Source organism: Salmo salar, chromosome 21 (genome assembly GCF_965601325.2).
Source record: "Salmo salar chromosome 21, fSalSal1, whole genome shotgun sequence".
NCBI classification, from domain to species: Eukaryota; Metazoa; Chordata; class Actinopteri; order Salmoniformes; family Salmonidae; genus Salmo; species Salmo salar.
The window spans coordinates 17,793,328-17,937,506 of NC_138311.1; the positions used below are offsets into that span (position 1 = coordinate 17,793,328).

General features: G+C 42.5%; 4 protein-coding genes, 1 long non-coding RNA gene and 1 other non-coding gene across 16 annotated transcripts in view; 4 read left to right on the top strand and 2 right to left on the bottom strand.

Moving 5' to 3' along the window:
* Positions 1-2,874: 2,874 nt before the first annotated feature.
* LOC106581759 (rap guanine nucleotide exchange factor 4) lies at positions 2,875-44,806 on the top strand. 2 transcript variants are annotated; one of them, XM_082967011.1, is made up of 28 exons: positions 2,875-3,512; positions 18,626-18,701; positions 19,166-19,230; positions 21,557-21,607; positions 21,700-21,806; positions 23,900-24,021; positions 24,662-24,845; positions 25,060-25,144; positions 25,596-25,656; positions 25,921-25,997; positions 26,191-26,337; positions 32,752-32,873; positions 33,888-33,973; positions 34,422-34,500; positions 34,767-34,917; positions 35,181-35,269; positions 35,364-35,394; positions 35,498-35,576; positions 35,800-35,946; positions 37,533-37,630; positions 37,936-38,061; positions 38,287-38,465; positions 40,458-40,548; positions 40,715-40,765; positions 41,003-41,090; positions 43,472-43,536; positions 43,748-43,802; positions 43,900-44,806. In XM_082967011.1, the coding sequence occupies exons 2-28, from the start codon at positions 18,641-18,643 to the stop codon at positions 44,025-44,027; spliced, it is 2,625 nt and encodes an 874-aa protein (XP_082823137.1). In that variant the 5' UTR covers positions 2,875-3,512; positions 18,626-18,640; the 3' UTR covers positions 44,028-44,806. The 2 variants fall into 2 exon arrangements, with proteins under 2 accessions (XP_082823137.1, XP_082823138.1); XM_082967012.1 differs by lacking the exon at positions 21,557-21,607.
* On the top strand, positions 7,356-7,412 carry LOC123729613 (U7 small nuclear RNA). The gene has a single exon (XR_006761260.1). It is a non-coding gene; the product is annotated as a U7 small nuclear RNA (small nuclear RNA).
* LOC145862555 (uncharacterized) lies at positions 21,661-26,268 on the bottom strand. The gene is made up of 3 exons (XR_014382004.1): positions 26,139-26,268; positions 24,678-24,834; positions 21,661-21,792 (listed from the first exon to the last, which is right to left on the bottom strand). It is a non-coding gene; the product is annotated as an uncharacterized LOC145862555 (long non-coding RNA).
* A 297-nt stretch (positions 44,807-45,103) lies between the features above and the next one.
* LOC106581757 (mitogen-activated protein kinase kinase kinase 20) lies at positions 45,104-83,640 on the top strand. 5 transcript variants are annotated; one of them, XM_045704483.2, is made up of 21 exons: positions 45,104-45,326; positions 47,338-47,461; positions 52,089-52,287; positions 52,822-52,909; positions 56,598-56,699; positions 57,076-57,141; positions 57,315-57,343; positions 57,460-57,597; positions 60,352-60,438; positions 60,846-60,920; positions 62,276-62,382; positions 73,065-73,200; positions 77,835-77,879; positions 78,001-78,031; positions 78,145-78,284; positions 78,420-78,482; positions 78,570-78,662; positions 80,799-80,915; positions 81,203-81,277; positions 81,967-82,120; positions 82,259-83,640. In XM_045704483.2, the coding sequence occupies exons 3-21, from the start codon at positions 52,129-52,131 to the stop codon at positions 82,966-82,968; spliced, it is 2,415 nt and encodes an 804-aa protein (XP_045560439.2). In that variant the 5' UTR covers positions 45,104-45,326; positions 47,338-47,461; positions 52,089-52,128; the 3' UTR covers positions 82,969-83,640. The 5 variants fall into 5 exon arrangements, with proteins under 5 accessions (XP_045560439.2, XP_014019501.3, XP_014019503.3 ...); XM_045704484.2 differs by having other exon boundaries at positions 45,121-45,326; positions 47,348-47,461; XM_014164026.3 differs by lacking the exon at positions 47,338-47,461 and having other exon boundaries at positions 45,110-45,326.
* Positions 83,641-83,755: 115 nt separating this feature from the next.
* Positions 83,756-87,034, top strand: LOC106581758 (cell division cycle-associated protein 7). The gene is made up of 10 exons (XM_014164030.3): positions 83,756-83,904; positions 84,689-84,832; positions 84,949-85,059; positions 85,175-85,399; positions 85,493-85,567; positions 85,665-85,835; positions 86,002-86,136; positions 86,256-86,405; positions 86,505-86,641; positions 86,745-87,034. The coding sequence occupies exons 1-10, from the start codon at positions 83,884-83,886 to the stop codon at positions 86,773-86,775; spliced, it is 1,200 nt and encodes a 399-aa protein (XP_014019505.3). The 5' UTR covers positions 83,756-83,883; the 3' UTR covers positions 86,776-87,034.
* Positions 87,035-142,083: 55,049 nt separating this feature from the next.
* The window catches only part of LOC106581756 (transcription factor Sp3), a 7,443-nt gene continuing 5,347 nt past the window's right edge, over positions 142,084-144,179 (bottom strand). For all 6 annotated transcript variants that reach the window (XM_014164024.3, XM_014164021.3, XM_014164020.3 and 3 more), the window contains one exon: positions 142,084-144,179. This exon is cut by the window's right edge and continues 20 nt beyond it. In XM_014164024.3, the coding sequence (XP_014019499.1) occupies positions 143,892-144,179 (288 nt within the window). In that variant the 3' untranslated portion in view covers positions 142,084-143,891.

Below are 144,179 nucleotides of genomic sequence, written 5' to 3' on the forward strand. Positions count from 1 at the left end.
CCTTGATGGTGGTTGGGACTGACCTGACCTTACCGCATCTACCTTCTTGTCCTCCATCCTCACTCCCTGCGGGCTGATTTGGTAGTCCAAGGAGACAGCCCTGTGGTGGAATTGGCACTTCTCCACCTTGACGAACAGGTGGTTAGCCAAGAGGCGTTCCAGGACTGCTCGAACGTGAGTGATGTGATCTTCCAGGTTGGTCGAGAAGATCAGGATGTCATCGATGTACACAATCACCTGACGTCCGAGCATGTCCCTGAACACCTTGTTGACAAATGCCTTGAACACTGACGGAGCATTGGCTAAGCCAAAGGGCATAACCAAATACTCATAGTGACCAGACATCGTGCTGAACACCGTCTTCCACTCATCCCCCTCCCAGAATCAAATGAGATTATAGGTACTCCGGGGGCGATGATGAGGCAGCGTGGGTCTTGGAGAATACCTCCCTTAGATCCTGATATTCCTCTGGGATGTTGGGCTGGAGACAGGGGACAGGAAAGCAGGTCTTCCGGCATTCAGGTGACCAGACGGTGATTCTCATCCTCGACCATGAGATGGTAGGGTTATGGCGCTGAAGCCAAGGGAGGCCAAGGATGATCTTGTGAACTGGTGCACTGGGGATGAAGGCGATGTTTTCCTGGTGATTGGGCTCCACAGTGAGGGTGAGTGGTTGGGTGATGTGTGTGATGGTTCTGGATCCTAGAGGCAGACAGTCGAGACCTTGAACCGTAAATGGGGATGACATCAGGTAGGTAGTAATATTGAGAGAGGAGGAAAGGGTCTGATCCATAAAGTTCCCCGCCGCTGTAGACACAGGGCATGAGGGACAGTCAGCCAGAGTGATGGGTACTAAAAAGAGTCAGGAAGAGCAGCAGATGGAATACTAACTCCTGGTCTAGGGCCGTCTGGGAGAGAGGAGGAGCTTGAGTCTTATGAGGGGTAACATCACGCGACTGTCCCTCTGCTCTAGTGTATCCCGGATTCTGAAGTAACAGACACCACTGGTGCTTGTGCCCTCCCTGACCACAGTACGAACACAGCCTCAGCTGTATCCGTCTGCGTCATTCCGCCGCGGGAAGGCGTGTGACCCCTACCTCCATGGGTTCAGGCTCTGATCCCGAACACTCGCCGAAGGAGGGAGAGAAGCGATGGAGATGCCGACGCTCCCAAAGGAGGTTATGTTATCCAGACGGATGGCCATAGCAATGAGTGAGGTTGACATCTCGGCAGGCCAGTTCCGTCTGGACCTCCTCGCGCAGACCTCTTCTAAATAACGTGCTCAGCGCCGGCTCATTCCAGCCACTGGAAGCTGCTACTGTCCGGAAGGTAAGCACATACTCAGCAGCCGTCTGATTTCCCTGCTGGAGTTGAAGCAGATGCTTACCTCCCTCTCTGCCCTCTGCGGGAGGATTGAAAATACATTTAAAAACAGAGCCATGAACCCCTCATAAGACTCAGGCTCCTCCTCTCTCCCAGACGGCCCATTCCAATGCTCGTCCAGTAGGCAGAGAAATAACCGTGGCAACCTTAGTCCTCTCGGTGGTGGGGCTCCCACCTGGTGTGTGAAATAGAGGCAGCACTAAAGGAGGAAGCCACGGCATTTGGATGGTGTCTTGTCATATTTTTCCGGGAGGGATAGACGGGCATCGCTGACCTGAGCGTGTTGCTGAATGGGCTGGTGTGCTGACTTGTTGGGTAGACTGGCTCTAGAATATCCTCTGCTGTTGAGACATATAAAGGGGAGGAATTTATGAAGGTAATGGTGTCCAGGTGTGAATCATAATGATGAATCATAATGATTCACAGGTGCACGTAATGATGAGTGCCAGGTGTGCGTAATGATGAATCCCCGGACCGGTGGTTAGTATACTGGCGACGTCGTACGCCGAGGGGAGGAGCAGGAGCAGACGTGACAGATTGTAAATATGTTACTACCTAACAATATTGTCAAAAACACTTATTGGATGCCGTGTGGCTGTTGGTTACAAGGCCAGAACAGAGATAAACGCTGCAGACCTGTGTGGCTGTAATCAGTAGGAAGGTCAAAGATAAGATTCCATCTGCCCACTGTCCTTGGTGTAATGCAGAGAGGCTAAGTAATAGAACCAGGGGTACTGAATGTACGGAACATTTCGGAGGTCAGAACTCTCGAAATAAAGGAGAAAGGATTCAGGGCCTCAAATAATGCTCCTTGTATGCCACCCTGCCATTCCTGGGTAATAGGAGAACAAGAGCGATTCCTGAGACCAAAAAGCTATTACTGCAGTTGGCTTTCTGCTTTGCTCTGGATGTAATGTCACTGAATACCCTGCTGTAGCCCCAGTGTGCCTGGACAATACCATACTGTCAGATCAGTTTACTTTCAACTGTAGGTTTGAACATGCAATTTAGTATAAATTAATGAATTTCATGAATGCCCTGATAGCGAAATGGCAAGTCGGGTGCTGTAAGTGTAATATGCCTTCATTAACCATTGGTACGTTTAAATTTAGAAGTCACTCTCAACAAGAGAGATTGTTGCAGTTGTTGCATACAAAGTGGATAAACCACAGCATACAAAACAACAATTCCAACGTGAATATGAAATAATGAAATCCTCAAGTTCTGAGTAGGTGTCAAATTGAAGGATAACTGCATAAAAGGTACTATGATGAGTGTTCTCCCAAATCATTGTTCCAGTCTAATGTATTCACTTTTCAAGACTAGATGGCACTTATGGTACACGTGTATTTTCTGTGTAAATACGACTTAATCGTTTAAATAATCGAGTAAAGCTCCCGTTTGTCCCTGCCTTTTGGGACCACGTGAGCAAGTTACAGCACATCTGTGTCTGCGCTGCGTGTGCGTAGTGCACTGTAGCTGTGTGGCGCTGCGATGGAGTGAGCGTCCACTCATGAGCTCATGATGATTGGAGGAGTAGAGTAATCGCCTAGCAACTGCTGCGTGGGGGAAGTAAGCTGGCAGGCAGGGAGGCAGGGAGGGAGGAAGGCACTCTGCTGGGCAAAGGCAGGCTGGGCTCAACTCACTCTGCTCTGAGAGAGGGATGGAGGCTGGAGCACCAGGACTGGACCACACTAACAACCAGGGGATGTGGGGGGGGGGTTTAGACCAGTTACTGACACGGGGACTACTGGGACTGTGGAAGAAGGGAGGCGCGTCTTATTAAGATAACTAGACAGTAACAGTTGTCTGCAGATGGGACAGTGTGAACACTTTTAGGTGAGTCTTGCTTTATCAAGCATCTGTGTAATGCTAATGTGGAGCTTAAAAATGGGATGATCTTCTATACATGAACACATTGTAATACGTAATTTGACAACATTTTAATTATGTCTTATCATTTGTACAGAAACTTATCACAAGGATAATGTGCATAACTATAATGTTTTGGATACTTGAAATGTCTCTGTTTGGTGAGAACCTAAAGCTGAAGAACTGAACTGAAACTCTTGGGAGGGGCTTCCCCGAATTGTTTTCCAAGCAGCCTGAAGTCTGCCAGTCAGTAGAAGGTATGTACTAGTTTATAAAACGTATTGAGAGCAGGCAGCAGTTTGTATTATGCATGTTATGTAATCTGAGATGAATTATTCAACATACAAGTGTGCATCCATGCATAATGATGCGCAGAGTGCCAAATGTACTCATGACCTGTGAATTTAGTAACGTGACATGTTATATTGCTGTGTTTCTAGACTTTGATTTTAAGATCCACTATTGGATCCATAGCGTTTATTTAGAAATGATTCTGTATAATTCGAACAAACACATAGTTATTTTTGAAGCATTCCAGTATTTTAAAGCATGTATTTATAGAAAAATGAACATAGACAATCCATAAGGGTTGGAGAGGTGGTGTGGATCACGTGTGTGTGTGTCTGTGTGTGTGTTTGTGAACAACAGTGCGCATCAGTGTGTCAGAGTGGATGTGGCCGATCAGATAGTAGTTGCCCAGACCCCCCACTTCTCCCCCCAGAGGGAAAGCGCATGAGAATGGACACATCTGTCATTGCAGACTCCATTGATAAAGCCTTTGTTTGTATGGAGGGTTAAGTGACAGTTATGATGACTCACAGAGTTATAGTTGCACTCCTCTTATGAGTGTATTATCACATAGATATGGGCCTTTTTGAGTCTGTGTTTATACTTGACATGTCACTATTTAATTGCATAGAATAGTCGTTGCACAATATGATACGGTACTCATTTTGTTTTCTGTAATCTGGGTTTGTGGGTTGGATTCACTCCTCCACAGTAATCCGCGTTCCATTCTCCCGGACTCAAATCCCAGGTAACTACCTGATCTGGTTCGATCATGTCCTCCTATTCAGAGAACAGCTGTGTTATTTCCTGTGTATGCCTTTAATTCCTTTCATTAACTCAAAGTAAATCCACTCGAACAATGTTTCTAATCATAATGTCCTAAGCCTGCTGCTATGATGGGATCACAAACTGTTTCATTATTTGGACGAAGACTAAGATGAGTATTTCTGAGTTAAATCAGGCAAAGAGAATTTTGACTATTAAACCATGGTTTTGGCTGTTGCCTTGCTGTAAAACGGTCTTTAAAGATTTCTGGACAAGGATTGCCTCCAAAGACTGCATTTACTTTGAATGGTGACCGCCAATCCTGTTGACTGCTTTGCTGGAGGTTAAGCTGGATTCTGGATTAGACATCAGTGACTGACCCTTCTATAGTTCGACTACAGGATTATCTGAACGAACAACGGAGACGGAATGCAATATGGAATTTTATTAAATAGTTTGGGGTATGGCCTCGTCTCCAATGAATGCCCCTCGGAGCCAGATGCTGATGACAGGTAGCCCTTTGCTGGGCAGATGGCATCAAAACCCCCCGCTGGGGGAAAGGAGTTCCAATGACTGGTCTTAAGGTTATTATAGCTGGTGGTGGTGGGAAGTTGGATGGTTGTCAACAACTGTTGCTAAAAATAAGCAAGAGAGAGAACATGGGTATGTTGACATATAAATACATCCCAAGATATATGCCCATTGGTTGAGAGGAAGGTGATAATTGCAAGAGTGAGCCCATACAGTAGATTGAACAGCAGGCATGAGGAATGTGCATTATTGTGCCGTAAGGAAAATAGGTGAATGACCTTCCACACATGGCTAATAGGAAAAAAGAGATGAAGCAAGATGCTATGCTGATGATATGTTGGTATTCATTCCCACTATGCCCATATAATAGGAAACGAAGTGATTGATGTTGTGCTTACTTGATGAAGTTAAACGGGCGTTCAGAGCGGCCTTCCTGATTGAGCTTTCGTAAACTACATTACCCCAATATGACAGTCCTATTTACATCTGACTAAAGTAATATTTAACGTGAAAACCATTTAGCATCTTGAAATTCTTATCATCTTCTGAACGATCATCTGTGGACTCTTCCACCTCGCGTGTGACACTGTGGGAGGTGGGATGGATAGGTTTTGCATGTGATTCATGCAAACCTTTGACCCTATCTCCTCAATCTGATCTAGCCTAAATACAGTACTGCTCCTAATGTAGAGCAGAAAGCCTCTTTCAGTGAAGTGATACAGTAGGGCTGGCTAGGTAATCTGACACGGTGGTTAGGACACTTCCTTTGATGCCGTGTGTCAGCCAGGCCGTCAATTAAGCTCTGTTGACCTGTCATGTCCTGTTGCATCAAATCTTTGATGGATGGCTGGTTGTGTAGTGGCACACACTTTCATATGAATAATGTGGTTTATCTATCTGGTGTGAACGAGGCTTGCGGTTATGACTGGCATAATGTAATGTTGAAAGGTGCACAACTTTACCAGTAGTTCAGTTGTTTTGAACTGGAATAGTCTTGTTTAAATGGACCAACCATTATGTGAAACCATTACCCGCAACAGACAGAGCTGATCATGGTGTATTTCCAACCCTGATCATTCTGCAGTAGTTGGCATGTGAAAAATGAATTGATACTGTACATGTAATCCCATGTGAGTTGAAATAATGGAGGCTAATTTGAGAGATCATTCTAATGGATATTGCAGTTGTGAAGTTCTCTTTGTAATTACAGAGCTGAATCTCTGCTAATGGGATTTGGGCTAACTAATAAAATGAAGGGGTTAGAGTGACAAGAAAATAGGGAAATGGGCGAGAGTCAATTGCATTGTCGAGAACAGTCAGTTGGTCCACAACTCCTACTGTATTACTGTAAGATGAGCTGAGATAGAGTGTCTAAAGGCTTCTGCATGCTTCGGTTCGGCTGGCGCCTAGCCAAACTCGGCTAGGACAACAGATAGAGCGTGCTCGCAGACTCCCTTAAAAGACATTCTCTTGAAAAACTAGAAAAAAAAGCGACAATAGTTTTGTTTGTCCACGGTAGCCACTTCCTCACAATAGTCAGAACCAATCTAAGATAACTCAAGAAAGTTATAATTACTTTTTAGCCGCAAAAGTGTACATCTAAGTAAGGTGTTTGATGCAGTATTTCTCAAGTGAAAAAATGTGCATGAAAATCAGTCGCTGAATGACAACAAACACTTTATTGAAGAATCACTACTGTTGACCAATGACCGATGTAGGGGTGAAGACTTCGGCTACCGAAATTCGGCCGGCCTCGAAAACAATGTGTGTGCACGAACAGCTGAAAAAACCCTTGCCGAAGACTAAAACGATCAAAATGTTGTCATTATACAGTATATGCTCAAACTGTAACAAACTGTTTCGGATGGGAAGCATGCAGATGCCTTTAGTGAGCTGATGAATACATTTTCTACCCACTGTTTTTACAGATGAAGAACAATCAAATATACCGTACATTATATTTGATGTTGTATCTATATTCCTTTTGTCAGGAGAGCATATTTTAAGGCTAACCTGGCAAAATAAATGATTGATCATGTATTTGATGGTTCCTCATCAGCATTGCTAAAAGCTTCCTATAGAAGCAAGTGCAGTAGGTCACAGGGGGAGAGTGTCGCTTTGTGTAAATGTAGTGTTTTCTGACACGCCTCCCACATAACAAAATACTACAGTTTACTATAGAATACTACAGTTCTTACTGTAGAATTCTGTAGTAAACTGTAATATACTGTAGAATACTATACTACACACTGTAGTATCCCTCGTTCATGTGTAGTATTTTGTAAATACACTACAGAATGCAAAAACACTTTTTTGGAAAACTATAGTGAATACTAGAGTATTTAATTTGTATATACACCCTGCCCATTCCCCTCCTCCATATCCCAATTTGTGCCACCCGTAAGTGAGAAACCTACATGCGGAGTATAGACCATATTTTGTGTTCCCTATGGTTATAGAAAAGAGCAGTAGCTCTGAACTCTCCATTCAGAACACAGTCCTATCTACAGGTAATGGAACATTTGCTCTTTTAGTATTTCTCCAGTAGGTTTCCTCACAGAGAAAGCGCCCCACTTCTATGTCAAAGACAATAAAACAAAAAACACATTAATAAATACTACAGTAATTTCCCCAAAAACACTACAGTAAATACTACATTGTAAATTAAGTGGTTCGAGCCCAGAATGCTGGTTGGCTGAAAGCCGTGGTATATCAGACTGTATGCCAAGGGTAATACAAACTATTTATTTTTACTGCTCTAATAAAGTTGGTAACCAGTTTATAATAGCAATAAGGTACTTCTCTGGTTTGTGGTATATGGCCAATATACCATGGCTAAGGGCTGCATCTGTCGCGCATAAGAACAGCCCTTAGCCATGGTATATTGACCATATACCACACGCCCTCGTGCCTTATAAGTATACCGCACTACAGTCCGCAAAAACACTATAGTAAATACTACAGTATAATACAGTCCGCAAAAACACTGCAGTAATTACAATAGTATATACTCTTTTTTTTTACTACAGTATTTATACTATAGTAAACTACAAACACTAAAGTATATTACAAATACCAAAGTATATTACAGTAAATGATTCAGTATTCACTGTAGTGTTTTTGAGAACTACCTACCATAGTATACACTATAGTATTTTTTTAATGTGGGCGCTAATCCCCATCTAAAAGAACACCCCCACCCAGCCTCCAACACCCCACCCTTTCTCCATCAGCCAGTACCTCAGGGGAGAGACTTATTGGTCCAGTAGGGTCATTTAAGTGTTGGAGGCATCTCATGTGCACTGAATGCTTATTTGTTGCTCAGTTTAAGTTCTCCTCTCAAGCCCTAGCCCTTTCATTTTCAACAAAGAATGATGGGCATGCTTACAGTAACTGATCCTGGAGGCTGTTTTTCTATGCCACTAATACAAATTCATTTACATTGAATAATTTATCGAAAAAGCATGCTGTTATATGCTTTTTCAGACAAATGTGATGATTAGGTCAGTTCTAAGATTGAATACATGCTGATATACAATGTAAGTCTCATGGTTTATGATACAATTTTTGCTCATATCTTGGTAACTCTCAAAGAGCATAGAGTTTTGGATTACATTAAGGGAAATGCTTTTAAAATCGGAAGTCATTGAGACATTTTCAAAAGGCTTCTTAATTGAGGGGAAAAGCTGTTTGCCTCTGAGGGGTCTTAAAGTGATTAGCTCTGGGTAGAATTGAATTTAGAATTGGACCTCTGGGAGCAAACTGACATCTGGTAACAAATTACTCTGTTGGTTTGGCTTTCATTAGGTCTGTAGTGACCAAAAATATAAAGGATGGCAGGCAGCATTAATATGTTGCTAAATGCTCCTTAACCAGCTTCTACTGAGTCCCACCGTTCATTTAGGTGCTTAGCCCATTGTATTATGCTAGTGTCCATTGACCTGTTGTTGGACATGTTGTTATAGGGTATTGATTTAACAGTAATCCATTCCAGGAATGCTAATGCCCTCACAATAGTATATGCATTGGTTGAAGCTCAATGTGAAATTCAAATCTCCATACTATCATATCTAAGCCAATATGACACCAATGATGATGATCATTTGCAAATCAATTTGATTGGAGGTACATAACACACTCCCCTCCTCTCGACATGAGCCGCCCGGGCGTTACTGAGAACCACATACCGAATTTTTAACAGGGTCATTAGCATTAGTAAAAGAAAATGCTATCGGTTAAGAACGAGACTCTATCATCTATAAAGTGACCATTAGACTTGCCACCTTTCGGAATCAATACGTTTGTAGGGGCAACAGGTTTAATTACATTTTTAATTTGTCACTCTCATGTGCTCATTTCTGTCAATTAAGAACCAGAGATGTGCTACCTTTTTGTAGCATTTCTGACAATGCTAACATCTTTTCAGCCGACCAAAGCAGTTGGGTTGCGCAGCAACAGAGCTAGTAGCTAGTTAACACCAGTCGGATGAGAGGCAAGCTACAAGCAAAGGAAGCTAGCTATATTTTGCTTTGGAAGGTTTTCACATGGCTGAAGTCATCTGTGTAAACTGTTGGCCTTGACAGTTGCATGTAATCAGAGCACAGACAAATAAGATAGCAAACATCCTTGGCTGCTAAGTTAGCCAGTAACGTTAGCTAGCTAGCTGTAACATTAGCAGTATGGACAGATCGCAATGCACCAGCACAACTTAATCTTAAAAATATATATATATTTATTTAACCTTTATTTAACTAGGCAAGTCAGTTAAGAACAAATTATTATTTACAATGACGGCCTAGGAACAGTGGGTTAACTGCCTTGTTCAGGGGCAGAACGACAGATTTTGACCTTGTCAGCTCAGGGATTCGATCTAGCAACCTTTCGATTACTGGCCCAACGCTCCAACCACTAGGCTACCTGCCGCCCCAAATATCTATAGAAATACAATATCTCCCAAATAATTCCACAAAGCACAGCTAGCTAGCTAGTAAGTAAAGTTAGTCAACATCAAACTTTGGGGAACTGCCATGCTGCTAATGTATAATAGAAGCAATGGGCATTGCTCATCTAACGCTAACATTACTCCATACACTAGTCAATCTGGCTTGCCTAGCAATGTAGCAAGCTAACATTACAGCCCTTACTTTATGCATTGATTCAGTACTCTCACTCCTCTGTCAGTGCAATTTTCTTCTTGTTATTATAATCCAAATTTGCGCTGACTGATTGACACAGTATCAAGTTGCTTTTCAATGTATTCCTGAAAACCTGACGTCACCATCCAAGTAAAAATAGCCAAGGGGGTGCAGGTGCACCCAGGTTAAACAACACAAACATCATTGCTTGCTTGCGTGACCTTTGCACAATCAAAAGAAAATGTCATGCTTGCTTACTTGATTAGCTATGTGACTGTTTTCAACACATCAACTGTTTTAGACAATTTTTAAAAACTTTTTTAGGATAGGGGGCAGCATTCGGAATTTTGGATGAAAAGCGTGCCCAAAGTAAACTGCCTGCTACTCAGGCCCAGAAGCTAGGATATGCGTATAATTGGTCGATTTGGGTAGAAAACAAAATAATGTCTGTGAGTATAACAGAACTGAAATGGCAGGCAAAAACCTGAGGAAAATCCATCCAGGAAGTGCTATTATTTTGAAATGGGTGTTTTTCCATTGAAAGCCTATCCACCACATAAATGGTTATGACCCAGATTGCGTTCCCTATGGCTTCCACTAGCTGTGAACAGTCTTTAGACATTGTTTCAGGCCTTTATTCTAAAAAATGAGGGAGAATGAGGAGTTTCTTTGAGAGGCCAGTGAAAAGTCCCCAACCTGTTTGGTGCGTAATCCCGAGAGCGCGCCTTTCGTTGTTTTTCTTTTATAATGACGACGCTATTGTCTGATTGAAATATTATCGATTACTTAGGCTAAAAACAACCTGAGGATTGATTATAAACATCGTTTGACATGTTTCTACGAACTTTACGGATACTATTTGGAATTTTTGTCTGCCTCTTGTGACATTTGAGCCATTGGATTACTGAAGAAATCGCGCCAACAAAATGGAGGTTTTTGGATATAAAGAGGGACTTTATCGAACAAAACAAACATTTATTGTGTAACTGGGAGTCTTCTGAATGCAACCATACGAAGATCATCAAAGGTAAGTGATTAATTTTATTGCTATTTCTGACTTTCGTGACTAGTCTACTTGGCTGGTAACTGTATGTAATGTTTTGTCTGCTGAGCGCTGTCCTCAGATAATCGCATGGTTTGCTTTCGCCGTAAAGCCTTTTTGAAATCTGACACAGCGGCTGGATTAACAAGTTAAGCTTTATTTTGATGTATTGCACTTGTGATTTCATGAAAGTTAAATATTTATAGTAATTTAATTTGAATTTGGCGCTTTGCAATTTCACTGGAAGTTGTCAAGGTGGGACACTAGCAAGAAAACATTCAATTAGTACTGAGTGAATGAACAACATCAAACGCTTCCTGTCATCACCAGACTGTCCATTTAAATAGTGTCAAGATAATGCGTTCATGGCAGGGTTTGTAGCGTAAGCGTTAACGTCTTAAGGTCCTGGGTTCACCTCTGCGAGGAGACATTTTGACCATTTTCTTTCGTGTATAGTTTTGACACCCCCCTCTCAGTCCCGATACACACACACTGGTACGTTGTGTGCTTATTTTCAGTTATTAGGTGGCTCTTAAAAGAGCATCGTTGAGTGGCAATGGACAAGGACTGTGGTGTGCGTACTACTGCGCGTTTCTTGCCAATAGTTTGGGATTGCACCCCCCCCCCCCCCCACCCCCACCATCGTCAACATAACTTCGGGAAAGCAGTGGCCGACAGGCGGGGGCAAAGAACACTGTCTATTGATTTCTTGCTATCGTTAGCTAGCTAGCTAGCTACATATCCCACCTTCTGTGTACTGGAGTACTAGTTAGCTAGCTAACTAGCTAGCACCCAGTGTCTTTCACTAATGCCTGCCGAACACCTGCCCTTGCCGTCGTTAACAGAACGGGAAACGTGCTCTACAGGCAGGGGCCAAGGACACTGTCTACCGTTGTCCCTAGCTAGCTACCAGGTTTGTCCCCCCCGCCTCTTCTTCTCTTGGGTCTGTCTGCGGTATTCAACCCCCTTTACTTTTTCCACATTTAATTAGTTTACAGCCTTATTGGAAAATGTATTCAATTTTTTCCTCTTATCAATCTACACACAATACAGGGTTTTAGACATTTTTGCTAACTTATTAAAAATAAAAAACAGAAATATCACATTTACATAAGTATTCAGACCCTTTACTCAGTACTTTGTTGTTCTTCTCTGCAGATCCTCTCAAGCTCTGTCAGGTTGGATGGGGAGCATTGCTGCACAGCTATTTTCAGGTCTCTCCAGAGATGTTCTTTTGGGTTCAAGTCTGGGCTCTGGCTGGACCACTCAAGGACATTCAGAGACTTGTCCTGAAGCCACTCCTGCGTTGTCTTGGCTGGGTGCTTAGGGTCGTTGCCCTGTTGGAAGGTGAACCTTCGCCCCAGTTGGAGGTCCTGAGCGCTCTGGAGCAGGTTTTCATAAATGATCTCTCTGCACTTTGCTCCGTTCATCTTTGCCTCGATCCGAACTAGTCTCCCCGTCCCTGCCGCTTAAAAACGTGCCTTTTACTGAGGAGTGGCTTCCATCTGGCCACTCTACCATAAAGGCCTGATTGGTGGAGTGCTGCAGAGATGGTTGTCCCTCAGGAAGGTTCTCCCATCTCCACAGAGGAACTATATATTCTTGGTCACCTCCCTGACCAAGGCCCTTCTCCCCCGATTGCTCAGTTTGGCCGGGCGGCCAGCTCTAGGAAGAATCTTGGTGGTTCCAAACTTCTTCCATTTAAGAATGATGGAGTCCACTGTGTTCTTGGGGACCCTTCCCCAGATCTGTGCCTCGACACAATCCTGTCTCGGAGCTCTACAGACAATTCCTTCGACCTCATGGCTTTGTTTTTGCTCTGACATGCACTGTCAACTGTGGGACCTTATATAGACAGGTGTGTGCCTTTCCAAATCATGTCCAGTCAATTGAATTTACCACAGGTGGACTCCAATCAAGTTGTAGAAACATCTCAAGTATGATCAATGGAAACAGGATGCACCTGAGCTCAATTTCGAGTCTCATAGCAAAGGGTCTGAAAAGTTATGTTTTTAAGGTATTTCTGTTATTTATTTTTAATAAATGTACACAACTTTCTTGAAACCTGTTTTCACTTTGTCACTCTGGGCTATTGTATGTAGATTGCTGAGGATATTTTTGTATTTACTTCATTTTAGAATAAGGCTGTAATGTAACCAAATGTGGAAAAAATCAAGGGGTCTGAATAATTTCCAAAGTCACTGTAGCTACTGTAGTAGGTCAAAGCTGTGTGCTGGAAAACCTTGGTAGAGCATGGGTGGAGTAGGCATTGTGGTGTACATGTGAATTTTCTTTCTTTTTAGGCTTCAGATCAATGCCTAGTTTTCACTTAAAACATTGTTTTTTGTTTTTAAGGTTGTTAGATTATGGTTGTTTGATGATTTATGTTTAGTTTCTTATTGTGTCAATAACTCAAGACAATTGATTCATTTTGTGTATTTTATTTTGTACCTGAGGGTCTAGTAGTAGGGAGACAGAATTAGCCTATAAAAGCTTAGCTGAAGAAATGTCATATTCTGACAGAGAAGCAGAGCTCTACTACACTCTCCTTGATATGGAAGCTCACATATAATTAAACATGCAAATGGTTTCATGCATTTTTGAAATTATTTAAGTGATATACACTGAGTGTACAAAACATTAGCTATGATCCCTTATTGATGTCACTTGTTAAATCCACTTCAATCAGTGTAAATGAAGGGAAGGAGATAGGCTAAAGAAGCATTTGTAAGCCTTGAGACAATTGAGACATGGTTTATTGTACAGTATATGTGCCATTCAGAGGATGCAACTCAATATTAGGCCTATACTGCATTGTTTGTTACATACTAGTCATGCTGCATGGCACAGCTACACTATAAGCCACTTATAGCCTTATAGTCATACTCTGATTCCTCAGAGCAGGTATTCCCAAACTGGGGTATACGTACCCCCAGGGATACACACAATGCAGTCAGGGGTACGCCAAATAAATATGTGATTCACATTTTTAAACAGTCCATTTGTATTTTCCAACGGGGCTATACATTTGGGTGAGGTTTTTTCTCGCCTGAGTAGCCTCGTTTCACTGCCAAAAATACAATTAAACCATCTAGTTTTCAGTGAAATAACAACACAATGTCTAATACAGGTAGCCGTAGTCAAATAATTAACATCCAATCACATTAACCGTTACTCTCTCGTGGGAATTCCACTAACGGTCCGGATGTAGCCAAACATAGCTGCTGCTCATTCCGTTTGCTCGAAAATGGATAAATGGTTAAAAAGTAAGGCCCACGTCCATAGAGACACACCAGCTCTACTGGTAGTACTGCTACTACCCGCAGTACTACACCTGCACCTGTTGATGACACAAATTGTTCTGCTTCCACGAGCACTAACTACATTTGTTGTTAGCCCAGCTAGCATGGACACTGACAGTTGTGAATCTGATGCAGCCCGAAGAGCTACTGCCCCCTTACCCGGGAACGCACCGAACAACAGACAGGAACGTTGGACCATCGAAGAGGTGTAAATATGATGAGAACTACATTGATTTGTGGTTCACTTATATTGGGAGTAGTGCCTTTCCTCAGCCACAGTGTGTTATATGTGCAAAAGTATTACCTCACAATTCTATGAAACCTTCACTCTTTCACAGACATTTAGAAACAAAACATGTAAATTTGGAAAATAAGCCACAGGAGTTTTTTGAGCGAGAATTAAGACAACTTTTGAGTAGTAAGACATGTATAAAAGCAACAGATACCATTAAGAAGAATGGGCTAGAAGCATCTTATATGGTGAGCTACCGAGTGGCTAGGACAGGCAAGCCCAATACTATTGTGGAGGACTTAACTCTTCCTGCTTCCGCGGATATGGCTGGGACAATGCTGGGGGAAAAGGCCAAAAAACGATACAGACAATGCCTTCATCAAACAACACTGTTTCACAACGCATCAGTGACATGGCAGGAGATGTTTTGAAACAATTACTGCTTCGCTTACAAGCCATTGAATTCTATATGTTACAGCTGGATGAGTCAACAGACGTGGCAGGCCTGGCAGAGCTCCTGGAATATGTCCGTTATGTTTATGGGGGGTCAATTAAGTAAGACATCCTCTTCTGCAAACCACTGGAAACCAGGACAACAGGAGAGGATATTTTTAAAGTACTGGACAGCTTTGTGATATAAAATGGACTTTGTTAGTCAAGATGTGTTGGTATCTGTACTGGCGCAAAAACGAGACACAAGCTTAAAGTTTTCTTTACTGACCATCATTTTCACTTGTCTGACCGCTTGCATGATGACGAGTTTCTCACACGACTGGTCTATCTGGGTGATGTTTTTTCTTTCCTGAATGATCTGAATCTAGGATTACTGTATTCAATGTGCGGGACAAAATTGAGGCTATAATTAAGAAGTTGGAGCTCTTCTCTGTCTTCATTAACAAGGACAACACACAGGTCTTTCCATCATTGTATGATTTTTTTTGTGTGCAAATTAACTCAAGCTTACGGACAATGTCAAATGTGATATAGCGAAGCACCTGAGTGAGTTGGGTGTGCAATTACGCAGGTGCTTTCCCAAAACGGATGACCCAAACAACCGGATTCATTATTCCTATCTTACCCTGCCTCCAATCCACTTACCTAGATTTGAACAAGAGAGCCTCATTGAAATTGCAACAAGCAAGGTTCTGTGAAAATTGAATTTAATCAGAAGCCACTGCCAGATTTCTGGATTGGGCTGCGCTCAGAGTATCCTGCCTTGGCAAATCGTGCTGTTAAGACACTGATGCCCTTTCCAACCACGTACCTATGTGAGAGTGGATTCTCGGCCCTCACTAGCTAAATAAAGGCACAGAGTGTGGGAAATGATTTAAGACTGAGACTCTCTCCAATACAACCCAAATTGCAGAGTTATGTGCATCCTTTCAAGCACACCCTTCTCATTCTAATTAACCTCTGGTGAGTTATTCACAATTTTCGATAAACAAATAAGGTTTTATATGTAAGATGGTTAAATAAAGAGCAAAATTATGGATTATTATTATATTATTATTTGTGGCCTGTGCCATAAAAGCTCTTTGCCACTTCCCACACCCCGGGTTGTGACAGAAACTCACACTCCTTATGTTTAATAAATGAATCGTATAGTGTGTGTGTGGCAGGCTTACAATGATGTCAAAAAACAACATTTGAGAGTGTGCTGACCCTGGTGCTAGAGGATTACAGCAGCTGGAGGTAGAATGTTTGAAGGGGTACGGGACTATAAAAAGTTTGGGACCACTGAGGATCTCTCTACATGTGGGATGAATGCGCTAATGCTTACAGACAGATATGGGTTGAGGCTAAAGCCAAGTTGTTGGAGTCTGTGCAGCATACATAGATAGGCCTAATCTACAGTACACCAGAAACCACTGGATCCTAGCTGTGTGTGCCTGTGCTCTGGTGGGAGGGACTACACACTAGAATATCAATGCAGTGTAAAGAGAGCCAGACTTATTTTCAGAAGTTTGGACGCTTCCCTCTTGTGTGTGCATGTATGAGTGTCTGTGTATGCGTTTTGTGTGTGCCTTGTTCAATCTTGGCGTAATCTGTTTGTAATGCCTTCTTATCTGTAAAGACTACAGATTGAGGCGATTTGATCAACTCGTAAGTCAACTACTCTCTGCCACAATCTGCTCATCCCCCAGTAATGCCATCATTAGTCAAATATGGCATGGAAAGCAAGCATAGATAGTTGAACATTTGCCCATTTCTCACCATTGATTCCTTACTGTGGTTTTGTAGCCTGTTGTCCTGTATACACTTTGGCTATTGTGGCCTACAGCAATAGGCTTTTACTTCAAATGAAGCTACATGAAACGTGTATTTTGTTCTGTCCTTTTGAAATGCAGTGGGACACGGTGGAGCTTTTTGTGAGATGAAGGCTCATTTAAATGAGGCTGCAACAGTTGTAAAGCTTCTGAATGCTCATAACTGCCAGCTGGAGGTCTCAGCTGTGTATTTACATAGTCCTCAATGGCCATGTTGATAAAGAGAGTACAGGGGGAGCAGGAGTGGTGCGTGGGTAAAATCACCGGGGAAGCCAAGACAGAAGAAAAATTGCGCTGTTTGCGGTTTGCTCTGTAACCTGTTAGTTCATTATGCCTTGCCACCGTGATATATAGGCCTAAAGGCAGAGACAATAAGAAGACACAGTGGCAGAATAAATTCAACCACACCTTTGTTTCATCACAGCAACGTCTGTCCGGTGAAGTCCTCTAAGCATATTGCATGTAACAAACAGCTGTCAAGCAAGTTAATGTTTCTGACATTTTCGGACTACTTAACAACTATTGATTTAGAACCACGGAGAGTTACCGCAAGTTGCAAAGAAAACAGGAGCTGCCTCCACTATTCCAGCACCATTTCAACTTCAACATTTCAATATAATCTAATCACCTCCGCTTAGTCTAACACAGTGACAACTAAAATATACCAAAAACAATTTAGTCCAATCAACATAAGCTATATATGATGTCGCTGTCCATAGTTCTGATTTCTCTCTGTGTGTGTGTGTGTGTGTGTGTGTGTGTGTGTGTGTGTGTGTGTGTGTGTGTGTGTGTGTGTGTGTGTGTGTGTGTGTGCGTGCGTGCGTGCAAGTAGAAAAAACATGTTGATTCACCCTAGATGTAGAGAAACGCCAATGTCATCCACCTATTTTTCATGTTTTACGAAACGGTCTTTGACTCTGTCATACAGTACCTGGCTAAAATGCTTGCTTGCTAGCCTAAATACCTTTCGTCTGCAACGATTAGCCAGCTGGTAAACATTAGCCTACGACATCTAGCTACATATTGAACTTCCATCAGGGGCACAATATATGAATTCATAGTTGGATCAGAATCTCAGTTTATAATCATTGGCTAGTACGGAGAATACCTATCTCCACCCATGGCTAATTTAGGAAAGGGATCATTTTAGCTAGCTAGCCATCAGAGGACAACAACACAACGAGATGCAACAATTCAAGTTTTGTCTGACAATTATGTTTCGCCTTTGATGTGATGTGATTTGGTGTGAAGCCAAATCCAGCCTGGCATCCATTGACACTTTTTTTTGGTGCGCCAGGACCATTCACAGATGAGCTCAGTTTCACTCAGGCCAAATGCTCGATGGCTTCCCTTGCAACAATGTCATACTCTTTTTGACCAGACAGCATCAGATAGATGGGCTACACATACAGAGACAGAGGGGCGCTGTTTCGCTCGTTCGGATGCTTTCTCCGGTGAAATACATTCAGCCTCTTGCAAATTGAAGGAAAATTATGAAACACAGAGAGAGGAAAGATAGATTATTTTATGTTTTTTTGTTGGTAAATTTTTTGGGGAAGACTGGCTTCCTTTGGCAGCCATGAATGCACACCAAGAGGGGGAGGGGGTCAAACACAGACACATAACAATACAATCCAAATAATTCTATTGACATAAACAGGTGACAATAGTTGACAATGACCTGCATCTTGAATTGAATTGCATCGACACACTAAAATAAACCTTGCAGTGTTTAGGATTTGGCTTTTGTGGCTGGTCCCACCATGTGTAATTATAAAACCGTTCTTCTGTCTTCTCTGTCTCTGTAGAAATATCGTCAGTGCATGGCTGGACTGCTTGCCCCACCCTATGGAGTTATGGAAAGTGGTGGACGTAGCACTGACAGTGAGTACAAGAGCTACAGTGACATCAATAATGTTCACCTACCGTAAAATGCTCCGTACTGGGCCTACCTCTCCCCTTTAATATGAAATAAGCAATATCAGCAGTCTTCAAGTCAAGTCTAAGAATACCCTCAGATAAGGTTTTGAAGTGAAATGACTAATGATGTTTTTCCTGAAGGCTAAAACACACACACACACACACACACTTCTTACTGTACAAATCTCCCTTGGGGACTGTTCGATGATATTATGTAACTCACTCCTCAAGGAGATTCTCGTCGACACATACTGTATCTACATTCAACATAGCATCGAGATTATGTATTGACATCTGTCTAAGTATATTTGTGAACATGCACCAATTGTTGCAGATAAACAAGTGCTGATGTGCAGTATGGGATTTATTTTGTGTTGCTTTGGCTTTAGGAATGACAACAAGTGCCATTTTTCTATTTTCTTATTCAGGAATGTCTGACAAAGAGAACATAAGCAGCAACTCTTTTGGATCCATCTCTAAACATCTGAATAAGGTACGGTAGTGTCTCCTGAACACAAAACGGAGACTTCATCATTACATATCGTAATGATTTAGTTTCACCATCAAACATTGTCCACTATCATCATCATCCAAAAAGCACTGTATGATGCGGCAGTAACCATGTAATCTTGGCAGCCCAGAGACAATATCTAGCGTAAACAACCAGGTACTCATCTGTGTACGAGAGATTAGTGACCACTTTATGTGAAGTGAGTATCATCCAGATTGAACGCTGTTGTGAATGGCAGAGTGACAGTGGGTGGCAAAGCGATGGTTATTTACTCATATGTGCTTGCTGCTTACCTGGATCCTGATCTAACAACATCCTCTGCAGTTGCCAGAAGCTCGAAATAAGTCTGGAATGTGGAGTTTGTTTAAACTTTGACTAAATATAAACAAGGCTGCTGCTAAGACCTCGCTTCCCGTTGGTGTGCATCATGTCCTTAATAGTTCCCGTTCCACCTTAACCCCGTTGGGACTTCCTTACCTCCATACATATAACACGGTGCTACTCTGGAGGGCATTTCACTATTTATTGCGGCTTGGACTTTGTTCTTTTCAAACCAGCCAAAACATGTGCACTATAAATAACTAGAAGGACATTATAATTGAGTGTCTTTTTTTTTGTTTTTTGCAAAGTCCCCTGCGGTTGTATTGTCTGCAAATTGTTGGTAAATATTGGCCTAACTCGAAGGCTCTACATAATCCAGTCACAGAAAAAAACAAATGCAGTGACATTCTTTTTGCTTTGTAACTCATACCTTCAGTTAAAGCTGAGTGCATCCGTTTATATGAATCGTAGACCAGTGAACCCAAACCCTATAGGCACAGAATGCATACATTCCCACAGTAATACATGAATTAAGGCAATCCAGAGTCCTCACTGACATGTACGGTACGTACACATGCTGTACCTTATGTATTCTTCATGAGTCCAAATGATCAGTGATTCATGTAGAAAGATCTTGAAACGTCACCTACGGTATATGGCCCCCCTTTGAACTACATCCTTGTGTTCGTCCTCGCTTGTGTCATTTTATGACTGTCATAAGACGCTGCAGTGAGGAAAGAGCAGCGCTCAGCGACATTTTAATCAAGATGTTAAAGGGGGCTGTGGCGTTAGTGCATTTCACCCTCATCATAGGGTGAAAGTGTTACTGATGAATTTGTATGGCGGTTAAGCATCTATGTAACTGTTGGTCATGGCTGTGAGAGTAATGATGTTCGAAAAGAGGTTATGTAGAGGTTGAACAGCAGTCATTATGTCCGCTCTGTAGTGCATGGTGTGCTGGTTTAGTGCGTTGTCTCTGTTTGATTGTTCTCTGCTCTCTGCTTGATGTTTTTACCTCATGAATACCACATCCATACAGGACTAGTTCAAGGTGGTTTCTGTGCTGAGGGTCCAAGGGTTTGGGATGTAAGCACCAACACCTGCTTGTGAATCTAGTAAATAACTGGCCATTTAAACTTCTTCAGGATCGGTGGGTCCCCTACGGGACGTTGAGCTAACGTAGGCTAATGGGATTAGCATGAGGTTGTAAGTAACACGAACATTTCCCAGGACATAGACATATCTGATATTGTCAGAAAGCTTAAATTCTTGTTAATCTAACTGCACTGTCCAATTTACAGTAGCTATTACAGTGAAAGAATACCATGCTATTGTTTGAGGAGAGTGCACAGTTTTGAAAATGAAAAGTTATTAATAAACTAATTAGGCACATTTGGGCAGTCTTCATACAAACTTTTGAACAGAAATATTATGGTTCATTGGATCAGTCTAAAACTTTGCACATACATTGCTCCCATCTAGTGGCCAGAATCTAAATTGCAGCTGGGCTGAAATAATACATGATGGCCTTTCTCTTGCATTTTATAGATGATGGTACAAAACAAATACAAAAGAATGGTTGTTTTTTTCTTTGTATTATCTTTTACCACATTCCTTTCACATTTCCATAAACTTCAAAGTGTTTCCTTTCAAATGGTACCAAGAATATACATATCCTTGCTTCAGGGCCTGAGTTACAGGCAGTTAGATTTGGGTATGTCATTTTAGGCGAAAATTCCAATCCTGAAGGGCCCTGTTGATAGTGGAGGTTGTTAGTGGTAAAGAATACCTCTACAAAACACCTAATATCTGTCATCATTGAAAAACATAGGGAGGGAACTGTGACCATTCACTACAGTCTGTATCATGTCATAACATTGCTCATTTCCATATCATGCCTGTACTTTATTTTGTGCTTTTGTTTTCCAATCCATGATGTTTCCTTGTGTGTTTTTTTCAGTCATTGTCATGTAATTTTATTTTTCAGAAGTCATTAATTGAAAGCCCAGCCAAACTCCGTCCTAAATCCATTTCTCAGGTAGTAAAGACCATCACATCAGTAAAGGCCAACTCCTCTGTTTCTATTGTAAAGCTCTGCCTCTACTCCATCCTTCTATTCTCTCCTAACAGGTCCCATCTGAGAAGATCCTGCGAGCAGGGAAGGTTCTCCGTGATGCCATCCTCTCCAGAGCTCCCCACATGATCCGAGACAGGAAGTACCACCTGAAGACATACAGGTGGGTTGTAGTATCTCATGTACAGTACCATGTACACCGGCTACTCTCATGTCAAAGAATTTCTACATCTGTGTGTGCGTGTATTTTTAATGTCTGTTTTTTGCTGTATCAAATCAAATCAAATGTTATTTGTCACATGCGCCGAATACAAAAGGTGTAGTAGACCTTACAGTGAAATGCTTACTTACAATCCCTTAAGCAACAATACAGTTTTAAGAAAAAGTGTTCAAGTATTTACTAAAATAAACTGAAGTAAAAAATAAAGAAAAAAGAAGAAAATAGATAAATAACAAATAATTAAATAGCAACAATAAAATAACAGTAATAAGGCTATATACAGGGGGTACCGGTACAGAGTCAATGTGTGGGGGCACAGGTTAGTCGAGCTAATTAAGGTAATATGTACATGTAGGTAAAGGAACTATGCATAGATAATAAACAGAGAATAGCGTAAAATGGGGGGGGGGGGGGGGGGGGGCAATGCAAATAGTCCAGGTAGCCATTTGATTAGCTGTTCAGGAGTCTTATGGCTTTGGAGTAGAAGCTGTTAAGAAGCCTTTTGGACCTAGACTTGGCACTCTGGTACTGCTTGCCGTGCGGTAGCAGAGAGAACACTATGACTAGGGTGGCTGGAGTCTTTGTCAATTTTTAGGGCCTTCCACTGACACCGCCTGGTATAGAGGTCCTGGATGGCAGGAAGCTTGGCCCCAGTGATGTACTGGGTCGTACGCACTACCCTCTGTAGTGCCTTGCGGTCGGAGGCCAAGCAGTTGCCATACCAGGCGGGGATGCAACCAGTCAGGATGCTCTTGATGGTGCAGCTGTAGAACTTTTTGATGGTCTGAAGACCCATTCCAAATCTTTTCAGTCTCCCGAGGTGGAATAGGCATTGTTGTGCCCTTTTCACGACTGTCTTGGTGTGTTTGGACCATGATAGTTCGATGGTGATGTGGACACCAAGGAACTTGAAACTCTCAACTGGCTCCCATACAGCCCCATCAATGAGAATGGGGGCGTGCTCGGTCCTCCTTTTCCTGTAGTCCACGATCATCTTTGTGGTCTTGATCACGTTGAGGGAGATGTTGTTATCCTGGCACCACACTGCCAGGTCTCTGACCTCCTACCTATAGGCTGTCTCATCGTTGTCGGTGATCAGGCCTACCACTGTTATGTCGTCGGCAAACTTAGTGATGGTGTTGGAGTCATGCTTGGCCATGCAGTCATGAGTGAACAGGGAGTACAGGAGGGGACTGAGCACGCACCCCTGAGAGGCCCTGTGTTGAGGATCAGTGTGGCAGGTGGGTTGTTACCTACACTAACAACTGGGGGCGGCCCGTCAGGAAGTCCAGGATCCAGTTGCAGAGGGAGGTGTTTAGTCCCAGGGTCCTTAGCTTGGTGATGAGCTTTGAGGGCACTGTGGTATTGAACGCTGAGTTGTAGTCAATGAATAGCATTCTCCTGTAGGTGTTCCTTTTGTCCAGCTGGGAGTGGGCAGTGTGGAGTCCAATAGAGATTGCATCATCTGTGGATCTGTTGGGGCGATATGCGAATTGGAGTGGGTCTAGGGTTTCTGGGATAATGGTGTTGATGTGAGCAATGACCAGCCTTTCAAAGCACTTCATGGCTACAGATGTGAGTGCTACGGGTCGGTAGTAATTTAGGTAGGTAACTTTGGTGTTCTTGGGCACAGAGACTATGGTGGTCTGCTTGAAAAAGGGACAGGTTGGAAATGTCAGTGAAGACACTTGCCAGTTGAACAGCGCATGCTCGGAGTACACATCCTGGTAATCTGTCTGGCACTACGTCCTTATGAATGTTGACCTGTTTAAAGATTACACTCACATCGGCTACGGAGAGCATGATCACACAGTCGTCCGGAACAGCTGGTGCTCTCATGCATGCTTCAGTTTTGCTTGCCTCAAATCTCGCATAGAAGTAATTTAGCTCATCTGGTGTCACTGAGCAGCTCGTGGCTGTGCTTCCCTTTGTAGTCCGTAATAGTTTGCAAGCCCTGCCACATCCGACGAGCATCGCAGACAGAGTAGTAGGATTCATGTATTTATTTCCTGATGTGATATGTGTATCTCCTGCAGGCAATGCTGTGTGGGAACAGAGCTGGTGGACTGGCAGATGCAGCAGAGCTCCTCTGTTTACTCTCGTATTCAAGCAGTGGGCATGTGGCAGGTGCTGTTAGAGGAAGGTGTTCTCAACCACGGTGAGCCACAACAGTGCAGTAGACAGTAGCTAAGGATACCCTCTCTCTGTGTGTGTGTGTGTGTGGGGGGGGGGGGGGGGGTGGGGGGGGTGGGGGGGGGTCATTCCACGAAAATAGGGCCTTTTGCGACATTTCTCCAAGTTTCACCATCATTGTTAAGCCCTAGTTATTCTGTTGCTAGTTATTCTGTTGCTTTGACATGATATCATGCGATTAGTGATTAATTTATGTCTTTCCCCCATTTTAAGGTCAACAATTAAAAATGTTTTGTGAAGCTTGCATTCAATTGCCACTCTCTGTTGCACACGACAAGCTTCCATTCCTTCTGTCTCAAGGGGATTTATGGCTGATTTAAGAAGACATAGTCAAACCTGTTTAAACTTTATTTGGCACTTAATAGGCACTTACTATAGTATTTTTTAATTTCACCTCTTGAGAAAACAACATGTTTTTTATGAAGTTGACAGAATGTTAAAATTAGATGAAAACAAACGTTTTTTCCTCCCACCAAGTTATACTTCTCAAAAGGCACTGAATTGGTGGAACGACCTGTGTGTGTGCCTGTGTGTGCGTGCATGTAAAAGAGGCTCCATTTCTAAACCTCTAAATCTGTGTGATCTGTGTTGGTATTGTGCTGCAGTGGACCAGGAGCTGACCTTCCAGGACAAGTATCTTTTCTACCGTTTCCTGGAGGATGAACAGGAAGACGCTCCCCTGCCCACCGAGGAGGAGACCAGAGAGAGCGATGAGGAGCTGCAGGATACCCTCCTCCTCCTCTCCCAGGTCGGCCCTGATGCCCACATGCGCATGATCCTGAGGAAACAGTAAGGACCAATCACAGAGACCGCCACCTGCTGGTATGATAGATATACAGTATCTGCAGGTTTGGCAGGGTTAGGAAAGATATATTAGATATGTAAGCTAAGTGCAAAGCTGATGCTAGCAAAGCTGATGCTAAAATCCTGTTCAAAGTAAATCAAATAGATTGTAGTCAAGGTCAAATAATTTTTTAATTGGTGCATATTTCCCCTTCCCCAGTCCAGGACAGAGGGCAGCGGATGATTTGGAGATCATTTATGAGGAGCTGCTTCACATAAAGGCCTTATCGCACCTATCCACCACTGTGAGTGCAAATTTGGTTCCAATAATAACCCATTGTAGGTCTATATCAGGTGTCGGCAAGAGGTTTTGGATGTTTTTGTTTTTGTTTTTTTTTGGTCCCGATTGATTTTAGTAAAAAAAATTGTGGGGTTAAAAAAGGACAAAAAAAAATAACCAGGCATTCAGCAAAAATAAAATGTAGTCAGTAAATCTGTTCCCCAAGTATTCCTACAAATAAAAAGAGAGAAATATGTGATCGTGTCTCAATCTAATGAGGTGTGAAATTATTGTTATTTTCAAATACAATTAAAAAAAAAGTTTACTTGTGGTCAATTTGCAGTGTACAAATTATTATAATTATGCTCTGGCCCCCCGACCATCCGCTTGGGCATAAATCGGACCATGGCTGAATCTAGTTGCCTACCCGTGGCCTATATGACGTCACCTCTAACCTATCTGTTTTTCCTCTATAGGTAAAGAAAGAACTAGCCGGTGTCCTGATCTTTGAGTCCCATGCCAAAGCAGGAACAGTGTGTAAGTAGTATAACACTGTCTCCATGACTGGAGCTCAATCGATTTAACTTAATCAACGTTGCACGCAAGACATCATTTTCTAAATGCATTATCCACATGGAGGCAGAAAGAAAATCCCAGATTATATACTAAATCCTTTGTTTTGTCTATTTCGGTGGAATTCTTTGAAATGTTTTGGTGGAAAACCTCTTTATAACCTCTTTATAACCTCTTTATAACCTCTTTACTTATCATTTTTGTTGTTGTAATCCTTCACTTGTTCAGTGTTCAATCAAGGGGAGGAAGGCACGTCGTGGTACATCATTCTAAAGGGCTCTGTAAACGTTGTCATTTATGGAAAGGTATTTTTTTTTATATATTATTTGAATTTTTCATCTCATACAATTGATCCTCAGTACAGCTCATCACCATAGCTTATTATAGAATATACGAGTGTGTAAGAGTTATATCATTTAAAATATACTGTACATGCACTCACTCACCTCATTTTCCCCTGCTTCACACATACATTCTTTGTTTGCTTGTTTCACAAAGGGGGTTGTTTGCACGCTGCATGAGGGAGATGACTTTGGGAAGCTTGCTCTGGTCAACGATGCCCCCCGTGCCGCCTCCATTGTTCTACGAGAGGATAACTGCCACTTCCTACGTGTGGACAAGGAGGACTTCAACCGGATCCTCAGAGTGAGTTATCTGGGGAAGTTAACATGGCCCTCCTCCACCTCTGCTCAGTGAAGTCCCAGTATCCTTTTTCAATGGTATAGTCTCCCTCTATTGGTTGAGGTTCAGCATTGCAGAATGATGCCTACATTAAAGGATATTCTACTATCAACTTTGTGGTTCAATGTCGACAGATGTCTGTAGAAAAGGTACAGTATAAACCCTAAGGCCAAACGATCAGCTGTTAGCCTCTTGTCTCTCTACATTCTCCCTCCACTGCCTATTGTTAGCCTGGCCCACGTGCAGCCTGCATCAGACTTTGATAGGACATCAGGGTCTTGATTGTGTCTATTGAAAAGCGGATGGATGGATGATGGTTATCTGTGTGATCCACAGAGGCAGGCTCTCTGTATTAGGCTCACTCAATCCTCTGTAAATCTCCTGTTGGCTTTGCTGCTAGGCCAGACACAGTGTGCGTCCCAAATGGCACCCTATTCCCTATATAGTACCCTACTTTTGAATAGAGCCCTATGGGCCCTGGTCAGAAGTAGCGCACTACATCGGAAATAGGGTGCCATTTGGGATGCTACCTCAGTCAAACTGCTGACCTCCCAGTCTCTCTGTCAGTAGTAGCATACTAATCCACCAGACATACAGTACCACAGTCCTGATGGGATGATGTAGTCGAGCCTCAGGCCAGGGGTCATATTTAAGTCAGATAAATATATCAACTACCCCTCCATATTATTTTGGCTGCATGATGCGTTTACTGTAGGCCTATTCTGCAGGATTTGCTTGTACTATATTACCGATATATACTGCTCCAAAAAATAAAGGGAACACTTAAACAACACAATGTAACTCCAAGTCAATCACACGTCTGTGAAATCAAACTGTCCACTTAGGAAGCAACACTGATTGACAATAAATTTCACATGCTGTTGTGCAAATGGAATAGACAACAGGTGGAAATAATAGGCAATAAGCAAGACACCCCCAATAAAGGAGTGGTTTTGCAGGTGGGGACCACAGACCACTTCTCAGTCCCTATGCTTCCTGGCTGATGTTTTGGTCACTTTTGAATGCTGGCGGTGCTTTCACTCTAGTGGTAGCATGAGACGGAGTCTACAACCCACACAAGTGGCTCAGGTAGTGCAGCTCATCCAGGATGGCCATCAATGCGAGCTGTGGCAAGAAGGTTTGCTGTGTCTGTCAGCGTAGTGTCCAGAGCATGGAGGCGCTACCAGGAGACAGGCCAGTACATCAGGAGACGTGGAGGAGGCCGTAGGAGGGCAACAACCCAGCAGCAGGACCGCTACCTCCGCCTTTGTGCAAGGAGGAGCAGGGGGAGCACTACCAGAGCCCTGCAAAATGACCTCCAGCAGGCCACAAATGTGCATGCGTCTGCTCAAACGGTCAGAAACAGACTCCATGAGGGTGGTATGAGGGCCCGATGTCCACAGGTGGGGGTTGTGCTTACAGCCCAACACCGTGCAGGACGTTTGGCATTTGCCAGAGAACACCAAGATTGGCAAATTCGCCACTGGCGCCCTGTGCTCTTCACAGATGAAAGCAGGTTCACACTGAGACGTGCTCAGAGTCTGGAGACGCCGTGGAGAACGTTCTGCTGCCTGCAACATCCTCCAGCATGACCGGTTTGGCGGTGGGTCAGTCATGGTGTGGGGTGGCATTTCTTTGGGGGGCCGCACAGTCCTCCATGTGCTCGCCAGAGGTTGCCTGACTGCCATTAGGTACCGAGATGAGATCCTCAGACCCCTTGTGAGACCATATGCTGATGCGGTTGGCCCTGGGTTCCTCCTAATGCAAGACAATGCTAGACCTCATGTGGCTGGAGTGTGTCAGCAGTTCCTGCAAGAGGAAGGCATTGATGCTATGGACTGGCCCACCCGTTCCCCAGACCTGAATCCAATTGAGCACATCTGGGACATCACGTCTCGCTCCATCCACCAACGCCACGTTGCACCACAGACTGTCCAGGAGTTGGCGGATGCTTTAGTCCAGGTCTGGGAGGAGATCCCTCAGGAGACCATCCGCCACCTCATCAGGAGCATGCCCAGGCGTTGTAGGGAGGTCATACAGGCACGTGGAGGCCACACACACTACTGAGCCTCATTTTGACTTGTTTTAAGGACATTACATCAAAGTTGGATCAGCCTGTAGTGTGGTTTTCCACTTTAATTTTGAGTGTGACTCCAAATCCAGACCTCCATGGGTTGATAAATTGGATTTCCATTGATTATTTTTGTGTGATTTTGTTGTCAGCACATTCAACTATGTAAAGAAAATAGTATTTAATAAGATTATTTCTTTCATTCAGATCTAAGATGTGTTGTTTAAGTGTTCCCTTTATTTTTTTGAGCAGTGTATATTATTAAAAAGATACAGTATATATAAACACTGTATATACACACCAGTTTATTAGGTACACTCATCTAGTACCAGGTCGGACCCCTTCTTTGCCTCCAGAACAGCGTTCCGAGATGCCGTTCTGCACACCACTGTTGCAGTCCACAGTTATTTGCCTGTTTGTGGCCCGCCTGTTAGCTTGACATTCTCCTTCGACCACTCAACAATGAGCTGTTTTCGCCGCGTTTGGATTCATTTGGTTTGTCACACCATTCTCGGTAAACCCTGTAGTGCGTGAACAGCCCAGGAGGCTGGCCATTTCTGAGATAGTGGAACCGGCACGCATGGCATTGACGATCATACCACGATCAAAGTCGCTTAGGTCACTCGTTTTGTCCATTATAATGTTTAATCGAACAGTAACTGAATGCCTTGATGCCTGTCTGGGTGGTGTACCTAATAAACAGGGTGGTGTACCTGGGTGGTGTACCTAATAAACAGGGTAGTGTACCTAATAAACTGTCCAATGTGTGTATATGTGTGTGTATATATATATATATAATATATATATATATATATATATATATATATATATATATATATATATATATATATATATATATATATATATATTTACATTACATTTACATTTAAGTCATTTAGCAGACGCTCTTATCCAGAGCGACTTACAAAATGGTGCATTCACCTTATGATATCCAGTGGAACAACCACTTTACAATAGTGCATCTAAATCTTTTAAGGGGGGGGGGGGGGGGGTTAGAAGGATTACTTTATCCTATCCTAGGTATTCCTTAAAGAGGTGGGGTTTCAGGTGTCTCCGGAAGGTGGTGATTGACTCCGCTGTCCTGGCGTCGTGAGGGAGCATGTTCCACCATTGGGGTGCCAGAGCAGCGAACAGTTTTGACTGGGCTGAGCGGGAACTGTGCTTCCTCAGAGGTAGGGGGGCCAGCAGGCCAGTGGTGGATGAACGCAGTGCCCTTGTTTGGGTGTAGGGCCTGATCAGAGCCTGAAGGTATGGAGGTGCCGTTCCCTTCACAGCTCCGTAGGCAATCACCATGGTCTTGTAGCGGATGCGAGCTTCAACTGGAAGCCAGTGGAGAGAGCGGAGGAGCGGGGTGACGTGAGAGAACTTGGGAAGGTTGAACACCAGACGGGCTGCGGCGTTCTGGATGAGTTGTAGGGGTTTAATGGCACAGGCAGGGAGCCCAGCCAACAGTGAGTTGCAGTAATCCAGACGGGAGATGACAAGTGCCTGGATTAGGACCTGCGCCGCTTCCTGTGTGAGGCAGGGTCGTACTCTGCGAATGTTGTAGAGCATGAACCTACAGGATCGGGTCACCGCCTTGATGTTAGTGGAGAACGACAGGGTGTTGTCCAGGATCACGCCAAGGTTCTTAGCACTCTGGGAGGAGGACACAAGGGAGTTGTCAACCGTGATGGCGAGATCATGGAACGGGCAGTCCTTTCCCGGGAGGAAGAGCAGCTCCGTCTTGCCGAGGTTCAGCTTGAGCTGATGATCCGTCATCCACACTGATATGTCTGACAGACATGCAGAGATGCGATTCGCCGCCTGGTTATCAGAAGGGGGAAAGGAGAAGATTAATTGTGTGTCGTCTGCATAGCAATGATAGGAGAGACCATGTGAGGATATGACAGAGCCAAGTGACTTGGTGTATAGCGAGAATAGGAGAGGGCCTAGAACAGAGCCCTGGGGGACACCAGTGGTGAGAGCGCATGGTGCGGAGATAGATTCTCGCCACGCCACCTGGTAGGAGCGACCTGTCAGGTAGGACGCAATCCAAGCGTGGGCCGCGCCGGAGATGCCCAACTCGGAGAGGGTGGAGAGGAGGATCTGATGGTTCACAGTATCAAAGGCAGCAGATAGGTCTAGAAGGATGAGAGCAGAGTAGAGAGAGTTAGCTTTAGCAGTGCGGAGAGCCTCCGTGACACAGAGAAGAGCAGTCTCAGTTGAATGCCCAGTCTTGAAACCTGACTGATTAGGATCAAGAAGGTCATTCTGAGAGAGATAGCAGGAGAGCTGGCCAAGGACGGCACGTTCAAGAGTTTTGGAGAGAAAAGAAAGAAGGGATACTGGTCTGTAGTTGTTGACATCGGAGGGATCGAGTGTAGGTTTTTTCAGAAGGGGTGCAACTCTCGCTCTCTTGAAGACGGAAGGGACGTAGCCAGCGGTCAAGGATGAGTTGATGAGCGAGGTGAGGAAGGGGAGAAGGTCTCCGGAAATGGTCTGGAGAAGAGAGGAGGGGATAGGGTCAAGTGGGTAGGTTGTTGGGCGGCCGGCCGTCACAAGACGCGAGATTTCATCTGGAGAGAGAGGGGAGAAAGAGGTCAAAGCACAGGGTAGGGCAGTGTGAGCAGGACCAGCGGTGTCGTTTGACTTAGCAAACGAGGATCGGATATCGTCAACCTTCTTTTCAAAATGGTTGACGAAGTCATCCGCAGAGAGGGAGGGGGGGGGGGGAGGGGGAGGAGGATTCAGGAGGGAGGAAAAGGTAGCAAAGAGCTTCCTAGGGTTAGAGGCAGATGCTTGGAATTTAGAGTGGTAGGAAGTGGCTTTAGCAGCAGAGACAGAAGAGGAGAATGTAGAGAGGAGTGAGTGAAAGGATGCCAGGTCCGCAGGGAGGCGAGTTTTCCTCCATTTCCGCTCGGCTGCCCGGAGCCTTGTTCTGTGAGCTCGTAGTGAGTCGTCGAGCCACGGAGCAGGAGGGGAGGACCGAGCCGGCCTGGAGGATAGGGGACAGAGAAAATCAAAGGATGCAGAAAGGGAGGAGAGATGGGTTGAGGAGGCAGAATCAGGAGATAGGTTGGAGAAGGTTTGAGCAGAGGGAAGAGATGATAGGATGGAAGAGGAGAGAGTAGCGGGAGAGAGAGAGCGAAGGTTGGGACGGCGCAATACCATCCGAGTAGGGGCAGAGTGAGAAGTGTTGGATGAGAGCAAGAGGGAAAAGGATACAAGGTAGTGGTCGGAGATTTGGAGGGGAGTTGCAATGAGATTAGTGGAAGAACAGCATCTAGTAAAGATGAGGTCAAGCGTATTGCCTGCCTTGTGAGTAGGGGGGGAAGGTGAGAGGGTGAGGTCAAAAGAGGAGAGGAGTGGAAAGAAGGAGGCAGAGAGGAATGAGTCAAAGGTAGACGTGGGGAGGTTAAAGTCACCCAGAACTGTGAGAGGTGAGCCATCCTCAGGAAAGGAACTTATCAAGGCGTCAAGCTCATTGATGAACTCTCCAAGGGAACCTGGAGGGCGATAAATGATAAGGATGTTAAGCTTGAAAGGGCTGGTAACTGTGACAGCATGGAATTCAAATGAGGAGATAGACAGATGGGTCAGGGGAGAAAGAGAGAATGTCCACTTGGGAGAGATGAGGATTCCAGTGCCACCACCCCGCTGGCTCGATGCTCTAGGGGTATGCGAGAACACGTGGGCAGACGAAGAGAGAGCAGTAGGAGTAGCAGTGTTATCTGTGGTAATCCATGTTTCCGTCAGCGCCAGGAAGTCTAGGGACTGGAGGGTAGCATAGGCTGAGATGAACTCAGCCTTGTTGGCTGCAGACTGTATATATATATATACACATCTACAAAAGGTCATATATACACATCTACAAAAGTATATGGACGCCCCTTCAAATTAGTGGATTCAGCTATTTAAAAATCAAGCACACAGCCCCATAGACAAACATTGGCAGTAGAATGGCCTTACTGAAGAACTCAGTGGCTTTCAACATAGCACCGTCATAGGATGCCACCTGTCCTTCAAGTCAGTTTGTCAAATTTCTGCCCTGCTAGAGCTTCCCTGGTCAGTGCTGTTATTGTGAAGTGGAATCGTCTAGGAGCAACAAGCTTCTTGAAACGGGTCATATTTCTGATGATATAATGATGAATTTGTGCCGTGTGTGTGTGTGTGTGTGTGTGTGTGTGTGTGTGTGTGTGTGTGTGTGTGTGTGTGTGTGTGTGTGTGTGTGTGTGTGTGTGTGTGTGTGTGTGTGTGTGTGTGTGTGTGTGTGTGTGTGTGTGTGTGTGTGTGTGTGTGTCCAGGACGTGGAGGCCAACACGGTGCGTCTGAAGGAACATGATCAGGATGTTCTGGTCCTGGAGAAGAGCCCCAGCAGCATCCAGACCTCCACCCACGGCACCACCACCACCCCCTCCCACTACAAGTAGCCTACTGAGCTAACTCTATCTGAATCACCTTTTCACCTAAACCACTTACTGTAGCAGCCCTGTTCAACAGAGGTAGATTTATATAGGAAGTTAAAGGGGACTGTAGGTATGTAAGATACACTAACCTCACTCCCTTCAGAAAAGAGGAGGAGAAACTCTCCTGCAGGCACAGTTAGGGGAGTGTGGTTTTGTGTGTGAGATACCCTCTTGAAAAGGATTTGTGAGTGGAAGAAGTGGGATAGTTTGTGAGTTACTCTCTGCTAAAGGGTGTGGAGATAGAGACTGGGCATCAGTTCTAGGGTAAGCCAAGGCTGTGACTGTGAGGCTGCAGACGTGTGTTATCTACTAGCTAGACTTAATGGAGGTTGCTGCCAGTGACCGCGGCTGCAGTAATGGAGAGAGAGACACATTAATGGTAATGACTGAGAGATGGGCTCCCGGGGAGAAGGCAGGCCGCGCGGGTTGCAATCACTCCGCCAGGGTTGGCCTCTAATCAACTACAGTGCCAGTCACATATGAAGAGTGTGAGGGTGTCAAGCACGTCTCCTTCCCCCATGGAGTGCCTGCCACACATTCTGTCCCAAATTCCACCCTATTCCCTATATAGTGCACCATTTATTTTTATTTTTTTTACCAGGGCCCTATCGGAGGAATAGGGTGCCATTTGGGGAACACACACCTTGTTTTCTGTCTCCCCTCAACTAACCAATCACAACAAGCCTGGCTGTGTACTGTGTTGATTCTTAAGGTCAAGTGGTGGTCTCTCCTTCTGTTTTACCTATGGAGAGGCTTCCACACCCTCTCTCACCCAGCCAGCCCCTTATAATCTTAAGCAGTGGTCAGGACCTCTTTTGACTGTAGGTTGGATTATTATCCAATGTAGTAATCACAGGCAGGTATTCAGATCACACAGCTCAGTGAAGTGTGGATGGAAAAGGAACAGTAGTGAGAACTAGCAAGAACCTGTCTTGTTTAATGTATTAGGTGATTGATTGACACTGCCATTCCAGATACACTGTGATGTCAGGGGCACCAGAGAAGATTCTGGAGCACTTTCTGGAAATGATGCGACTGGACTCTCACCTCAATGAATCAGGTACGGTAGTGCACTCTGCCCCTCCAATAACATCTCTGGCCGCTGTGAAACCGTTGTATTTCAGTGTAGGGACCAAATTACCATTATTTCAACCCTATGTGATATTGACTAATGTAGATGGATGTGTCGTGGCTGTCGTGTTTAGATTGTCTCCTCTGTACCCTCAGAGAGAGAGCATTCATCCTCCGTGCTGCTGCTGCTGACCTGTTTATTCATGTCTATAATTAGCAGCGCATCACAGTGCTTATCTAATTACGCTTGGTTGTGTGGACTCTCCTGGCTGCTTTCATGCCCCAGCCGTCCACGGTGACAGAGCCATGTGTGATCAGGCCTATAATACTGTCAGCATGCTGGCCTGGCATCGTTTCATCTGACATCACAGGTGCCTCATTCTCTCTCGCTCTCGCTCTCTCGCTCTGGCTCTTTCTCGCTCTCTCGCTCTGCACAGACACAGCTCTGGACGACTTTGTGCTCATGCACTGCGTCTTCATCCCTAACAGCCAGCTGTGCCCGGTGCTCATGGCCCAATATCCTTTCAGTCACTGGAAATAGCAAATGAGCGTATATGTTATTGTGTGGATTTCTACTAATGTGTATCAGTATCCCTTATGTATCTTGTATGTATTAGGCATCCAAGAGTAGGATCCGAATCAGGATCTAGGATCAGGTCCCCCATGTCCAAATAGTCATATTGATTGTGACTTAAATGGCAAAACTGATCCTTAATCAACCCTGGACCAAATGGGAGTCAAGCTGTAGCTCCTATGTGTTTCTGTCCTTAACGTCACTGCACCTACCACGCTGAGGCGTCCCAGGGCTCAGAACAGGAGCGTCTGGACTACACATTGAACAACAAGAGGAGGGTGATCAGGCTGGTGCTGCAGTGGGCCTCAGTACATGGAGATCACCTTCAGGAGGAGGACGCCTCACTAGCCTTCCTAGAGGTCAGTGTATGCATCCCAAATGGCACTCTATTCCCTATGTCGTGAACTACTTTTGACCAGAGCCCTAGCCCAAAGGGAATAGGGTGCCATTTGGGGCTTGTCTTCCTCACCCTCTTTTCTTGTGTACTGAATTCAGCTCGTTGTTTAAAAAGATACAGCTTGCGGTAAATTGTAGAGTTATTAGCGATCGTCATCTGATAATCCAAATGAGTTTTGGGCTCATTTTAAACCTCCCCTCATTGTGAGTGTGTCATGTGTTGCAGGAGTTCTTTGTGTCTGTATCTGATGATGCCAGTGTGATTCCTGCTCTGAAAGATCAACTCCCAGAGTTAGAGAAGCTAGTTAAAAACAGGTAAGTGTGTGTAAATGTATTGTTACTGCGTGCACTTGTCTTTAGTGTCCCGGGCTTAAGCATGGCGTAATCTCACTTTCTTTACCCTTTTCAGCTCTGACGATGCCAGATCCTCGCCACAAAAGGTATGTGACCCAGCTGTGACCCCGAGCACTGTAGTCGTATTCTGTGCTTTTGTTTTCATTGTCAACCCGTGCTATACGTACAGTTCTGTCTGTCCTGTTTCAGCACAAGGTCCTGTTGCGGCAGTTCAGCATGGGGGATGAGAAGCTGCAGAAACGACAGCCCATCAAGAGTAATGATGAGAGTAAGTGTGGCGTAGTGTATGTGTGAAATCATGCAGGATATGAGGTAGAAGAGAGCTATAAATCTATAGAAAAGCACTGTGTAGTAGTAAGAGCCTTTTGGCCTTGCAGCCAGCAGTGACACACAGTGTTTTGAACATCTACAATGGCCTGGTCTCCAGTTTGTCTTCCCATCCCCCATTCCTTCATGTTAATGACCCTGCGTTGTGCTCTGTCCTCATGCAGTCCTGTTCAAAGTGTACTGCAGCGACCACACCTACACCACCATCCGGGTCACCGTGGCCGCCTCGGTCAGAGAGGTCATCAGCGCAGTGGCCGACAAGCTGGGGTCAGTGGAGGACCTCCTCCTGGTCAACCTCAGTTCGGCCGGAGGTGAGAAGGGCCACAGCCACATGCTAATCAAACGACGGTGGACGCCACACAGTCTTTCCACGCATAGATATTTGCAGATGCTATGATGCTCATCAATCAGGGGCTGATTTACTGGGAAATGATTGGCTTTTGATGCTGGATTACTCTGTTTCAATTACCCGGTATATGCTCAAGATAGTACCGTGGCCTGCAGGAGAGCTGCATAGAGAAAAGCTTGGGGCAATATTGCTGTTCTTGCTTCAACTTATAAGATTCTACACTTGCTTGTTGCTGCCATTGGCTGGTACTTGCTATATGGATGTTCCAATGTCTCTGCCAGGGCGTACTTATGCACCTCTCTCTCTGGCCCATGTTTGATCTGCCCTTTCCCCGTACCAAGTAGTAAATAAAGCCAGAAGCGCAGCTGCTCTATGGTCTCTGAGACCCTAATCATATTGCCCATTAATCTAGTTATTTACTAGCATTTGTTTCGCTGCTAAGAATCTTGGCCCAATTCTTTGCTGAGGATTCAGAGGAGTATGGATGCCCCATTCTGTCATCTTCAATCGCCAGTTCTAATGCAAACATAATGCAGCCTCTTCAGAGTCTTCTTGACCACTTTCTTTGATGATGAAGTTCAAGGACGACTGGGGGTTATATCAGATGAAACAGCAGAGCTCCGTGGCAACCATAGCCAGTTAAACCCTGTAGCGGTGTAACCGTATCTACTCCTAGGATTAGGGATAAGTCAAATACCGGGGGGCATCTTTAGCACCTTACCCTTGTTGTGTGACTTTTGAACATAGCATAATAATATGCTTATGTTTTGATATGATAATAATAATAATTTATTGAACTTCTATAGCGCTTTTCATAACAGAAAGAAATCTGAAAGCGCTTCAAAAGTAAAAAAACAAACAAACAAGCAATACATCATCATGAGTAGCCTATAAAAATCTAGCTAGGTCAACCAATAGAGGCCATAGATGGAGTGGGACAGTTGATGGCGTGATCAGAGGAAGTTGGTCAGAGAGATGGTTGATGAAGAGTCTGGTGACAATCTTGTAGAGGGCTACTCTGGGAACAAGCTTGAGTTGTGAAGCCACAGGTCTTTTCCTCCTTCCCTCTGCGTAGCCTCAGTAGCTCTGGACACCAGGAAGCTCACCACACACAGTTAGTAGCCAGTCGTCCTCCCTACGAACCCTCAGCACTGCTTTCCTCTACTGCATCTCCCATTCTTCTCAAGCTTAGACAACTCCTCAAATGATGTTTTCAAAAGATCAGGAACCAGCAGCCAGGTGAAACCAAAAAAGCTGGTAGCTGTGTCCAGATGAATCACACACAAAACAAATGTATCAACAAAAACATTAGCCAGCTAACTTGCTAGCTACAGTAGCAAAGCCCAAAAGAGTTGACCTGCCTGTCAATCTGCAAATTTGTGGGATAAAACTATATACGTGACAAAGACGCAATGTTATCAAAAACAAAACAGCTGATAAATAATAATAATAATAATTCAGTCACTTAAAAATGATAAAATATGTACACATTTACAGGAGCTCTTGGTCTCATGTCTTAGCCATCTCTTGTTTGTTGTTTTCCTTCAGATAAAGTGGTGCTGAAGCCCAACGATATTTCAGTCTTCTCCACACTCAGCATCAACGGCCGTCTGTTTGTCTGCCCCAGGGATCAACTGGATTCATTGGTGTGTAAATGCCCCTCAGAAAAAAATACGCATTCAGACTGACCCGACTGATTTCCAGAGGTTCCCCTACAAGCTGTACATCTCTTGCAGCTGTTACTTCTCATGTATTTCGCTCATGTAATATTTTGTTTTAAATCAACAGTGGCCCGAGGCTACTGTTGCATTTCGACTTGTTATAGTTGTATAACTGCCATTGTATCCATTAAAACGGTCCTGTATTTCACATGAGTGTTAATTGTATGATGAAGGATGATATACAGACAAATGCAAATTATACTGTATATTAAGTGTGCGCTATATTTCAGACACCATTGCCAGAGCAGGAAGGGCCCTCCACTGGCTCCATGGGCAGCTTTGAGTTAATGAGCTCGAAAGACCTGGCCTACCAGATGACTGTCTACGACTGGGAACTCTTCCACTGTGTACATGAGGTGTGTCAGACCCCTGAGGGAACGAGGAATTACTTGATTCTATGGATTCGTCCTAAATGGCACCCTATTCCCTATATAGTGCACTACTTTCAACCAGAGCCCTATGGGGAATAGGGAGCCATTTGGGGCTCCTAGCGATTAACTATTCAACCAATATATTGATACATTATTATGGAAACTATCAGGGACACGGTAATTGACTTTCTCTCTTGCCCTGTTCTACAGCTTGAGCTGATCTACCATACGTTTGGGAGGCAGAACTTCAAGAAGACCACGGCCAACATGGACCTGTTCCTCAGGAGGTTCAATGAGATCCAGCTGTGGGTGATCACAGAGATCTGTCTGTGTACTCAGCTCAGCAAGCGCGTTCAGATGCTCAAGAAGTTCATCAAGATCGCTGCCCAGTAAGTGGCCCTTGCCTTGTCCCAGTCGTCGTGTCGCCCTCTCTCTCTCATGCACGCACGCATGCACGTTTGCACACACACATGGCCCTGCTATTCTACAGCCATCGGGGGCGTCAGCCATTGAGGAAATGATTCCTTTGAAAATAAATGAAAGCTGCTATACTGCCCTTGTTGTGCTTGCGTTGCGTCACGTCCAATGGCAGCGTCCAAGCTCAAGAATGGCTGAGTTTCAATTCTTGATGGCTGACGCGCACGTTCAATATATCTTGTGAATTGAAATAATGACAAATAAAGTTGATCTTGTTTGCACATGGCCTCGACTATTCATCACTGGTCATTCTACTAAGACGCTACTAGCTAGCATAAACTCTTAGCTAGCTTTCTAGCTAGCTACACTGAGTACAGTTACATGCACACAATAATCTGTTTATTGTGAAGAGTCAGTTAAATATAATAGTTTGATTTAAACGTTTACATGCTTTGCAAGAAGAACGATGTCCCTAGTAATCCTGTTTACATGGACACATCTGAAATCAGGCTACCTGATGGGACTTTGATAAATGCAGAAAATTGCAACTCAAAATATATGTTCTATTACTAGTTCTACCACAGCCACCGTGTTATTTTGGGGGATTTCGGACATATAAAAGTTGTACGGGAATTCTTTTTTTAAGATGCATACTTTTCGTTTTTCCCGAACTCACTCCACTCGCGCAGGAGGAGGAAACATGCGCTGCTAGTGCTACGACAGTCGCAGATCTAATACACCGCTGTAACTCTGATTAATATGTCCTATATGTCCTAATAATTCAAAAGATTTCTCAGAAAACCAGTTGTTTTAATCGGCGTATGCTTACTTTGATTATGACCTTACGCCGATTAAGATAAACAGAGCTAGGTGTTTACATGACTAATGCCATACTCGCCATATTGCCATAATCGGTTTAATATCGACTTATTAGTGTGTATGCAAATATACTCACTGACTATGTTCACAATGTAAACAAAAGCATCTAGTGCAATTCGAGGGTCATTTAGTACAACCACTAGCGACAATTTAATGAGTACTTGCGAAAAACTGGACCAAATCTATTCTACTTCCACATAATGGATGAATATGGTACATGTCACGGTCGTCGTAGTGAATGGACCAAGGCGCAGCGGGTCGAGTGCTCATCTTAACTTTATTAGTGAACACTTAAATAAACAAAACAAGACATGAACTAACAGTCTTGCAGGCTAAATACAGCGGTGCTAAGAACAACCTCCCACAATACCCATAACAAACATACTCCTAAATATAGGACCTTCAATCAGAGCCAACAATAACCAGCTGCCTCCAATTGAAGGCCCCAATCCCAATTACCTAAACATAGATCTAAATACCCTAGAACAGACATAGAACTATACAACAGAACTAGACCAAAAACCCCGGAATACATAAATCAAACGGCCCTCTACATAAACACACACTTTGAACCATATAAAACAAATACCCCCTGCCACGTCCTGACCAAACTATAATAACAAATAACCCCTTTACTGGTCAGGACGTGACAGTACAGTACAGTTGGGGAACATAGAATAAAGATGCTCTTCCCTCTGCCCCTCTCCACTCTCAAAACAACACGCTTTGTGTAGCAGGTAGAATTTCACATTGGCCCGACGCTGATGGGACAGCAACCTAACAGTGTACAGTGGAGCTGAAGTAACACACTCACACACACACACACACACACACACACACACACACACACACACACACACACACACACACACACACACACACACACACACACACACACACTTAGCTGTAGGGTACAGTCCGGCAACCCTCCCAATCCATCCCTAAGGGGAAGGTCTGTATGTCGAGATGAACAAATGTGTAAATGGCTGAATGTACGTGTATCATGTGTTTCCTCTCCTGTCCCCTATGATGTAACATGTGACCCAATCCTGATTAATCATTGGACTATTTCCTCTCTGTGACAGCTGTAAGGAGTATAAGAACCTCAACTCCTTCTTCGCTATCGTTATGGGCATGAGCAACCCAGCCGTGAGCAGACTGAGTCAGACCTGGGAGGTGGGTCTCTGTCTGTCTGTCTGTCACTGTGTCGGTCGGTCTGTCCGTCCGTCTGTCCCTCACTGTCTATCTGTCTGTCCAACAACACTCACCTGTGTTTAGCACCTGCCCAAGAATATTGGGATTTCAAACGTCTGTTAACCTTCCCTGTTATTTGTGTTGACAGAAACTACCCAGCAAATTCAAGAAATTTTACAGCGAATTTGAAAGCTTAATGGTGAGTAGCATGAACCATTTTAGCCCCGTATCAACTATTCATCCACTCACATAGTCTCTAGCCTTGCTTTCTATAACTTCTCTTTATTCAAATATTGAATTGAAACTTGACATTCTTGCATGGTCTTTTGTCATCGAGCAATGTATGGACTGAGCAGCGCCACCCTTGGCTGTGACTGGGATGTGCCCACTTAACATGGTTATGGCAGATCTCAGAACAGTGTGAGTGTTTCCACAGGACCCGTCCAGGAACCATCGGGCGTACCGGCTCACTGTGGCCAAGCTGGACCCACCCATCATTCCCTTCATGCCGCTGCTGATCAAAGGTCAGTGCAACACAACACAGCTCTCTCTCCACTGCCTTCATGACCCTCCATGTTGTTTACCCATTATCTTACCCATTGATTGACTAATTGAGAGGTTTATCCTCACTGCCTCTTGTGTGAAGAAGTTATTATCGGCGACTTTTGACCTCTTGTTTTGGAGTGTCGACCTGCGACACAGTGTAACTACAGTAGCTTCTATATTGTTTGCTCTGGTCAATTCCACTCCTGGGAATTGGGAAAGGGGGATACCTAGTCTGTTGTACAACTGAATACATTCAACTGAAATGTGTCTTCTACGTTTAACCCAACCCCTCTGAATCAGAGAGGTGCGGAGGGCTGACTTAATCGACATCCACGGCAACCAGGGAATAGTGGGTTAACTGCCTTGCTCAGGGGCAGAACAACAGATTTATACCTTGTCAGCTCTGGGATTCGATCCAGCAACCTTTCGGTTACTGGCCCAATGCTCCTACCTGCCAGGCTACCTACAGTGGGGGAAAAAAGGATTTGATCCCCTGCTGATTTTGTACGTTTGCCCACTGATAAAGAAAGGATCAGTCTATAATTTTAATGGTAGGTTTATTTGAACAGTGAGAGACAGAAAAACAACAAAAATATCCAGAAAATCGCATATCAAAAATGTTATAAATTGATTTGCATTTTAATGAGGGAAATAAGTATTTCACCCCCTCTCAATCAGAAAGATTTCTGGCTCCCAGGTGTCTTTTATACAGGTAACGAGCTGAGATTAGGAGCACACTCTTAAAGGGAGTGCTTCTAACCGCAGCTTGTTACCTGTAAAAAAAGACACCTGTCCACAGAAGCAATCAATTAATCAGATTCCAAACTCTCCACCATGGCCAAGACCAAAGAGCTCTCCAAGGATGTCAGGGACAAGATTGTAGACCTACACAAGGCTGGAATAGGCTACAAGACCATCGCCAAGCAGGTTGGTGAGAAGGCGACAACATTTGGTGCGATTATTCGCAAATGGAAGAAACACAAAAGAACTGTCAATATCCCTCAGCCTGGGGCTCCATGCAAGATCTCACCTCGTGGGGTTGCAATGATCATGAGAACGGTGAGGAATCAGCCCAGAACTACACGGGAGGATCTTGTCAGTGATCTCAAGGCAGCTGGGACCATAGTCACCAAGAAAACAATTGGTAACACACTACGCCGTGAAGGACTGAAATCCTGCAGCGCCCGCAAGGTCCCCCTGCTCAAGAATACATATATATGCCCGTCTGAAGTTTGCCATTGAACATCTGAATGATTCAGAGGACAACTGGTGAAAGTGTTGTGGTCAGATGAGACCAAAATGGAGCTCTTTGGCATCAACTCAACTCGCCATGTTTGGAGGAGGAGGAATGCTGCCTATGACCCCAAGAACACCATCTCCAGCGTCAAACATGGAGGTTTGGAAACATTATGCTTTGGGGGTGTTTTTCTGCTAAGGGACAGGACAACTTCACCGCATCAAAGGGACGATGGACGGGGCCATGTACCGTCAAATCTTGGGTGAGAACATCCTTCCCTCAGCCAGGGCATTGAAAATGGGTCGTGGATGGGTATTCCAGCATGACAATGACCCAAAACACACGGCCAAGGCAACAAAGGAGTGGCTCAAGAAGAAGCACATTAAAATCCTGGAGTGGCCTAGCCAGTCTCCAGACCTTAATCCCATAGAAAATCTGTGGAGGGAGCTGAAGGTTCGAGTTGCCAAACGTCAGCCTCGAAACCTTAATGACTTGGAGAAGATCTGCAAAGGAGAGTGGGACAAAATCCCTCCTGAGATGTATGCAAACCTGGTGGCCAACTACAAGAAACGTCTGACCTCTGTGATTGCCAACAAGGGTTTTGCCACCAAGTACTAAGTCATGTTTTGCAGAGGGGTCAAATACTTATTTCCCTCATTAAAATGCAAATCATTTTATAACATTTTTGACATGCATTTTTCTGGATTTTTTTGTTGTTATTCTGTCTCTCACTGTTCAAATAAACCTACCATTAAAATTATAGACTGACCATTTCTTTGTAAGTGGGCAAATGTAACCGATGTGAAATGGCTAGTTAGTTAGCGGTGGTGCGCGCTAATAGCGTTTCAATCGGTGACGTCACCCGCTCTGAGACTTGAAGTAGGGTTGCCCCTTGCGTTGCAAGGGCCGCGGCTTTTGTGGCGCGATGGGTAACGATGCTTCGTGGGGTGTCAGTTGTTGATGTGTGCAAGGGTCCCTGGTTCGAGCCCGGGTTGGGGCGAAGAGAGGGACGGAACCTACACTGTTACACAAACGTACAAAATCAGCAGGGGATCAAATACTTTTTCCCCCTCACTGTATGCTCTCTCTATGTGTGTAATCATATTGCTATTATCTTTTCAGACATGACATTCACTCATGATGGAAACAAGACGTTCATTGACAGTTTGGTCAATTTTGAGAAAATGGTAAGGCCCTCCAAGATGATATAGATCTGTACATGATATTATTTTATATTGGAAGTCTACATTCTTAATGGTACCCTGAAGAAGGCCCAGTGATGCCGAAACGTTGGTGTTCTACCCAGTACATTACTTGGCGTTTACATATAGTGTGTGACTCTCTATTTGTGTAAATTCACAATGACAACATCTAGACGTGATGTTTTTCTTCTCCCAGCGAATGATCGCTAATACAGTGAGGATCGTGAGATACTGCAGAAGTCTACCGTTCAGTAAGTCAACATACTGTTCCTCTGTGTAGCCTTCACTTGACTGGCTTCCAACAGGACATTGTTTTCATAAAGGTGGGTTTTCCTCGTCCTCTGTCAGGTGCAGAGCCGTCTCAGACCAGTAAGAACCACCTGGACGTGCGGAGCTACGTGCGTCAGCTGGCTGTTATTGACAACCAGAGAACACTGTCTCAGCTCTCCCATAGACTGGAGCCTCGCAGAACCTGAATCCTCCCTGGACACTGGACGGACACTGGACGGACACATGTCACATGCTGCTGCTCTACTGCCAAAAAAGAAGCTTGCTTTATACAGTATGTTATACCAGTACACACACATACCCACTCTGCTACATAGAACCTCACGTTATTACATGTATAGTCAAGTATCATTTTAGATGCTACAGAGTTCATCAGCGCCACCTTCAACTGTATTTCAAATGTCAGTATAATTTCCGCTTCTTTGTTTCCTTAAGTGTATTGTTTCAATTTTTGTAAACAATGGGCAACAGCCTGGTTTAAATTTCACAGCATTTTCAAATTCATCTCATTCTTATGTCCCTGAAGGTCTATTTGATACTTTGAAGTCACCTGCCTCATGAAAAGGACTCAATGTATAAAGCGAAAGGATCTTTTGGAAATAATCATCCATTAGATTGTTGCACAAATCTATGTCGGGTTGATGTTAGTTAGGAAACTTTTCAGAATGGAAACATTGGCTCTTATTTCACTTCCTGACCTCATAAATTGCAAAATCCTAATATTCAGTTGTGGTTTCATATCTTTTTTGTAAATCAGATTATATTTATACATATTTTAGTTTGTGGCTTTTTATTACACGTTGTACAATGTATTCCTCTATTTATTATGACCTCAGCGTGCAATGATTTGAGATGTTGGGCTGCATATATGTGAGCACATTCCTCTATAAATATCTGTGAGGTAACTATTGTCTGCAAGATTTTTTGCCATGTTTATTCTGTAAATATTAAAAACGAATTAGATGTATCTGCTGACGATGCTGTCCAGTTGATTGTCCATTGATTCTTTTTTATAACAAGTAATTATGAGCTGAGCTGATGATATATTCAGAGTAGCCTGAAATAATATTTCAAATACAGTTTCATGCTGTCATAGTAGTCTTTTGATGATAGGGAAACTAATTCAATTCCCTAAGACTGCTTGTGTTGGTTGTTATAACATAGCTACTACGTCTGAGTAGTAACTCTTTGGGGTGTTCAGATTTTGTCCATGGAGTGGAGCTGTTGTCGTCAGAATTTGTGTGAAAGTACTCGAAATATGTTGGGATCTTCTCTCTGTGTGTTACAGCGTTTGGTAGCCCGGGTCAAGGAAGTTGGGCTAACTCTAGAATTCACAGTATGGGGAAATCATAGACGTCACGCTCGGGTTCCCGAATGTGGGTTCTTTACAGTCCTGTCTTTGGTTATATGTTTACCGACAGAAGTTACGCTACCCATTGGATCTGTCAGACTGTGATCGCCGGTTTTATTTGTTGGAAAAGTCAAAGGTAGGTAACGTCGCATTATGTTTCAGTGTAGCCTAGCCAGGCGCCATGAGATGTTTTCAATTACATCATTTTTTGAAAGCTGTGATAATCATTCATGCGTGACGTAAACATAATGTACCAGACCAATAACCTAAATCCTATGATTTGTATCTTTATTTTACAGTTGTCTGTTTTTGGCAAAGCTCGGTCTCGTGCGTAAAAGTGCCTAGTTATGCGCAACATGGGTGTCATCGAGGAAATGGGCTGTCTTGCCTCAAAAACTTTATGTTAATCCTTAGCTGCTGAAGTGTCTTTTTACGAAATGTACATAATGGGGACCTGACAGAAAATGGGGGAGGGTCATGCTTTTTCAATTTCAGTCAGGGGGAGCTTTTAGTATTTTTTTAAAACTCTAGTCCATGGTAGGGTCATTTAATTTGTAATTGATTACGTTTCTATATTTATCAGTGTTCTATAATTAGTTGCTTATTCGGCTATATATCGATGTGTGTCCGATACCACCCCCTCATCTCTGATTCTCCGCTGGGTACACAATATCAAGCGTCTGTAGTCTATTTGGTGTGGTCTCAATCAAATGATCCATAGCCTATAGGCTATACGAAGTGCATGGAGAAGCTCAGAGCCAAGTCATATTTCTAAGAAAATGTACTTGCTTCCTGAGTCTTATGCGCTGCAGAACACTTGCCCATTGTGTGTTTATTAGAGTTTTTGACCTCACAATAAGCCTGATTCAATTAACTTGGTGCTGAAACTTGAAGTGGCAGCCGCTGCACAATCAATCTGAAATGGACAGCTCATGGTGCTGAAATTAGGCAAATTCGAGTAGGCATAATTCATTTAAACCATCTTCGTTTTAATTTTACTTTACTAACAACAAGAGGGGTTTATGTTGGAGCTTATTTCTTCCTATATAAGAGGTTATCCTACCTGCTTGACAGACAGAATATGGCTATAGGCTGCTATCCATCAATTGTTCGTCCAATTCCTCCACCCACAATGCACTCTTTAAATAGCCTATCTTCGTGTCAATAAAGGGTTGTTAAGTTAAAACCAGGACTCGGATTGAGGGGTATGAGAGGGTATGCCATAGGCCTTCCTTATATTAAAGAAAACGGCAAAAACCATAGGTGTAACGTCTGCTTCCAACTCACACTCTCAAACACCTAGATCCCCTGAACGCAGCTCACTCTCCAGATCCCAATCACCTGAATTCTGATCACCAGTTCACACACCTGTATGTCATTATCACACACTATTTAGTTCAGTTCATTGCACTCCATCACTCCATCACTGTGCGGTTTTGTTTTGTACACATTCTATTCGGAGCTCTGTTTATTTCCATTTTAGTCCTCCCGTGTATCGTAGTTTTTGGCCATCCTCACTAACAACGTTTTTTTTTTTTGCATATTCCCTGCCTGTACTTTTGCCTATCAGATTTCCTGTCATCAACCTCTTGCCTGACCTCCCGGACTATGTTATTATCCTTTTTCCCTGCCTGTACTGTTACCTTTTTGGATTCCCTGTGTATGACCTTCTGCCTGTCCCTGGACCCATCTACCTGCCTCCTCCTGTGGTCCTTTACTAAATAAACACCTGCTGAACCCTGCGCTTGAAACCAGCACTCTGTCTCCCATCATACACATTACAATAGGCCTATCCATTGTTAGCTTAATTTACTGCAGTGGGCTAAATCAGGGTCACACTCTTGGTAGTCTTAAACAAAGCTACTTTGAAACAAAAGTATACACCCATGTATTACACACATGCTTATGGGCTTAAAAAAACATGTTGTCAGATATAAAGTTGAAATGTATTACATTTTTTAGTTTGCATCCCAATATTAAACATTATATACACTACCGTTCAAAAGTTTGGGGTCACTTATAAATGTCCTTGTTTTTGAAAGAAAAGCACATTTTTGGTCCGTTAATGTCACGCCCTGATCTGTTTCACCTGTCCACCATCCGGCATACACGGTAAAACGCCTCCTGGGTGTTCGACCATGGGGCAGGGGTTTCCAGTACCTGGTTGACTGAGAAAGTTACGGCCCGGAGGAGAGGTGCTGGGTTCCCGCTACAGACATCCTGGATCCAGCCCTCATCGCCGACTTCCACCTCCGACACCCCGTAAACCAGGTATGCGCCCAGGTGGGACGCCAGGTGGTGCCATGGGGGGGAGGGGGGAGGGGGGGGGGGGTACTGTCACACCCTGATCTGTTTCACCTGTCCTTGTGATTGTCTCCACCCCCTCCAGGTGTCGCTTATTTCCCCCGGTGTATTTATCCCTTTCCTGTCTCTCTGTGCCAGTTCGTCTTGTTTGTTAAGTCAACCAGCGGTTTTATTTAATTATTTGCAAACAGGGACAGTTTCCATGCAAACAAAACACACACTGATTTGACATTGGATAAATATGATAAGATGAGCCTCTTTCTCTGTCCATTCTCAGCCTGTAATGTATGTGGTAATACAAAAGATTATACTAAGGTCTCCATGTAAAATGATGTAGAATTGTAGGAAATGTTTATAAAAGGCTATTTTTTCATGGACAGATGATAGATTCAGCAATGTTTTTACTATAAAGGTGATCTTTCCATCCCTACTCTTGTCCATGGTGGTCTGCGAACCCACAACCTTCTATCTCGCAGCCCTGTGCGCTATCAAAATTCCTGCGTTTCAATGTACTGCGTGCAGGACGAAGATCAATTTCCAAAACTGCATATCTAAGTCTCTGGTAAACGGTAGGCATGTTATCTGCTATTCACTTTATGTTTTCATTTTTATTTTGGGCATAGGGGAGAGTCACTTTTTTTCCCCCAAGCATTTAGGGAGTATTTAGTTCAAATATGCTGGAGGAAGGTGTCATCCATTTTCATTTCAGAGAGGTCCAATTTTCTCCAGGTAACCCTTATAAACTCAAAAAAAGAAATGTCCTCTCACTGTCAACTGCGTTTATTTTCAGCAAACTTAACATGTGTAAATATTTGTATGAACATAAGATTCAACAACTGAGACATAAACTGAACAAGTTCCACAGACATGTGACTAACAGAAATGGACTAATGTGTCCATGAACAAAGGGGGGGGTCAAAATCAAAAGTATCAGTCAGTATCTGGTGTGGCCACCAGCTGCATTAAGTACTGCAGTGCATCCCCTCCTCATGGACTGCACCAAATTTGCCAGTTCTTGCTGTGAGATGTTACCCCACTCTTCCACCAAGGCACTTGCAAGTTCCCAGACATTTCTTGGGGGAATGGCCCTAGCCCTCACCCTCCGATCCAACAGGTCCCAGACGTGCTCAATGGGATTGAGATCCGGGCTCTTCGCTGGCCATGGCAGAACACTGACATTCCTGTCTTGCAGGAAATCACGCACAGAACGAGCAGTATGACTGGTGGCATTGTCATGCTGGAGGGTCATATCAGGATGAGCCTACAGGAAGGGTACCACATGAGGGAGGAGGATGTCTTCCCTGTAACGCACAGCGATGGGATTGCCTGCAATGACGACAAACTCAGTCCGATGATGCTGTGACACACTGCCCCAGACCATGACGGACCCTCCACCTCCAAATCGAGCCCACTCCAGAGTACAGGCCTCGGTGTAACGCTCATTCCTTGGACTATAAACGCAAATCCGACACTATAAAGACAAAACCGCAACTCGTCAGTGAAGAGCACTTTTTGCCAGTCCTGTCTGGTCCAGCGACGGTGGGTTTGTGCCCATAGGCAACATTATTGCCGGTGATGTCTGGTGAGGACCTGCCTTACAACAGGCCTACAAGCCCTCAGTCCAGCCTCTCTCAGCCTATTGCGGACAGTCTGAGCACTGATGGAGGAATTGTGCATTCCTGGTGTAACTTGGGCAGTTGTTGTTGCCATCCTGTACCTGTCCCGCAGGTGTGATGTTCGGATGTACCGATCCTGTGCAGGTGTTGTTACACGTGGTTTGCCACTGCGAGGACGATCAGCTGTCCGTCCTGTCTCCCTGTAGCGCTGTCTTATGCATCTCACAGTCCGGACATTGCAATTTATTGGCGTGGTCACATCTGCAGTCCTCATGCCTCCTTGCAGCATGCCTAAGGCACGTTTACGCAGATGAGCAGGGACCCTGGACATCTTTCTTTTGGTGTTTATCAGTGTCAGTAGAAAGGCCTCTTTAGTGTCCTAAGTCTTCACAACTGTGACCTTAATTGCCTACCGTCTGTAAGCTGTTAGTGTCTTAATGACCGTTCCACAGGTGCATGTTCATTAATTGTTTATGGTTCATTGAACAAGCATGGGAAACAGTGTTTAAACCCTTTACAATGAAGATCTGTGAAGTTATTTGGATATATCTTTGAAAGACAGGGTCCTGAAAAAGGGACATTTCTTTTTTTGCTGAGTTTAAATAACCTACACTTCCTTAGCTCTTTTTCTCATGGTCAGATTAACAGATTAACTCAGACTGGTTTTGGGTACTGTATAAAAACCTACAACTACTACCAGGGCAACTCCCCTCACAGGTATGCTTTAACTTTCAGAATTAGAAGTGTGTCGGCACAGGATGAGTATTGTAAAGACACTGCGTAAACATTGCTATGGCAGGTTGGAATGAATCCCAGCCTTGCACTACGTACTGGGCACAGACGTCATTTCAATGACTAGTTTTGATTTACATTTGGTTGAGTCGTCAACTAACGTGAATTCAACATGAAATCAATAAAACATGTCATTGAAACAAGTTACAATTCCCTGACGTTGATTACTTTTTGCAAATCCAATAAATGTTCCACGTTGTTTCAACATCATCACGTGACATTTTCTTCTTGAAATGATGTGGAATCAACCGCTGAACCAGTTTTTGCCCAGTGGGTAGCCTGTACATATTTTGGGTGTGGTGTGTGCAGCAGCATAAACACCAATGAGCAACGGTCCCTCCCCATACAGTAGCTCACCCATTGTTTTCCTTGATATGGTGATCTCTCCAAACAGAGCACAGTAGTTGTAACCAGTTCTGTCCTCTTGGGTGCACCAGTATCTATACTAGTATGAGCTAGTAATATTAGTAATTCTAGCGGTTTATGCCACAAATTGCATAGTACATTTTGCTTGAATCAAATGCATTATCTTAGGGTTGTGGAGAATTTGAGGGGAGTAAAGAGGACGATCTTGACCATCCAACGTTTTGTCCACAATACAATGTCCACAATACGTGTACAAGATACACGGTAGGCTATTCAGTGTAGCATCACTGTCCTTAACATCAGCTGATCACGTTTTGTTTCATCCTTAGTGCTGTTTTGCCCTGGCTGAATTATCGACTGTACGTCCCTGGAGTCATTTAGATTATGTGATCAACATGGTAGAGTTGAAACACTGCAGCTTCTCTGGAGCTGAAGTTAGGAATTCCTGATGGGACACTTACCGTGTTTGTTGATGTAGCTGAGTTAAACCTATATCAACATTTACAGTAATGACATCCACCACAGGGATGATATAGATGGGTAAAGTAGATGAGGTAATTCAATACATTTGATTATCTCAAATACATTTTTACTATCTGCAGAGTATATTTCCACATGGGCATTGGCCCGTTATTTCAATGTCTGCAGCAGAGTGTTTACTTTCCAGCGAGGACAGGCAGAAACGAGCCCTAGAGTGTGTGCTCCAATAACATCCAGCAACCCTGGCGTCTTGAGTGGCCCCAGAAAATGTCAGAGCTGCTCATGTACTGGGAAGATCGGTGTGAGGCTAAGTATAGCATGAATAGCCATAAATTAGAAGAGAGCATTGACTCCCCTCTGTGACAAATGGAGGCGTTTTCGGCTGGGCTGGATAGCAATCCTGATTCAGGTCCAAGTAAGAGCCTCTTAAAAGCCATAATTGCTGAGCAGTAAATGGGTAACTTATGAACAATAGCCGAGCTACAATTTCCTGTAATGTGGGGATTCTTTCTTTACAGGATGCATTTAGGTTATGTGAAAACAAAAGGTCCTCATAGTCTGTGGGCACAAGTTTGATGCTTTGATCAGTTGTTCCTTCTCCCTAAACATTGCAATTGATATACATTAGGAACACATAGTCACTGTTCTTTGAAAATAGAATTAGAGGTGTAGCACCTTCTTTGAGTTAGTTTTTTTTAAAACAAGTGTGTACTGATTGTGTGTCGTTCCAAGTTTGCAGTGATTCATGGGAGACTAGAGGATGCGATCCATTTATGAGCTCTGCTGTGTGTAACTCACTAGCCTTACATGTACAGACCACTCTAGACTGTTCTGGAATAGTCTGTGGCTTTGGCCGCGTGTATTTTGTGCAAAGTGATCACAGCAGAGGGAGAATGCATGCCAGGGATGCCATAGTCCTTATACAAGCTGACAGAGGATCCTGGGCCACTCATTCAGTGCTTACTGGTAGTGGTGACTGTGTGACGTCGGTCTGGGGCAGGCAGGCACGTTGAATGTGCTGGCTGAGATTAGATATATCACGGTGCCACTCCGGGCAGGCGTAGCCAATGGCACAGAGGCCTGCCTGGGGTACTGTTAGCAGCACATCCAGTCACACACTCTCTCTAATGGTGTGCTCTAGTGTACATGGACTGCACCAAGCTGTTCTTTTAGTGTGCCACCGGCGCAGGACTTTTACTTGAGGAATCAGAGGTTTTTTTTGGGGGGGGGGGAACAAACCTGAGACAGATTTGAGCATTGGTTCTAAAAGAAAAAGCGTTTTAGTGAACTGTGCTTCTTCTTCTTCCTCCTCCACTGTCTCCTTCCCTGTGGTCCTCCAGACAGACAGACAGTCGAGTTGTGTCTGAGTGTCGTTATGAGATGTCGTCTCTCAGTGCCTTCTTCGTGCAAATCAAGTTTGATGACGTCCACTTCTACGAGAACTGCGGCGGCGGCAGCTTCGGGAGCGTGTACCGAGCCAGGTGGATCTCTCAGGACAAAGAAGTGGCGGTGAAAAAGCTGCTCAAGATCGAAAGTGAGGTAGGAGTCGTAATTGCCGAGGCTTTTCATAAACTTTTTAATTGTCAGTGTGGCAATCATTTTAATTGCCCCCGTTTTAGTGGGTTGTGGTGACTTTTGGGACCCCATCAGTCATAGTCATTATGCTCCTCCTCGCTTTGTGCACAGAATTGGCACGTACTGTATGCTTTAAAGAAAGATCATTGCCAAATGAGAGATCATATTAAGACCAATTAAAGCAAGTGTTTCGTAGTCTGGAGATTTCTTGTAAGTGACGGCCTCATTGTCTTAAGACAAAAAAACACATCTGATATACCTATTCATGCATATTCTATTTGATCTCCGGGCCTATTGCCGGGTGTGCATAACTTCGAGTCTTTATTTCAAGAAATAGTTCACTGATATCCATTGATCTTCAGTAGCTTAACATAATGCGTAGTCAAGCCAATTCATTTTGAATGGAAATGCAATACGGCCTCGTTTTGCGGCAACATTTGCCACGCTGTTATGCCGTCTGTATCTTTTGTTTTCTGTGTTTTTGTTGTTGTTGTTCAGGCTGAAATCCTCAGTGTACTCAGCCATCGCAACATCATTCAGTTCTACGGGGCGATCCTCGAAGCACCCAACTATGGAATCGTCACTGGTAAGTCCATGCAACCCTTATCGTGTTAGTTGTGTCATCCAATAGTAACCGCAGCGTTTATCTCCACCGCAGCGTTTATCTCCACCGCAGCTTCAGACCACGTATACATCCGCTGCGTTAATGGAAAACCAGGAATCACCATCTGTTCGTGATTGGTTCACAGCTATTCTGTTTGCTTAGAAGTGAATGGCGCTGTGGTCTATATTAACAGTATCGCTAGATGACTTTATGGTTCAGTAAGATAACGTGTTGCTGGCTTTTTGTTTATGTTGAATGTTTCTAAAGTTCATGCCGCGTGACAGTCCTCTCCCTGTGGTATGGGGAACCCCTCCCTGCTCATGTTCTGAATATCTTATCACATGGTAGTCATTGGCAGACTCACCGCTCCCATGATCAGGATGTTAGCGATGAACTTCTCTCAGCCAGTGAGTGGTGAATAACACTGCTGTTGATAGGAATAGGACAGTGCTCACTGCTCACTCAAGATATTTATTTACTTTTGACTTGGATTTTCTACATTCTTTTACTACTAGGAGTTTACCTACTCTATTTCCTCCCTAATCTCTTCCTTAGGGGGTTTTAAGCATGCTCTACACTCTCATTTTATGGTGCATTCTGGTATGCTTCAGACTTGATTCTATCTTTGTTCCCTATAACTCCTTGTTTGGGCAAGCTTAAGTCTTTGTCCTTTTGCTTGTGATCTCCTCTCACGGTCTGGCTTAGCAGTGACCTAAGCGATCAGGTCATTTTGGAAGTGTTCGACCACTGCTTTTAGGATGATTTAGACAAATGACATTTAACTATGACATGTATTTCTTCCCATTCTACCCACCCACACTCACACACTTACTCTGCTGGGTTCTGCTCTACTTTCATAGATCATGGAAGGCTGTTGTATGGAAACTTGCTGTCCTAGTTGGGAAAAACCTCAATCCCATTGCATAAATGTTGTGTGCTACTTCATGGATTGAGGAATTGGAAAATACCCTCATGTCTTTGTAATGAGGAGGCGTTGCTAGATGGAAAAAGGTGCTCCTTTGATGTTTCTGCTTGCTTCCCTCTGTTTATGTCTTAAAATACAGTCATATATTAGCCCTGTGCCGTTATAGTCGGTTACAAGGCAGTAATGTTGAAATCTTTCACAGAGTTCTCAGACTTGACATTTCCCTCCTCCGGTCAGTGTTATGTGAGTGCGAGAGAAGGGGTTGGCTGGTTGTCAAGGAGCTGCTGTCTATATTTATCAAAGCAGAATCTAATTAGCAAGAGATAAAGGAAAAAATGTTAATGACCATTCTGACCATGCCATTTCCACATTCATCAGCTCTGTTATAAATGGCCCCTGTCTGCTCATATATCAGGGACTGTTGTCTCAGCTATCTAACAAACGTTATAAACTGGGTGGTTTGACCCCTGAGTTCTGATTGGCTGAAGGCCATGGTATATCAGACCGTATACCACAGGTATGACAACATTTGTTTTTCCTGCTCTAATTATGTTGGTAACCAGTTTGTAATAGCAATAAGGCACCTCGGGGGTTTGTGGTATATGGCCGCTTTGCATCGTGCGTAACAACAGCCCTTAGCTGTGGTATATTGGCCATATACCACACCCCCTTGGGCCTTATTGCTTAAATATCTATCAGGTGAAGACATTTGTCTCTGCTGACCCACGTGGCAGAGAGCTGGTCAATAACTACCTACATTTACTAGAGAAAAGCAAACTTTTTAATGTCATAGCAGGTGATATAATTCCTTTCAGTTAACTCATGCTTCATACTCACTTTGCGAGGCTAAACTGTGACTGGTAGTCAAACGTTGTATGATGAAAGCAGTTCAGGAAGATGCATTATCTATGGAATTTGCCAGTCTTGTAAAAAAGTACAAAGTACAGAGCCAAATGATAAAAAGTGAGCCTATCTAAGAGATATTATATTGAGATGGCTCAGTATTTGTTTTCCAGTAGGCGGACCTAATCATGCAATGCCATTACAATTAACCATTTTCACAGAACTGGTTTTGTAGTTACAGCCTTCATAGGTCATTACCATTTTTATATTTTTTTATCCGTAGGAAGTCCTGGGGTTCGCTTCTAAAACACACTGTAAATGACTAGTTCAATAACCTACATCCATCCTGGATTTATAATAGGGCATAATATGGTCAGGTCAATTCATATTATTAACGACAAGTATAGGCCTGGTTCCTTCCCTCAAGGTTGATTCTTGTTTGCACTATTTTATGCGGTGACGTAGACGTTTTGGTCGCGCGAACATCCGACTCCCACCAGTCCAGCTGGTTATCAGATAATATCAGTTTGAACCATCTGTCTTTGTCAGGCCACTTTATAGTTCGTGGAGCGACTGGAGCATTGTCTGTCTGTCTCTCTGTCTCCCCGGTACTGTGTCCCAGTGATTTAACAATGTTTATCGGCAGGCTTTTTTTTGAAGGAGGCGTTGCATTGAGTAGCGAAGCATCCAAGTCCACATAATGCTTCTATTGTTAGTGTGTTTCCCTTCACTACTGGTCTGGGAAAACTACTGCATTTGAGTAATATGATTGGCCTGATCCTTCTTGAACGTTATATCGACATTGTTTTACAGGGATGGTATTAACAGTGCCATGTACCTGTCTGTAATCATTTACGGTATATGGGGAATTTGTGTGGCCATACACCTTGACTTCATTTGGATATGGAGAGTTACAGCTGGAATCACAATGACAGGAGAACTGTGCACAAGAGCGTAGGCCCCAGGTGTTGATAGAGTAGTACCCCTTTCCGGCAGTCGAATGTCCAAAGTGTGACCGGAATTTTAGTCATATTTTTCAGAATTGCAAAATGAATCAACATGATTTATTTTTAAAAGCTGAATGGTTGTGTTATATTTCAGTCTTCTGTGATGTATGTAAAGTGTAATATTGGGATGCAAACTCAACATGGAATACGTTTTAAGTCTATATCTGACATGGTCCAGGTGTCTTCTTGTTTTTAAGCCCAGAACCAGGTGTGTGAGGTGTATGCTTTTGTTTCAAAGTAGATTTGTTTAAGACTACCAAGAATGACTCTGTGTGACCCTGATTTAACCCACCGCAGTGAAATGTTAAAGAGTATGAGGTGAAGGAAAAGAGGAACAGGGACACTCAGGGTGCTAAGCTGGGTTAGTAGTGTTTCCTCAATGCATTGTGATTTAATGAGCTCATCTCTTCTAACAGGTCAATGACAGGACAGAGGACAGGACTGTAAACAGGACTTCAACTGCTCTCTTAACTACTGTATAAACCAAACTGTCTATTCACAAATAGAGGACATATTGTCTCACATATTTTATTAACTCATGATTTCTGAATGAGATACGGTTTAAATGATACAGATATATTTGATATGGCACTCTCTTAGAAAAAAAGGTGCTATCTAGAACCTTAAAGAGTTCTTCGGCTGTCCCCATAGGAGAACCCTTTGAAGAACCCTTTTTGGTTGGAGGTAGAACCCTTTTGGTTTCAGGTAGAACTCTTTTGGGTCCTACCCTTTCTACAGAGGGTTCTACATATAACCCAAAATGGTTCTACCTGGAACCAAACAGGGTTCTCCTATGGGGAGAGCCGAAGAACCCTTTTGGAAGCCTTTTCTCTAAGGGTGCAGTGCAATGTAAGTGTAGATTTAGGAGTCTTAATACTGTATGTGTTTCCCACAGAATATGCCGGTGGAGGGTCCCTGTATGACTACCTGTCCAGTGCGGAGAGTGAGGAGATGGACCTGGGACAGGTCATGACATGGGCCATGGAGATTGCCAAAGGTACAGTCACGATTCATTGTATGATCTACTTTAAACCAGGCAATGCTACATGTTGTTTTGGAATTTTTGCATAGCCATTTGACTTAACTAAACCACCCAACTTAGCAATAGAATATGTTTCAGATTTGTCCGCTTATGGTCTATTCCAACTCATTGTTATTCTAGGCATATTTGTTATAGAATTCGGGTCTCACTGAGAACAAGTGAAGTCAAAACATGTAGGCCTAAATGTGATTCATCTATGTCCTTAGTTTGCATAGGAAATTAGCATTGAGAGGGAGGCATGGAGGAGAGCACAGACGAACACAGCCTTGTTTACCTCTGCTGGTTGCACATTGATCTCAGTCAGATGAAATGTGCTTTATTTCTCCGTTAGGCATGCACTATTTACACTCAGAGGCCCCGGTCAAGGTTATCCACAGGGATCTGAAGTCCAGGAATGGTAAGGTTTCAGATCCATCTGCATGATCTCTGTGTCTGTTTCAGTCTGTACAAAAGATATCTCTGGTCAAACTGATTATGTCTATAGCCAGAGGCAAATATTACATAAGCTGAATTAGAAGAAAACTAAAAATACCCATTCTCCTGACTTGAAAAATATGTTTTCTATTGCAGTGGTTGTGACGGCAGACAAAGTTCTTAAGGTACATTTGTTTGCACATGCAAGGGATCTGACGTTTGCATACTGGCTTCACCCAAAACGCTTTGATCCCCAACCCTTGCTAAATCCCGGGACCACCTGTTTCCCCCCCCTGTGTAGATCTGTGATTTTGGGGCATCCCGGTTCCACTCCCACACCACACACATGTCCCTGGTAGGCACGTTCCCCTGGATGGCCCCAGAAGTCATCCAGAGCCTGCCCGTGTCTGAGACCTGTGACACCTACTCCTACGGCGTGGTAAGTGACCAACACATAGGACACACACTGACCAGCTGTTGGATAGTCAGTACAATAGTTGTGTAACCTTTATTTAACTAGGCAAGTCAGTTAAGAACAAATTCTTATTTACGATGACGGCCTACCCCGGCCAAACCCGGATGACGCTGGGCCAATTGTGCACCGCCCAATGGGACTCCCAATCATGGCCAGATGTGATACACCCTGGATTCGAACCAGGGACTGTAGTGTCGCCTCTTACACCGAGATGCAGTGCCTTAGACCGCTACACCACTCGGGAGCCCATAGTTACTTAGACTGGGCTATTTTTATTCTGAAACTGATTCTGCAAGACAATCTGCATGTGATGTCCATATGTATCGACTCATACGTGGAATTTTATTTACAGTAGTATACTGTAATTTAACTACAGAAACCATCAGAGGAGATTTAGGGACTGAACCAGCTTGGGAAAGAAATAGCTCTAATGTCATTGTTGCAACTTCATGGTCGAGAGGGTAAACTGTCAATCAAACAGTACCTAGCACTTGAAAGAACAGACTTTCCAGAGATGACATTTTCATGCCTGCATTACATCCACTTGAAAAGTAGACGCGAGTGGCATTATTGACCTTTGTAGAAGTACTAACAGCGATTCCATATGTTTTCTGCCTCCTTATCATCATCAGAAAATGTCATCTGTCACCCTTGAGTAGACAGAGAGTATGAAGCCTTGGCATATGTTAGTATATGTGTGGGTGTTGGTGTGTGTTTGCGTGTGTGTGTTACTGCGCATGGCTGTGCGCGCGTGTGTGTACAGAAAGTATTTCTATCCCTTGACTTCTCATTTTTTTTCTCACCCATCTACACACAATACCCCATAATGACAAAGTGAAGTCATAATTTTAGAAATGTTGGCACGTGAAATACAGAAATATCTAATTTACACCTCTGAGTCAATACTTTGTAGAAGCACATTTGGCGGCGATTACAGCTGTGAGTCTTTTGGGGTAAGTATCTAAGAGATTTGTACACCTGGATGGCACAATATTTGCCCATTATTCTTAAAAAAATTCTTCAGGTTCTGTCAAGTTGATTGTGGATCATTGCTAGACAGCCATTTTCAAGTCTTGCCATAGATTTTCAAGCCGATTTAAGTCAAAACTGTAACTAGGCCGCTCAAGACCAACCAATGTCATCTTTGTAAGCAACTCCAGTTTAGATTTTGCTGAAAGGTGAATTCGTGTCCCAGTGTCTGGTAGAAAGCAGACTGAACCAGGTTTTCCTCTAGGATTTTGCCTGTTCTTTTAGCTGTATTCCGTTTCTTTTTATCACAAAAAAACTCAGTAGTCCTTGCAGATGACAAGCATGCCCATAACATGACGCGGCCAAAACGATGCTGGGAAATTTGGAGAGTGGTACTCAGTGATGTGTTGTATTGGATTAATCTCAAACATTACACTTAGTGTTCAGGACAAAACGTTAATTTCTTTGCCACATTTTAAGTGCCTTGGATGCATATTTTGGAATATTTTTATTCTGTACAGGCTTCCTTCTTTTTATTCTGTTATTTAGGTCAGTATTGGGGAGTAACTACAATGTTGTTGATCCATCCTCAGTTTTCTGATATCACAACCATTAGATTCTGTAACTGTTTTAATATCACCATTGGCCTCATGGTGCAATCCCTGAACAGTGTCCTTCCTTTCCGGCAACTGAGTTAGGAAGGACGCCTGTGACTTTGTAGTGACTGGGTGTACTGACACACCATCCAAAGCCTAATGAATAATTTAACCATGCTCTAAGGGATATTCAGCGTCTGATATCGGTGCCCTTCTTTGTGAGGCATTGAAAAACCTCCCTGGTCTTAGTGGTGGAATCTGTGCTTGAAATTCACTACTCGATTTATTGACCTTACAGATAGTTGTATGTGTGGGGTACAGAGATGACCTAGTCATTAAAAAATCATGTTAAACACTTTTATTAAACAGTCCATGAACTTATTATCAGATTTGTTAAACACATTCTTACCCCTGAACTTATTTAGGCTTGCCACAACAAAGGGGTTGAATACTTAGTGGCTTCAGCTTTACATTTTTTTATTAATTTCTAAAATTCCAAACCAAATTCCAGTTTGACATTATGGGGTGTTGTGTGTAGATCAGTGACACAACATCTCAATTTCATAAATTCTAAATTCAGGCTGTAACACAGCAAAATGTGGAAAAAGTCAAGGGGTGTGAATACTTTCTGAAGGCACTGTATCTGCCAGCCTGTGTGTATGACTGCTTGGCCACATTCCTGCGTGGTGATGGAGAAGGTGTGAAGTGTGGAGTGACAGAGCATATGAGGCGCGTTCTGTGTCACCCCGCCAGCCAAGGGCTTGACTCCAGAGTGTCATAAACAGTCAGTGTACAAACAGTGCAGGACCTGGGTTCAGGCCAGCAAGTTTCTGGGTCAACACACTCTTCTATCACAATCACCTGGCTTTCACTTACACAAGGGTTTACTTACATAGTGAACAATGATATTTACTCGTCTTATAAACGATGTGATGTGAATAATGAAATGAGTGAAGGGTATAATTAGCATTTTCAAACAAGCCCTCCATTTCATATCATGCAAGGTTTCCGTTCTCCTAATATGGTATCTAATATGTAAAGTCTTAGTCTGTATTGTGTCTCAGTTCAGTGGAAGACCCTGAGCTGACCATGCAGTCTGTGGGCTAGATGCGTTATGCTCATTGACTGACCACGACGTCTCTCCCTGTATCAGGTTCTCTGGGAGATGCTCACCCGGGAGATTCCCTTTAAAGGCCTGGAGGGCATACAAGTCGCCTGGCTGGTGGTGGAGAAGAGTGAGGTACTGTACAGCTACGCTTGTTTTGTCCGTTTTACTCGTTATGCAGTCTTCTAGGAACAGCTGCTGCTTCCTTTATCTATGCTAATCGATTTTGTGAAGAGACACATACCTGACAGTCTTTCGTAATGAGCCAGTGCATCTGTACAGGAATCATTTCAGTCATCACACACCAGCATAGCTAGTAGGGAGATCGTCATATGGGCCGATGCCAATTGATCCCACTCGTGCAATGTCCGCATTCACAGTCTCCAGTCACATGAGTCATCAGTGTGTTTGACCGGCCTCCTGACACGAATGCTCTACCAATATCCCGACCTCAGAACTGAAAGCTGAAACTACTGCAATCCTTTCAGGGAAACGGGAAGAGTGAGTGTGTGTGTAACTGTGATCCTGTCTGTCTGTTCCAGAGATTAACCATTCCCAGTAGCTGCCCAGCTAGTTTCGCTGAGCTGATGAGGAAGTGCTGGGTGACTGAGCCAAAGGTACGTCATCCTCACACACACAGATCCTTTTAAATAACACACACTACCGTTCAAATGCTTGGGGTCACTTAGAAATGTCCTTTTTTTTTTAAGAAAAGCAAAAAGAATTCCATTAAAATAACACCAAATTGATCCGAAATACAGTGTAGATATTGTTAATGTTGCAAATGACTATTGTAGCTGGAAACGGCAGATTTTTTTATGGAATATCTACATAGGCGTACAGAGGCCCATTATCAGCAACCATCACTCCTGTGTTCCAATGGCACGTTGTGTTAGCTAATCAAAGTTTATCATTTTCAAAATGCTAATTGATCATTAGAAAACCCTTTTGCAATTATGTTAGCACAGCTGAAAACTGTTGTTCTGATTAAAGAAGCAATAAAACTGGCCTTCTTTAGACTAGTTGAGTATCTGGAGCATCAGCATTTGTGGGTTCGATTACAGGCTCAAAATGGCCAGAAATAAAGGACTTTCTTCTGAAACTCGTCAGTCTATTCTTGTTCTGAGAAATGAAGGCTATTCCATGTGAGAAATTGCTTAGAAAATGAAGATCTCGTACCTCTTTCAATTCTGGTTAGAGACAGTTTGCGCTGTTCTGTGAAGGGAGTAGTACACAGCGTTGTATGAGATTTTCAGTTTCTTGGCAATTTCTCACATGGAATAGCCATAATTTCTCAGAACAAGAATAGACTGACGAGTTTCAGAAGAAAGTTCTTTATTTCTGGCCATTTTGAGCCTGTAATCGAACCCACAAATGTGGATGCTCCAAATACTCAACTAGTCTAAAGAAGGCCAGTTTTATTGCTTCTTTAATCAGAACAACAGTTTTCAGCTGTGCTAACATAATTGCAAAAGGGTTTTCTAATGATCAATTAGCCTTTTAAAATGATAAACTTGGATTAGCTAACACAACGTGCCATTGGAACACAGGAGTGATGGTTGCTGATAATGGGCCTCTGTACGCCTATGTAGATATTCCATAACAAATCTGCCGTTTCCAGCTACAATAGTCATTTACAACATTAACAATGTCTACTCTATATTTCTGATCTATTTGATGTTATTTTAATGGACAAGAAATGTGCTTTTCTTTCAAAAACAATGACATTTCTAAGTGACCCCAACCTTTTGAACGGTAGTGTAGGTAATTCTATGCTCACGCATACCTACACACCCACTCATATCCACTGTGCACAATAGACTCGGCACACAAGTCCGTACTACAATGGATAATACTAATGATTAATTTTATGTCACATACGGTCAAGAGACCAGTCGAATTGTCATGAATAGATACCCTCCATGTCTGCTTATGAATACCACACTATGTTTTTGCTTTTGTTTCCATGTAGGAAAGACCAATGTTCAAACATATCCTTATAACCCTGGAGTCCATGTCCAATGACAGCAAGCTTCCTGAACAGTGCAACTCCTTCCTACACAACAAGGCAGAATGGAGGTACTGACATCATACTGTATCAGACTGCATCCTCCTATCTCTTCTAGACCGACACACTGCTAGAGCCTAAGGAGATGCCAGACATGTTTCAAATGCGCCTATCTACACTGGGTGAACAAAACATTAGGAACACCTTCCTAATATTGAGTTACACTCGCTTTTGCCCTCAGAACAGCCTCAATTCGTCTGGTCATGGACTCTACAAGTTGTCGAAAGCGTTCCAAAGGGATGCTGGCCCATGTTGACTTCAGTGCTTCCCACAGTTGTGTCGTGTTGGCTGGATGTCCTTTGGGTGGTGGACCGTTCTTGATACACAGGGGAAACTGTTGAGCGTGAAAAACCCAGCAGCATTGCAGTTCTTGACACACTCAAACTGGTGCACCTGGAACCTACTACCATACCCCGTTCAAAGGCACTTCAATCTTTTGACTTGCCAATTCACCCTCTGAATGGCACACATACACGATCCATGTCTCAAGGTTTAAAAATCCTCCTTTAACCTGTCTCCTCCCCTTCATCTACACTGATTGAAGTGGATTTAACAAGCGACATCAGTAAGGGATCACAGCTTTCACCTGAATTCACCTGGTCAGTCTATGTCATGGAAAGAGCAGGTGTTCCTAATGTTTTGTACACTCAGTGTATGCGCAAGTGCTGCTTTTTGTGGGCCGCTAAATGCCTGAAAGGACCTTGCAGTGTGCATATAGATATTCATAATTGCACTGATAACGTAAAGGCGTCAAATATCTAAAGAATCCCCCGTCTGTATATTCTTCCTCTCTATACCCATAAGGTCTATAAAATAATCAAGGTCTTTTTCAAGTCCAAGTGTTTAATTGGCCTGTATGAGCAGCTGGAGGATTAGTGATGTTCAGCACAGCCTGGGTGTTCGCTGCTAGTGCTTACTCTCTCTTTGGTCTTTTCTACACTGACAACGCTTTCATAAAGTCATGTCCAAGCATGCACCTGCAGGTGAGCTGCTCAAGACCAAGCGTCGATAAAGAACATGTGTGATAGTAAGCGGGATGTGTTGCACGTCAAGCACGGTGCTAGCTAGCTTCCAAGGCTGTCTAATCATCATTGTGAAGAAACAGGAGAAGAGTGGAGTAGTGCCTCAGAGGCAAACAGGCGTTGCAGGTGCATTGCGCTATGGTTTCTCATCGCCCTGGTCAGGAGGGAGTCCCTGTGCAGACAGACGCTATGTGCTGGTTGGGTTGGACAGAGACAGATCTCCTGGGTACTATGTCATAGTCTGCCAGGGCCAACAGCTGCGTATTTATCCATGCTTCTACTACGAGGTAATATGCCACTGTCCCACTGATGAAGGCTCAAGGGCTATGTGAGAGAGTTTGACATTAATGTGGACGCTACCATGATTACGGATAGTCCTGAATGAATCGTAAATAATGATAAGTGAGAAGGTTACAGACACACAGATATCATAGCCCCAAGACATACTAACCTCTCACCATTACAGTGGAGCTTAGCATTGGGGGGGTGTATGATATCTGTGCGTCTGTAACCTTCTCACTCATCATTATTCACGATTCATTCAGGACTATCCGTAATCATGGTAGCATCCATATTATTGTAGCAGTGTTTAGAAACATATTCTATTCTTATTTACAATAACAGTGACTCCAAAATGACACGATACATTATTTACCATTCATTTCGATTGGGCAAAAAAATGATCTAAAACACAACCAAAATAAACAGAAAATGCATCCAACAAGTTTGTACAGTCACAAGCTTGATGTAGTCATTGCATGCTAGGAATATGGGACCAAATACTACACTTTTGACTACTTTAATACACATATACTGTGGCAAGAAAAAGTATGTGAACCCTTTGGAATTACCTGGATTTCTGCATAAATTGGTCATAACCCTTGATGTGATCTTCATCTAGAGTTAAGGTCGGAAGTTTACATACACCTTAGCCAAATACATTTAAACTCATTTTCACAATTCCTGACATTTAATCCTAGTAAAGATTGCCTGTCTTAGGTCAGTTAGGATCACCACTTTATTTTAAGAATGTGAAATGTCAGAATAATAGTAGCGAGTGATTTATTTCAGCTTTTATTTCTTTCATCACATTCCCAGTGGGTCAGAAGTTTACATACACTCAATTAGTATTTGGTAGCATTGCCTTTAAATTGTTTAACTTGGGTCAAATATTTCGGGTAGCCTTCCACAACCTTCCCACAATAAATTGGGTGAATTTTGGCCCATTCCTCCTGACAGAGCTGGTGTAACTGAGTCAGGTTTGTAGGCCTCCTTGCTTGCACACACTTTTTCAGTTCTGCCAACAAGTTTTCTATAGGATTGAGGTCGGGCTTTGTGATGGCCACTCCAATACCTTGACTTTGTTGTTCTTAAGCCATTTTGCCACAACTTTGGAAGTATGCTTGGGGTCATTGTCCATTTGGAAGACCCATTTGCGACCAAGCTTTAACTTCCTGACTGATGTCTTGAGATGTTGCTTCAATATATCCACATAATTTTCAATCCTCATGATGCTATCTATTTTGTGAAGTGCACCAGTCCCTCCTGCAGCAAAGCACCTCCACAACATGATGCTGCCACCCCCGTGCTTCACGGTTGAGATGGTGTTCTTCGGCTTGCAAGCGGCCCCCTTTTTCCTCCAAACATAACGATGGTCATTATGGCCAAACAGTTCTATTTATGTTTCATCAGACCAGAGGACATTTCTCCAAAAAGTACGATCTTTGTCCTCATGTGCAGTTGCAAACCGTTGTCTGGCTTTTTTATGGCGGTTTGGAGCAGTGGCTTCTTCCTTGCTGAGCGGCCTTTCAAGTAATGTCGATATAGGACTCATTTTACTGTGGATAGAGATACTTTTGTACCTGTTTCCTCCAGCATCTTCACAAGGTCCTTTGCTGTTGTTTTGGGATTGATTTGCACTTTTCGCACCAAAGTACACTCATCTCTAGGAGACAGAACGCGTCTCCTTCCTGAGCGGTATGACGGCTGTGTGGTCCCATGGTGTTAATACTTGCGTACTATTGTTTGTACAGATGAACGTGGTACCTTCAGGCGTTTGGAAATTGCTCCCAAGGATGAACCAGACTTGCGGATGTCTACAATGTTTTTTCTGAGGTCTTGGCTGATTTCTTTTGATTTTCCCATGATGTCAAAGAGGCACTGAGTTTGAAGATAGGCCTTGAAATACATCCACAGGTACACCTCCAATTGACTCAAATTATGTCAATTAGCCTATTAGAAGCTTCTAAAGCCATGACATAATTTTCTGGAATTTTCCAAGCTGTTTAAAGGCACAGTCAACTTAGTGTACGTAAACTTCTGAGCCACTGGAATTGTGATACAGTGAATGATAAGTGAAATAATCTGTCTGTAAACAATTGTTGGAAAAATTACTTGTATCATGCACAAAGTAGATGTCCTAACTGACTTGCCAAAACTATAGTTTGTTAACAAGAAATTTGTGGAGTGATTGAAAAACAAGTTTTAATGACTCCAACCTAAGTGTATGTAAACTTCGGACTTCAACTGAAAGTCACAGCAACAGACAAACACAGTCTGCTTAAACTAATAACACACAAGCAATTATACATTTTATGTCTTTATTGAACACACAGTGTAAACATTCACAGTGCAGGGTGGGAAGAGTATGTGAACCCCTGGATTTAATAACTGGCTGACCCTCCTTTGGCAGCAATAACCTCAACCAAATGTTTTCTGTAGTTGCGGATCAGACCTGCACAACGGTCAGGAGGAATTTTGGACCATTCCTCTTTACCAAACTGTTTCAGTTCAGCAATTTTCTTAGGATGTCTGGTGTGAACCACTCTCTTGAGGTCATGCCACAGCATTTTAAATCGTTTTTGAAGTCAGGACTGACTGGTCCACTTCAGAAGGTGTATTTTCTTCTGTTGAAGCCATTCTGTTGTTGATTTACTTCTGTGTTTTAGGTCGTTGTCTTGTTGCATCAGCCAACTTCTGTTGAGCTTCAATTGGCGGACAGATAGCCTAACACTCTCCTGCAAAATGTCTTGATAAAGTTGGGAATTCATTTTTCCGTCGATGATAGCAAGCTGTCCAGGCCCTGATGCTCCCTCCACCATACTTACAGTTGGGATGAGGTTTTGATGTTGGTGTGCTGTTCCTTTTTTTCTCCACACATAGTGTTGTGTTCCTTCCAAACAACTCAACCTGAGTTTCATCTGTCCACAAAATATTTTGCCAGAAGCGCTGTGGAACATCCAGGTGCTCTTTTGCAAACTTCAGATGTGCAGCAATGTTTTTTTGGACAGCAGTGGCTTCTTCCGTGGTGTCTTCCCATGAACACCAATCTTGTTTAGTGTTTTACGTGTTGTAGACTTGTCAACAGAGATGTTAGCATGTTCCAGAGATTTCTGTAAGTCCTTAACTGACACTCTAGGATTCTGCTTAACCTCATTGAGCATTCTGCGCTGTGCTCTTGCAGTCATCTTTGCAGGACGGCCACTCATAGGGAGAGTAGCAACAGTGCTGAACTTTCTCCATTTATAGACAATTTGTCATACCATGGACTAATGAACATCAAGGCTTTTAGAGTTACTTTTGTAACCCTTTCCAGCTTTATGCAAGTCAACAATTCTTAATCTTAGGTCTTCTGAGATCTCTTTTGTTCGAGGCATGGTTCACATCAGACAATGCTTCTTGTGAATAGCAAACTCAAATTTTCTGAGTGTTTTTTGTAGGGCAGGGCAGCTCTAACAAACATCTATTTTTTTTTACTTCACTACATTCCTAAATAAAATAATGTACGTTTTACTCCATACATTTTCCCTGACACCCAAAAGTACTCGTTACATTTGGAATACTTAGCAGGGCAGGACAATGGTCCAATTCACACACTTATCAAGAGAACATCCCTGGTCATCCTTACTGCCCCTGATCTGGCAGACTCACTAAACATATGCTTCGTTTGTAAATGATGTCTGAGTGTTGGAGAATGCCCCTGGCTATCCATAAATGTAAAAAAACAAGAAAATGATGCCGTCTGGTTTGCTTAATATAAGGAATTTGAAAGGATTTATACTTTTACTTTTCTTACTTAAGTATATTTTAGCAATTACATTTACTTTTGATACTTAAGTATAATTTCAAACCAAATACTTTTAGACTTTTACTGAAGTAGTATTTTACAGGGTGACTCACTTTTTTTGTCATTTTCTATTAAGGTAACTTTACTTTTACTCAAGTATGACAATTAGGTACTTTTTCCACCAATGCAAAAAGTGCTGTAATTTCTAAACAGGTCACCCGATATGGATGAAAATACCCTCAAATTAAAGCTGACAGACACCTCATAGTCATTGTATTATTTCAAGTACAGAGCCAAAATAATTTAAAAATACTTCTCCGTGGTATATAGACCTGAGGCAGAGACAATAAGAAGACACAGTGGCAGAATAAATTCAACCACGCCTTTGTTTCATCACAAAACCGGAGAGCTACATCTGTCTGGTGAAGTCCACAAAACATATTGCAGGGTAACAAACAGTTACATGACCTACAGCGTGGTCAAGCAAGTTAATGTTTCCTACATTTTCAGACTACTGAACAACTACTGATTTAGAACCACAGAGAGTTACCGCAAGTTGCAAAGAAAACAGGAGCTGCCTCCACTATTCCAGCACCATTTCAACTTAAAAAATGAAACATCATCAAATCACCTCTACTTAGACTAATACAGTGACAACTAAAAGATACCAAAAAATATTTTGTCCAATCAACTTAAGCTATATGATGTGGCTGTCTATGGTACTGATTTGTGTGTGTGTGTGTGTGTGTGTGTGTGTGTGTGTGTTTGTGTTTGTGTGTGTGTGTGTGTGTGCGCATGAGTGCAAGTAGAAAAAAACATGTTTACTCACCCTACTTGTAGAGGAAAGCCAATGATATCCTCCTCTCTTTCATATTGACGTAACGGCCTAAATAGTCTGTAAAGTTGATAAATAAAGTTTTTGGGGAGTGATTCATGTTCAATCAAGTACAGTCATTAGGTGAGACAAAAATGTTCAGCTGCCCCTTTAAGGGACGGGCTGTTACCGTGGTAACTTGGCAACTGGCTTGTCTGTGATGAAACAAAATCCCAGACTGTGATGTCTTCATAGCAGCAGACAGGTGCAACAAACTCAAACTAACATTGAAAAACAACCTAGCGTGTATTCAAAACGATAGAACTGGCCAAGAAACACGAGGACAAAGTCACACTTTAGTAGCTTTTCTTGTCAATTCAACCAACTTCTACAGGTTGCGTTTGGATAAAAAAAGAAACTGTTCCCAAATGCTCTGTGTGACAGCCTTTGTGTGTGACCACCCGCCAACGTGGCTGGTGAAACAGACATTCTTACCCGCCAATGACAAAATCTACCCGCATTTGGCCGGTGGTGGGTGTTCATTTCCAACCCTGTTTGCATAGCCCTGTTGTCGGCTATATTAGATCTGGCATGGTGGTACAGTATGTTTCTTCTCTCTTAACAGACTGTTAGTCCAGTGAACAGTGTCTTTCTGTCTCATTAGGCTATCAATGCACTCACTTGTGTAAATGTGACAGTCAAAAGCTGCTCACAGTTCTGTAACGATGGCTCAGAGGGCAGTCTTGTTGCAGTCTATTAAGGTCCAGAGCAGCATGAAAATACTCTTTTCCCTGTTTCTCTGGCAGCTGTCTGGCTCAGAGAGGAAGAGCGGACAGGGGGAATTAGTTGGGGAGGGAAAGAAAGGGTGAGTTAGAGTGCTGGGGTAGGAAATGTGAGAGGTATTTAAAAAATGATAGAACCCTTACTGAAAATACACATGATTTCAGATTTAGCAAATTTTTTTGAGCACTTCACATGTGATTATACACTATATATACAAAAATGTGTGGACACCCCTTCAAATTAATGGATTTGGCTATTTCAGCCACACCCGTTGCTGACAGGTGTATAAAATAGAGCACACAGCCATGCAATCTCCATAGACAAATATTGGTGGTAAAATGTCATTAAGGAAGAGCTCAGTGACTTTCAGCGTGGCACCATCAGAGGACGCCACCTTTCCAACAAGTCAGTTTGTCAACTTTCTCCCCTGATAGAGCTGCTCTGGTCAACTGAAAGTGCTGTTATTGTGAAGTGGAAATGTCTAGGAGCAGCCAATGGCTCAGCCGCGAAGTGGTAGGCCGCACAAACTCACAGAATGGGACCGCCGAGTGCTGAAGCGCGTAGCACATAAAAATTGTCTGTCTTCAGTTGCAACACTCACGACCGAGTTCCAAACTGCCTCAACGTCAGCACAAGAACTGTTAGTCTGGAGCTTCATGAAATGGGTTTCAATGGCCGAGCATCCGCACCCAAGCCTAAGATTACCATGCACAATGCCAAGCGTCGGCTGGAGTGGTGTGAAGCTCGCCGCCATTGGACTCTGGAGCAGTGGCAACACGTTCTTTGGAGTGATGAATCACGCTTCACCATATGGAAGGCTGCGTGACAAATCTGGGTTTGGCAGATGCCAGGGGAACGCTACCTGCCCAAATGCATAGTGCCAACTGTAAAATTTGGTGGAGGAGGAATAATGGTCTGGGGCTGTTTTTCATGGTTCGGACTAAGTCTCTTAGTTCCAGTGAAGGGAAATCTTAACGCTACAGCATACAATGACATTCTAGATGATTCTGTGCTTCCAACTTTGTGGCAACAGTTTGGGGAAGGCCCTTTCCTGTTTCAGCATGACAATGCCCCCATGCACAAAGCAAGGTCGATGCAAAAATGGTTTGTCGAGATCAGTGTGGAAGAACTTGACTGGCCTGCACAGACCCCTGACCTCAACCCCATCGGACACCCTTGGGATGAATTGGACGCCGACTGCAAGCAAGGCCTAATCGCCCAACATCAGTGTCCGACCTCACTAATGCTCCTCGCAGCAATGTTCCAACATCTAGTGGAAAGCCTTCCCAGAAGAGTGGAAAGCGTTTGGAGCAGCAAAGGGGGGACCAACTCCATATTAATGCCCATGATTTTGGAATGACATGATTGACGAGCAGGTGTCCACATACTTTTGGTCATGTAGTGTATTTCACATGGAGTTTCACATGTGGATTTTCACGTGATCACATAACCTTTCACATATGAAATCATGTGAAACCATGTGGTTTTGGTACACTTTACATGTGGATTCACATTTTCACATGATGCCCTGCAAACAAAAGTGAGTTGTTAGGATGTCCCCGGAATAGCCACAGTGTTTTCAACTTACAAATTTGACATTGACATACAGTGCATTCGGAAAGTATTCAGACCCCTTGATATTTTCCACATTTTTGTTACTCTAAAATTTATTCAATATTTTTTTTCTCATCAATCTACACACAATACCCCATAATGACAAAGCAAAAACAGGTTTTTAGAAATAAAATAAACAAAAAATATGAAATATCACCTTTACATAAATATTCAGACCCTTTACTCAGTACTTTGTTGAAGCACCTTTGGCAGCGATTAAAGCCTCGACTCTACTTGGGTATGACGCTACAAGCTTGGCACACCTGTATTTGGGGAGTTTCTCCAATTCTTCTCTGCAGATCCTCTCAAGCTCTGTCAGATTGGATGGGGAGCGTTGCTGCACAGCTATTTTCAGGTCTCTCCAGAGATGTTCGATTGGGTTCAAGTCCGGGCTCTGGCTGGGCCACTCAAGGACATTCACTCAAGGACAGAAGCCACTCCTGCGTTGTCTTGGCTGTGTGCTTAGGGTCGTTGTCCTGTGGGAAGGTGAACCTTCGCCCCAGTCTGTGGTCCTGAGCGCTCTGGAGCAGGTTTTCATTAAGGATCTTTCTATACTTTGCTCCGTTCATCTTTCCCTCGATCCTAGTCTCCCAGTCCCTGCCGCTGAAAAACATCCCCACAGCATGATGCTGCCACCACCATGCTTCACCGTAACGATGGTGCCAGATTTCCTCCAGACGTGACGCTTGGCATTCAGGCCAAACAGTTCAATCTTGATTTCATCAGACCAGAGAATCTTGTTTTTCATGGTCTGAGTCCTTTAAGTGCCTTTTGGCAAACTCCAAGCAGGCTGTCATGTGCCTTTTACAGAGGAGTGGCTTTTTTCTGGCCACTCTACCATAAAGGCCTGATTGGTGGTGTGCTGCAGAGATCGTTGTCGTTCTGGATTGTTCTCCCATCTCCACAGAGGAACTCTGGAGCTCTGTCAGAGTGAACAAGGCCCTTCAATGCTGCAGAAATGTTTTGGTACCCTTCCCCAGATCTGTGCCTCAACACAATCCTGTCTCTGAGATCTACAGACATTTCCTTCGACCTCATGGCTCATTTTGGTCTGACATGCACTGTCAACTGTATAACCTTATATAGACAGGTGTGTGCCTTTCCATATCATGTCCAACCAATTGAATTTACCACAGGTGGACTCCAATCAAGTTGTAGAAACATCTCAAGGATGATCAATGGAAACAGGATGCACCTGAGCTCAATTTCGAGTCTCATAGCAAAGGGTCTGAAAAGTTATGTAAATAAGGTATTTCTGTTTTTCTAAAACCCCTTTTTTTTGTGTCAATTTTAGAATAAGGCTGTAAGTCAAGAGGTCTGAATACTTTCCGAATGCACTGTAGATGATATACTTATATTTTTATACAGTAAATAATTATTCAACATGCCCCCACAACCTCTTGGTTCCCAGCATTCCAATCTTCCTGCTACACTACCATATCTGTGTCAATGACTGATTTCACCTGTATTCCTACACTTTGGACTTCAAAGTAAATCTCAGCTCTGTATAATACACTCAAGAAAAACGATTATAGTTATCATAGTGATTCAGGTGTAAACAGAAAATCGTAACATTTGGAATTTGGACTTTCACGTGTAATAAAAGTTGTAGTTTCATGGTGTCACATTTATTTGACGAGATCATGTTTTTACATGCGTAGTTTGTTATCCCATGTTGGTTTTACATGTTGTCACATGTTATTACGTTCAATTCACATAAGATCACTTGTGATCACATGAGATCTCATTCTATTACATGTGAAATACATGTGATCACGTGTGAAATTCATGGGGTTTTTCCATAAGGGAAGAGCAGGGTAGGAGGACGAGAAATACCAAGAGTGTTGGTCAGGAAAGCGACAAGCAAGAGAATCAATTATGAGGAAAGTTTCGAGCATGAGTGGAAAGTCTTTGAGGTAGAGATGGGAGGGTGGAGGGACAGGAGGAGTGGGAGGGTGCAGGGACGGGGGGCGGGAGTTTCTGTCTGCTTCACATGCCTGACATTGCCTGTTTATAAATAGTTACTGTGGGGAGCAGATTGTATTGGCTCCCCGTGGTACGCCACACAGCCCCACCTGCTGGGCAAAGCAGACCAGACCACTCTCAGTTACTGAATCCCATTAGCAAAGACACTGGACTATAAGTCTTCCTCTACCGTCTGAGGCCGTGGGGCTATCGCTAAAAAGGCAGAATCCAAACTTGAGAAATACATTCATAACTCCAAACTTTTGTGTATAATGCATTGATGTCAATGAGAGATATGAGTGGGAATTTGAGTTTAGCACAAGTATCTCAAGTCAATGGTTTGACACCCGTATTGTGAGTGCGGAGTTGGATGTGATGAGGTGGGTGATGCTTGATTCTAAACACATCTCGACGCTGTCTGTACTGTAGCTGTGAGATCGAGGCCACACTGGAGAGACTGAAGAAGTTGGAGAGGGATCTGAGCAGCAAAGAGCAGGAACTGAAGGAGAGAGAACGTCGCCTGAAGATGTGGGAGCGCAAGCTCATTGAGCAGTCCAACACCCCGGTAAGTTCCTCAGTAGCCTATACCCACTGCACACCACGCCACCAACACCCTCAGCACAACCACAACCACCACACACTGTGTCTAGTCACTGAACATGAACAGCACCCCAGCTTAGCACCACCTTCACTGTGTTGGTCACTTAGCGCCACCTTTCACCATGTGTCACGGTCCACGTATTGTCCACATTGTCACAAGGAGAAGCAAAGAATTCACGTTGCTTCAGACCCGGGGTCTGTCTGGAATGAAGGGGAACGGAATGAAATGCAGTGGAATGGAGGGGAAATCTAAGGCTCTGGTTCACTGAGTCTCACTGATGGGCGTTTGAGTTGAGTAGAGGTATTAGCTCATCGTGCTACTCTGTGTGTGACTGTCACTGAGCTCCTATTGGCGATCAGTCATAATTAGAGGTCAGTGTAATTGCAACGCTGGTAATGCCAATGTTGTCACGCTGATATGGGATGAAAAGGGAGTCTTTGCTGCTTATGTGTATGTGCCTGTACTACCCTTTCCTTGTGCTGCTTCTAAAGCGACGCACCGCTCGACCTTGGCCACATGTTTCTGTAATTGCTTTTGCCTGATTTGATTGAATTTGAATTTAACACATCTAACCTGAATATGACCTTTCTAGTTGGTTTTATTGGTTGGATTTGGTTTCCAAACGTCCACATCACTAATATGTTCTATGCTAGATTCTTTGTTTTGTCCGTTGTGCTGTGCAATTGCATGCTACAGCCATGCCTTGGTATTGTCTTAACGGTGCTTTGCCTGGGTATCAATTTGACATGAGTTGGAATTGATACACGGACTGCCATCATCCTGAGAGATAGCCATGCTAGCTCTCCAATTGTCAGGAAGGTCAATACCTCTTTATTCTTTGTTTTCTCCCTTTCTTCTACCTTAAATCTGTCCTGTAGACCAATCATTATAATCCAACCTTCTCTGAACCCAATTGACTGTATCTCTGAACTCTACTCTTCTAGTTTTTGACAATCACCTTTTATATTGGTTAAAAAAAGGATTTCACTTTTCATCATTCCTCTTGTTGTATGTGGTCTAATTTCCTTCCCTCCTTTTCTTTCCCGTCCTCTTTTCCTCCCTCTTCTTCCCTTCCTATCCCCCCCCCCCCCCCCCCCCCCCCATCTTTCCCTCTCAGCTGTTCCTACCCGTGGTGGCTCAGATTAGCGCTGAGTCGTTCTATGAGTCTAAGACGGAGGAGTCGAACAGTTCGGAGATGACGTGTCAGATCACATCCTCCAGTAACGGGGAGGTAGAGGGGATGAGTCTGCAGGCCATGATGAAGGGCTTTGGGGACATGTTTGCCTTGGACATGGGGGGCCCCGTCCTGCACTCTGGCATGCAGGTCAACATGCAGGCCAAGCAGAACTCTTCCAAGTCCAGCAGTGTCAGAGAGGGCCGCAAAATCAACATGGCCTTGGGGATGTCAAACTTCAACTGGTCAGACGACAGTGATTAGAGCGAACCGATTGGTCCAGCTATGTGTGGGCCACTCAGTAGCATCTGTCAATCAATCCTTTTGGCCTGTGTCAAAACTGTGGTCTTGCAGCATGCTCCCATGCATATTCCTTCTCACATCACTGGTGTTATGGACACAAGCTACATTAGATAATTCAGTACTAATATTTTTTGTAACAATCCATTTTCTTTTGCATACATTCTTTTTCAAACGCTGTATGAACATAATGTATTAGAAACCTTTCGCCTACATGGCCCTTACGGATGTCATTTATGCCTAATGTACTGGATGTATAGTGCCATGCTGTGAAGAAAGAGCCATGCGAGCAAGTTGCAAGGAGGAGGCAAAAGCTTTTATGATGAAGTGACATTTTGCTGACATTAAGAGTGGCCAATTTGTTCTGTATGTGGTGGAGCGTAGTTGCTGTGATTAAGTGTCTCACCAGGATGAGAAAGAACATGTTTCCCTCAGCTGACCCAGACTGGTGTCAGCAGGAGAGAGAGAGAGAGAGAGAGATAAAGTTTCCTAATAGCACTGTTAAACTACAGACTTCCTGTGCCTTTTTCTCTATACACTGTCAGGAATCTTTGGATTTCAGGCCCCCATACTATGGCTTAGTGGTGTAAAGTGCACTGTAGGTGTTTGTGTCTATCTATGAGGGCCCCAGTAAATTCTTGGTTCATGTGCTGGTTGAAAGAAGCATGTTACAGATACATATAATCAAGATGTTTATGAGGTGTGCCATAGACCTTAGACTTCCACACCTTGACAGGACTAAGTTCTCATAGACAAGGGCAACTGTATACGACCTTCATTCACTTAATTCAGTGGTAAAAGCGCTACCGTGTGCTGGAATCATTTCATTAAATCAAATGATATATGAAGTGAAAAACAGTATTTCATTGGAGAGAGGATGTGAAATACTCTTTAGAGGGCTTCTCTAAGCTAAAGAAGATCTACCAGCTAAATATGTTTGCATCTGCACCAACAGTTTTGACCACAGGCCAAAGTGTGTTTAACAACCCCCAAAGTGAGCCTATTAAAGCTCACCTAACGAGCGTCATCACTAAATGCCCTGTAAATTATGCTAGGAGCTCTTCTCTTTTAAACATCGCCAATATGAAGGATCTTTCTGTTTGACTCCAAAGAGCTTTGACTTCTTTCTACTTAGTTGATGTATGTTTTTTTTATATACTGTTGTGTAGTTATTAAACCTAGTCTGAAACACATCCATTAACAGACTATAACCAACCGATACACTACCTTGTGTGAAAGTCAATCACTTTGGAAGGTATTTTCTAGACATCTAATGCCCAGAGTTGCAATATGATCTATGCAAACTACATCACCTTGGATTAGTCAGATTTTTTGGATTAGTCAAGTTCCTTGGATTAGTCCAATAGTGTCTATTTAATGGCGTGCCATAACTCTATCAGACCGACCACTTTTTGATGTGAACCTATTTTGTTGCAAAATTTCTCTACTGTTCCTTGTTTCTCAATAAACATTTTCTCATTAAACATTGAGCTTCCTGCTTTGGTTCTTCACTCTTCCTGTTTTCTCAAATTTCCTCTTGGTTTTCCCAGTTTTGTTAACCTTGAATGAGGAAAGAGCCATGTGAGCAAGTTGCATTGAGGAGACCAAGCTTTGATGATGACGTGACATTTTGCTGACACACGAGTGGCCAAAATCGAACAACTAATTCAATAATGTCACAATAGTGTCACAAATCAAAGGTTTGTCAACCACAACATTCCAAGTGAAAAGATTTATGCCAGGAGAAGATTAAAAAAATGTGACTGGTGTTAGAAATATAATGATATATAATGATAATGATGAAAAGGTCTGGAATATATATTTAATTTTTTTTACATGTAAGACCTGAAATCATTCTCGTATTACATTAATTGATTTGCATTAGACCCATGTTGACTGTAGTCCTCAATGATTCAAATAAACATATAATCAATGGCAGAATTTCTATCATTAGCTAAAAAACAAGAAGTACAGGGGCTTCTCATACTTGGTGCAGCACACCCGTTTGTATTGTATATGTTACACTTGCTGACAATGCCTGCTTAGTTGCCCCTGCGGGGATTGAAAATCATATTGGATTTGAATTTGTGGTGTAGCCACTAGCGTACTAGCCAATAGGTTTCCAATGCTTGTCCGCCTCTATAGGATAATCAACTTGCTACAGTATACTCCCATTCCACATGGGGGCAGATTGGTGTGAACTACTGAACTCTTCCCTGTCAAAGGAATTCCAATGGCTGAGCAATTTCTGCTGACTTCCCCCGCTTTCCCCTCCTCATATCAATTAAGATCTGTTTCCCTTTGTCAACAGTGTGCTTTGGATTTTAATAAACGATGCAAGTCATTTGTGAAATACAATATGGCTGCTCGAAATGTGATATTATGTCACTTTAATTAGGCAATATCTGTAATGGAACTTTGGCAGTAGGGCAAGGGAGGGTTTTTGAATGTGTTGACTTCCGAACCATATCACCGGAGTAGACGGAAAATGCAGCTGGGAGTGAGGGAGTTTAGGAGGCTGCAAAGAAATGTGTCACGCTGATTCTGAAATGGCCCTCTTTGAATGTGATCTGTTGAGGTTGCCATTCAGCTCAGTCTCTGGGGCTGTTATCAGATGCCGTGGGAAGCAAATATTGAATGCTCAGATTAGTCATTCATTTTGTCATCTATCCCTCGGTGCATTGTTTTTATCCCCACATAGCAGCCTCATGATCATAATGATGAAATCTTTATTTTAGCTGGCTACTTTCTGCTCGATTACACTTAATGAACAGTAAATGATTTATCAGATGGACATTGGACACGTTTTGGTTTGAGTTAGACCATTAGGACGCAATCATCTTGATTGCAGACCACAATAGCTACACAAATCATTGTTATAATGCATGGTAAACTTGTCTTGGAATGAGGTATTTTGTATTTTGTCATGTATACTGCATGTAAATGCGCTGATTTTTGTACTTGCCCACATGAATGCTAAATGCAAGATTTGTGTTCGACTCCAAACACCAAGAATAGGCAGCGCATGTCTTTCTTTGAGCTGTACACGTTTGTATTATATGACCACTAGAGCAGTATTCCCTGGTACTATTTCAGTTTTGTCTTTCTTTTTCCCCCCACGCAGCTCCTTTCCAACCTTCATATTCATTCCTGGACAGAGGAACATGTGGTCAGTATCAACAAATATCAGTCGACCACTTCCTCTGTCTAATTAGCCATTAATAACCATCATGGCTTCATATGAGCGGCTCCATTTCAATATTAATGCTTTTCCAATTCCATCCCCACAGTACTTTTGGATGCAGCAGATATTTGGGACAGGTATGTTCACCTTATAGTTTTATCAAACTGTAGGTATTGGTCAAATGAATGAACCCTTCATTTTGGCATGTATGTCTTGTCCTTTCATTTGCATTTGTTTTCCATGTTCTCAGGGGAGGGGGCAAGTTGCATGCAGCTGTATGGTGACCTGTTTAAGGAAAACCACATTACAGGCAAGAGGCTGCTGCTGCTCACGGAAACAGACATGCGAGACCTGGGGGTCAAGTCCAAAGGTCACATCATGCACCTCAAGGTACCATACTACCTTTCAAACTAAAGTGAACTAGCCAGTCATTTAACGATGTGTCCAAATGGTATAATTATTTCAATTGAGCTATATGCTCACACACATGTTTAAGTCTATGTATAACTTGCTTTCTCCCAACAGAGTGAAATTGAGAAGCTAACCAATGATTACATGGTGCTCTTTCACTTCCCTCCACTAATGAAGGTACTGTATGTCCTTTCTCTTTGTTATATAATGGTTGGCATTGTTTACTGTCGCAATATGTTAGCCTGAAAAATCTCTGTTCCACAGGATGAGTGGGCAGAGGAGGAGGAGGAGAGGAGGAAGATGGTTAATCTGGAGCTGGTGTTTGGGTACCACTGGAAAGCAGGAACATGTCACTCGGTAGGTTTTCAATGGACACTGAAAATATTCTATGACCAATAACCAAGATGTCTTGGAGGGAACCTGTATGTATTTTCATCCAAATACAGTCATTTTCTCAAACATTTTCAAATGTATTTGTAAACTAAACTTTTGTAAACTTTAGTCTCAGCTCTGGTCTGGTTCAAATGCATATAGGAATAGCTAACTAGCGGTCTTTTTTTTAAATCTATCTTACTCTTTTAAATTTCGGCAGGGTTAATACCTGCCTGGCACCCAAACAAAATCTTTATCTTTACCCCTCTCGAACAATACCGCTACAACTGGTGTTGTCATAAGATTTAAAACTGGTATGTCAAGAGCGAAATGCTCCTTCAAGATGCTATTTCTCTAGGTAAAGATGCATATTACGGTCCCCATCAAACTCAAGCAAACACTGACCACTGTTACACTGAGCATGCTTTGCCTTCAAGACATATCCTTGCAAGAGAAACAGATGAATAAATATTTCATCTAAAGCCATACATCCCATCCACCCCCACTTGCTCATCGTCCTTTGTTAGGGTCTCCGACGGTGGAGAAAGGCTGCTTCTCCACTTGCTGTTTGAATTTAATCAAAAATAGCCAATTTAGTCAGAAGTCGTTTTCTTTTTAGAAAGGCAAATGTTATTTAATCTTTCAGCTGTTCATTGTCCCATCATAAATAGTCCCCTTTCAGTGCGTTCGGCGGGGCTGAAACGAGCCTGCTAATTGCCTCCCATTTCTTCTGACATGTGGTGGTTTAGTGTGTAGAAAACACAGCAGGGAGAAGGAAACAGGAGGCTGAGAAAATGAGAGCTAATTATTTTCCCCCTGCCTGGTGTCAGGTTCCATGTCAGCCTTGTTTTTACAAACTGGAAGGTTTTTTGCACTAAATAAAACAAACCCGCACTGCGTTTTTTTTTGCCCCTCTTTGCTGGCGGTGTCATGGAAGCAGCTGCACTTCTCAAAAGACAAAATGAGGGCCTGCGATTGTGCGGCCACCATCTGACAACCACTGAGGGTCCCCTACTAATGAGGATATCACCGCGCAGCCAAGAGAAAGGTGCTGAATTATGTATGAGTTGCCATTAGACCAGACGCACTCCGGTCTTGGGCATCATTACCAGACATTGTTTCTGCTGGAGTGATTAGACCAACAAGTGGACTTGGGGGCCCTGGTGCGACTGCCCAGGGCCGACACGGGGCCGCTGCCTGGTGTGTCTTGGAGCCTGAGCCTTCCTCGCGCTAGCTCCCCCTTTGAGCCCCGGTCCAGCCCCTGGGGACAGTGTAGGAGTGGGCTGAGACTCCTCAGATGAGTGTGTTAGTGCCACTTCTTTGATGTCTTCTTCTGTGATCCCCACACAATAGATTGGCTCACACCGTGAACCGTGTGTGGTTAAGCAGTGACCTGTGGCTTCATGGCTGGCTTTTGGGGACGGCAAAATCATTACTGCTTTGTCAGCATGCAATATTCAGCAGGAGTATGGGGTTTGTTCAGATTTGTATTGCCTAGTGAGGATTTGATCCCTATGTGACTTGTGCAACAGTGATCGAAATACCGAGTTTATTTTCACCTAACTGGAATAACATTAGCATTACTCAAATGTGTATTTCACCAACAATAGCACCAGGTGTTAAGATACTGCAAACCCTATTCCCAACAGGAAATAATACAAGCTATCCACCATAGCAACTTATATTTACCCCTGAAATAAAACAAATGTCTCTGCAAAGATTGATAGGTTGTTCACATTCTCATTTACCACTTATGTCGTCCTTCATGCTATGATCATTCAAGAGACATGCTATCCTTTCTGTGATTCTGAGAGCACATCAAAAAGAGTGCAGGGAAAGCAATCAATCGCCAAACAAAATGATACATTTGTCTCAATTGAAGGCAACTCACAGTGGATACTAGGTGAAAGCAGGATTAAAATCTAAATGTACAACATAACGTGTGCTTCTGTCACGTATGATTGTGATTTAGTCATAGAAATTCATGTTACATTCCGGAAATGTTCAATTACAAGGAACTACCTCTAGGCTGTGCTGTTGGTTTAGGAAAAAATGCAGTTAGGTTCTCAACTGACAGCAGTTATTTCATGTTTTTTAAGACCTACAATCTGTCATTTTTAGGACTGCAAATGGAAAATGTACATTGAACTTGACGGAGATGAAGTTGCAATAACGTACATCAAGGATGTGACCTTTAATGCCAACAGACAGGATGTGGATGTCCTGAAGATGACCAAGGTGTGATCATAAGCATTACTCCAGGCAATGCACTGAAAGGGCATCAGGACTTAAAAACAGTCCCTTGTCCATTACATTTAGTTGTTGAAGGTTTTTTAGGATCATTGAAAGAGTGTACCTTTTTGCTAAATGTTATGCCACAAAAAATCCCTTTCTGTATCTTCAGATAAGTTTAATTATTCCTTAAATGAATGTCATTGCCGTGTTGAAGATGCCGTATTGAAGTAGCGAACATGTATGTAACATGTATGACGATTAATAACCAACATCAAACTATTTCCTTGCAGCCCCCTTTTGTGATGGACAAATGGGTAGTTGGACTATGGGAGAATGAGGTTGTTGACTGCATTGTAAATTATGAGGTGAGTCAGTCAAAACACTGCTATAGGAACAGGGCCCCAGGGAACCTACCTCCAGGGGGTCCAGAAAAGGGGGAGAGGGAACTCTCTGGGAACTGTGGGGGGATCTTGGAGGGTTGGTGGCCTGGTGGTTGGGAGCTTGGGCCGGTGGCCGATAGGTTGCTGGTTCGGGTCCCCGTTGTGAGACCTGTCGACGTGCCCTTGGGCAGGGCGTTGACCATGGTTGCTCCTGTGTGTCACTCTGGATGGGAGTCTGTTACATGACTGAATGTATTGTAAATGTTGAGTGGCTTCACTGCAGGTAGATTGTATGTTTTAATATTCAATAAAAAATTATAAATAATACAAATACATAAAACATTTGCAGTTTTATAGCTTCTCTCATGCTATTTTACACATTTTGCAATGAGGTTGAGAGAAAAGTTTGACGTTTTAAAGCTAATTTCCTGCAATTCTACACATTTTGCCATGGGGCAGAGAGAAAAATGTGCAGCTTTATAGCTAATCTCATACTATTCTACGCATTTGCCATGAGGCTGAGAGAACATTTACCAGTTTTAAAACAACATTTCTGCAATTCTACACATTTTGTCATGTGTACTGTGTGGTGTGCCTTAAAAATGTAATACATTGTAGCTAGATGTGTTCAATGTTTAAAATCCCCTACGGTGATTGTTGTGTCCCTATACTAGAACGATGTGAGATCACCCAGGTGTACGAGACATACCCATGCAGTGAGGTGGAACCCCACCGGTGGACGAGATGAGATCAAGACTGTGGAGTTGCTGATAGAAACAGCTCAGTTAAACATTGAAGGAAACCCCAGAAGCAGATCAAACTCAAAAGGTCACTTTTTATGGTGTTTTGGATGCAGATTTTATTGACAAATGATCAATTTAGAGCTGTCTTAAATACAGAATGCACAAAATGCATGCACACATCTATGTAGCCAACACTAGCAGTGGATGTTCTTTCTGCTTCCAGATGTGGATCCCAGATGGTTGTACAACCTGAGACAGAGGCAGCTGAAGAGCCAGTCAGCAGCACAGCAGCATGGTGCCCAGACCCCCACCGGAGGCTCAGAAACCCGCACCCTGTCTCAGTTCCTGTCTGCATATGGAGATCAGGCCTCTTCCTACGCTGCAGCAGTGCGGAGGTCTCCCAACAGCCCCCTCTCTCCCTGGTGCTCCCGCAGCTCGTCCCCCACCGCCGGCCTGTCCGCCATGCTCTCCCCCCTCTACCTGGGGTCAAAGGGCAGCAGCCCCTCCAGCACCACCTCAGAGAGTGCCTTGGAGCGCGAACGCCTGCTCAGTGCCGGGGAAGTGCAAGGTTACCACAGGCACAGAAGATGCATTGACAACTCATTGAGTGCAACAAGGGGACACAACAGAGACACATGGTCCCATACAAGGGGCAACTTCACACAGAATAAGTCAAGCAGAACCTCACAGCAAATGGGGAGGCCTCGGACCAATAATTACAGTGTAGCAGGTCAGAACCGGGCCAGGGTGATACCGGGCATATCGGAGGTGGTGGAAAACCCCAGTACAGAGCAAGAGGGGGCTAAAGTCAATGAGGGGGGATGGATCAAAGTGGAACGCCAGAAAAGATTACCTCGACAGGACAATAAACAGGCCAGAGGAAGACAGAGGAGAGGGTGTAGAGGTGGCCGTGGTGGACGAAGCAGAGAATAATTTGCTGTTTGAAAGTGTTAACATCTCTTAACAGACTGGACATCAGGTTTCCTTTGAACATTAACCTTCACACTACTTCTATATATACATTTTCTCTCTGGGGGGGATCTTTCTAGGTGTTATTTGAGCTAGGGAGAATTGTGTTTTAGGGAATGCCCCCAATTCAGTCTTTTAGGGCTGATTTCTGAATTGTACTGTTTGCACTGAAATATTTTTGGGATTTAGCATTTAAGCCTACATATCATTTGTAGTTGTATATTGTGAACTATTGTACATAAGCCTATTGTAAATTGTATAGCCTACATTGTCCTAATCTTTTTATATATGAGATATACTGTATAGCTAGATAATTATTTTACTACAATATTAAAAAGTGAATCTACCTATGGATACATAAATTGAATAGATTTTTTGTAATAGTCTATAACTATATGTTGGGTAAAAAAAAAAACATGAAAGTTCAAAGTATTATTTCATTAAACAAGGACGCCACGACAACACCTGACGGAAAGGACGCGGGAGTTTTTCTATAAACCCGCCCCTTTAGGCAAATGTAGACCTTGTGATTTCGCGCCACGGCTTAGTACTTGAAAGGTTAGATGTTGGTGGATCCGTATATGACATAATGTTTTAAAAAATGTGCACAAAAAATAAAATTGTCCACCAGCGGTATTTTCTAAAGATTCTTTCACATTTTATGTGGCGTATATTTGTGGGTTCTATTTTTCTTTTAGACCGTCTTTTGAAACAAACGTTTATACAGCTTTCAGGACACTTTCCTGGCGCGGGAGATTTCTCAGCCAGCGTCTGCTAGTTTCGGATTAGTGGGGTTTCTCTGCATTCATAAAAGGACTGCAGAAACTTGTACTCGAGTTTTGACTGAATTTCTTTGCAGAAAACTTTAAAGAAAACAAAATGCGTCCATCTGGCTCTAAGGTAATGCATGTTTCTTAGAGTATAATATATATTTATCTTAATATATCAAACAATAACAGGGTAATTTACTTATAGGATTTTATAGCTGCAGGGAATGTAATGCTAAGTATCTAACTTTACATGGCAACAATTCTGCTGTGGTGAACTTAACGTTAGGCTCTTATTTTCTTGCTCACATTTGAGTAAACCTGTTGCCTTCGCTACATTATGCAAAAGCTGCTACAGACGGCCTAGGTCTTATTGGGGTTGCAATGCAATCATTGCTTTGCTTCAAATCCAGTATCCTAAAGGCTTAACGTTACCTAGTTACCATGTAGTTGTCATTTGAATCTAGCCAGTTTGGATGTTATAACAATTTCAATGTCTACTATCTAACAGTAGTTATACCACATAGTTTTGGCTACACAGATTTAGATTTTATTCTGGCAAAAGTTTTTCCATTTAAAATGTCGGTTTTGGCCACCATCAAAGTAAGTCTTACTTGGCTAATCACACTCCTTTGTATAGCCACCTAACGTTAACTAGCTAGCTTCAATGACCTTGTAAAAGATACATTTCTGTCAATGTAGCCTTGATATGGTTTAACCGTGCGAGCTTCCATTGTTGAATCTTGCAGTCACATCTCTATCACCATAGGTATTGCTGCTTCTCTCCTTGTCCAGAAGGGCGGCAGTGTGCAGGCACTTTCCAAAACTACTAGTACTCACATTGTTCACGTATCTGTGGTCTGAGCTTCCAGTCGATCCATTACATTTTTCCTGACTCGTTCATCTTGTCTCTCCAGCGGCAGCGGGCCCCCCAGCCTCCCTCCACCAGGATGGGTTTGCGGAGTTTCCGTAATGTACCTCTGGTGCCCATGGAGACATCCTCTTCTTCATCAGATGACAGTTGTGACAGCTTTGGCTCTGACGGTGGCTTTGCTAACACGGTAAGGCAAATTGCCACATTTCACCCCGTTTACAATCTGTGTTTGACCATATTCACTCATCGAATGAGTTATTTGTTGATGAAACTAACTGAAGGTTGTGCTTTCACTTTCCACAGAAAAGTAGCTTCAGGGAAGCTAAGAAGGTGGCGGAGAGAGCCAAGGTGTTTGAGGCCAGCTCGGAGGAAGAGTCTCTCAGTGGGTTTGAGAAGGCCTTCAGCAGTGAAATGGTGTGTTTTTTTTGTATTGATATTACGAAGCTTAATGTTACTACGCAATGGTGGCTACTATACACAAAAAAACATTTCAGAATGTGTGCTCAGACAAATGTACTGTGTACTTCAGAGAGTGGACTCTGAGTCTGAGGAATCAGTGACGCCGCGGAAGAGGGGCCGCCGGTCCCAAACTCTGAAAGTGGCCATGAAATTCCCCACCAGGAGGGCCAGCCAGAAGAAGACTATTGCAGCAGAGCCCCCTAAACAGCCCAAAGTCGCTCCCAAACAGACCACTGACGAGGGAGACAACTTCATGGACAAGAGAGCGCTTAACATCAGGGAGAACAAAGCCATGGTACGACAGAATCATTCAGAGAAGTCGTTGTGGCTGTAGCTTGCCGAGGGACATTTGAGTGCTAATTATGTTATTTCCGTTTATTTTGTTTAGCTTGCGAAGCTGATGGCAGAACTCAACAAAATCCCTGGCTTCCCTAGAAGAACATCCCTGCCCATGATGAATGTGGTGAGTGAGACTATATGGAGGGATAGTACTGATGAAATATGCTACCACCATTTACATTTTTGGACTGTAGTTAATGCGTTTTTTGTTTCCTCTGTAGCCCTGTCGCACCCCACGCCGGTCTCTGGGAACCCCTGGACCCTGCAGGAGGAACCCTGAGCGTTCCTCTAGGCTCCACACTCGCTCCCGCTCCCTGGTGGACGGCCCCCCATCAGAGGAGGAAGAAGAGGACAAGTTCAGCCTGGTGCGCAGGAGCCGCTACTACGAGGAAGTGAGTGACGCACACACCCTTGTTGACCTCAGCGTTCGTTTGGTAACATCAAGTAAAGCGAAGAAAGAAATTAATCTCCCACCGTTTCCTGATTTGTCCTTTCAGAAATGGTGAATACCGAACTCCGGGAATTGACAGTTTGGTTGATATATTTGTGTGTTTACAGAAGGAGCCCCGTCGGTGCAGCTACAACAGTTTCCTGGCCTTTCCTCATGTGGTGCGGCCTGTGGAGGACATCTCCCAGACGGAGCTGGATCTGATCGCAGACAACGTGCGGCAGAAGGTCTACGACCGATCCACTGTAAGTTCCCTTTCTCCTACAGTGGTTCTCAAACGCCTGTCTTCAAAGTTTGATTTCTGTTAAGTCGCGTTCATACAGCCACGTTCACCAAATTCACCCCTCTAATGTTCTTGCTGTAGGGGTCCACTTGCCATCAGTGCCGCCAGAAAACGGTCGACACCAAGACCAACTGCCGTAACCCGGAGTGTGTGGGGGTGAGGGGTCAGTTCTGTGGCCCGTGTCTCCGCAACCGCTATGGAGAGGAGGTCCGAGATGCCCTGCTGGATCCTGTAAGTGCTGTACTCTTCTTCTCCGAGCCATCGACAGATTATTTGACTGTTTTGTCAAGAGAATGGAGCCTTGGTTGACATTGCCCTGATCTCTTGCAGGAGTGGGAGTGTCCGTCGTGCAGAGGGATCTGTAACTGCAGCTTCTGTAGAGCCAGAGAGGGTCGTTGTGCCACTGGAGTCCTGGTCTACCTGGCTAAATACCACGGCTACGACAACGTCCATTCTTATCTCAAGAGGTAAGGCTCTTTCTACTTATGAACTAAAACCTTTTGTCTTGCAGTCGTATTAGTACTTTGACTGCTACTGTGTTGGGAATTAAAGATGTCTGTGTCTCTGCAGTCTGAAGAAGGAAATGGAAGAGAGCCAGTAAACCGTGGAGAATGTAACCGGATTCTGGACCTGACTGACGATGTTGTCATGTGATATGGCTTTTATATTCCATAATGCAAAACAGTAGATTTTTCTATTGCTCCTGATTCTGAAAATGTTTACATTGTTTTAAATGTGTACAGTTTTACTGTCAATTACGTGAGTGGTATGTTTATACTGTGACGTTTGCCTGTGACATTCACACTTTTAACCTGCAAGTTTGGATAAAAACTATGTATAAATTGGTTGTCCTCTGTGAATTGTACTTGAGTCGTCAATTTTTTTTGTATAAGACGATTAGCTTTAAACTTCAATAAGGTTTATTTGCAGTTTGTAATAAGTCTCAGCTAGCCTGGGAGTGTTCGTCCGTTTGTGCTAACGTTCCACAATGTTTGGCATGTGACACGAAGTACAAGGAGTGGAATGTTAGCCTGAAATCCAGACCGGTTTCGCCCTAACTCTGAGAATGTTCGAGTATGTTCTCTCTTCCCAATGTCACTTTTGACTCTGCTCGGTAGTCCACCATTGTCCCATTGTACCCCTGAGGTGGTGAGGGTGGAAAGGGCACAGCTAGTGGGGGCTATTTCCTCCAGAACAGAGAGAAACGGATATACTACAGTGCCTGGTTAAATCCTTCATTAGATAACTGTCACTAATGGTGTGGAAACAATTAGCAGTCCGTAATGGGAATCTCATACCTGTAAATCATTTATCCTATTATAGCACTTTGTTGCTCTGGTCTTTTTCTCTCCTTTCATTTCCCAACGATGTTTTACAGTGCAAATGGTAATGTTCTCAGGTGTCACTCGAGTGGCAATGAAAGTTATTGCCGGTATTTTGCGTCCAGTGTGTGGTACTACACAGGAAATGTCGTGAGGTAAATCTTGGGTGGCTCGTTGCTATTAAGCCTTTGAGAATGTACTTCATTTGACCTGCACCATTTCCAGTGAACATGCTCTCATTAACACTGACACCTTTTGAAATTACTGTCCACACTTGAGCGTTTTTGCTAGTCTGGTAGGAGACTTTCTCTCTTATTACCAGAGTTGCTACTCTAATTCGGAGTGCACTGCTTTCTCTTTTTGTAAAAGTTGCCAGTTTGCCCAGCTGGGTTTAAAGATACATGTTTGGTCACAAGTAGTCCATTGTGTTCTGTCATATTGCTAGTCATGTGCAGTAGAAAATGGCTTTGGCATGCAGTGAGGCTGTAGAAAACATTTGGAGACCTTTTCAAACAAGCTGATCGAGCTTCCAATTTTGTCTGAATGGCATATAAGAAAAGTAGCTGGTTTTTTATCTGATGATGAGCGAAGAAAAGAACAGTGCTCTAGTTCTTAACTGTTCTCCACAAAGCCATTCATTATACAGCGACACTGTTACGTCCTCATCCCCATTCCTTACAAAAATTTCCATCACACCCAAAAAATATGTAAAAACGTGTAGAAATATTTTTCTCCCTCGGAAACAAATTTTTAAAAATCTATTATTAGCATAATAAAGATGCACTTGAAAATACTGGTATTAAATACCAATGATCATCCACTTTGGGGGTGATGAATATTTAGGGAAATAATTGTTTACGACGCTCAAGCATTGAGCTGATCTGGTAATCAGGCTATGAAATACAATATTTATTCATTAGAGCGGATTTAATGAGGCCTTGCGGCGCTAATTATGAAAACCAGTGTAGCAGTAAATGAGTAGCGCACGGTGGTGGGCTGTCGGGTACCTGTAAGGAGGGAAATGGGGGTTGAAGTGCCCTGAGTGCCATGCAACACTGAGCAACACAGAGCCACAGCCCTTCCCTGGGCCTGTCTGTCCAGCCCCCAGCACTACATCACTGGACCTGGAGACGGCACACAGATGGGCCCTCAGCCCACTATGCCTTGTTCTGCTTGGGCTGGAGGAATCAGAGCGGTAATGATGACAACCTTGTTACATTAATAGCGATAGTGATATGTGGTGGTTGAACTGTGAGCAGTGGTGCTGGAAGTAACTTCGTAGAGAATCGTCACGCAGCTTTTCAGATTACATAGAATGATTTCGCATGCTGGGTTTTTTTTTTTCTTCTTCCGTTTGATTGATTGATATTTTCATTATGGCTGCAGGGTTGCGAAATTGCTGTTAATTTCCTAGTGTCCTGTAGGTTTCTAGTGATTGTTGTGTAGTCAGAGGAAGAACAGCTGACGAAATGGAACACACGAGGCATTATCGCAATGGGATCTGTAGGTCAAAATCAACAGATTAATTACAATGTGGAATACATCTGTCAGGCCTCCGCAATAAACACCCCTTTTCAGTTCGGTGCCTAATAACTAGATTGACATGTCGTTCTATGTTAGGAGCAACAGTAAGGCCTGGGTCACACGAGCACAAAAATAAAGCCAGAAGGGGGACAAAGGGGGACAGAAGCCAGAAGGGGGACAAAGATATCAGACACCTGAAACACCTGAAACCCCACCTCTTCAAGGAATACCTGGGATAGGATAAGGTAATCCTTCTAACCCCCCCCCCCCCCCTTAAAAGATTTAGATGCACTATTGTAAAGTGGTTGTTCCACTGGATATTATAGGTGAATGCACCAATTTGTAAGTCGCTCTGGATAAGAGCGTCTGCTAAATGACTAAAATGTAAAATGTAAATGATATCCTCAGTACACTTTTCTGTGATTTTTATTTTGCAGGCAGACAGAAGTTTCTAGACGATAATATTCCTTTCCCCCCGACCACCGTGTCCTGTGAAAAGTGGAGCGAGAGTTTGCTGACTGACTCCGGGTGTCTGGAGGCATAGGACGTGTTTCTTACCTCCGGCTCCAGAATGTGCGCTGATAGAAATAGCCGTTTGTTCCAGGTGTCAGGGAAATTATCAAAGGGAAAAAAGCTGCCTGCTCCATCTCGGAGGAAATTGAAAACACACCCTAACAAAGGAAGGCATAAGTGCATTCGCTGCCGCCTTCAAAGGAAGCGTGATAAGATGACATTATAAATAGACAATTCTTCACAGAGGGGGAAAAAAACACATCAGGCAGCGAAACAATTGTGTTATTTCTGCTTCCTTATAGCTAACTTGTTTACCCATGGAGCATTTAAAGCAAATGTTCAATATCACGAATAGTGTCATTTGGATATTTCAGATATAAGTGAAACATCTAAAAGGGAATTTCTGAAGAGTGACAAGGTTGTTCATCTCACAGCTAGGCTATATTACTATATACTACACTCACCTTTGACCCTCTCCTCACCAACGCAACCCTAGCAGCTCTATTGTTGATCACACATGTAACACAAATGATCCTTGGATGTCATTGCGCCACATTCTTAACCATACATACCTGCTTTTTGTTGTTGTTGTTGCCGTTTAGACAGACATAGCATGGCTTCTCACACCATCACCAGGTTTTGACTGTTTGATTTCTATCGATTCATCTCATCTGATGGAAGTTACCCAATACATTGTTCCCTTCACTTCCTAAAGGGGGAGCTCTAATGCAGGCAACTCTGTAGACAGCCTGACATCTTCAGACAGCTTCAACTTTCAGTGACTCTTCCACAGAGTTGGTGGAGAAACAAGCATCTTACCATTGACTTTGTGGCAATGATTTACCTGCAAGTACAGACAAATTACAGATTCATTCGTCGTTAGTCAATGAAAGCAACACTTTCACGGAGGTGTCGCCAATCCATGTTTTCTCGGCCCTGTACATAGCAAAGTGTATTCCACACCGATTCATTTAGACAACCGTTTAATTGCTACAGCTTATACCCACAATACACAGAGGAATAGAGCTGAGGAGGAGAATGACTAGTCTAGGGTGTCTGTCATCCTGGCGAGGGCTTCGTATAGACAAACGGGCTATAGCCATCGCCCGAGAGGGTGATGACATTGTCAGTGTTCCCATTAAAGTCTTGAGGAGCAATAGGGAGATAATGGGAGTCCAGCCTGCCACTATGACCTGGCAGAGGGAGCTGTTAATTATGATGCCGGGGAGTGCAGGGCCGTAATGTGTAAATCTAATCTTACCTTAAGTGAGAACTGGTACATTTGATTGATTTTATTGAGATCATATAATATGAAGAGGAGCTTACAGCCATGAGTTTGTGGTACTCATATGCTTCATTAATTTTTACTTCATTAACTCTCTCCTCCAGAGCCTACAACACAATTCATTGCTGGTCATGAATCCAGAGCACAGGCAAATGGACAGCAGGATTAGACACAGAAAACAATGCAATGGATACACTGACTAACAGTGCATTTTCACATAACACGATAGGGGCGATGAAACAATGGAGAGCCATTCATTTTCAATAGAAGGGAAGGGTTCGGGGGACCTTACGGCGATGGGAGAGTGAACAGGGCGGGACCAAAGTTGGGGAAAGCTCAACTTTATGTAAATACTCTGCAATATCGCAACGCAATTGACCAATCGAAGCTCACTATGGCTTCCAGACCGTACTGCATTGGCTGTTGATACCTAGAACTCCCTAGCCTCCTTGCTAGCGTGCGAGCACCAACATGAGGGCGAAGCTAGAGCGGCTACCCGAATTATCGTGTTATGTGGAAATCCCGTCTAAGCGTGGATTCAATCCGTATTGCGGAAGTAATGCGGAGGATCCGCGTAAAAATGTAAAGGTAATTTCCAATTGAGTTGACATACATAGCGTTTCCCCTGAACGCAGTCTCTGCAAACACGGAAACATTTCCTTTAAATTTCAATCTTGCTTTAACGCGGATCTTCCACGATACAGATTAAATCCAGCTCACAGTCTAAACAAATCACAAACACATGCAAAATACAGAACCTCAGAGGCATTTTGTATTTCTGCCTTGCTGCACTGCATTTCATCAATGTCTTCGCATTAGGAAAACATGTCTGAAAAACAAAGCATTCTTTACTCTAGCTAGTCAAAGGAACCATTTGAATTAAACTGTAGAAATGATATGTCTCAAAGAAATCCTGTTTGAAAATGTATGCCCTCACTACTGTAAGTTTCTCTAGATAAAAGCGTCTGCTAAATTACTCAAATGTAAATGTAGAACGGAAATTAGCCTATAGGTTATTTGGAGGTTACTTGGAGGTTTTTGAATAACTTTCTTTAAACTTTCACTGAATGTCTCAAGACTTTTAATAACACTGCTAGCTTATTACGGGTTATTCATGCAAAAACATTTTTTTTTTATTGTGACGCGGCATTAGTGAGATTTGAACCTATAATCTTTTGTTCTCTAGCCATTGAATTAGTCCTCTTCGCCACCAGGATGCAGCCAATGTGCCATGTTTTTTTTTTTACGCATACAAAGCTGTTCATTTTAGTCTATTTAAACAGACCCCATTGCAAAGGAAACAAGCACAAGATCACACCTGAACATACTCAACAAGATAGAGGACAGAGCGCATTTTGTTGATGCTGAGAACAGAATGTATATGTTTTTAAATAACATTCTAAAGTTGTGTTTTTGAAAGAAAGTTTCCTTAACGTTATGGGAACAATTTGAGAACATGACTTTAAATACAACCACGAGGAAACCTGTAGGAAACGTTTTGCTGAAGTACTGAAGTTCCTATCGAAGAACCTTGTTTCTTAACGTTCTCTGAACTACTTGAGAACATTCCCAATGTCAAACCAGTTGGAGAACGTTCTAAGGATCCAAAAATGAAATGAAATGTAGCCGTGTTTGAACTTTTAGGAAACGTTCTGTTAAAGTAATGAAATTCCAAGAAAATAAAGAATGTTCCAATGCCAAGCAACTATCCTACACCATTCCCAGAAAGTTGTGGGAAGGTTGTATGCAAAATATCCATAGGACAACCACGCTCTCACCAAGCTCTAAGAAACATATGGTTCTCAGAACATTATGTCCTAGCTGGGTCTTGTCTTGCCTGAAGAAAAGCAGACCATAAATTAATGAATCATGTATGAACCGTCATTCATTCAAGGTTGTGGATGCGCAGAGCTGAAAAGACAAACAAAGTCAAGTTTCTTATGCGTTCTCTTGGTTTACTCTTCTGTTTTCTCAACATCTATTTGACATCTAGCTCTCCCTTTTCCCTGGGCAAGGATTTCAACCATTCTCATGGCATCTCCTCCTTTTCAATGGACCATTTGTTTAATATTATAGTCTTAAACCCAACAATATAACTCAGTCATGAAAGCACCTGTGCATGCTTCTCTGCCCTGTAATATCCACTGTCTCTATTAACCCATGGCGGTTGACTATACTGGTTTACATGGGAGAAGAAAGGAGAGAGGGTGTTAGAGGGTGACTTTTAGATAGGTCCATTGTGACCTTGTAGATTGACCAGCAAGTCCAACAGCTGGACATACAAGTCTTATTAGTCCTGGATCTGATGCTTGACCTGGAATATGGTATAATACAGGAGAATGGATGCATTTTCCCTGATGAACATGACACTGGAGAGAATAGTGGGGCGGAGTGAGGGTGGTAAGATGAGCAAACAGAGTATTGGCTGTGTCGGGCGTATGGTTGGAGCACTTCTGCAGGGGCAATACAACTTCCAAGTTTCTGCTTTACAAATTAGCTTTAGAACTGCCGTCCCAAAGAGCACGTGCTGAAATAACGTTTCTGTCATGGTTGTTAGCTGACTTTCAAGCAATAGTGCCAGTTGACAAAAGAAACGGTGAAAACGTTTGAGGTAGCCACTCTGAAGTAGAATTAATGGGAGAGAAATAAAAGAGCTCTTAGACAATTAGCACCAGAGACCACTCTGTAATCTAAAGACTATTCTCCCCATTTAAAAGCAGCACAGATGGTTTATATTATTGTTGTGAAACAGAATGAACAACACTCGACTGGATATGATTGGGTTCCCTTAATGTGCATTTCCTTTAACATGTCTTTCATCTGTTCCTAAATGGCAGTATTGTTCTGATCCAGCTGGCCTAACAAACCTCTGTGTCATCATCCCACAGTAAACATCCCAAGGATTGTTTCCATGAACCAGCGTGAGAGATTTGGTGTCCATATAACATGTCGTATCCAAGCTCTCAAACTCTTCTCCGTGTAGGGTTTTCAGCCATTACATTCGCCCACATTTGGCCAGTGGTGGAAAAAGTACCCCATTTTCATACTTGAGTAAAAGTAAAGATGCCTTAAAAGAAAATGACTCAAGTAAAAGTCACCTAGTAAAATACTACTTGAGTAAAAGTCTAGAAGTATTTGGTTTTAAATGTACTTAAGTATCAAATGTACAAGTATAAATAATTTAAAATGTCTTATATTAAGCAAACCAGACGACACAATTCTCTTGTTTTTTTTAATTTACGGATAGCCAGGGGCACAGTTCAACACTCAGACATAATTTACAAATGAAGCATTTGTGTTTAGTGAGTCTGCCAGATCAGAAGCAGTAGGGATGACCAGGGATGTTCTCTTGATACAGTAAGTGCGGGAATTAGATAATTTTCCGGTCCTGCTAAGCATTCAAAATGTAACGAGTACTTTTGGGTGTCAGGCAAAATGTATGGAGTAAAAGGTAAATTATTTTCTTTAGGAATGTGGTGGAGTAAAAGTAAATGTTACAAATATAAATAGTAAAGTACAGATACCCCAAAAAACGACTTAAGTAGTACTTTAAAGTATTTTTACTTAAGTACTTTACACCACTGCATTTCGCTCTGTGTAAACAACAATTTAACATTTAGAAAAGTCAATAATCATCGCTTTCCAAGCGGTTTTCTAAACACATGTTTGTTATGTTTCCGAAACAGTACCACAAGCGATGCATGTTACCTTTCAGACCAAGCATCAGGGCTCTTAACAAAGAGCCACCGTAAAGGGAGATTCACCGTCACACATCCATTTGTTTTGTAGCACATGCTGCAGCAACAACATAGGGTTTGGCACCATACCAAGGGGCTTTCTCCAACACAAACGTCTAAATAGATGAATAATTAAATTGACATGGTTATGCATCCATTAGCCAGTAGCCTATGTCACTGATTCACATATTGACTGTTTAAGCTCCCTAATATAACATCCTGGAAGCATGATCCCAGAAACATCCCAAAGCTATGATCATTTAAATAATGCATTACATAAAAAATGAACCCTGTAATTGCAAAATCTGAAATTTAACCCTTGAGCTTGGTTGCTTAACCAAACATGCTTTGGCTGGTTAGGCTTCGTCGCTGAGGAAATGTCTGGCTCACAGATTACATTTGTTCTCTCCAGAGTCAAGAAAGGCAAAAAACAATTAAGTGTCTGCATCACATTTCACTGTATGCCACTTAACACAGTTTTCACATCATCGGGGCAATTGTCTGCAGAGAGCTATGAGACATCATTACTTCCAATGTCTCAGAAAGATGGCAGTGTCATTTTCCTGATTTCGAAACGTTTCAATTAAGCTGCAGATGGTGATAATAAACATAATGGTGAGAGACTTCTGGTGTTGTCTTTTGTCCTGTCCCTGTCAGGAATAAGGAGGGTAACTGCTGTTGGGCCAGAGGTGGGAGGAATCGCTGGCACCCAATGGGTTTCCCCTCCCAACCTTCCCTTTTCAAAACAAGGTGAGGTTCAAAAAAAGTTTCTCTACAGCGATGATCAAACAGAGTCACATCACTTATGGAGCTGGGTGACGGGGGCAGTGAATACAGATCAGCTTTAATTGTAGCAGGCCTTACTGCCACTGTCTGTCAATCAAAGTCTTTCAATTGGGGACAATTTGCTCTGTTCATTCTGTTAAATGATGTATCCAATTAGACGTGGTAGAATTCATGATCTTCAGTCAAGGTTAAATGAAAGCAGTTACTCCAGTCAGCAAGGTGATTAAATGCTGCCTTCATCAAGCACATTTTGTGCCAAATTTTCATTTGGGTCTAAAGCATGAATCTTTATGAATTATCTTGCAGTCCTGCTATATAAATGCCCGGCACATTTGCTCTTAATCACCATGTTCATTTTAAATCTTCGCTTTAGTCTCTTTATTAAAAGGAAACTCAATCCTCAAATTACACATTCAGGGAGGAATTATTGCCCGGTCGACTGATGTTCAAAGACCTCTTTCAACAGCAAAGAGGAATCTTTCACTTGAGTTTATGCCTATAAGCTTAGTTGACTTACTTGGTAGCAAAAAAGGTTTGATTAGCTTATAAGTCATACCTCAAGGATAATGATTTTCTGAGGTAGGAACCACAGAATATTGGGCAAAATCACACAAAAAAGGGGGGGGGGGGGGGGGGGGGCTTGTAGACTAGTGACAAAAATGAAGAATTACACAATAGGAAGGAAATTAATTTTGCTTCTGTAAGATGAATTGTGTGTGGCGTTATTAATGTGCACATGCACGTTGCGAGTACGTTTTCTGCGTCCCTGTGATGAATGTGATGATGCTGGTGAGGAGCATGATGACTAATGACCAAAGTCATGGGGTCTAGTCTGGTGTCCTCTGGGGAGAAGGAAGGGCCTTGCTCCGAGTTTGGGTGTTTCACACATCCCCATCTCAACATATACCGTGTGAGTATAGCTCTATCTATTCATTATAGTAAAGCAGGGAACATGTTACCAAACTGAAAAGGGTTAAACGTTGACAAAAATGGGATAGAATGGCTCACCAGATGATACTGATGACAGAGTCTGCATTCTGTTGAGGTTTGTCTGAAACCATTGAGGTCAGCCAGGCCAACCAGGCCAGGGGGGAGATGGAGAGGGGAATACCACCAACAATATCGATCAACATAAAAAGAAGAAGAGGAGAACAATTCCCCTCCGTGTATTCGGGACAGAAGTTCCACACACTTACTTTGCAATTTCAAGGTAGAGCGGGTCAAACAGAGAAATTAAAAGGCCTAATGAATGCTTCAACACCTCATGCCACTTCGTACAGCAGCTTTATGGGACATTTGACAATGGCCTTACCATCTTTTGAGTGATTGCCAAACGCTTGAGATAAGTCTTTCTCGGGGGGTCTAACATGAATAAATAAGACTGGATTCCACGGAGCCTGTGCTCTAGCCACTGCTACCTACCAATCCCAGTGTAGAGACCCTTTAGACTCTAGAAGGGAACAAACAGCAGCAGTTGGTCTCATTTAAACAAGTCCAAGAAAAGTAGAAAATAAATAAAGCCCACGGCACTCTCCTTTAATGTATTCAATTAACTGGGGTCCCTCTAGAGAACTCCAGCGCACACTTGGATAAAGAGAGAGGATATCGCCTGGAGATGAATACGGTGAATGCACTCATTCTGAAAACCATGATTGGAAATTTTCCTCAACAGGTTCTTACTTAATTAAACTTCCCTTCATCTGACTTTGTCGCTTTCAAAGGAAAATTGGGAGAGGTATATCCGACAGCGGTGAAAAACTTTTTATGCTATTGCATTTTGTTTACAGAGTCGTTCAGGAATTGGTAGAGTCTGTAATAATTTCCACCGGTATTGTGTAAGGGAAAGTGAGCTTATATGAACTGTATATAACATTTCCCACCCATTCATAGTCAATTATCGGATGGAATGAAAGGAATCCTACAGCCTTCAACACTGTGTGTGGTTGAGATAATTACCTGACAGTCATCAGCACATCCATAATAGCAGTATGATATATTCATATGGGAACCTTCTCCACTTGTTCGGTCAAGAAAAAACATGTGCGTTCAAAATCATCAACCCATGGACATACTATGAAATGCAATGTGTTTAAAAATAACACCTGAAAGCATAACACAGTCAATGTGCGCTCGGTTAAATGAGATACGGTTTTCATTTTTTTGTAATTATCTGAAATATGTCTGGTAAGAATTAATTTAGCATCCCTTTGTACCTTACACTAATTTCCCCTCCAGTCCCATTGTGTTCCAAAGCCCTACAGAATTTGCTATCTATTAAAATGAATCTCTCATTACATCGCCTACATCCACCCTTTGCTACTTCGTTTTTTCCCCCATAACAAATCAACTTAATCAAGCTCATTAAGTGTCATTATTAGCCATTTATTGTTATCTTTCCCAATGTACTCCTGACAGGCATATCCCGCCCACCCGTGTCCTCCTGACACCGGGGCCCTCGCTTGTCCCCAGCACCTCACACGCCGCCCGCCACTGCCACGACACCGGCTTCTAATTGGCCCTCATTGTGTTGGGCTCTCATCAGAGAAAATAAATATGACATCGCACATCTCAGAAAGTTGTCTGTCTACTTCTCACCAAAACTAAACGACCCCTAGAAGAAAAACCAGGCCTTTACATCTGCCCACATCCTGTGGAATAAAAACGAACTACAAAACATCAACACCTTCTCTAATATTTTAAATGCTGGAGAATCCGTCGGCAAAACTCTTAAATAGGACACTTGCATAGTTGCCCCAAGGGCAGTTTAAATTATCGGTTCCTTTTGTGCTTAAAGTGCTGTTGAACACAGCGGATGCTTTTAAATACTGCATGGAGAATGTATTTCCACAGCTGTCAGAATGATGGACAGAGGGGGCTGGGAATTCCAGTAGCAGCACGCTCCTACCTGCACACAGTAACCCTGTGGGACACATCAGCATGTGTGGAGCTGGCTGAGGGAGGAGGGAAGTGGGGAGGTGATGTTAGTAGGAGGTGAGGTTTGCAGGAGTTCTTAAGTTTGCCTCTACCAGGACACACTTGGTTTCACCAGGATGCTCGTCCCTCATTCATAATAGATGCTAATCTGTTCAGGGCTGACAGATGACAGAGCTTCCTGCCCTTCACCGAATTAGACCTCAGTTTTACCAAAGGACCCAAAATGCCTGCTAATTATACTAATTTCCCTCCTCATTAATGATTTATTTCCATTGTAGCTGATCTTATATGGGTGATGGTAACTAACGCATCCTTCTGCTCCCAGGTTTCACAGAGATGCATGCACATGCCAACACAAGTTACTAAACTCTTGCTGCATGCCACAGAGTTCACTGTGCTATGGGATGCGAGAGGAGACCTGTGTTTTTCGAACCGAGTGCATTTTTATCTCATTGAGTATTCCCACTTATACAAAACACAAAAATACTTCATACAGTAAGTGGTGTGGTTTGGTCCCAACTAGTCTCTAGCGACAGCCTTAACATCGAGTAGATGATTTGGTTCAGGGTGCTGAGATTAGGTCACAACACAGTGTTTCTGAAACAATAGAAAACAATGCAGTCCGTGCTCTCTCAAAACGACTCATCGTCGGCTTCACCAACCACTGAGAAATGGTGTACCATATGTGCTGTGGTGCCTTTTGTGACAAGTCGTGTTGTTGACTCAACCGTGGGAATTAACCGTTTAAGTAGACGACAGACAACCGAGTTCTCCCACATTAACTCAGAATCGCTCAAGCCTTAGCATAGCTGGTGAAAAACTCTGTTGACCATTTAAAAAAAAATAGACACTTCTTCAACAAATCAATATAAGCGTGGCGTCCATAATCTTATGCTTTAAACTACCATGCACAGTACACTGTTCCTGGATGAAAGAATTCATGAAAATATGTCTATTTTCTAATGTGGGGATCCGACGTTATAGAAATGTATGGCTATATTCTTTAAGTTCTGTTCCCCTCATCATTGCATGTACTCCCTAATTACATCTACTTAAGCAATTCAGTAGTGAGAAAAAAAAAATGCTGTGCCTAATTGCATTACTATCTGGAAGGCAGAAATATGCAGAGCGAAACAACGTATAGCAACGTGAGGGAATTGCTAATTAGACTGATATTTCTTTGGCATTACTAAATAGCACAACCAGACCAAAACAGATAGCAGCATGCTGAAGAGTTTGGGCTCCGTATATTTCCTGTCAACAAATGAAACTAAGACAAACACAGATGCACAGACAAACATCTCAGGTGGCTAATTGGCTTAGAACCCGGGTTATATTTGGAAGTCTAAAGTATATCTCATCATAATAAGAGTATCAGCTGCAGCTTTAACCCAGAGTTCTTCTTCCTGCCAGACATATCCATATAGAATATATAGAGATTATAATTTGTAGGTCACTGTTGTTATCCTCAACACCAAAGATGAAATATGCAAATCTACAGCTATCAAAGGATTACAACGTAACCATAAGATGCAAAACATTTAAATATTCATGAGCTTGTACAGTACAATATTTCAAAAGCTTACAGTATTTGTCAAAAATGTGGACACACCTACTCATTCCAGGGTTTTTCTTTATTTGTACTATTTTCTACATTGTAGAATACTAGTGAAGACATCAAAACTATGACATAACACACAAGGAATCATGTGGTAACCAAATCAAAATATATTTTATGTTTGAGATTCTTTAAAGTGGTCCCGTGTGGCTCAGTCGGTAGAGCATGGTGTTTGCAACACCAGGGTTGTGGGTTCGATTCCCATGGGGGACCAGTACGGAAAAGAAAAAAAAAATGTATGAAATGTATGCATTCACTACTGTAAGTCGCTCTGGATAAGAGTGTCTGCTAAATGACTAAAATGTAAAGTAGCCACCATTTCCCTCAATGACAGCTTTGCACACTCTTGGCATTCTCTCAACCAGCTTCATGAGGAAATCACCTGGAATGTATTACAATTAACAGGTGTGCCTTGTTGAAAGTTAATTTGTGTAATTTCTTTCCTTCTTAATGTGTTTGAGCCAATCAGTTGTGTTGTGACAAGGTGGGGAGTATACGAAGATAGCCCTATTTGGTAAAAGACCAAGTCCATATTATGGCAAGAACGGCTCAAATAAGCAAAGAGAAACGACAGTCCATCATTACTTTAAGACATGAAGGTCAGTCAATGCGGAACATTTCAAGAACTTTGAAAGATTCTTTAGGTGCAGTCGCAAAAACCATCAAGCGCTATGATGAAACTGGCTCTCATGAGGAACGCCACAGGAAAGGACTACCCAGAGTTACCTCTGCTGCAGAGGATAAGTTCATTAGAGTTACCAGCCTCAGAGATTGCAGCCCAAATAAATGCTTCACAGAGTTCAAGTAACAGACACATCTCAAAATCAACTGTTCAGAGGAGACTACGTGAATCAGGCCTTCGTGGTCGAATTGCTGCAAAGAAACCACTACTAAAGGACACCAATAAGAAGAAGAGACTTGCTTGAACCAAGAAACACGAGGAATGGACATTAGACCGGTGAGAATCTGTCATTTGGTCTGATGAGTCCATGTCTTTGTGAGACGCAGAGTAGGTGAACGGATGATCTCTGCATGTGTGGTTCCCACCGTGAAGCATGGAGGAGAAGGTGTGATGGTGCTTTGCTGGTGATACTGTCTGTGATTTATTTTGAATTCAAGGCAAACTTAACCAGCATGGCTACCACAGCATTCTGCAGCGATACACCATCCCATCTGGTTTGCGCTTAGTGGGACTATCATTTGTTTTTCAACAGGACAATGAGCAAACACACCTCCAGGCTGTGTAAGGGCTATTTGACCAAGAAGGAAAGTGATGGAGTGCTGCATCAGATGACCTGGCCTCCACAATCACCTGACCTCAACCTAATTGAGATGGTTTGGGATGAGTTGGACCGAAGAGTGAAGGAAGAGCAGCCAACAACCGCTCAGCATATGTGGGAACTCCTTCAAGACTGTTGGAAAAGCATTCCAGGTGAAACTGGTTGAGAGAATGCCAAGAGTGTCAAGACAAACGGTGGCTTTTTGAAGAATCTAAAATATATTTTGATTTGTTTTACACTTTTTTTGGTTACTACATGATTCCATGTGTGTTATTTCATAGTTTTGATGTCTTCACTATTATTCTACAATGTAGAAAGTAGTAAAAATAAAGAAAAACCCTTGAATGACTGGGTCTGTCCAAACTTTTGACTGGTACTCTGTATTAACAAATCAGCCCAGTAGAAAAGGTGCACAAGAAGCCTGCCATTTTCTCTCTCAGCAAGGGTCAGTGCATAATAAGAATCAATTCCAGCTCACAATTTGAAAGCTTCAATCACACTTTCAAAGCTGCAATGTTTCTTAATTCCATTATTTTACTTTTAGACGTGTATTGTTGTGAATTGTTAGATATTACTGCACTGTTGGAGCAAGGAACACAAGCGTTTCACAGAAATTTGATTTGATTTGATTTGTCTTAAACAGAGGCCCTGCTCTGCACAATGACACTTAAAACTGTTCTTTTGTGTGGCTTTTTTACACCGAACAATAGCAAATTATGTCAGGGTACAAAATCTTTTATAATGAATCCCACATTTGCTGATTGCAAATAATTGCATTTAGTGGCTTATTTTCCTTGGGTCGCTGAGGGTGACTCCAGTATACCTAATATGAGGATCTGATCCCTCACCCTCGCTGATGAGGCCTATTCACAGCTCCACTGACCTGCGCCCCCCCCCTCCCGGCTCCCCACACTTCACTGTGATGAGGTGTGTTTGGTAAAGTTTTGAAGCGAGGTGCGATTATACCAGAGCCCCCCTTCTCCTTCTCAACCCCCCCCCCCCCCCCCCCCCCCCCTCTTAACTGAAGCTGGCTTTATAGTACCCTGGAGTAGACCTAACATAGTAAACGAAAATCCGGAACACTCATATTAGTATAATATGTTACGTTTGTTATGCTGTGTATTAATTTGTGGATGTCCATCATCCATTTCGTATGATATGTTACGAATTACGATTTGTATGATCCCTCTCGTGACAACAAATTGAACATTTTAAAGTTAATTTCCTGCAAATCTAGAGAGAACATTTAGCAATTGTATAACTCATTTCATGCAATTGTACTCATTTTGCCATGGCACGGAGAAAATAATGTGCAGTTTTACAGCTAATTTCATGCAGTTTTACACATTTTGCCGTAGGGTAGACGCAAATGTTTGCCGTTTTTAATATGATAACTGATAATCAATGGGCCCCACCCCAGTTGATAATTCGACCATGTTTACTACAAGTTTAGATAGCTGGGCGCTAGACTAACCAATCTGTTATTATTATTATTATTATTTTTTTAATTTTGACTAACCAATTTATAATTATTAAAAAAATATATATATATGGTCCATGGGACGCAAGTTTCCCATCCCTGACTTAGAATGTTAGCCAACCGTTCCCCTAACCTTTACCCTTTAGCCTAATTCCTAACCTTAACCTAACCCCTCGATCATGTTAGCCAACTAGCTAACATTAGCGTTAGCCACAACAAATTGGTACAATACGAAACATAACATATTAGACTCAGTGTATGTAGGCTATTGTACATTATTTTAGCCAGCTGTTATTATTTTGGATGTGCGTAAAAACCCATCCATCTATATGCCCATCATGGAATTAGAGATGAGAATCCTGTGACACTCGTATTTTAGGAACATGTAAGTTATTTTCCTGTAACAATTGCTTGTGTTCCGTTTCGTTTGATTTAAAAAACAAGCCCTTAGTGGGCTAGCCTTACCCTACTATAACGAATGCTGGTTCAACTGCAATGCGTCTGTTGTCTTTCTTATCCTGGCTATACAGTAGCCAAGTAGCCGATCCATAGGTTTCTAAATGGTCTACTCGTGTGGCTTTAGCCTTCATGGTTTTGCCTTATTCACAATTCACATAGGCCTACCTGCAGTGCATACTCCATTTGGCTTGTATGCATCTTCATTTCCAAATATCACCTCTTGTCCAGTTACCAAAGATGCGTTCTTCCAAACATATTCCACATTTTTCAGTCCTAAAAACACCATAACAATGGCAGGCCTAGGCTATATCTTGCTTATTGAGAACATGCACACATACAATACAATTTACGGGAGACTATTATTTTTTTATTTGAGGTAGAAGTGCGATGCGCAAAGGCCTATACCCATTGAAGCCAATTACAACAATGGTCTTCTTCTTGTTCTTCTTCTATGATATAATGGCGGTCCGCAAACACGTGTTTAAGGTGCATGCCGCCACCTACTGTACTGGGGTGTGTGGTCAATCACACCTCCACATTTCAAAATTCTCCTACCGAACTCAATACTAAAGAAAAATAAGTAAATAAAAAGACCCTACTCAGGCTCTGGGGCCTGAGAGGGTGGGACCACACTAGACAGTACTCATCTAGCTCTTCAGATGTAAAATCTTTTAATCCCAGAAAAAGTTCAGCTGCATAAACAATATCGATTTTCTTGACTTCCTTTCAACTTGTGCAGTTCTGTTTTTTGTAATTTATAGCAATGGTAAAAAAGTCCACTTTCTTCACACTTTCTTCTTCACAGGATTTTGGGGTCCTGCTGTTGCTTATCAGGCTGTGGTGAAGGTTCCATTGTAGGCACACCATTCTTCATTACCACTGGACCTCCAAAGATACTCACTCTTTCCGCCCTTTTGACAACCCCCCGCGTATGAGACTCTCTCAATTGCCCTGATTTTAGCAACCTCAGTCTCTTTCACCCTACTCGGGAACTCCAAGGATTGTGCTTCATTCTCACCACCACAGTTGCAACATTTTGCTCCTCGTCCATTCTCTTCTGCTAGACCTTTTAAAATCTCCTTCATAGTGGTCTTTCCCATACATCCCATATCTCGGCTTCTCCCGTCTGCAGACACTACTTGGATGTCCAAACATTTTACAGAAAGAACATTGTAAATGCCTATTTACAAAGCTCAAACAGGATAGCACACATTTCCCAGCTGCACTCGAGTAGGGAGAGATTCCATACCCAAAAAACACTTGAACAAAGTCTTCTCCTTCCTGCCATTAACCATGCGATTCATTCTACATGCACTGACCACTCCTGGAATTTTCTTCAATAAAGCAATGTCAACATCCTCCGATACTCCAGAAATGAGTCCTTTGACAGGTGCCCTGCTCCGTAGCTCAAAGCATGATACATCATATCCCATCAACTTGTTTGATACCCAACACACATTTTTTTTTCTGATCCTCAGAAAACACAAGAAATCAGAACTAACCCACTTCTCGGGACCTTCCCTAATTTGACTTTGCCCATTGCTTTTTCCATCATTTTGGATGTTTTGAACGAGTTCCACAAGTCAGGCACATCCCTCTCTTTCAGAAAAACCTATTCCTAGCTGTTACAGTGGGTTATTATCAAAACTATAACAAGTCCCACAACAAGTTTGCTTCTTTTTCCATTCGTCTGGACCGAAATCCATTCATCCTTATTTCCATCGCATTCCATCTCTAGCCGGCCTTACAACAATTTTCGACTGTCAACACTCCAAACATATACTGAGTGTACAAAACATTAGGAACAACTGCTTTTTCCATGACATAGACTGGCAAGGGGAATCCAGGTGAAAGCTATGATCCCTTATTGATGTCACCTGTTAAATCCACTTAAATCAGTGTAGATAAAGGGGAGGAGACAGGTTAAAGGATTGTTAAGCCTTGAGACAATTGAGACAAGGATTGTGTATGTGTGCGATTCAGAGGGTGAATGGGCAAGACTCAATATTTAAGTGTCTTTGAACAAGGTATGGCAGTAGGTGCCAGGCGCGCTGGTTTGACTGTGTCAAGAACTGCAACGCTGTTGGGTTTTTCCCGCTCAACAGTTTCCTGTGTGTATCAAGAATGGTCTACCACCCAAAGGACATCCAGTCAACTTGACACAATTCTGGGAAGCTTTGGAGTCACCGTGGGTCAGCATCCCTGTGGAACGCTTTTGACACCTTGTAGAGTCCATGCCCCGACGAATTGATGCTGTTCTGAGAGCAAAAGGGGGTGCAACTCAATATTAGTGCTCCTAATGTTTTGTACACGCAGTGTATTGAGCAAACACTAGATGTTTTTTTTTTTGTTATATTGCTATCATTCGTTACTGTAGCCTATGCAATTTAATAAACTGTAGTATCAATCCACAATTGACTAGGACTAGAATATTTAGTGCCTCCAGCCGAATTGGAGTTGATGACAACGCAAAGACTGTCAATAATCTACAGAACTTGAGACAAACGCATGCAGTATTAATCCATGGAAAGCCTTGATTGTCCAGTGAGTGGCCAAGCCTTCCTCACACCTACAACTTGTTTATTCATCAAGCCCCAGCCTTTTCATGCCACCGCCAGCTACAGTATTGCGCTCATAATTCCGGCTATGAAAATAGCCAAACTATTTCTGACACACCTCCTGACCTATAGCACTACCGCCAGCAATCAGATCTACCATTGCGTTAGGTTTGTTAAAATACAGCCCTAAATTATTAATGTAACTAATTGCCTTAATTAACATAAATGACCACGATGGGTTGAGTAACATCAGCAAAAACCAAAAACCTCTTTGGAAAGGGTCTGTTCATCCTGCATTTATAATATGCACTAATCTGCACATGATGCATTGATGTTTGTAGCTTCCATAACCACCATCTGTTTATCATTCTTGGCAATTTACTAAATAAACGTGAACTGTTTGTTTGAAATGTTGACGTGATCATTTGACTGGGTCCAGTTACAGTTAACCATTCAAAAATGGGCATAGTTTTTTTTAACTGCATTCTGAATGATGATGAAAAACAAACCAATAATTGTACACGTTGTCCTGGATTTGAAAGGAAATACAGAGGGAAATCATCACAATAAACAAAAACATATTTCAGATGGATGCTACCATAATTAAATTAGGGTATCCAATATTTTCTCATGGAATATCTGTGAGGCTGCCATGTCTGGGTTCTGACCTGAATGTGCTGAGAAATCCACAGAAGAAACATGACAAAATAAACACCTCCTCTTGTGGGCTGACATATTGTCCCCATGAGAGACGACTACCACACACAGACTCACCACTAAGTGTTCAACAGAGGTCCCCTTCGTCCCCAGCAAACTATTGCCTATTCGGGATAATCACTTAAGTTTTTATAGACATACTGTACGCAGGGGAGCGGGTGACCCCTAAATGGTTAACTCTGTAAGAACACCTACTCAGAATCACGTTATCTTTTCAAGTAACATGGCCATCTGCTAAATATGTCATGAGGCACAGCATTTTACCTTGGATGTCTAACTTTAACAATAAACACAAGTACAAAAAACAATTACACTGGAAATACATCTTTAGTCTCGCTATTCTTTTAAAAACATACATTTTTTATAATTCCCCTGTTTGATTGCACCTCAAGATTCACACATTTCCGAAAACTGAAATTAAGTAATTACTGATTATTTGTAAACCATTTAACATTACACTTAATGGAATAATTTATAAAGAAGGAACGGTTTCATATTTCATTAATATTTGTAAACTTACACAAGTTACACAAATTTAATTCAGAGAGCATTATTTCTGAGGTGATTAAAATAATGAGCGGAACTGAGAGGAGTGAAAAAGAGGGAAAGTTTTACAGTTCATATACAGTTCATGCACAGTCTCCTCAGGAACCAGCGCTTATTAGTTACCCCATGGAGGACTGGCACCCACGGTACCATGCAATTAAGTGTCTCCATGCAGAATGAGCGCTCAGGTCAGGTTTAATGGGCACAGAGCTAATAAAGGTTGGCCAAGGCGGGAGGGGAGGTGAGTTGCCCATACAGTAGCACTGCAAAGGTGTTGCACAGGCAGAAAGGGACCGTGGCCATCATGCAGTCCCTCTCACAGTTCAGGCACCTCATCATCTCCCATCGCGGAACCAGGTCTTTGGAGGAGAAGACCCCAGGTCCTCATACAGCTACTCTGAAATTATAAAGCTCTTTCCATTGTGGAGGTCTGGAAATTACATGAGCAAAATGTATTAAAAGGTCCATTACTAGCTAAACAACTGGAGGAAGCTGCATGATAGTGCCGGGTTTAACTTGTCATCTTGGATATCAACAATGCATCAACTAAGCATGCTACTCTTCTTACGATGTGCACTTAGAAATGGGATTTGTTTATGCACAAATAAATGGATGTTGGTCTTGACGTGACCTACAGGACCATCACCAAGTATGCAGAGATGTGGGTGTATGATCAATATTCTCTCAGTAAATCGACGGCAGAACACCGACACACTGTTGACAACCTTTTGATCTCTTAGTTGATGTCATTTTACGAATGGAGAAAAATCGAAAATATCGACAGAAAGTTCTGCGTCAAATGACTTACTGCTAATTGATTTCAACAACCAAATGGAAGGAACATTTTATTTACAAAATCAATCGAAATTGGTCAGACACTGGTCAACCAGTGGCGAGGGAAATACCAGAGAGGGAGTCCAACAGATCACACCACAGAACATAAGAGAGTTGTTTCCATCTTGAACAACAGCCTGAATCCTAGTAGTAGGACTACTTTAAACCCTATTTCCCGGGGAAAGCATGAGGCAAGTAAGTAGAATAAATCCTCTGGTAAATGTTATTATAGAGAATAGGACTCGGCCATGAAAAATCAACACCACGAGCAATCTGCAAAAAGACCTCTCTGCAAACCGTTTATCAGCTTGAAATGCTATTTCATGCATTAATACTCCACAAACTGCCTTACCCCCAACGTTTGCAGAGCAAAAACCCCCTGACTTATGATTACCAGTCAACTAAACAATCCCCTCTCACCCCCGTCGACACCACTTCCACTACCCTCGCCCCGAGCCTGTCGCCGGTGCCCCTGCAGGTTTGGGGACAGGGCTGTCAAGAGTAATGTGATGAAGGTGGACTCAGGCCGAGAGGAGCTAAATCGTAGGCGAAGGATGACGGTTCTTAGATTTTTAACCATTACAGAGTTTTCATAGAGCTGCAGTCAATTTATTTTATTTATTCTAATGAAGAGCATTAGGAGTGCCGTAGTGTGCCGCGGCGCACATTGATCGCCTCGTTAATCACACTTTGCAGACACTCGCAAATCAAGTTCTAACAGCAAGCACTGAATCAAGGGCAATGAAGCATAAGCTCCTTCACAATTTATGATCTTTCAAATTGCATCTTTTCAACCATTAAATTGCAAGATACCATGAATTTGAATCCTCGCTACTTCAGTCCTGGTATTGATTGTGGCGTGTGAAAAATAGAATAGTAGTAAATTCAGGTAGATAGACCAAATGTAAGACTTGTCTTCAAAAAAGAAACTGAATGGCACAAGGAAGGCTGTTAATTAGCCACTGAGAACAAATATCAGGAGTGATAAAATGTAAAAGCCCAACAGGGGTTTAAAAGAGCCGGCTCAGATGGGCTGCAGTCCTCTGCAACCTTGACTTTTTTTCTGTCTTACTTCAGTAGTTCTGAAATGCCAAAGCACCTTCGAGGTCTTTTACTTGCCATTTTTAAAGATTAGGTACCTGATGTGCTGCAGAATTAGAGTTAACTTCACATTCTGGTAGATTATGGTGGATGGATGGTGGTAGAGGAAGTGGTGTCAAGTCATGGCAGACTATGGAGTGGGTGATACAACATGACATCTGTCACGAGTGAGTCAACATGAGCCAGATCGGATCGCTTGTTCACAGATTGGATCCATGGATACAAATGATCAATGATCCTAGAATATCAACAAGCTCCCCCACAGGACGGGTGAGGAAATACAGGAAATGGTCACACATTAGGCATCAGTCTCCAGAACTGCAGTGACTCTAATAGATTCCATCCACTCCAAACCAACTTTGAACAACTTGCTTGAAATTCACCAACTTTGAACAGGCACAACCCTTATTCGCAAACTAAGACGTTCAACTCTTGTAGAGGGCTCGATTGAGGCCATTACATTTAACCTTACGAAAGCTGAAAGGCTTCTTACCTGCCCCATACTGTTCTCAGGAACTGGCATAATTGTTTTTAGATTACATATCAGTCACTCCAAGCTGCAAGGAACGCACTTGTCAAACAATATAGTTAGATTAGCTCTTTCTGATTGAGAGTGTTGAGTATCTATCCAGCTCCTTACATACCTAACAAAAGAAACAAAAGCACTGTTAAAGTGACTCAATTACTGGCATAAAGCAGGAGTGACAAAGCCAGCCTGTGGGTTCTAGGAGTGAAGTATTAACCCCTTCACGTCTGTAAGGAGAACAACACTTATGCTATGATTTCAGAAGGACACATGCTGGTACAGGTGCCAGGAACAAACACTACCTAGAAGACATGTCAGTCTCTGCCTCTCAGTGATCAACTCAAGTCAAATTCTGCTCTCCGCCTTCTCCTGTATAGTTAGACACCTGTAGGGTTCATATGTGAATGTGAAGGAGGACCATATCTCATATAGAGGGAGGCTGTCCTGTCTGTGAAACATCAGCCCACAGAGAGATCTGCAAATTTGAATGGCACATCAGTTTATGCTGCAGTGTCCCCATAACATACACAAGACTACAGTCATAAAGGGATATCTGAAAACTCTGCAACATTAAATTCCTAACACAGGAGTTGGGCTCCAAGCCAATCTGGGTCTCACAACATTTGTATCAGGGACTGAGCGCCTAACTTCCGAACAAAAAAAGTGACCGAAAAAACAAAGGCCCCAAAAACTAGCTGCTTCAGAGAGAGGGGACATTAGCCATATGCTGCTGGAGTTTGTTCTCCGTGGTGGGCATTAAAACCGCAGCAGCATGGCCGACAGGCATAGAGGTCCAGCCAGAGAAAGCCAGAGCCAGCCCAGGGGGGGCAGGTCACGGTACAAGCCCTGGCAGAGGCAGCGATGGCCGGGCAGATTAACTCTCTGGCCCTCCCCAGGGGCAGACAAATCACCAGAGGAAATTACACGTAAAGAAAACAAACCATAATAAAAGGCATAAAAGCCCACAAACATTGGATTGATCAAACGATTACAAACCATCTGGCTTGTTAAACTCAATCTGCTATTTTACCTATACACACAGTTTGTTTTTTGTCGTTGCTATCGACGCTGAGCACTTCTGCATCTGCAGGAAACTGACGACAAAGAGGACTAAAGAAATACTGAAGCTTGTGCGAGAGTTGCTGTCTTAACCAAGTGAATCAGCAGAGTCTCACCTGGTAACCTCGACCAAAAGATACCAAAAACTTCACCAAGTGAGGGACTGAATATAACCAAGCAAGATCTCATCCAGCACTTCCAGTGCACTGACACCAATTCAGGAAAGTGCACTGACACCTTGCGTTGTGATTTACGGTGTACCTCACTATGGTTACTGTACTGTACACATTGTGTTCCTCAGAATTTATGAAATAGACAAGTGGGCACAGACACAGTAGCATAGGTCTTACTGTCCTGGCTGTACAACCACATCAAAAAAGCAACACAATAGCACACTCAAAAAACAAACATGTACACAGGGCCAACAAAAGGTGATGTTTCAAGGTTTGACAACTTCAAACCAACAACAAAATGCAGCCTGACAAGCTTTCAGGGGCTGGTTGAGCTCCAGCAGCTTACAGACATCTTTATCTTTCCATGAAACGGAGTGCAGTATTTAAGTGCCAATGACTGAGAATACAATCTGAATTGTAAAGCGTGTCACAGCCGTTGCATGGAGCTGTAGGGCAGTAATGGTGAGAGTAATTGTGTGATGACAGTTTCAATGCACAGTGGCGTTCTCTGGGGCATTGTGATCATCCCTGACAGGTGATACAGCACCGTTGAGAATAGGTATATCTTACAGCAGGAATCTTCCCTTCATAAACACACTCCCTATCATATCTGCAGCTCTGTCAACTCCACTCCACACATGCTATGGCTTTTCAATACAGCACATCTGTATAAGTTAATTAGGTATACTTCTCCACAGCAGCTGTGTGAAATACGGGAGCATCAGGGGGCAGATACATAGGGAGAAAGGGAGACAGACAGAGACAGGACTTCTCTCAAAGTGATGGGCACAATTGCTAGAAAATCTAAACATGCTGTCAGTGGCTCACCTAAGCAGCAGAAAATGCCCCGAGTGTAGAATACATTAGTGAGGTAATTGCTCTGACAAAATTACCTTCTGTGTGATGAGCTTGGCCACACGTCTCTGAAGCGTGGATGTCGATAGTCTCAATGTCGTGATCCTCTGCTGGGCTCAAATCAAGGGCTCTGCATTCAGAGAATAATATGATGTTAATGGGGGAAATCGACAATAAACATGACATGCCAGACAGTGGTGTCTCAAAACAGATCTCTGGTAAGACATAAGTCCAGTGGTTTATCGATCTGGCTGCCTAATCACTTTACCCCTACCTATATGTACCATACCGAGGTAAAATATGTTTTATACTGGATATTCAGTGGATATTCGGTTCTCTCGTCAATAGCTCTTACGCAAAGCGTGCCATGACTATGAAAATGATATATTCTGAATCAGGGGAAGATAGAGGAAAAATACACAGCTTTTTTTATTAACATTAAAAAAAAAATGTATTTCAATCTTCAATAGCTTTACACAAAGCGTGCCATGACACTAACCACGTTTCCATCCACAGTTTGTCTGCGAGTAAAGTCATAGCGAATAAAAAAATAATCAGGACAGCTGTGATGGAAAGAAGAAGTTTCGGTACAATTTTAGGAACGCTGACAGATAATTTATTCGTTCGACATGGTGGGATTGTTTTATGTCTGTAAAATGAATTATGCAAGAAATGGCAGGGGAAACGCCTTTATGTGCAAATATTGATATAAAAACCATAATATCGAAGTAAACTTGGAGTCACCCGATGGTATGGTGTGTGGTCCTCCCACTACGACTCGGGAAACCATGCAGTTTATTAGGCTACAGATGAAATAACTTCACAGGGTGGTGAATGTGCACAGTGATCTCGATGGTCCTTTCCAATAAATATCGAGGGTCTGATTCCGGTGACATGATGATCGATGCTTGACTGCCGTGTGACAAATAAAAATATTCTCGCTCTTATCCATAATACTCTTATCATGTAGACTAGCCTACCTACACAGCCTTCCTGCACTGTATCTTCAAACTTGGCTAGAGCAGATGTGACAAGACCCGAATTGGCACATTTGCTATTTAACACAACAGTTTTTGTGACAGAACAATCAGTAGAGTTGAAAATGCCATGGAAACACATTGAACTTAAGATTTTTTATTTGGTAGGCCTACATTAAAACTTAAGTGAAAAAAGTACATTTTGTGTGCACTACTTCATCATGCAACAAGTCAGTTTGGTGGAAAAACACCACTGGTGGGAAAATGCACATATTTTCTTTATGCTGATTATTTTATATTTACGTTGAAAATCTGTCGGCCAGTTGGATGGAAACCTAGCTTATGAAAATAGTATATTTTGAATCAAGGGAGGATGGACAAAAATCCACAGGTTTTTATTTGTATTTTTTTGTAGAGTTTTGGCTTGCCTGGTGTCATCACCAGACAGTAAATTAGTTAATAGACAAATAACAAAGACCGTTCCAAACCTCTCTGCCAATAGAGAGCTATTGAATATTGAAAGCAGAAAGATGTTTTTTTCTCAAAATATACAACATGAAAATAAACATGGATTTATGTCCATCCTCCCTTGATTTAGTATATATAATTTTCATAGTCATGGCACGCTTTGTGTAAGAACTATTGAAGATTGATTAAAAAAAAATGTTTTCAAGTTGTGCATTTTTCTTCATCCTACCCTGATTCAGAATATATAATTTTCAAAGTCATAGCACACTTCGTGTAAGAGGTATTGATGAAAGAGAGACGAATATCCACCGAATATCCAATTTAAAACACGTTACCTTGGTATGGTACATACAGCGCATTTGGAAAGTATTCAGACCCCTTGACTTTTTCCACATTTTGTTACGTTACAGCCTTATTCTAAAATTGATTAAACAGTTTTTTCCACTAATCAATCTACACACAATACCCTATAATGACGCAAAAAATATACTGTACCGTTCAAAAGTTTGAGTTTTTTAAATTTTATTTCACCTTTATTTAACCAGATAAGCTAGTTGAGAACAAGTTCTCATTTACAACTGCAACCTGGCCAAGAATAAAGCAAAGCAGTTCGACACATACAACAACACAGAGTTACACATGGAATAAACAAAACATAGTCAATAATACAGTTGAAGAAAATCTATATACAGTGTGTGCAAATGAGGTAAGATAAGGGAGGTAAGGCAATAAATAGGCCATGGTGGTGAAGTAATTACAATATACCAATTAGACACTGGAGTGATTGATGTGCAGAAGATGAATGTGCAAGTAGAGATACTGGGGTGCAAAGGAGCAAGATAAATAAATAAATACAGTATGGGGATGAGGTAGTTGGATGGGCTATTTGCAGATGGGCTATGTACAGGTGCAGTGATCTGTGAGCTGCTCTGACAGCTGGTGCTTAAAGCTAGTGAGGGAGATATGAGTCTCCAGCTTCAGTGATTTTTGCAGTTCGTTCCAGTCATTGGCAGTAGAGAACTGGAAGGAAAGGCAGCCAAAAGAGGAATTGGCTTTGGGGGTGACTAGTGAGATATACCTGCTGGAGCGCGTGCTACGAGTGGGTGCTGCTATGGTGACCAATGAGCTGAGATAAGGCGGGGCTTTACCTAGCAGAGACTTGTAGATGACCTGGAGCCAGTGGGTTTGGCTATGAGTATGAAGCGAGGGCCAGCCAACGAGAGCATACAGGTCGCAGTGGTGGGTAGTATATGGGGCTTTAGTGACAAAACGGATGGCACTGTGATAGACTGCATCCAATTTGTTAAGTAGAGTGTTGGAGGCTATTTTGTAAATGACATCGCCGAAGTCGAGGATCGATAGGATGGTCAGTTTTACGAGGGTATGTTTGGCAGCATGAGTGAAGGATGCTTTGTTGAGAAATAGGAAGCCGATTCTAGATTTAATTTTGGATTGGAGATGCTTAATGTGAGTCTGAAAGGAGAGTTTACAGTCTGACCAGACACCAAGGTATTTGTAGTTGTCCACATATTCTAAGTCAGAACCGTCCAGAGTAGTGATGCTGGACGGGTGGGCAGGTGCGGGCAGTGACCGGTTGAAGAGCATGCATTTAGTTTTACTTGAATTTAAGAGCAGTTGGAGGCCTCGGAAGGAGAGTTGTATGGCATTGAAGCTCGTCTGGAGGTTAGTTAACACAGTGTTCAAAGAAGGGCCAGAAGTATATAGTGTATAAGAGGCCATACAATACATTTTGTAGTGATTCATATGTTGATGATGTAAAGAATATTTGCTGGTCTGTGGTGTGTAATGAGGAGCAACCAGACGCTGCACTTGACACATTTATGAAATTGCTTATTCCAGAAACGAATAAGCACGCACCGATTTAAGAAAATGCCTGTAAAAACTGTAAATTCCCTTGGATTGATGAGGAATTGAAAAATTGTATGGTTGCGAGGGATGAGGCAAAAGGTATTGCAAATAAGTCTGGCAGTTCAACTGAATGGCAAACACACTGGAAATTAAGAAATCATGTGACTAAACTAAATAAAAATATACTATACTATGAAACAAAAATACATTATATAAAGATTGATAGTAAAAAGCTTTGGAGCACCTTAAATGACATTTTGGGAAAAAAACGCAGACTCAGCTCCATCATTCATTGAATCAAAACCCACTGATAATGGCAACTATTTTAATGACTTTTTCATTGGCAAGGTAAGGAAACTTAGGTATGACATGCCAGCAACAAACGCTATCACTACACATCTAAGTATATCTGACCAAATTATGAAAGACAAGAATTGTACTTTTGAATTACGTAAAGTCAGTGTGGAAGAGGTGAAAAAATTATTGTTGTCTATCAACAATGACAAGCCACCAGGGTCTGACAATCTGGACGGAAAATTACTGAGGATAATAGCGGATGATATTACCACTCCTATTTGCAACATCTTCAATTTAAGACTACAGTATTATAAAGTGTGTGCCCTCAAGCATGGAGGGAAGCAAAGGCCATTCCTCTACCCAAGAATAGTAAAGCCCCCTTTACTGGCTCAAATAGCCGACCAATCAGCCTGTTACCAAGCCTTAGTAAACTTCTGGAAAAAGTTATGTTTGACCAGATACAATGCTATTTCACAGTAAACAAATTGACAACAGACTTTCAGCACGCTTATAGGGAAGGACACTCAACAAGCACAGCACTTACACAAATGACTGATGATTGGCTGAGAGAAATTGATGATAAAATGATTGGAAGCAGGAGGAGGTGGCATGTTTGTCTGTGCATATTTGACATTATCAATAATAGTCTGCTGCTGGAAATACGTGTGTGTTATGGCTTTACACCCCCTGCTATAATGTGGATAAAGTGTTACTTGTCTAAGAGAACACAGATGGTGTTCTTTAATGGAAGTCTCTAAAACGTAATCCAGGTAAAATCAGGAATTCCCCAGGGTAGCTGCTTAGGCCCCTTACTTTTTTCAATCTTGACTAACGTCATGCCACTAGCTTTCAGCTACTACAGCAATTGAAATGACTGCAACACTTAACAAAGAGCTGCAGTCAGTTACAGAATAGGTAGCAAGGAATAAGTTAGTCCTAAATATTTCCAAAACTAAAAGCATTGTATTTGGGACAAATCATTCACTAAACCCTAAACCTCAACTACATCTTGCAATGAATAATGTGGAAATTGAGCAAGTTGAGGTGATTAAACTGCTTGGAGTAACCCTGGATTGTAAACTGTCATGGTGAAAACATAATGATACAACAGTAGCTAAGATGGGGAGAAGATTGTCCATAATAAAGCACTGCTCTGCCTTCTTATCAACACTATCAACAAGACAGGTCTTACAGGCCCTAGTTTTGTCACACCTAGACTACTGTTCAGCAGTTGGCTCAGAACAGGTCAGCACGACTGAACCTTAAAAGTACACGTAGAGCTAACATTAATGACATGCCTGCCAATCTCTAATGGCTAAAAGTGAAAGAGAGATTGACTTCACCACTACTTGTTGAGGTATCTCACTTATAATTCACTGTATCACAATTCCAGTGGGTCAGACGTTTACATACATTAAGTTGACTGTGCCTTTAAACTGCTTGGAAAATTCCAGAAAATGATGTTATGGCTTTAGAAGCTTCTGATAGACTAATTGACATAATTTGAGTCAATTGGAGGTGTACCTGTGGATGTATTTCAAGGCCTACCTTCAAACTCAGTGCCTCTTGGCTTGACATCATGGGAAAATCAAAAGAAATCAGCCAAGACCTCAGAAATTAAATTGTAGACCTCCACAAGTCTGGTTCATCCTTTGGAGCAATTTCCAAACAGCTGAAGGTACCACCTTTGGTGCAAAAAGTGCAAATCAATCCCAGAACAACAGCAAAGGACCTTGTGAAGATGCTGAAGGAAACAGGTACAAAAGTATCTCTATCCACAGTAAAACGAGTCCTATATCGACATAACCTGAAAGGCCGCTCAGCAAGGAAGAAGCCACTGCTCCAAAATTGCCATAAAAAAGCCAGACTACGTTTCGCTACTGCACATGGGGACAAAGATCGTACATTTTGGAGAAATATCCTTTGGTCTGATGAAACATAAATAGAATTGTTTGGCCATAATGACCATCGTTATGTTTGGATGAAAAAGGGGGAGGCTTGCAAGCCAATGAACGCCATCCCAACCGTGAAGCACGGGGATGGCAGCATCATGTTGTGGGGGTGCTTTGCTGCAGGAGGGACTGGTGCACTTCACAAAATAGATGGCATCATGATTGTGGATATATTGAGGCAACATCTCAAGACATCAGTCAGGAAGTTAAAGCTTGGTCGCAAATGGGTCTTCCAAATGGACAATGACCCCAAGCATACTTCCAAAGTTGTGGCAAAATGGCTTAAGGACAACAAAGTCAAGGTATTGGAGTGGCCATCACAAAGCCCTGACCTCAATCCTATAGAAAATGTGTGTTCAGAACTGAAAAAGTGTGTGCGAGCAAGGAGGCCTACACACCTGACTCAGTTACACCAGCTCTGTCAGGAGGAATGGGCCAAAATTCAACCAACTTATTGTGGGAAGCTTGTGGAAGGCTACCCGAAATGTTTGACCCAAGTTAAATAATTTAAAGGCAAGGCTACCAAATACTAATTGAGTGTATGTAAACTTCTGACCCACTGGGAATGTAATGAAAGAAATAAAAGCTGAAATAAATCATTCTCTCTACTATTATTCTGACATTTCACATTCTTAAAATAAAGTGGTGACCCTAACTGGCGTAAGACGGGATTTTTACTAGGATTAAATTTCAGGAATTCTGAAAACTGAGTTTAAATGTATTTGGTGTAGGTGTATGTAACCTTCCGACTTCAACTGTATGTAGTGGTGTAATAATGTTATATGATGTGCTGTTTTATCTTTTGTTTTATATTTAAAGTAAGTGCTTTAACATGTTTGGACTCCAGGAAGAGTAGCTGCTGCCTTGGTTTAATCAGACCAGAGAATCTTCTTTCTCATGGTCTGAGAGTCCTTTAGGTGCCTTTTGGAAAAGGAGTGGCTTCCGTCTGGCCTGATTGTTGGAGTGCTGCAGAGATGGTTGTCCTTCTGGAAGGTTCTCCCATCTCCACAGAGGAACTCTGGAGCTCTGTCAGTGACCATCGGGGGTCCTGGTCACCTCCCTGACCAAGGACCTTCTCCCCCGATTGCTCAGTTTGGCCGGGCAGCCAGCTCTAGGAAGAGTCTTGGTGGTTCCAAACTTCTTCCAATTAAGAATGATGGAGGCCACTGTGTTCTTGGGAACCTTCGGTGCAGCAGACATTTTTTGCTACCCTTTCCCAGATCTGTGCCTCGACACAATTCTGTCTCGGAGCTCTACGGACAATTCCTTCGACCTCATGGCTTGGTTTTTGCTCTGACATGCACTGTCAACTGTGGGACCTTATATAGACAGGTCTGTGCCTTTCCAAATCATCAAATCAAATCAAACCCAATTTTATTTGTAACATGCACCAAATACAACTGGTGTAGACCTTACCGTGAAATGCTTACTTACAAGCCCTTAATCAACAATGCAGTAAGAAATAGAGTTAAGAAAATATTTACTAAATAAACTAAAGTAAAAAATAAAATAAAAAGTAACACAATACTGAAGGTAGGGGTAAAGTGACTATGCGTAGATAATTAACAGTGAATAGCAGCAGTGTAAAAACAAAAGGGGGGGGGGGGGTCAATGTAAATAGTCTCGGTGGCCATTTGATTAATTGTTTAGCAGTCTTATGGCTTGGGGATATAAATTGTTAAGGAGCCTTCTGTACCTAGACTTGCACTCCGGTACCGCTTGCCATGCGGGAGCAGAGAGAACATTCTATGACTTGGGTGACTGGAGTCTTTTGGGCCTTCCTCTGACACCGCCTAGTATATAAGGTACTAGTCAAAAGTTTGGACACACCTACTCATATTCAAGGGTTTTTCTTTATTTTTACTATTTTCTAAATTGTAGAATAATAGTGAAGACATCAAAACTATGAAATAACACATATGGAATCATGTAGTAACCAAAAAAGTGTTAAACAAATCAAAATATATTTTATATTTGAGATTCTTCAAAGTAGCCACCCTTTGCCTTGATGACAGCTTTGCACATTCTTGGCATTCTCTCAAACAGCTTCCTGAGGTAGTCACCTGGAATGCATTTCAATTAACAGGTGTGCCTTGTTGAAAGTTAATTTGTGGAAATTCTTTCCCTCTTAATGCGTTTCAGCCAATCAGTTGTGTTGTGACAGGTTAGGGATGGTATACAGAAGATAGCCCTATTTGGTAAAAGACCAAGTTCATATTATGGCAAGAACAGCTCAAATAAGAAAAGAGAAACGACAGTCCATCATTACTTTAGGACATGAAGGTCAGTCAACCCAGAACATTTCAAGAACTTTGAATGTTTCTTCAAGTGCATTCGCAAAAACCATCAAGCGCTATGATGAAACTGGCTCTCATGAGGACCACCACAGGAAAGGAATACCCAGAGTTACCTCTGCTGCAGAGGATAAGTTCATTAGAGGTAACTGCACCTCAGATTGCAGCCCAAATAAATGCTTCACAGAGTTCAAGTAAGAGACAAATCTCAACATCAACTGTTCAGAGTAGACTGCGTGATTCAGGCCTTCAAGGTCGAATTGCTGCAAAGAAACCACTACCAAAAGACACCAATAAGAAGAAGAAGAGACTTGCTTGGGCCAAGAAACACGAGCAATGGACATTAGACCGGTGGAAATCTGTCCTTTGGTCTGATGAGTCCAAATTTGAGATTTCTGGATGCAACCGCTGTGTCTTTGTTAGACACAGAGTAGGTGAACAGATGTTCATTGCATGTGTGGTTCTCACTGTGAAGCATGGAGGAGGAGGAGGTGTGGGGGTGCTTTCCTGGTGACACTGGCATTGATTTATTTAGAATTCAAGGTACACTTAACCAGCATAGCTACCACAGCATTCTACAGCGATATGCCATCCCATCCGGTTTGCGCTAAGTGGGACTATCATTTGGTTTTCAACAGCACAATAACCCAAAACACACCTCCTAGCTGTGTAAGGGCTATTTCACCAAGGAGAGTGCTGCATCAGATGACCTGGCCTCCACAATCACCCGACCTCAACCCAATTGAGATGGTTTGGGATGAGTGGAACCGCAGAGTTAAGGAAAAGCAGCCAACAAGTGCTCAGCATATGTGGGAACTCCTTGAAGACTGTTGGAAAAGCATTCCAGGTGAAGCTGGTTGAGAGAATGCCAAGAGTGTGCAAAGCTGTCATCAAGGCAAAGGGTGGCAATTTTGAAGAATCTAAAATATATTTTGATTTGTTTAACACTTTTCTGGTTATTGCATGATTCCATATGTGTTATTTCATAGTTTTGATGTCTTCACTATTATTCAACAATGTAGAAAATAGTAAAAATAAAGAAAAACCCTTCAATGAGTAGGTGTGTCCAAACTTTTGACTGGTACTGTAGGTCATGGATGGCAGGAAGCTTGGCCCCAGTGATGTATTGGGCCGTACGCACTACCCTCTGTAGCGCCTTACAGTCAGATGCCAAGCAGTTGCCATACCAGGTGGTGATGCAACCAGTCAGGATGCTCTTGATGGTGCAACTGTAGAACTTTTTGAGGATCTGGGGATCCATGCCAAATCTTTTCAGTCTCCTGAGGGGGAAAAGTTGTTGTTGTGGCCTCTTCACGACTGTCTTGGTGTGTTTGGACAATGATAGTTTGTTGGTGATGTGGACACCAAGGTCCACGATCAGCTCCTTTTGTCTTGCTCACATTGAGGGAGAGGTTGTTGTCGTCACACCACGCTGCCAGGTCTCTGACCTTCTCCTTTTTGGCTTTTTCATCGTTGTCGGTGATCAGGCCTACCACTGTTGTGTCATCGGCAAACTTAATGTTGGTTTTGGAGTCGTGCTTGGCCACGCAGTAATGGGTGAATAGGGAGTACAGGAAAGGACTAAGCACGCACCCCTGAGGGGCCCCGGTGTTGAGGATCAGCGTGGCAGATGTGTTGTTGCCTACCCTTAACACCTGGGGGCGGCCCGTCAGGAAGTCCAGGATCCAGATGCAGAGGGAGGTGTTCAGTCCCAGGGTCCTTAGCTTAATGATGAGCTTTGTGGGCACTATGGTGTTGAACGCTGAGCTGTAGTCAATGAACAGCATTCTCACATAGGTGTTCCTTTTGTCTAGGTGGGAAAGGGCAGTGTGGAGTGAGATTGAGATTGCATCATCTGTGGATCTGTTGGGGCGGTATGCGAATTGAAGTGGGTCTAGGGTTTCCGGGATGATGGTGTTGATGTGAGACATGACCAGCCTTTCAAAGCACTTCATGGCTACCGACCTGAGTGCTATGGCGCGGTTACCTTTGCGTTAAATAAAAAGTATTTGTCCAGTTCGAGGTGAGTAATCGCTGTTCTGATGTCCAATAGCTCTTTTCGGTCATAAGAGATGGTAGCAGCAACTTTATGTACGAAATAAGTTACAAACAATGCGAAAAAAACGAACAGGCGGCATTATTTAATTGCTATCCAATCTATTGAATTTACCACAGGTGGACTCCAATCAAGTTGTAGAAACATCTCAAGGATGATCAATGGAAACAGGATGCACCTGAGCTCCATTTTGAGTCTCACCACAAAGGTCTGAAAAAGTATTTAAATAAGGTATTTCTCTTTTTGATTTAAAAAAATGTTGCTAACAATTTCAAAAACTTGTTTTTGCTTTGTCATTATGGGGTATTGTGTGTAGATTGATGAGGAACTGTTTTTATTTAATCCATTTTAGAATAAGGCTGTAACGTAACAAAATGTGTAAAAAGGGAAGGGGTCTGAATTCTTTCCGAATGCACTCTATACTGTAAGTAGTTGTAAAGTGATTAGGCAGCCAGATCGATAAACCACTGGACTTATGTCTTACCAGAGATCTGTTTTGAGACACCACTGTCTGACATGTCATGTTTATTGTCGATTTCCCCCATTAACATCATATTATTCTCTGAATGCAGAGCCCTTGATTTGAGCCCAGCAGAGGATCACGACATTGAGACTATCGACATCCACGCTTCAGAGACGTGTGGCCAAGCTCATCACACAGAAGGTAATTTTGTCAGAGCAATTACCTCACTAATGTATTCTACACTCGGGGCATTTTTTGCTGCTAGGTGAGCCGCTGACAGCATGTTTTGATTTTTTAGCAATTGTGCCCATCACTTTGAGAGAAGTCCTGTCTCTGTCTGTCTCCCTATGTATCTGCCCCCTGATGCTCCCGTATTTCACACAGCTGCTGTGGAGAAGTATACCTAATTAACTTATACAGATGTGCTGTATTGAAAAGCCATAGCATGTGTGGAGTGGAGTTGACAGAGCAGCAGATATGATAGGGAGTGTGTTTATGAAGGGAAGATTCCTGCTGTAAGATATACCTATTCCCAACGGTGCTGTATCACCTGTCAGGGATGATCACAATGCCCCAGAGAACGCCACTGTGCATTGAAACTGTCATCACACAATTACTCTCACCATTACTGCCCTACAGCTCCATGCAACGTCTGTGACACGCTTTACAATTCAGATTGTATTCTCAGTCATTGGCACTTAAATACTGCACTCCGTTTCATGGAAAGATAAAGATGTCTGTAAGCTGCTGGAGCTCAACCAGCCCCTGAAAGCTTGTCAGGCTGCATTTTGTTGTTGGCTTGAAGTTGTCAAACCTTGAAACATCACCTTTTGTTGGCCCTGTGTACATGTTTGTTTTTTGAGTGTGCTATTGTGTTGCTTTTTTGATGTGGTTGTACAGCCAGGACAGTAAGACCTATGCTACTGTGTCTGTGCCCACTTGTCTATTTCATAAATTCTGAGGAACACAATGTATACTGTACAGTAACCATAGTGAGGTACACTGTAAATCACAACGCAAGGTGTCAGTGCACTTTCCTGAATTGATGTCAGGGCACAAAAAAAAGGTGTGGGTTTTTGTCCATTTTCCCCTGATTAAGAACATATCATTTTCATAGTCATGGTATAAGAGCTATTGAAGATTGAAAGCTGGAAGAATGTTTTTCTATGACAAAAAAAACCCCTGTGTGGATTTTGTCCATCCTCCGCTGATTCAGAATTGACCCTTTTCTAGTACACGACACACTGACGTCACGCCCAGATGCGAGCATCTCTCGATGGTAGTAAGATTTATTACTTCTAAACAAAATAACGTTTTGGGGTTCTCATATGCTTACAATTATGTTTTGATTCTTGCTTGAACAGTCGCTAAGATTATATTAGGTTGTGATCTTTTCCAAATTTGGATTCAGCAATTGTTAGGTAGAATGCTAACGCTCATTGATATAAGCTGTAGCAAAAGCTAGCTAAAGAGCCATTTTACTGGTTGAAGTTCAAGTTTAATGCAGTTGATTTGCGGTGATGGCCAAGTATTAATTAAGCAGGACATTCATACAAGCCTTAAAATCCAATTATAATCCAAAAGTAATGTGAAATGCACTCATAAGCAACATGTAAATAGAGGCTTTTTCTGCTGGCGTTTTATAAGAACTCTCCCTTGCCACCAACTTGCACGCATCTCCTTTGTGCGGCAATGTTTGTAAATACAGAAAGGGGTCTATATCTCATTTTCATAGTCATGGCACACCTTGTGTAAGAGCTATTGAAGATTGAAATCCGAAATCGTATATATTTTTTAAGGTGCAGACTGTTCCCCGTCCACCCCTAATTCAGAATATATCATTTTCATAGTCATGGCACGCTTTGTGTATGAGCTATTGAAGATTGAAAGCCGGATTTAAATAAAATAATAATAATAAAAAAAATGGTGGATTTTTGTCCATCCCTTCCCTGATTCAGAATATATCATTTTCATAGTCATGGCATGCTTGGTTAATAAAGAAATGGCTTTTGACAAGAGAAAACCGAATATCCACCAAAAAAAAGCCATTGTTTGCTCTATAACCCATTGGTTCATACGCCAACCTGATATACAATAAGGCTGAGACAACAAAAAGACAACAGTCACACAGAATAACAGAATACATTCAACCACACATAGTTTGTTTCATAACAAAACACGAGATTGCAACATCAGTCAGGTGAAGTCCAAAAAGCAAATACTGCATAACATGACCTACAACATGGTCAAGCGAGATAATGTTTCCGACAGTTTCCTAAACAACTGCTGATTTAGAACCACGGAGAGTTACAGCAAGTCAGCACAAAGACAACAGGAGCCCTGCCCCTGCTATTCCAGCACCATTTCAACTTAAACATAATCAAATCAACTAAGCTATACCGTGTGTGAAAAACTCAGGAGGGCGGACATTTCTGAGATACTGCAACCAGCGCGCCTGGCACCGACAATCATACTACGCTCAAAGTTGCATAGGTCACTCATTTCGCCCATTTTAACATTCAATGGAACAGTAACTGAATGCCTCGATGCCTGTCTGCCTGCTTTATATAATAAGCCATGGCCACGTGACTGACTGTCTGTAGGAGCTATCCATTTTTGTGAATGGGGTGGTGTACTAATAAACTCGCCGGTGAGTGTATATGATTAGTCTAACACAGTGAAAACAAACTCAAAGATACCAAAAACAATGAACGATGCTCAATATCATGTGGGCGCACACGCACAAGTAGAAAAAACATGTCGTTGACTCACCCTACTTGTATACTAGATGAACGGCAGTGCCATCCTCCTTTCTTGCATGTTGGCAGAATGGTCTTTGACTGTCCTACAGGAGTACACACTTTTAGTTTTTTATGTCCCTAGACTAGGCTACCTGGCTAAAATGCTTGCTAGCCTAACTTCCTCAAATGGGCAACAATGAACCAGCTAAGTTAGCTAGGTAGCTAGTTAACGTGAGCCTACTCCATCTAGACTACATATTGAACTCTACTTGTCTCAGGCCAGTGGCACAATGTATGAATTTATGGTTAGATCAGAATCGCCGTTATAATCACTGGCCTGTGCGGGGTCCAAATCCCCATCTCCATCCTTGGTTTAGGAAAGGGCCGATTTAACTAGCTACTGCAGGACAACAACATGTCACAAGCAGATCAGAAACATACATTTTTTTTGTGACAGTAACCATGTTTCCATCCAAACTTTTCATGCGAGTAAAGTACGTTGGATACATTTTTTTTATGACAGGCCTGATTTGAAACAGAAAATTTGTCGGTAAACTTTCCAAATGTCGACAGAACAAAATACGCTAGACAAGGTGAGATCTTTTTGAGTCTGTAAAATGTATTATGCGAGAAATGTCAGTAGAAATTATTTTATGCACAAATATTGATATAATAACCATCATATTGAAGTAAAGTAAAGCAATGACATGCTCTGGTCCTGGTCCTCCCTGTTCTGGTCCTCCCTGTCCTGGTCCTCCCTGTCCTGGTCCTCCCTGTTCTGGTCATCCACTACGACTCGTCGGGAAAGCATGCAGTTTATTAGGCTACAGATTAAATAAATTGTGATTTATCTTGACAGGCTGGTGAACGTGCAAGATGATGAGCTTGATGCTCCTTTCCAATAAATATTGGGGGTCTTATTCTGGTGACATGATCATCGATGCTTGGCTGACATTTGACAACAAACAAAAAATTCTCCCAATTTTGTCTAATAATCTCATCATGTAGGCTATACCTGCACTGTATCTGCGAGCTGTTGGCTAGAGCACACAATGACAATACCAGGTCGCTATATAACGCAAGATTTGTTTGTGAGAAAACCATTAGTTGAGTTGAAAATGGGATGGAAACCCATTTAACCTGTATTTTTTATTCGGTACCGGGGAATTTAAACGCAAATGGTATTTTTATGTGCACTATTTCATCACGCACAGCCTTTTATCCGCAACAAGTCAATTTGATGGAAACATCTCTGGTGGGAAAATGCGTAAATAGTTTTTATGCGGATTTTAGAATATTCACATTAAAATCTGTTCCTAATTGGATGGAAACCTAGCTAATGACATCAAAGATTTTTGCTCTATCTGTGATGATGTTTTGCTTTTGATTTGATTTGATTGGTGTGATGCCAAATCCAAACTGGGTTGCGTTTAGTATGTTTTTGCGTTCTGGAACGTTCAATTGAACGGAAACGATGTTGTACTGAACAACCAGTTAAAAAATGAGGAGGGGTTGGATTGTGTGTTGGGGAACGCCCATATACGTCACTCATTGCTTCAAGCCACACTAGTGGTGGGCATTCCGGCTCGTTCAGCTCACCAAACGGCTCTTTAAAAAAAATATGTTTTGTATTTTTTCCAAGTCAAACAGTTTGCGATAGTTTGACTATGATTGGTGTTAAAACAATAATAATTAAATTATTTAATGAAATCATACTCTACCTTAACCACAATGTATTTAAAAATGCATTGGTTTGTTATGAAAAAGAATGCTGTTAAACATATGCATTTAAAGTATAACTTTTTTAATGTATATAAACAAAGTGCATATAAATGTAACAATTCAAAAACGAATACAATCTGAACAACATAATAGAATATTGCACCTTATCAAAGAAAAAGAAATAACAATGTGCAAACCTGCAGCATCCCACTTAAAACATTAAACTGGTCCCTCTTTTCTCTCTCTTGCCATGTTATAACCAGCAGCACACAGCAATGCTGACCACATTTTGCTTATATGAGAGATTTGCATTCCGAAATGCAAGCTGCCTCACTTTCGAGGGGCTGATGCGGTTCCTTCTCTCAGTAATTATTTGTCCTGTTTTCGAGAAGACCCTCTCAGAGGGAACGGATGTGGCCACTTTGCAGAGTCTCCCTGTTATGACTTTAGTAAGCCGTGGGTAGACAGAGGCCTTGTTCTTCCACCAGCTGAGGATCGGACCTCCATTATGACATCTGCTGAGGGATTCCTTCGTGCTGCATCCCCAGTTGCTGTCTCGTCAACCAGCATCCAAAAACAGCAGACGTTTGTGGCACTACTGCTGGTGCTTCTGCTCCATCTGATCCCTCTTCTTCCTGTTGCCCTGGTGCCTGAGCCGGCTTCATCACCTTCAGAGCATATTTTACAATCAGGTTGATTGTGTGGGCAAGACATGGATGATGGGTCCATTTTAAAATGTTCATGAATTTGATTATGTTAGCTGCATTGTCGCTAACACAACAGACCACTTTTCCATCTACTTGCCATTCTCAACAGTTCCTCTGCCAAGTTCTCTGAGGTGTGTCTGTCGCTGAACTCAAAGCAGTCCAGAAGATAGCTAGACATCGAACAATCTTCAAAGAAGTGACATGTACCCGACATGTAAGTGGTTACCCTTGATGTCCAGCAGTCAGTGGTAAGGCAAACTGCAGTAGCTTTTTGGACTCTTTCCCTCACTGAAGCCTTTGTGCTCTTGTACAGTTGTGGAATAAGTGATTTTGAAAAGGTTTTCCTGCTTGGAGTTGTGTACATTGGAGTTAGACTATTGCTATAATTTCTAAAACCTCTGTCCTCCATGATCGAAAATAGTTGGAAATAGGTGGCAATCATTTTAGCCAATGCAATATCAATGTGGCCTTGTTTTGCTACAGACATAGACTTTGGCATGAACTGGTCCATAGAAGACTGCGTTGCTGTGGGTACAGAGTAGGCCTACTTGACTGAGTGGATACATCTCCACATGTGGAGGTGCTGGCTCCACCACTATCACTAGCAGGCCCACTCAAAGCTCCGCTGCAGCTAGCTTCACAGTTGGGTGCACAGTTCGCATATGCTGGTGTAGGTTGTGCATAGAACCGGCTTTATATGAGATTTTGTTTTGGCAAATTCTACACTGTGCTCTAACATTGTCTACATGATTAAAATGCATCCAAATGCTACTGTGCTTCCGACTCATTTTCCAGCTGTTGTTTTCACAGCTGTCCTTCCTCTCTGTCCTCGGGTTGCTAAGTGTGTGACTGTGAGTGAGTTGGCTCGGCTCTCCCTCATGCATCTTTGGTTCATTGGTTGACACTGCGTGTCTGATTGACAGAAACAACAGGTGAGGCTGTTAGTCTGAGCAGACAGTCAGAATGAATGTGTGTGAGCTTGAGCATTTAGGCCTATATTATTTATTTTTTCGTTCTTTGAATAAGTTAATTCTACTCATTTAAATCTTTTGATTATTCATATCTTAATTTTAAAAATATTTTTATAAATAGATTCGGCTCTTCTGATATGCGAGCCGGCTCCCAACGTTCACCTACAAGAGCCAGGAACAAACCATTGACTGTAAAAAATATGGACAAAGTCATTGATGACTCCACCCCATTGTTTCCTATGAGAATGCTCAGTGGCGCATTTGATGATCAGGAAGTGTCATTGAAGCGTGTCGCCATCTTGTTACACGGAGGACTTTTTGGAAACATTGCATGCACAGTTTGAGCTACTCTAGTAAGTGACGTCACAGGCTAGCTCAGTGCTGCCCCCTCTCATGGAGCATCTCAAGTTGAAGGCCGATTGAGGTACTGCCATTAGCAACTAAATTACCCTTATAACTTTGTCTGTGTGTGATTGTAAAGTAATCATTTCAAGGACATACAGTGCCATCAGAATGTATTCATACCTTTTGACTTATTCCACATGTTGTTGTGTTACAGCCTAAATTCTAAATGGATTAAATAGATTTTTTTCTCTCACCATGTACCCCATAATGACAAAGTGAAAACCTTTTTTTTTTTTTTTTTTTTATGTTTGCAAATGTATTGAAAATGACATACAGAAATATCTCTTTACATAAGTATTCACACCCGAGTCAATACTTTGTAGAAGCACCTTTGGCAGTGATTACAGCTGTGAATCTTTCTGGGAAAGTCTCTAAGAGCTTTACATACCTGGATTCTACAATATTTGCACATTATTCTTTAAAAAATTCCTCAAGCTCTGTCAAGTTGGTTGTTGATCATTGCTAGACAAACATTTTCAAGTCTAGCCATAGGTTTTCAAGTAGATTTAAGTCATTAGTGTAACTCGGCCACTCAGGAACATTCACTGTCTTCTTGGTAAGCAACTCCAGTGTATATTTGGCCTTGTGTTTTTAGGCTATTGTCCTGCTGAAATGGGAATTAATCCCACTGTCTGGTGGAAAGCAGACTGAACCAGGTTTTCCTCTAGGACTTTGCCTGTGATTAGCTCCATTCCATAATTTTTGTTTATCCTGAATAACTGCACAGTCCTTAACGATTACAAGCATACCCATAACATGATGTAGCCACCACTATGCTTGAAAATATGGAGAGTGGTACTCAGTAATGTGTTGTATTGGATTTGCCCTGAACATAACACTTTGTAATCGGGAAAAAAAGTAATTGCCTTGACACATTTTTTTGCAGTATTACTTTAGTGTCTTGTTGCAAACAGATTGCATGTTTTGGAATGGTTGTATTCTGTACAGGCTTTCTTCTTTTCACTCTGTAAATTAGGTTAGTATTGAGGGACCTTACATATAATTGTATGTGTGGGGAACAGAGATGAGGAAGTCGTTCAAAAATCATGTTAGACAATATTATTGCACACTTCACTCCGCTTTGATATTATGGGGTATTGTGTGTAGGCCAGTGACAAAAAAAAATCGAAATTGATTCCATTTTAAATTCAGGCTGTAACACAATGTGTGAATCTTTTCTGAAGGCACTGTAACATCTGGTGAAATATAAGCAATTATTGGTACCATGATTGTGTTGGGAATTTTTTTTTTATCCACAAATATTGACCACGAAGATCGCCATTTCCCCATTCACTATAATGGGGATACGGATTTCTGGAAAAAATGCCTGCAGTACTGAGGTCGGCCTTCAACTTGAAATCCTCAATGCAAGGTGGCAGTCATTCTCCCCTGGAACAAATGTACCTCAAAGTCTGCTCAAGAATGTACAATATCGTTTTGGGGATGGGTTACACATATTGAGTTACAGCGCCTCTTCAACCTCAGGAGGCTGAAGAAATTCATCTCGGCCCCTAAGACACTCACAAACTTTTACAGATGCACAATTGAGAGCATCATGTCGGGCTGTATCACTGCCTGGTACGGCAACTGCACCGCCTGCAACCGCAGGGCTCTCCAGAGGGTTGTGTGGTCTGCCCAACGCATCAAAGGTGGCACACTGCCTGCCCACCAGGACACCTAGAGCACCCGATGTCACAGGAAGGCCAAAAAGATAATCAAGGACATCAACCATCTGATGCTCAGCCTGTTCACCCTGCTACCATCCAGAAGGCGAGGTCAGTAAAGATGCATCAAAGCTGGGACCGAGAGACTGAAAACCAGCTTCTATCTCAAGGCCATCAGACTCTTAAATAGCCATCACTAGCCGGCTTCCACCAGGTTATGCAGCCCTGTACCTTAGAGGCTGCTGCCCTATGTACATAGACATGGAACACTAGTCACTTTAATAATGTTTACATACTGTTTTACTCATTTCATATGTAAATACTGTATTCTACGGTAATTTAGTCAATGCCACTCTGACATTGCTCGTCCTAATATTTCTATGTTTTTTAATTCCATTATTTTACTTTTAGACGTGTGTATTGTTGTGAATTGTTAGATACTACTGCACTGTTGGAGCTAGGAACACAAGCATTTCGCTCCACCCGCAATAACATCTGCTAAATATGTGTATGTGACCAATTTGATTTGTAAGTGAAAAAAATTAAAAGTACATCGAAACTGTTCAGCTATTGTCACCGCATTTTATGCACTGCAGTGCTAGCTAGCTGTAGCTTTTGCTTTCAGTACTAGATTAATTATCTGATCCTTTGATTGGGTGGACAACATGTCAGTTCATGCTGCAAGATCTCTGATCGATTGGAGGACGTCCTCCGGAAGTTGTCATAATTACTGTGTAATTCTATGGAAGGGGGTGAGAACCATGAGCCTCCTAGGTTTTGTATTGAAGTCAATGTACCAAGAGGAGGACGGAAATTACTGTAGCTGTACTCCGGCTACACCATGGTGCTACTCTACAGAGTGCTGTTGAGGCTACTGTAGACCTTCAAAGCAAAAGTGTGTTTTAATCAATTATTTGGTGACATGCGAATATATTTAGTAGAGTTTTATCTAAAAATGATAACTTTTTTAATGTTTCACTATTTTTATTTTTATGAAATTCACTGAAGATGGTCCTCCCCTTCCTCCTCTGAGGAACCTCCACTGCTTTAACCCCCCTATTCTCTTTTGAGACCCCTCTTTCAAAGTCACCGAGATCTCTTCTTCTATCCATGGTGCCAAAATAATGGGCAACTGGGCATTTTTCATACATGACCCTAAGCATGATGGGATGTTAATTGTTTAATTAACTCAAGAACCACACCTGTGTGGAAGCACCTGCTTTCAATATACAGTACGTTGTGTCCCTCATTTATTCAACTGTTTACATTATTTTGGTACTTACCTGTAGCTGTCTATACGCAAATGTATTACTTTGTATCTGAGTGTCAGTTTGTTATAAGAGCTCCAGTTTGGGTTGGAGCTCCTAGCTAGTAGGGACCCTCCAAATCCAGTGCCAGTTCTTGATGTGATTCATCTCAGTGTGGATAGTGACTGTTAAATGTCTCCCATGTCTGTGATCTGATGAGGATCAACCTATATCAAACTGAAAGGTGATTTCAGAGCGAAATCGTTCTCCAAAATCATGCTGCTTGAGCCGAGAGCACCTTTTTCCAGCATGTTCACAAACATGTAATTTCCATAAACACGTCCAGTAATTGACAGCTTGATTTGGGCTCTGCCAGGGAGCTGACAGCTAGGCTGGCAGGCCATGGAGCTGCTAGGCTTTTTTAATGCTAAAGGTACCTTACCACTAGCGACTCAGGGCCTCGCCAGGCCATAATGAGCTTCACAGGGCTTTGTGTGGATTAGGCCACCTAACACATTGGTGCAAACAAAATCTCCTAAAACATCCCCATCGAATATGCTTCATTTTATTGGATTAATGCACCGCTATTATTAATGACATCATAGTAATAGATAAACAGATTGGAATTCAAAGAGAGGTTTTGAGCTCTGTATGAAGTTACTGAGATCTATATTGAACAAATCAAATACTGATTAGTGAGCCAATACTTTCCGAGATTTAGGGATCGCACATATTCATACAGTATGTGATCTTGGTACGATATTCCCCCAAAAAGTATGTGTAGAGGGGTTTAAGTTTTTTGGTATTTTTTAATGTTTAAACTTAAAATGAAGAAGGAACTGTCCAGAGAAAGCCCATAGATAGAGAGTGCACAGTAATATCTGGTATCTTACAGCAAAAGCATGTTATCTCAATACTAGCACTGAAAGACTCGTGTATTCTGTTTGCCAAAAAAGCTCCAGAACTCCAGAGTAGGGGGAGACGACTGTGCATACAAGAGGAAGAAATAGAGGCTGATAAATCTGTATTGAACACTGTCTGAAGAGTGTTAATACATATTAATGGTGACAGGAGGATTTGCAAGTGAATACACTACCAAAGGGATTAAACATAACTCTTCATAGAAGGGGAGGTATCATCACTCCCATTCTGGCGTGGGACTCTGCCTTATCTGATGCATCCCCAAGCACACAGCCAGCAAACACTAAACCCTTATCTCTCCACTGGGCCTCTCTGGAGAGTTTACAATTTCTCGCTTCATTGGAGCCTGAGCTGAGCTTGTTACCGGGACAAAGGCAGAGAGGTGGCCTGCTTGAGAGCACAAAGCCCCCCCTCACCTCTGAACGGACACATTTCCCTCTGATAACAGACGCCTTGTTGGACAGCACCGAAGTATCCCCTTACCTCCGTATGACGGAAACCGTTACCTGAGGCAGGGAGACATGAATAAAATGACAAACAAGTAAGTTTCTAAAGGCCAGGGTTAGATACATCAAAGCAAGTGTCCAAACGAATGAGTTGACTTTGAGGATGAGAGGTTGAGAGGCAGTGTCCTAGTCCCAGGCTGACTGTTGCCTGCTCCACTCTGCCAGGATATGCTATTAGGCAGCGGTTTGTCTGAGGACAACAGCTGATTCACTTGGTTCCCTAATGGCATCAATAACAACAGCCATATAACACATCACTCAATTACTTCTTCACACTATACTACACTAAAACCCACAGCCAGATAGACGTACAATCTTTCAGGCCTTTGCTGGAAGTGCACCACTGATTATTTTGGGATATGCTTGCCCTGTGCTTGCCTAGTATGAAGGCCCATCTCTGGCTGTCTCACCTCAACCTCTACAATCAATATGCTTTCCTAGTGCGCCATAATGTGCTATCTAAATGGTAGAAGTTGTGAATTTGGTTGTGTATGTTTTAACTAGGCGAGAACATCTTGGATTGATGCTTTCTCCCAACCAAGCGTGGATACCAGTCACAGCAATTTCAGCAGACTGTCTTGCTGAGACAGCTCCGGCTTTGTTTTCTTATGCTCTGCAAAATTCTATTTTCAGTTTTACTTGGCGCAGTAATTATCTGCATTGTTGGTGAGAATAAAGAAAATAAAGTGCATGAATATGTGCCGGTCAATTGGATTCTGTCAGTTCAAGCTGAATTGGGTACACATGCAAGCAGCTTGCCAGCTTGTAATAACGATGGTGTTTGCGTGGAACAATTTCCCTTCTAAACAGCTTATCAACAGGAGAGAGAGTCTGTCACCCGGGGTACGGAGTGACATGTCTTCGGCGTCTACGTCTGTTATTAACATGTCTCTTAAGACAAGCTCAATTATCTGACACTGCCCGTAATTTTCCATTCCTTTTCTGACACAATGTAAAGTTCCTCTCCTTTCTCTTCCAAGCTGCTCGTTTGGATTCAGAAACACTGATATAAGACATGAGTGGGAGGAAAAGAAAACTGAGGGAAGGCGAAGTGAAGCAGTTACAAGCTTGGCCAAAATCCTCTCTCATTTCTCAGACAAGTCTATGCTGTGAGGTTAGCTGGTAAGCTTTTAAAACAGCAGATATATATATATATATATGAGTCAACTTCAACAAAAACGGACATTTAGACAGCCACTGAAGCGATAAGAACTACATTATATTTTGCAACATTTCTACAATCACTAGTACTACACTGTTCTGTCCCTCTTCACAATTTAAACAGGGGCTAGAACAAAACTTGTCATAAACTTTCAATGTGTTTATCATAGAACTAGAATGAATAGAACGGAATTCAAGTCAATGATAGCATAATGGGTGGACTGGCAGCCATTGCGAGTGTAAACATAGGAGCAAAGCAGGAAGTATATTCATCAACATGTGTAGTGATTAGTTGATTCATCTTAACTGACATTACAGTAAATACATTCCATTGCAAGAGCCGCATCAGTTAACATCATTTGAATTTACATTCTAAATTACATTGAAAATGATTGCATCATAATACCAAGCAACCATTGCAAGCAAGTGCGCCCATGAGTTTACCAGTCAAATTGCCAGGGTTAGAAGGTCCAAGCCCGTTCTATTCATTCTATTTCTATGGTGTTTATTGCATTGTTTCTCATTTGGAGGGAGCATGGACTTACCATGAAGAAGAAGGCCTGTATGCTTTGCTGCAAATGAGAGTATTAAAACGACAGTGCGACGACACTTTTACATTTCTGTTCTGCATGGCTTTAAGTGGGAGGACCTGGGTTGCCGTGGGAACGTTATAGGAAGTGGTAATGATGACAGCTCTAACTCAGTGCAGGTGTAGTAAACCGTGGCAAGTTGGTCAATTGCCCAGAACCCATTACTTCTCCCTGGAGACAAACCATCGACTATAACTAACCACTAACCTAATGTGCTAGGTACCTTCTGGAAAGGAGCAACCTATTGTCAACATTGAAATCTCTTTCATTTTAAAGAGAGACTAATGTAAGATACAAGGTTACAGGGACAGTAAAGTGCATGTTGGACATGGTCTGAAAAGAAGCTGAAGTTTTCTCCCAAATATGGTAGTTTACATACAAATGACATAGGCTATTGCTAAACACAAGCCTCTGTGATTTATTCAGACCGTATACTAAAGGAAGAGGTCCACTGGCAAACAAAGACTGTAAGCATATCAGTAAATCAGCATACTACTCTTTTTCAGCTGTATTGGGGATTAGTTTACTGGTAGGAGGCTGGGTCAGGATTCTCTGGCCTGTGGTCCCAGAAGAGATCTCTACCCACCATTCAGCCATTCAGAACACAATGATGTAATATGCATTACACTGTCTCTTTCTATTTGAGCGCGTCTGCTTTGAGAGTGTGCGTGTGCAATGCACAGAATGATGAAGAGAATGGGATGACCTTGGGAGTACATCAGTGTCATCTGCAGACAGTCAGTGTTTGAACACTATCCACCACAATGCCACTTGTAACAATAGTGTAAATGGGACAAAAATTGGGCTCACCTTAGAGTGCAGTCCTCTCGAAGGCTGAAAGCCGAGGATGAGCCCGGTGCCCAGCAGCAAATTCAGAGTTCTTGTTTTGCTCCCTGAGACGGAGACGTGTGTAATCAGAGAGAAAGTCCAGCACAAATTACGGACTTCAATCAGCCAGGAAGGAAAATTATATGTACATCATTGTTGCCAGTGCACATCTCCGGCTCTGTCAGACTGCATGCATATTACCTGTGTCAGAGCTGCCAGGGACATGACGAGAGACACTGAGAGCCATCAGCGCACCGCCACTCAGAGGGGTGTCGAGTCTCACCGCCTCCTCAACCCGAGCCACCCGGCCGCCGTCTGTCTCCATGGGGACTCCATGCTGACCGCTGGGATGTCGTTGACACCGTCCAATGTACATTTTCACAGACATAAACTGTTCAGTTCTCCACTAAAATATTTCTCATCAAGCTGAATATTATTAAAGGCCAGCTCGTCACTTGGAGAGACCCTTGCACACATATATAGAGTGCTTCGTTGCTCCTCTGCATTCCTAGTTGAAACAATTTTCATGTTCATACCGGACTTTTAGCATCAAGGATAGTGCAGCTTTACAACACAGGTCATCAACAACATCAGAACATATTGGCAACATTATGGCAGCAAAAGGAGAGGCATGAATCCACCATAAACCCACTAAAAGGGTCATGAAATGGTCATTCTTTACATTTGACGTTTTAGTCATTTAGCAGATGCTCTTATCCAGAGCGACTTACAGTTAGTGCCATTCATCTTAAGATAGCTAGATGGGACAACCCCATATCTCAGCCACAGGAAGTACATTTTTCCTCAAAGTGTTGTATTTACAGTTGAAGTCAGAAGTTTACATACACCTTAGCCAAATACATTTAAACTCAGTTTTTCACAATTCCTGACATTTAATCGTATTAAAAATTCCCCGTCTTAGGTCAGTTAGGATCACCACTTTATTTTAAGAATGTGAAATGTCAGAATAATAGTAGAGAGTGATTTATTTCAGCTTTTTTTCTTTCATCACATTCCCAGTGGGTCAGAAGTTTACATACACTCAATTAGTATTTGGCAGAATTTCCTTTAAATTGCTTAACTTGGGTCAAACGTTTCGGGTAGCCTTACACAAGCTTCCACAATAAAATGTGTGAATTTTGGCCCATTCCTCCTGACAGAGCTGGTGTAACTGAGTCAGGTTTGTAGGCCTTCTTGCTCGCACACGCTTTTTCAGTTCTGCCCACAAATGTTCTATGGGATTGAGGTCAGGGCTTTGTAATGGCCACTCCAATACCTTGACTTTGTTGTCCTTAAGCCATTTTGCCACAACTTTGGAAGTATGCTTGGGGTTATTGTCCATTTGGAACACCCATTTGCAACCAAGCTTTAACTTCCTGACTGATGTCTTGAGATGTTGCTTAAATATATCCACATAATTTTCCTACCTCATGATACCATCTATTTTGTGAAGTGCACCAGTCCCTCCTGCAGCAAAGCACCCCCACAACATGATGCTGCCATCCCCGTGCTTCATGGTTGGGATGGTGTTCATCGGCTTGCAAGCCTTCCCCGTTTTTCCTCCTTCCTCCATTTTTGTTTCATCAGACCAGAGGACATTTCTCCAAAAAGTGGCTTCTTACTTGCTGAGCGGCCTTTCAGGTTATGTCGATATAGGACTCGTTTTACTGTGGATAGAGATACTTTTGTACCTGTTTCCTTCAGCATCTTCACAAGGTCCTTTGCTGTTGTTCTGGGATTGATTTGCACTTTTTGCACCAAAGTACGTTCATCTCTAGGAGACAGAACACGTCTCCTTCCTGAGCGGTATGACGGCTGCGTGGTCCCATGGTGTTTATACTTGCGTACTATTGTTTGTACAGATGAACGTGGTACCTTCAGGTGTTTGGAAATTGCTCCCAAGGATGAACCAGACTTGTGGAGGTCTACCATTTTTTTTCTGAGGTCTTCGCTGATTTCTTTTGATTTTCCCATGATGTCAAGCCAAGAGGCACTGAGTTTGAAGGTAGGCCTTGAAATACATCAGCAGGTACACCTCCAATTGACTCAAATTATGTCAATTAGCCTAACAGAAGCTTCTAAAGCCATGACATCATTTTCTGGAATTTTCCAAGCTGTTTAAAGGCACAGTCAACTTTATGTATGTAAACTTCTGACCCACTGGAATTGTGATACAGTGAATTATAAGTGAAATAATCTGTCTGTAAACAATTATTGGAAAAATTACTTGTGTCATGCACAAAGTAGATGTCCTAACCGACGTGCCAAAACTATAGTTTGTTAACAAGAAATTTGTGGAGTGGTTGAAAAATGAGTTTTAATGACTCCAACATAAGTGTATGTAAACTTCCGACTTCAACTGTATCAGTAAACTCAGTGCTGGTAGGAAACAGTTAAGTACGAGTGTTCGTTCACAAAAGGCAAGGGTGTTAGTTGTTTTTGTTTTTCAGTCAGACCTGTAATGAATTTGGTCAGAATCTATTCAGTAAGAAACTGAAAACAGTCACAAAACACAGCTTTAAAATACTTGTGAGATGTCACTTAGCAACTGTTAAATAAACAAGGATGACATAGAATAATACTATTGAGATTCCTCCTTCCCGTAAGAGAACAGCGATGCAAACCAGCAATTTCCCTGAAACAAGAAAGCACCTAATTAGACCCTGTGAATAACACACCTCGCTCTTCTGGTGGAAGCTAGATGCAACAATTGCAGCTGGGCTGTTCCCCCGACAACCACCCCCCCCCCCCCCCCCCCCCCCCCATTTCAATTTAACACCCACCCAGACACCTCAGATAAACGTTGAAGACAAATAATGGCAGGAAACAGGAGCAAAACAAAGTGCGGAATATGGCCGCCGCTGGTGGCTACTATCAGGTTTGCATAATATCCCCCCTGTCCCACCCCAGGTATCTGTTCACCTTGAGGAGGCCAACCCTAAACACAATGTCAACACAGCCACTTTCTCCCATAACCCTGCTGAGACTCCAGAGGGAGGTCACCAAATTGTTTCTGGAATAAATAAAAAAAAGCACTGACCTACTGCAAAATTGGCCATATTCAGTAGACAGGGAATATCAGGTTATTGAGTCGATCCATGCTGTTTCTTTGCCAGGGGAAAATGATCTGCTCCATTGTCTGCTGTCTTTTGCAGTTGATCAAGGGCAAGAGTGTGTCTGGAATGTAGAGTGGAGAGGGACCTAGCAGGAGATTTTCAGAGAGTTTTCACTTTCCTAACTGACTCAGAAAGAGAGTGCCCTACAGAACAAGAGGTACATTGAACAGTACATTGCAAGTCACTTATTAAGTAGTCATATACCTACTCATTTTTTTTGTTAAATAACACATGTTAAAAAAGGACTTTAAAGGCTATGTGTGTTAGCAGCGCAGTATTTCAACCGATATACAATGTTAAATGAGCACAGCTGTTGTGCCTCAATGATTCTCTGCACTGTACTTTGGTGTTCTGGATTCTTCCCTGTGAAAAGCGGAATAGTAGTGATTTTGTCAAATTGCAGGCAAGTCTTTCAACAACACTGTGAGACGTAGTTAGTCAAAAAGGGGGGAACGAGATGAAACACTCCTCTTCTTGAAGGGTGCTGCATCTTCGGGACGGAATAATGAAATAAGTCATTTCTGCCAACTGTTCTCATTACCTTCCCCGTGGCAGAGATCCATAATCCTTATGGTATTTAAAACTTCATTCACAAATACAGTGGGAAATGCCATTACATTATTATAGCATGTGGCCTTCTTTATAGTTATTGTTTTGTTATTGTATTTTATTATTTATGTATTTGACACATGCATTGGAATGACTGAAGTTGAGCACCATGTACAAACTACATTGCAATTCAAATAAGAGGAATCTATCGCAGCAAAGCTATTCTGCACTACAAACAACAAACAATTTAAAGGATGAAGACTTGGGATTATACCTTTCAATCCCAAATTGCAACCACTGGAAAATCTTTCCTTTTACTCTTTAAGTATGCATATTTTACTTGAGATTTCCCTTGTCAACAGATTCCTAGACGATTTCACTTCAGCAGTGTCATTTGTTTCATAACATATTTACAGACCAGTATTATACATAGTAAGTTTCATTTGTGTGACAGTCTTCTACAGTCAATCAAAACAGCAGATTGCCCTACCTGCACCAAATATTCTTCAATGTCAACAGGATAGTAAGTGCCCATCTCTTTAAGTACAATGGTTTCAACTATGCTCACAACAGAGGTACTTCAATGGCAGCATCATCTCTCTACAATGCGGGGCTGGACTGAAAACTCTCAGGGACAATCAGTGGATAGAGCACACACCGTCATGATGGGTCCTGTGTTTTAGGTGAAACAGCTACAGAATACAGCTAATATAGCCTTGAATAACTCCTAACCCTTGGTGGAAGGTCAAGACTGTGTTAAGAAAACGGTATCTCAATGTCTTTGAACTTCAATCTGATCTAAAACCAGAGATGATTTATTTTTGTAAATCAAGACCCTCCCACTCCTATGATAAAATGAGTGTGTCAGGTGAGGTGAATGAACATCATCTGCAATACCAAGTGAACTTTCACAAGACTACAAATTCTTCAGTAGAAAATGACTGACAGCATATAGTCCGATGTCATGCTCAGCTACGCACGGATCTCTATTCCTCCTTCACCCTTGTGACTGAGCTGCCGAGGAGGATCGTTCGGTGATGGCAGCTTTTATCTGGGAAGTCCAGCAGACATGTTTTCTCCTCGGTGGCACTGAAGCACTTCCACTTATCAGTGTTGTTGAGGTGCTGGCAAGTGAAGGCCTACTACTTTTGGGTGAAAGCTGCACACCACCAACACAGGCCAAATGAGTGCAGAACAGAAGAGGAAGTAAGAATTATAAATTATAGTACCTGTAGAGTCTCTCACAACCACCGATTTGATAAAATCCCACATAAATTGCCCAAATTCAACTGAGCAATATTGGGCAACTACTTCCCAAACTGTGTCGCTCAACATTTTACCATCAGGTCTCACATATTCTGTCACTGAATCCCAGACAGTATTTTGTGAATGAATGAGCATCCCCTCTTTCTTAAGATTTTCCAATAGCTAGCTTGTTATAAAATACAAGTTGTATTATACAATGTAGGAAACCAATAATTAAGGATATCGCAGGTAAATCTTCAAGATGCTGTGTGCCTTATCTGAGAGATTGCCCTCTCCCCACACCTCGGTGTATCGCAGATTTCATTCCTGGAGGGGAGCAAAAGATTATTACAATATTCGGATTACCGAGCAGGGGAAATTAATTGGACTAATTAACATACAAGTAAATGATGATATCGTTAACACATTTCATTAGCTAAAACTGTCATTCTATGTTTGCGGTGCACTTGGTATTGCATTACAATGAATTGAATTAATTAAATTATGCAAATGAAAGGTACCACAAAATGGATGTGTCCTTTTAACATTTATAGACCACATTTTCTGACTCCCGTCTGCAGCAAATTGACTCAGATTCAAAACCCATATGTGCTTTTCATTCTGATTTGACGGATATAGGCATTCATACAGCAATCTTTTAATGATGTTCCTATGGAGCCCTGCAATAACTGTGGCCAGCATAACGCACATGCATTTCTATCAGTTGCAGAGAAAAGGCACTATGTAACACTACGCTGGATAACTTTTTTTCACAGAAACGAGAAGTTACAAATTAAAACCACTACAAAACAACCTTAAATTGTGGAGCAATCTAAAATAATCATGTCGAGGCATGAGTTATAGAGTGACTGATTGTAACAATGCATACTCTGCTTTCAGAGTTAAATTAAAGTGAGCCTCTCAAAACCACTAATCTAAATTGACAACAACACAGATGTTCGGGCAATAGCCTGTGTTCTTGCAGGAAATATCTATTGCGTTCAATAAAGCATTGTTAACATGTCTTATTTGTACGGACCTTTCAAACGCTTCTTTGCGACAAGGATTGAGAGGAGTGCTGCAAGGATTACTTGCATTTTGATAATATATTCTTAAACTTTCATACATTTGTAGGGGAAAAATACATCATATACATCTAACTTATTATAGAGCGATTCCTCACGAAACCCAGACAAGAAAATACTATGATTTGGGGGATTTTCACAAAATGTAATCCATAGAATAGTCCTTTGAAGGAAGAATTTTGGACATATTTTGACATTTGTATCTAAAAGCCTCACTGAGAAATAATGAATAAAAGTTGGCATATTTATTACATTTTGGCTTTACCCAGGACTCGTGTCTGGGTTTCGTGAGGAATCGCACTATTATAAAAGAGTTGAAGACATCTTCAGATCATGTTCGTCATGAAACAGGAATTCATATACTAAGAAAGGCATATTCATGGACATTAAATTAACTATTTTTACCTCCTGTTGGCTTCAGTGGCTAGATGAGTGAAACTGCAGGGGGGTCTAGGAGGGTCAGAAGGTCAGTTTGTCTCCCCTCCTGCTCCTTTGGCTGCAGTGACATCTACTGGACTGGACTGCCAAATAGAGAGAGGTGCCAACACTAATAAGTCCAATGACAATGTGCAGAAACATCTATGAGAACTGCCGACTCTTGTGGCACTACTCCAATATCATTATTTCACAAATACTGAGTTTCTGGTTTCAATATGATTATGCCACTTGGATGCAGTCGTAATACCACGACTGGAACGCATGTTTGACCAATCAGATTGCCGTTTCATTATAATAATATAATAGTAGAATAATTACACAACAACTTACTAGCAGGTAATGTTTAGTCATTTTAGTATGAAATAATATGCTGCGCACAAAAAGTGGACCGTGTACAATTGTTTTGCGCTTTTTGATAACAAAACGGAATTAAAGTATGTGAAATGAATACCAAATGTTACAAAATGTTCATGACGAACCAAGGATTTATAACATGACAAACATCCAGATTGAAACTTTCTGAGATTGTAAAAATGTAATTTTCACTTCTAAATGTGAATCTGTGAGGTATAACAGTGTTTTGTTAATCACCACGCAGAGTATAATACATTTCAATGATATGACGGTGGGCTTAAAGCCACTGGGGGCCTTATGAGTGGAAAATATACTCCAGAACGTCACAACAACAAACAATCCCGGCAGCAGACACAATGCACACAATTCACTTTCTTCAGTCTTACATTTCATAATCTGAATAAAAACCTAGATACGTAGATATATTACTACAGAAAAGGGAGTCAAAACCCACTCCGATTAAAAGAAATGATAAGACAGAGACAGAAACATGTATATTAAACTGACAGAGCTGAAAGAGCATAACCAACACAGTTTCATGGGCAGTATACGAAGAGTTTTATACAAAAAGATCATTAACAAACTGCAGGTGAAGAGAACAGTGCAATTAAAAGAGTACCGACCTACTGCGATACAGTGACACCATTTCATTTCTGTTTTAAGAGGACTGATTGAGGCGCGGACACAGAATGCACCTTTTTACCTAACTGTTACATAAAGGTGGGGGGGGGGGGGGGGGGTTGTTGTCATTTAAAGACTGACATATACAGTTCAAAGAGCATAGGTAACATGGCGACAGCATAATTCACCTTGGCTTTTGGTCCATGGAATAACACATCTCTACACAACACCCCACAGCAGCCCTAGCGACTACAGCGGAGGATTGTTCTACCGTGCAACCTGACAGCACTGCATGACCAAGTCACCCTGAGATTACAGTCAAATTTGGCAATTTAACCCCTAAGCATGGCTTTTTTCTCTCATGAAAATGACTCATCTTTTTTTTTGTTTTTTTCCTTTTCAAATTGAGAATCATTTACAAATTCTTTTTTACAAAAGAAACACATGAATATTACACTATACACATTTTAAAAACATTGGACCTTGAGATACCACAAAACCCAGTTTACTATGCAAAGCCTAATACAAAAGAGCTGTAACACTCAAAATACTTGATTTGCAAGAAATGCATATTACATCATTAGATCAATTGTAGTTGTTGAATAAGAATTATACAGCATTTTAAATAGACGATTTTCTTTTTGCCACCTGCAATATTATTCAGGATGCAACAGAGCGGGGGGGGGGGGGGGGGGGGTGACGACACTTGCTGAGTTTTAGGCAAGCACAAATAACAAATCAGGAAGTACAAAAAAAATTAAGAATTGCATACTACAAAAAAAAGTTAAATTACATTACAACATTTACATGAAGACACATCTGGACGTAAGCAAGAACTTACTTCAGGAAAATAACATTGAGTGTGACTCCAGTTAACTAATTATTTTGCTTAAAGGAAACTGACAGACCTAATATCCAATCACGTCATTTCTGTACCAATATTTTTATACACATTTAACTCAAACCTTTAAGCAATTAAAACCACCTTTTCAACTCCACAATATGATACAAAATAAGGCATTTTAGTGGGTATGTATTGTAACCACATTTAATGCTATCATTCTTCTTAAAAATATAATATATATTCATGTATGTATATATAAAAAATAAAAAACAAGCAGGGAACATTAGTGATGCAGAAGTTCATGAAGAGTTAATGAGTGTCACTGCGACTCGGCCATCTCCAAGACTTCTCCGGCTGCTACGGTGACTAGCTGCAGGGGGATCTCAGCGTTGGCCAGAATGTCCTGGGCGTTACTGGAGCCCTGCTGGATGTTGGTGAGGATGAGGGTAGTGCCGCCAGCCGTGATGATGCTGTCTGACGAACCCGCAGACTCCATGGAGGCCACCACCGCGCTGCTCACAGAGTTCATGACTCCTTTCTTGTTCAGGTGCGTTTTAATGTGCTTGGCCAGGTGGTCGCTCCGCATAAAGCGCTTGGAACACTCCGG

Bases quoted from the DNA above. Each gene is read 5' to 3' on its own strand.
- LOC106581759 (XM_082967011.1), top strand. From the start codon at position 18,641: ATGGCTGGACTGCTTGCCCCACCCTATGGAGTTATGGAAAGTGGTGGA. The intron at 37,631-37,935 runs GTGTGTAAATGC...GCTATATTTCAG, and splicing joins GGGATCAACTGGATTCATTG to ACACCATTGCCAGAGCAGGA. The intron at 43,537-43,747 runs GTAAGGCCCTCC...TTCTTCTCCCAG, and splicing joins TGGTCAATTTTGAGAAAATG to CGAATGATCGCTAATACAGT.
- LOC106581758 (XM_014164030.3), top strand. From the start codon at position 83,884: ATGCGTCCATCTGGCTCTAAG. The intron at 83,905-84,688 runs GTAATGCATGTT...TTGTCTCTCCAG, and splicing joins TGCGTCCATCTGGCTCTAAG to CGGCAGCGGGCCCCCCAGCC. The intron at 86,642-86,744 runs GTAAGGCTCTTT...GTGTCTCTGCAG, and splicing joins GTCCATTCTTATCTCAAGAG to TCTGAAGAAGGAAATGGAAG.
- LOC106581757 (XM_014164026.3), top strand. From the start codon at position 45,214: ATGTGGGTTCTTTACAGTCCTGTCTTTGGTTATATGTTTACCGACAGA. The intron at 77,880-78,000 runs GTCAGTATCAAC...CCATCCCCACAG, and splicing joins CCTGGACAGAGGAACATGTG to TACTTTTGGATGCAGCAGAT. The intron at 78,285-78,419 runs GTACCATACTAC...TTCTCCCAACAG, and splicing joins GTCACATCATGCACCTCAAG to AGTGAAATTGAGAAGCTAAC.